Source organism: Nycticebus coucang, chromosome 9 (assembly GCF_027406575.1).
Source record: "Nycticebus coucang isolate mNycCou1 chromosome 9, mNycCou1.pri, whole genome shotgun sequence".
Lineage (NCBI taxonomy): Eukaryota > Metazoa > Chordata > Mammalia > Primates > Lorisidae > Nycticebus > Nycticebus coucang.
In genome coordinates this window covers 67,876,281-68,020,459 of record NC_069788.1, presented here as the reverse complement: position 1 = coordinate 68,020,459, position 144,179 = coordinate 67,876,281, and the positions used below count along the sequence as shown (strand labels likewise).

The 144,179-nt window shown below is 39.7% G+C and overlaps 1 protein-coding gene and 1 long non-coding RNA gene across 2 annotated transcripts; one reads left to right on the top strand and one right to left on the bottom strand.

Moving 5' to 3' along the window:
* Positions 1–33,938: 33,938 nt before the first annotated feature.
* On the bottom strand, positions 33,939–67,330 carry LOC128594868 (uncharacterized). The gene is made up of 4 exons (XR_008382646.1): positions 67,173–67,330; positions 38,901–38,970; positions 36,503–36,759; positions 33,939–36,152 (listed from the first exon to the last, which is right to left on the bottom strand). It is a non-coding gene; the product is annotated as an uncharacterized LOC128594868 (long non-coding RNA).
* Positions 67,331–67,628: 298 nt separating this feature from the next.
* On the top strand, positions 67,629–106,967 carry TMEM170B (transmembrane protein 170B). The gene is made up of 3 exons (XM_053603322.1): positions 67,629–68,341; positions 88,771–88,941; positions 98,720–106,967. Exons 1-3 carry the CDS (start codon positions 68,245–68,247, stop codon positions 98,848–98,850), a joined length of 399 nt encoding a protein of 132 aa, XP_053459297.1. The 5' UTR covers positions 67,629–68,244; the 3' UTR covers positions 98,851–106,967.
* The last annotated feature ends 37,212 nt before the right edge of the window (positions 106,968–144,179 follow it).

Genomic DNA, 144,179 nt, shown 5'->3' with positions numbered 1-144,179 from the left:
AGGCCCAAGGAGAGTTTTTACTGAGTGGAGAGAGGTTGGTAGTGGGTGGGCCATGGAAATCACTAGTCTCTTAAAGTGCAGGCTGAGAAGGAGAAGCGAAAATAAGAAAAAGATGGAAGTAGAAAGAACTATCAAAGAAGAAAAACAAAATTTAAAGATGGACAACTAGCCAGGCACAGAGGCTCACACCTGTGATTACTCTGGGAGGCTCCCCTTGAGCTCAGGAGTTCAGGATTAGACTGAGGAAGAGAAAGACCCTGTTTCTACTAAAAATGGAAAAATTAACTGAGTGTGGCAGCAGGCATCTGTAGTCCCAGCTACTCAGGAGGCCGGGGCAGGAGGATCACTTGAACCCGGAAGTTTGAGGTTGCTGTGATCTAGGCTGATGCCATGGCATTGCAGCTTGGGAAACAGAGTGAGATACTACCTCCAAAAAAAAAAGAGAGAGAGAGAGAGAGAGAGAGAGGAGTTAAGGAACCAAAGGAGGAAAGCATCCTGGAGAAAGAAAAAATTAATAGGGAAAGCAGAATGGCCTCCTTCCCAGGTTACTGAGGAATCTATAGGAACAGTCAGTCCGTCAGGGTAAGGAGATGGTCTGGCTACCTTTGTTTCAGAATGAGTAAGATTTAAGTGAGTGGGAATGTGAACGGGACTCTCAATGGAAGAGACAGCCAAGATACAGAAGTGGAAGCAGTCAGGACCCGAAGGAGGGGAAAGGCAGTGGTTCTCAACCTTCCTAATGCTGCAGCCCTTTAATACAGTTCCTGTGGGTCATGACCCACAGGTTGAGAACTGCTGGGTAGAGGAAGGGCAATGAACAGAAATGGATCTGGTTATAACTATTTATGTCAATCAGTTTGATTTAAACATTCCACATTGTCCATCAAATGAGCACATTGTACCCCATAATTGTACACAGTCATGATTTAGTACAAAATAACTGTTTTAAAACACATAGGAAAAGAAAAGAGATTAAAAGTGAATGATGGCAGAATTGTTAAGAAGTTCATTGGGTCATGGGAGGCATTTTTCTTTCTTAAAATTTTCCTATGTTGTTGTTTACGATGTTTTTATAATTCTTTCATTTCACTTTTATATTGGAAGATGAAGTTTATTTTTAAGAGTCACAGGAAGGGTTAACCTTATAAAAAGGTAGCCACCTCTTCTGAGATAGGAAGAAAGATGTGAAGAATATCAGAAGCTGTAGATGATTTCACATGTAGAGGGAAGAGCATTTAGGAGGTTAAACCCAGGTGGGTGTTCGGGAGCCTTTCCTGCCCTCCTGGGTGGAGGTGACGTCTCCTCCTTGCCCTGTGCATCTGCCCACTGAATCTGTCTACACAGTTTGACAATCTTTATTCGTCTTCTTATCTACCTCTACCAGGCCATATACCCATCTTGGGCAGAGATGATGCCTCATAGTCTAAGAACTTAGCACAACTCCCGCTCCACAGTGGGCACTCAATACATTCTTGTTGAAAATCGAAGCCTTTTCTTGGGGGAAGAAGAAATTCAATCATTTTCAGAAAGGGAGAGGGTGAGAACTTTAGAAAAGGAGTTACGTCCTGAAATAAGTGTGGTGGAAAATGAGAAGGTGGCTGCCTAATTGAGAATCCATACAAAGACAGTGGGGTAAAAAAATCTACACTAGAGGACCAGGCGCGGTGGCTCACGCCTGTAATCCTAGCGGCCTCTGGGACGCTGAGGTGGGTGGATTGCCTGAGCACACAGGTTCAAGAGTAACCTGAGCCAGAGCAAGACCCCATCTCAAAAAATAGCCGGGCGTTGTGGCAGGCATCTGTAGTCCCAGCTACTTGGGAAGCTGAGGCAAGAGAATTGCTTAAGCCCAAGTTTGAGGTTGCTGTGAGCTGTGACACCATGGCACTTCACTGAGGGCGACATAGCGAGACTCTGTCTCAAAAAAAAAAACAAAAAAAAACAAAAAAAAACATCGACCCTAGAGGAGACAGGGGTGTTTTACCACATTAGCTTAATTAAGATCAGCATTTGCAGCAATAAGGCAAGTGACAGAGATGTGTCCTTATAAGAGAAAGAACACAAATTGAGGCCTTCAAAGAGATTTGGTAGTTATCAAGTACATCTCCTAAGAGACATTTCTAAGTGTGTCAAGAATGTGATGCATGTGCTACGTCTGCTTGCCAGTCACCTGGCACAGGAACAATCAGAAAGTCCCCTCTGCTGGGAGAAGGTCACGGTCCAAGATTATAGGTAAACCGAAGGTCAGAGGCATATGCCTCCCAAGGATGCCAACCGGCTCCACGATATTGGATGATTTCTCAAATTCCCTCAGCCAAGTCTCCTGTTTTGTAACAGTTCAGTCAAGGGTTTTACTGGAGTAGACAAGCATGAAATGAATTTTCCAGAGAAGTTTCCGAAGTAGGGGGAAGTTCATGGCTCAAAGGCGCTGGCAGGTAATGAAACGAGACTGCAAGCTTCTGTTTCTCTTTAGAAGGTGAGTGTACCAGTTTTAAAAATCTGAATTTGAAACTTGGGCTGCGTTTTCAACTCTCAGCCCATCTTTACTCTCTAACCCGGTGTTGTGAGTTTATTCTCTGCTGCTTTTAATTTACTCAAGTGGGCTACTCTGGTTCCACTGAGCACTGGAAAGTCGCTTAGACCAGACACAGGCTGGCCTCCTTCTGCTCCTGAGACTTGTGGTTTGCGTTTGCTCCCCAGCCCAGTGTCACAGCTACCCAAAGGAGCACACTGAGAGCACCTGCTTTACAGAGCTGATAATCACTCCTTATCAGTCTTTATTAGACTGTTGTTTATTATTAGAACTCATCTTTCACTTTCATAAAACCACCTACCTAGTTTGAAGGATGAAAAATGAAAACTAAAACTAAACTGGCCATCATGTTTTGCTTTGGTTGTTACCTACTCAGTATTAATCTTTGATATACAAATATACTCAAACCTTTGTTATGCTCCCAGACCTAAGAGGAAAGAGCAAAAACAAAAACAAATATGACTTTACAAAATAAAATGAAAACACTTTATTTGTCCTAATCTATAACTCACTCAATATGCTGGTTCCACTGTCTGATCCTGAGTGGTTTATTTAGTAAGTCACTGAGACTCAGTTATATCTAAATTGGAATGATATATTTGGAGGGGCTGTTATGAGAATTAGGTAAAATACTACACGTATTTTAGGTAAGGTGCTCATGATAGCAATAAATGTCTGTTTCTCTTCCCTTCCAACTGACTCTTGGAATTATTCCTTTATCTTTACTACAATTGCTACCATTGGAGTGCAGCTATTTAATTTATTACATCTATATCCTTATTGCAAAAAATTTCATCAAGGAACAACTTCAAGCTTACTGCCTTGTAGCCAGCCTGACTCCAAAGAGAACGTCCCTTCTAAAATGTCACCCCCCTTGGTTTCACCCTTGCTTGAACTTTCCAGTAGCCTTTTATTGCTTCCCCATGCTGCAGCCACAGTGCAAAGCCCACCATGGCTTCATTCCATTCCATTTTTCTATGATTTTCTAAATGTTCCCTGTTTCAATCAATGTACCCCTTTAAACCCTTTTCCTTAGAGGTGGGGAAGTCTAACTTTGGTTTCCCTGGCTTCTTTTTGTTTTGTATATGTCTTTCTTTCCACTCTTCCCTCCCTGTGCACCATCTTTCTCTCCCCAAATCTGTATGTGTCCAACAAGACCTAGCCACAGGCCAGCCCCTCCCAGGAAGTGGGCCCCAGCTTCTCCAATCCACTCAGAGCCTGGCTCTCCCTGAGCCCTGATTGCCCCTCAGTCCTAATCATGCTTTCATGGCTGAAGCACGTTGGACCCTCAAAGGAAATGGTTAGTAAACACTGACTATTATTTTCTTGATTGCACAGTTCAAGAGATTTGAGTTTTAGCACTTAATCTAGTTTAACCATGGCACCTCTTAAACAAACTGCCTTCTCTCTTGTTCTTTTTTCTCTTTTCCTTCTTATCTTCTAGTAAAAGAATATTTTACATTGGATTTTTTTTATCTTGATCAGCAAAGGTTAATATTTAACTTCTCCTTTTTTTCTAAGACATTTTAGAGACACTTTTCTATTTTCTAGAGTGTTAAATGTGCTATCTTTCAAAAGGCTTAAACGTATTTGTATTTGAATTTTCACAATATATTTATCTTAGATCCTTTGCTTTCAATTTAAAAAAAAATATTGAAGAATGCCGTGCTTTATTCTGAAACAGGAATATATGTTACAGAAAATTTTGTTTCTCCTTTGAAATTGACTTCTAAATTTACTTTTTTAGTGACTGTGGCATCTTAACCTGACCATTTAGCTTTTGCAGGCATTTTCTCTTGCCAGGATTTAGGACTGCTGAGTTGTATGTTTGAAGCAACACACCTGTAAGTTGCCATTTTCTTTATTTTTTTCCTTAGATTTATAAAATAATATTTAAAAAGATGGACTGTGCCAGATGATTTAGTATCCATTTATATTATGAGCTCATAGCATTACATCAGTGTTTTGTAGATACAGTTTCATATCCCAAGACAATGTCTCAATGAATTCTGTATCAGCATCTTTATTTTCTTAATTCTTGAGGGGAAGAAAGGTTCTTAATTCACATAGACTTGGGACCAATGTATTTGAAATAAACAAAAATATTCATTTTGTAGTATTTCTAGAATTTCATAACTGGAAATGACATCCAAGTAACAGATTCCATAGTTATGACTGCATTCTAAATTGAGATTAAAATTCACAAATGGGATGGAAAAATAGAGTTACAGTTTGTTAGTGAAAGTCTAATTGCTTTCATAATTTAGTCTTTGATTATTTGACATCATTAAGCATCATATGCTGCTTAATGGCGACATTTAACAGCAAAGATCTCCCTTTAATCTGTTAAAATTTTATATCCTTTTGGAACACATGTTTAAATTGAAAATGAAACATGTTTCTTGCACTAATGCTAATGGTTAGATGCTTTACCAAGGAGCCAATTTTCAGGCAGTCGAGGAAAAACAAATGGCTTGAATCACCTGAAAGCTGTTTCATTCATTCAACAAATGTTTATTAAACATTTATTGTGGACAGGTACTGTTCTAGGCAGCAGTGATGCAGCTATGAGCAATGCCAAGCAAGTCCCTGCTCTTACCAAGCTCTCAATGTCTTGGAAGCTGAATGACAATAACTGAGAATACAGATAAGCCCATAATTGTAGTCAGCAGTAAGAGCTTTAATGGGAATGAACCGGGCATGGTGACAGAGGAGGAATGTCCTCTGAAAGAGTAATCAGGGATGTTTTTGCTAAGGGGCTAGTGGTGGCATATAAACTAAGACCTGATAAGTAAGAAGAAACCAGTCATGCAAAGGGACAGGGGAATGCCAGGACTCCAAGATGGCAAGCACCATAGCATATGAGAGAACCAAAGAGACACCAAATGGCTGGATGTAGGGAGAGAGGAAGGAAATGGTACCAGGTGAGATGGACTTCAGTAAGAGGCCTACTCAATTTGAGTCTTATAAATTGGGGAAAAGTGGTACCTTCGATTCTAAGTACTTTGGGAAAGGAAGAAGCTGGCTGATTTCAAACATTTGAATGACATGATCTGATGTATATTTTTAAAGCCTCCCTCTGGCTGCTGTGTGGGAATGGACTGTGGGGTGGAGGGATGGGAGCATGGAGACCTGCAGATACATTGTGGTCATCCAAGTAAGTGACAATGGTGGCTTAGATTAGAATGACAGAAGAGATGGGTGAAGCAAATGGATTTGAAATATGTTTCGAAGATAGTGCCACCAAGATCGCTGATGGATAAAAAAAGAGAAATCAAGACTTGAGTTCCTAGATGAGTTGTGGGTTCTGTTACCTAAGGTTAAAAGGCCTAGGGGAGGGGCAGGAGGGAGGGCAGTAGAAAATTAATTTTGTACTTGTGATACTGATGGTGAGCCAAATGGAGATGCTGAATAGAAGGCCCAAGTCTGGAGCACAGGAGAAGGTCAGGGATGAAAAGGAGAGTCTGAGAGTCCCGGGCATGTCAATGAGCTTTCAAACCTTAGGACAAGATTATTTCTCTGGGGAGACAATGTAGGCAGATAAGTTGACCTAGAACCATGTCCTGGGGGATCCAACATACTTAAAGTTAAAGTTAAAGATCCAACATACTTATCTGCTAGATAAGGTATATAAAAACCGCCAGAGAGGTATGAGCACAACCAGCTAAATATAGAGGAAAAGAAATGGGAGGTTTCAATGAAAAGAAAAAAATGGTGCAATGTGCTGGGAGATACTGAGGGACTGGATAAGAGGAAGACTTGGAGAGGGTACTTGGACTTGACAACATGGCATTTATTTGGGACATGGACAAGAATATCTGAGAAAGAGTCCCAGAGACCAACACCCTATCATGGTGAGTAAGGAAGAGACACAAAGACCGTAAGTGGTCCTGTGGAGAATTTTTCTGGAAAAGGGAGAAGAGCAATGAGGCAGCAGCTAGAAGTTGTGGGTCAAGGGAGGGGATTTGTGTTTGTATGTTTTGTTTTAAGATGAGAGATGGTAAAGCACATTAGGATGCTTGAAGGGAGTGACCCAGTCCTGCTGTCAGCCCTGTGCTGCAGGAAGGTGCATAACAGACGTGGGGACAGCTCTCACTAACACAGTTGATTACACCACCCAGGTGAGGGCAGGGGCTGTCAAACCTAGGGAAGGTCCAAGCTTGACACTTGGATTCCAAAACACATCTTTTCACGTCTGTAGTAAAAATATACAATCAGAATAAATGTGCTACAATGTTTTTCCTGAAATTCCTAAAATTATAGAGCAATGGTCTTCAACACTCTTATTCACAACTTCATAGCTTCTGCAAGTGATCCTCCTACTTAGTATTTGTGGCAGCTCTTCAATAAGAAGAGACAAGAGTCTAAAACTTGCTAAAGTTTTCAAAAAGCTTAATCCAGCATAAAGGGGGAAGCATATTTTCTACAACCCAGACCTCGCTCACCTTGCAAAATGTCTGAGGGTAATTTTTGTTCCTGATATGAAATAGCTCCAGGTTTAGCAAATGATTAAATGTAAATTCAATTATCTAAGGAAACACAGAGACCCTCAACAAGAAACAGTCGATAAAATACATCACATTTTAGAACAATTATTAAACAACTTCCGACATATTGGTAGGGTACTTTAAAAATCACTATTCTGCCACAAAAATAAGAGCAAGATTTGGATCCAGTAGGATCCCACTGAGTCATCAGAATAACAGAGGAAGGGAAAGGCAGGGTAGGGAAACCAAAGGAGGGACAGGAAATTGCACATTTTTTTCTGCTGTTTGGGTACAGTGAATATGAAATGTGCCACTTTCTTGAAGCATAATTAGGAGGAGGTCACAGTGAATGGAAAGATTAGACACAACTACAAAAACAAATGGTAAGCAGTCATATTGGCAAGTTTCCAGTCCCATCTCTGAACTCTCACTAGCCTTCCACCACCACCCAAATCTCCCTGTTCTCAGAATTACAATCTGAACTCCAAAGTAAGGTGTTAGTTTAATTTAAAGTGTTTGTCTCCACCAATTTCCCAAAGACCAATACATGGGATGAGGGAGACTAGATAGATAGAAAATTGAGGACAGCCTTAAACTCCTAATCTTGGGCAAATAACTTCATTCTGATGGCTGGTAAAGTAAAGGGGTTAATTAGGTAACCTCTAAGTTCTTATCCATGTTTAAAGACCTATTAATCCCCTTGTCTGGAGGCTGATTACATCTGTTAGCCAAGAATCTATTGCCTGTTTGGACAGTACCCGTCTGTGGCCCTTACTCGCACCTGGGTTCCAAAGGTGAGTGCACTGGGAGAGAAATAGTGAAAGGAAGAGGAGGGAACCAAGGGAGAAACTTTTACAACCTTGTCTTGGAAGTCACTGAGTTTTGCTTCCAGGGCATTCTGTTTATCAGCCATCAGTCAGTCACTACACCTTGTCCATTTTCTAGAGAGAGGATTTAGACCCCCCGCTTTCAGTGGAGAAGTGTTGCTATCACATTATAAGTAAAGCATGTGAGATGGGATATGTTTTTCTGTGGAAATATTTGTAAAACACAATCTGCCTAAAATAGGTAACTCAATATTTGATAGTTTACTGGCTTGTCCCTAGGTGCATGTAGACACTGTCCCAGTATCTCTCCTCCATCTGCCTAGGATAGCGAAAGGTGTTTTGTTGTCTCTGTTTCTCATGGAAGAAAAGATAGATTCTTGTGACTGAAAGAGCCTGAGCCTGGAATTAACACTTCAACTCTTCCCTTGGAAATGTCTACATGAAGAATAAGCTCCCAATGAATAGGAATATTTCACAGATTGTTTGAAGGTGAGGTATACCAATTCAGGAAGACCAAGAAACAGTGATGAAGATGTCTGTTTTTGTCAAATGTCTGAAAGACATTTTTATTCACCCAGGCCTGTATTCAGAGGTCTTAGTCTTATATTTTGATGTATAGACAGGTATTCTACTTTAGCTATGTAAGTTTTTAGACTTTAAACTTATCTTCATTGCACAGATCTCAGTACCTAGGACATCTGAGGACCACATTACTGCGCCTGAAAGATCAAGTTTGAAGCAGCAAGGTTGAATTAACAGGATAATGATGTGGGTCCAATTGTGCACCCCCTAAAAATATGTGGAAATTATAAGTCCCAGTTCCGTAGAATGGGACCTTATTTAGAAACAGGGCAGACAGCTGGAATTAGTTATGACAAATTACACCGATTAAGGTGGACTCTTAATCCTGTCTGACTGCTGTCTGTATCAAACGACAGAGACACGGAGCCAACACGGCCATGGGAGGACACAGACGTACAAGAGGAACACACGTAAAGACGGAGGCGAAGATTGGAGTGATACATCTACAAGCCTAGAAATGCCACAGACTGGGAGAGGCAAAGAAGGGTCCTGCCCTACATGCACTGGGGGGCGCACAGCCCTGCCCACACCTTGACCTTGGACTTCCAGCCTCCAGGACTGTGAGACAATAAGTTTCTGTTGTTGTAAGCCATCCAGTCTATGGCACTTTGTTACAATAGCCTTGGAAAATGAATGGAGAGAAAAAGTAAATCTCTGTTTTTTTTCTTATAATAGAACAGATTAATAGATTTCTAGCTCCTTTGAGAACTGGGTTTTTAAAAGAGAGATTTCTTGTATCTTATGAGAATCATGATATTGTTTGGCTTCCTACTTCTGTGCCAGGCTTATATTTCTTCCTCCTATTGCAATAAACATTAAATTCCTCCCAGGTACCATATTTGCATTTGAGGAAGCTATAACATTGCTTTTTGTCTTCATTAAATCTTAATCTTTCCAAGAGGAAATAGGTCCTCCCCCTCCCTAAAATTCTGCAGCACCATGTCTGTGCTTCATGTGGCAGTTTTCCCTCATCCTCAAATGACATCTTCCTTACTGGGTAAACCACTGAATGGGAAGGTTGGGGCTTTCAGATTTTAGTACAGTATTTCCCATTGCACTTAAGATAGTGCCTTGTATTTAGTAAGTGCTGAATAAATATTTAAATGTTGGCCGAAAAGTTTATGAAAGTTTATGCCATGAAGGTGTCCCAGAGCACAACTTACAAGTATGTTTGGATTGAAGGATAACAATCCAGCTCTTTGCTACTACTCATGACTTTGCTGGACCTCAAGGGCACTGCTGACAATGTACCCTGTGCGTATGGAGCCCCCTAGAGCTTTGTAATGATGTGTCCCTTTACTACCTAAGTCTTTTCATGATGGCAAGGTCACATCCTTCACTGCACACTCTTATTTAAAGTATGAGGCCTTGGCTGACACCTGTAGGTCAGTGATTAGAGCGCCGGCCCTGTACACCAGGGGTGGTGGGTTCAAATTTGGCCTGCGCCTGCTTAACATAAAGTATGAGGCCCACATAAAATGCGTAACAGAACAATTAAGAGCATGTCAGATATCTCAGGTTCTATGTTGCTCCACTCAGATCTCCCTTCTAAACAAGTTACTACAGAGGCAGAGCCCCCAGCTGCTGCTTTGGGCCCCGCGTATTCATGGCAGGTCACCCTTCGAGACTGCTTCCAGCCAGTGACTTACCAACATAGGCACAGTAAACCAGGCTCCACGCTCCAGGCCAGTTTCCTCCACCCATTGGCCTTCCCACCCACTGTCTTGGCCAAGATGTCCTCAGATCTGTCTAGGGTCAGAGGTTCTCCTCACCCTACCCTCCCTCTCTCCTTTCTCAGATTTCACACCTGCATCTCAGTCTGAAGCCTTTCTCTGCCCGTTCCTCTATTTCTGTCTCCTTTATCCTCTGTAGGTATTGCTCCCAAGGAATCTCTGGCATGTCTAATCTCATCTTGGTGTTGACTTCTGAAGGACACAGGTTCAAATCCTAGCTCATTTATTTGTAACCTCAATGTATGACTTTGGAGAAATAATTAAGCTTTTATATTTTGGGCCTCGATTTCCACATTTACAAAAGAGGGGAAGTGTATCATCTACTTCCTATGGCTGTTGTAAGGGTTAACGTGTGTATAAAGGACTTAGAACAGTGCCCATGTAGGGAACACACTGTGTTAGCGATCATAAATGCTGCACTGTGTGACGACGAAAGGCATTGGACCCATGTGTGATGAGTGCTAAATCCCTATTAGAAGTGGAACATCATCACTGCTTTAATTACCAATGGAAAGTATTCCTGATTCTGTATTATGTGGGTAACATGAATTCTCTGCTCCCCTTGATGGATACCGCTACATTCTTAATCTCCAGACTGAACTGTGGAACAGCTTTCTGAAGTTATTCTAGGATAATGCTAAGCATTCCATTATTTGAAAAAACCAAGAAATTATTTTCGTTAAAGTCAAATCTCTTGCTTCTGCCTACATTTACTTGTTCTTATTTTTTCCCCTTTGGTGAAAAAAAAGAATTGCTTTCGTCCTCTTTATGACGGTTAAGAAAAGTATGTCTCTACTTATTCTCCTTTTCTCTAGACTAAACATTCCCAGTTCTCCTAATGCTTTCTTTTTGATCTTCATTTGCAAATTATTTATCACTTGTGCTCTCTTTCCCTGAATGCTCTCCAGAGTTCCAAAAGGTTGAGCCAAGCACTTTAAAAGTGGTTTAGTGGTTGCAAATAGAAGCAACAAGAACTTTGCCTGTCTTTCCCTCAGGGCCTGTTATTAATAAGAACTGAAGAAGGCATTTTATTCCCTTAATTTATAACCTCACCTTACTGGGCAGGAAGCCGTGGATTAATAAAGAATTAGGGAAAAGGAGACCGTTTTGTGTCTGGGTATAGGTTGTATAAACAAAATTCAGGATGAAGAGTCACTATTCCTAATTGAAAAAAAAAATGTATTTGTTTATTATTCTTAATAGCTGATTTGAAAGGCTTAATGTTATTATTTAAATTAATAATATCACCTGCTGGTAACCACATAACTGAGAAAAAATTTCAGGAGTCAGACTTACAGCATGCTCTAAAGATTTGTTTAAAAGGAAAAACAGTGAAGAACCCACCAATTAAACCTAATATTTTGTTCCATAATGCATCCTCTTGGCAGTGAAACTATTTCATGCTGCCAACATAAAAGCCTTGATCAGAATGTTTTGTTCTGAATTCTGTTTTTAAGTGAGCACTACCTGTGTGTTACTAGTCCTTATGAATCAGGCCTGTTTTACTTTTTCCTCATTTACTGAGAATGAAGGTAAAGCACCATTTTCACAGCCACAGGAGTTGTGGTTTGTGGCATTCACAAGCAGAATCATCACACATAATCTGCAGACTGGACGGATGTTTTCTGTTGCATAAATTGGTATCTGACAGGCAGAGTGTAGGTCACAAACTGCCAGGCTCACAGCACAATACCTGACACTGTATCAACTCCATGAAATCCCTGGAACCAAAGTGGAGAAGCCTGAATTTCATCCACAGAGTGTGGAAAACACGATGGGTTTTCTGGAAAGGGCTAAAATAGTCTCTAGGCATTTCTTCATCCTTTGTGACATCAGGATTATCTACAGATAAGCACTTCCCAGCTGCTAAACTCAATTAGCCATGCCTCATTCAGATTCAAAAGCTTGAACTTATCTCTAAGTAAAATAAATGGAAGACAACCACTCAAGGAGGGAAATCAGATTTAGGACACCTTGGGCTATGACAACAATGAGATTGTAGCAGGACAGGAAAACCACAAGACAATGAGTCTTAAGGCTCCCTAGAACTAACAGAGCTGTGCTTTTAAGAGCTTGTCATCTGAGACTAACATAGGATTGAGAGAGAGAATTAGTTTGACATTCTGAAGCTGAGGGCTTGAAAAAGAAAAAAGAAGAGAAAACAAAAATACTCTAGAAAGAACATGTGCTCAAAAACAAAACAAAACAAAACAAATGAAAAAACCCCAGAAACTAAACTAAAATTAAAAATTTAATTATAAATACTTCACACACACACACACACACACACACACACACACACACCCGTCATGAATTTCCCAACTGTCCTGGATTGCTCTCATCAAAGGAGGCTCTGGAAAACAATGAACAAATCAGAGGTGTAAACACCAAAAGAAAGAGTAAGACCATCTTTGTTAAGTTTAGGGCCATTAGTCCAACTTGATTTCACACACTTAAAAATCATGCTGTATAGCGTTAGAACACATTCTTAGTAAAGCATCCCAAGAATGCAGAAGCAAAAATCCAATGTACTCAATTCTCATATGAAGACAGTCAGGTATCCTCAAACTTTTTAAACAGGGGGCCAATTCACTGTCCCTCAGACCATTGGAGGGCCGGACTATAGTTTAAAAGAAAAAACTATGAACAAATTCCTATGCACATCTTATTTTGAAGTAAAAAAACAAAATGGGAACAAATACAATCACACCGCCGCATGTGGCCCATGGGCCGTAGTTTGAGGACCCCTGCTAGGGATAGGGGAATGAGGGAGAGGGGAGGATGGAAGGGGCTGGGGGTTCACCGTGTATGGCACACCTCTTAGGGACAGGACCCAGTTATAAGAGGGACTTTACCAAACAAATGCAATCAGTGTAACCTAATTCTTTGTACCCTCAATGAATCCCAAACAACAAAATAAAAAAATCATGCTGATGTCACTTTGGAATGTCTGCAACCCATCATTTCCCCCAGGTGAATGGAATAAGAATGCCAAACAACCAAAGTCGTTCAGAATAAGGTAACCTATGAGTCACAGGATTTTATAAGAAGCTATAGAATCAAGAATCATTTTCCCATCCATTCCATCCACATGATTAATTCATCCTTCTCTTTCCTTTCTGGAAACCTATGTAAGTCAGATCTATGGGTATTAAGTGGGCTGAGAATGAGGACCCCTAAGACTTGAACTTAGCACTGATACAAGCTGTGTGATTCTGTCGTTGGATTCATTGGGAGTAAAGTGAAAGGCTTAGATCCCTGTCTGCTTGCCATAACGAAGTTCTACATGCTGAGAGATTTAAACAATTTCTTTTCTCCAGTTCTAGGGGCTGGAAGTTCAAGATCAAGGCTGTGGCAGGATTGGTTTCTTCTGAGACTTCTGTCCTTGGCCTGTAGATGGCGATCTGCTCCCTGTAGCTTCACGTGGTCTTTTCTCCATGTGTCTCTGTCCTAATCCCTTTTTCTACAAGGATAATACTCAGATTGGATTAGGGCCTACCCATACGACCTCATTTTACCTTAATTACCTCTTTAAAGACCCTGTTTCCAAATTCAGTCACATTCTGAGGTACTGGAGGTTAGGACTTCAACATATGAATTTTGGAGGAGATACAATTTAGACCATAACAGCCTCTGGGGTATATTTCAGTTCCAGAGTTCTTGAATTTTATTTTTCCTCTTTCAAGTACTGACACTTTATTTATTATTTATTTATTATTAATTAAAATGTGTCTGTTACCGGGAGGCAGAGAGGTGTGGGGTGCTGGAGTGGGTACATTCCTTTGTTCTGTTCCCTTCCTTTTACTGGTACCTTGTTCTATAAAGATGCAGAGATGGCCACTGTTGGGATAGCATGAGACAAACAGGTGTCACTTGAGTGCTTTGTTTGCTATGGCTACATTAGTCCTTGGTCAGCATTCACAAATGGTCTAGCAAACCTCCCCAGTGTCTCCTCCTAATTACAACCAGAGGACAGATTCTTCTAGGAACACCTCCATGTTCAGCTTCTCCTCCTTCCGCTGTCAGAACATCTGAATTTGTCAGCAACAGAGGATAAATACTGAACGTATACTCCCCTAACCCAGCCAGTCTTCTCTCACTGGTAGTGTTTGGGAGGGCCATTTGGGAAAAATTCATGAAAAACTGATAGACACATGCTCCATTTTACCAAACCAGAGTGAAGCAAAGTTTGATCAGGGTTGTAAAGAGAGGAGGGAAAGAATGTGAGAAAAAGAGTCAGGAAAGGAAAAGATGACGTGGTGTCCTTGAGTTCCTCCAGGGACTCCTCCAAGAGGTTGATTTCTAATCCAGCTCGTTAGCACCCTCTGTTTTGTCAAAAAAATTCCACCTGCTATGGAATAATTTTGCAAGGCTTCCTTTTGCAAAATTACAGGAAGATTTATAGCTTAGGGAGCTGAGTGGTCTAGATGTACAGAAAGAGATGGAGTCGGCCTGCCTCCGAGGACATTCTAATGTGGGCAGGGGGGTGGGAGGGTGTGAAATACGCTACTTTGTTATGGAAAGGGGCAGAACATGGGTGCTGTGCTTATGCTTTGAATATTCTTCCTGATCTCAGCAAGATGTCTCCCTGCAAGAAGGGTTGTCATACTGGAAAACTCTATCCAGCAATTACATCCTTGGAAACATGCCCATTTGAAAAAGTACTACCCTGTTTAAAGATTCTAAATCCAGCCTTCATCCACAGATGTGGATAATATTCTAAGCAAAGTATCACAAGAATGGAAAAATAATCATCACATGTAATTAAATTCAAATGAGGGGAGGAAAGGAAGGGGCTGGGTAAATCCCCCCCAATGAGTACATGACATTGGTATATGGCACATTTCATGGGTGAAGGATACAACCAAAATACAGACTTTAACCTTACAAAAGCAATTTATGTAACCTAATCATATGTACCCACATATTAACCTAAACAAATTATTACCTCCCAAAAGCTAAGTATTCAGAATCTTTCACTGGTGAAAACAGGGTGTCCAACATGGCAAGTGCCCACCGTAAGATCAGATGTGTCTGGGAATATCTGGTGGGCAGGGGTAATCAGGCAGACTCGCTGTGGGCTTTTATCTTCCTGAGGAGCAAATGGCTTGGGAGGAGGAAGTCATCCCAGGTAGAGTGCACAGACTTGGGCCACAGAATATGGGCTGTCATCATTTTATGGGAGGCTGGGATGACAGGCACTGTATGTCTGACCAGCCACTCACAGATTTGAGAAGATGAGACTTTATGAGATGAGCCCTTGGAAAAGGTGACCAAGGAATGAGGATAACAGATGTAGGGACACAGGAGGCTCCCCCTGCCCCACACAGCCCGGCTACTGTACTGACAGGCTACTGAGAGCATGGAACAAAGGAGCAGTCATTTGTGGGGAGTGCTCAGGCACATTCAGCAGCAACTGGAAAATGCTGCTGTCGGTGCCAGGGTCCTGGCAGCACATCCAAGGACCCTGCAGTGCATGCAGTGGGCTTGTCATCACTGTACTGCAGACTGACAGGCTGTTTCTGGGAGCCCCAAGGGCTTCTTAGGAGCACAGGCAAGGCTCTCCTTGGGAATTCCCAGAAGCAGCTGTGAGAGATTAGAGATGTTCTAGGGCTCTCACAGTCCATGATTTGTAGTTAAATCAAAGGAAACAGCCTTTGCTATTACTAGCGAGTCACAGAAAATGTTATGTGTACATCGAGAACTTCCAGGACCCATGATTGGCACCCTACAACCTCCGGAAAAGCTGTGCCAGGACACACAATCGGCACCCTCTCAGACCTCTGGAAGTGCTGCCCCGTGACCGGTGGACCCTCCTGGACTTCCAGAAGAGTTGCACCGGGACCCTCCCAGACCTCTGTAAGAGCTGCACTGGACCCACTACCCCACCAACTGAGCATCCCCACACCCTGACCAGGAACTCTGCGTCCTCCCTCCTGTACCCTCCCTGCCTCCACACTGCCCGCTTGTCTGGCCAAGGACTGTGGTAGCCGCATGCCCTTGGGAGCCCTCCCTGACTCTGCGCAGAGCCCTTCTCCTGGCCAGAGACTGCTGGAGCCTTTGGCCCTCTGTGTCAAAGTCACTGGGTGCCAGGCACTCCCAGAACCATGTGTACCACCCCCACCCCCTGCCCCATGTTGCTGGATCCCAGGGTATCACACTACAGGGCTGCTCCCACAACCAAAACCCTGGAGGGGCAGCCCCAGAAGAGCTACACAGGGTCACTCCCTACAAAGATCCAGCAACAATAGACTGATCCCCCTGGGGTCTAATCTCAGAGAGACATCACCCCAACTCTAAGGATGGCCAGAGGCAACAGGGAAAACAATCATGAGACGAAATCAAAGGAAAAATGCTGGCAATGTGAATAATTAGAGTAGATCAACTCCTCCCAGGAAGAATGGGGCAGACACAGCACAAGATCCCATGCACAAACAAATAGCTGAGATGTCAGAAATCAAATTCAAAATCTGGATAGCAAATAAGATCCAATTAGAATTCCAAGCAGTAACACAAAAGATGTCTCAAGAATTCAAGGCTTCAAAGACCAAATGACCAAAGATTTTGACACATTCAGATAAGACGTTCCAGCCCTCAAAGATCTGAGAAACACAGTAGAATCCCTCAGTAAAAGAATGGAGCAAGCAGAAGAAAGGATTTATGACATCGAAGACAAAGCTTTAGAACGCTCCCAAACTCTCAAAGAGGAAGAGAAATGGGGGGCAAAGAGAGATCACTCTCTCAGAGAACTCTGGGATAATTCGAAGAATATCAATATTTGACTTGTAGGGATCCCCGAAAGCAATGAAGTGGCTTCACAAGGCACAGAGTCTCTTCTCCATGAAATTATGAAAGAGAACTTTCCAGACATGCCAATAGATTCTGAATTTCAGATAGCTGACACTTTCAGAACTCCAGCACGACTCAACCTAAATAAGATATCCCCTAGACACATCATAATCAATTTCACTGAAGTTAATATGAAGGAGAAAATTCTGAAAGCAGCCAGATGAAAGAATGCAGATCTCTCTGCTGAAACCTTTCAAGCTAGAAGAGGATGGTCATTGACTTTTAATCTCCTAAAACAAAATAACTTTCAACCTAGGATCCTGTATCCAGCTAAACTCAGTTTCATTTATGATGGAGAAATTAAATACTTTAGTGACACTCACATGTTGAAGAAATTTGCCACAACTAAACCAACTCTCCAGGATATTCTCAGACCTATCCTCCATAAAGACCAGCATAATCGAGGCGGCACCTGTGGCTCAGCTGGTAAGGCGCCAGCCCCAAATACCGAGGGTGGCGGGTTTGAACCCGGCCCCGGCTGAACTGCAACCAAAAAAAAAATAGCTGGGCGTTGTGGCGGGCGCCTGTAGTCCCAGCTACTCGGGAGGCAGAGGCAAGAGAATCGCTTAAGCCCAGGAGTTGGAGGTTGCTGTGAGCTGTGCGAGGCCACGGCACTCTACCAAGGGCCATAAAGTGAGACTCTGTCTCTACAAAAAAAAAAAAAAAAAAAAAAAAAGACCAGCATAATCCTCCACCACAAAAGTAAACCCACCCAGAAAATTTTGATCAAATTCCAACTTCCACAGTCGCAAAAGGATTAAAAATGTCCATCGGACTCTCGAAAGGCTTATCAATATTCTCAATTAATGTGAATGGTTTAAATTGTCCTCTCAAGAGGCACAGAACTGGATACAGTTTCTGACTGGATACAAAAACTCAAGCCAGATATCTGTTGCATACAAGAATCTCATCTTACATTAAAAGACAAATATAGACTCAAGGTGAAGGGATGGTCATCTATACTCCAGGCAAATGGAAAGCAGAAAAAAGCAGGTGTTGCAATCCTATCCACAGATGCAATAGGCTTTAATCCAACCAAAATAAGGAAGGACAAGGATGGACACGTCATATTTGTTAAAGATAATACTCAATATGATGAGATTCAATATTTATGCACCCAACAAGAATGCACCTCAATGTATAAGAGAAACTCTAACAGACATGAGCAACTTGATTTCTTCCAGTTCCATAGTAGTTGGAGACTTTAACACCCCTTTAGCAGTGCTGGATAGATTCTCCAAAAAGAAGCTAAACAAAGAAATCTTAGATTTAAACTTAACCATTCAATATCTGGACTTAACAGACATCTACAGAACGTCTCATCAGCCCACGGAACATACTCCAATATCGACCACATCCTAGCACACAAATCTAAACTCATCAAATTTTAAAAAATAGCAATTATTCCTAGCATCTTCTCAGACCATCATGGAATAAAAGTTGAACTCAATAAAAACAGGAATCTGCATACCCATACAAAAACATGGAAGCTAAATAACCTTATGCTAAAGATAGATTGGTTATAGATAAGATTATTCTTAGGTTATAACTGGGTTATAGCTTTCATGTGAAAGCCATAAATTAGTTTCATAGTAGGGCTGAGTACATTGGATACTTTTTCTTCCATTCTTGAGATACTTTACTAAGAAGAATATGTTCCAGCTCCATCCATGTAAACATGAAAGAGGTAAAGTCTGCATCTTTTTTAAGGCTGCATAATATTCCATGGCATACATATACCACTATTTATTAATCCATTCGTGGATTGATGGGCACTTGGGCTTTTTCCACGAATTAGCAATTATGAATTAGGCTGCAATAAACATTCTGGTACTAATATCTTTGTTATAATGTGATTTTTGGTCTTCTGGGTATATACCTAGGATTGAATGGCAGATCTATTTTAGATCTCTAAGGGTTCTCCAAACATCTTTCAAAAAGTAATGTATTAATTTGCATTTCCACCAGCAGTGTAGAAGTGTTCCCTTTTCTCCACATCCATACCAACATCTCTGGTCTTGGGATTTTGTGATATGGGCTAATCTTACTGGAGTTAGATGATATCTGAAAGTAGTTTTGATTTGTATTTCTCTGATGATTAAATATGATGAGCATTTTTTCATGTCTGTAGGTCATGCATCTGTCTTCTTCAGAGAAGTTTCTCTTCAAGTCCCTTGCCCATACTGCGATGGGATCACTTGTTCTTTTCTTGCTTATACGTTTGAGTTCTCTGTGGATTCTGGTTATTAAACCTTTGTCAGAGACATAACCTGCAAATATCTTCTCCCATTCTGAAGGCTGTTTGCTTGCTTTACTTACTGTGTTCTTGGCTGTGCAGAAGCTTTTTAGTTTCATCAGGTCCCAGTAGTGTATTTTTGAAGCTGCTTCAATTGCCTGGGGGGTCCTACTCATAAAATACTCGCCCAGACCAATTTCTTCAAGGGTTTTCCCTGCGCTCTCTTCTAGTATTTTTATAGTTTCATGTCTTAAGTTTAACTCTTTAATCCAGTGAGAGTCTATCTTAGTTAATGATGAAAGGTGTGGGTCCAGTTTCAGTCTTCTACAGGTTGCCAGCCAGTTCACCCAGCACCATTTGTTAAATAGGGAATCTTTTCCCCACTGAATGTTTTTAATTGGCTTGTCAAAGATCAAATAATGGTAAGTAGCTGGATTCATCTCTTGGTTCTCTATTCTGTTCCAGACATCTACTTCTCTATTTTTGTGCCAGTGCCATGCTGTTTTCATCACTATTGATCTGTAGTATAGTCTGAGGTCTGGTAGCATGATTCTTCCTGATTTCTTTTTATTTCTTTTATTTCTTGGCTATTCCAGGTTTTTTCTGATTCCATATAAAATGAAGTATTATTTTTTCAAGATATTTAAAGTATGACAGTGGAGCTTTAATAGGGATTGCATTAAAATTGTATATTGCTTTGGGTAGTATGGACATTTTAAGAATGTTGATTCTTCCCAGCCATGAGCATGGTATGTTTTTCCATTTGTTAACATCTTCAGCTATTTCTTTTCTTAGAGTTTCATAGTTCTCTTTATAGAGATCTTTCACATCCTTTGTTAGATAAACTCCCAATATTTCTTCCTCTTTGGCACTACTGTGAATGGAATAGAGTCCTTACCTGTTTTTTCAGCTTGACTATTGCTGGTATATATAAAGGCTACTGATTTATGAATGTTGATTTTGTAACCTGAGACGCTGCTGTATTCCTTGATCACTTCTTAGAGTTTTATAGTAGAATCTCTGGTGTTTTCCAGATATACAAACATATCATCTGAGAAGAGCGAAAGTTTGATCTCTTCTGACCCTGTATTGATACCCTTGGTCACCTTTTCTTCCCTAATTGCGGTGGCTAAAACTTTCATTACAATGTTAAAGAGCAGTGGAGACAATGGGCAGCCTTGTCTGGTTCCTGAACTGAGTGAAAATAATTTCAATTTATTTAACTCTATTCAATACGATATTGGCTATGGGTTTGCTATAGATGGCCTCTATCAGTTTAAGAAATGTGAAGGAAGTATGGAGAAACCTCAAAGCACTCAAGCTAGACCTCCCATTTGATCCCGCAATCCCATTACTGGGCATCTACCCAGAAGGAAAAAAATCCTTTTATCATAAGGACACTTGTACTAGATTGTTTATTGCAGCTCAATTTACAAGCGCCAAAATATGGAAACAGCCTAAATGCCCACCAACCCAGGAATGGATTAACAAGCTGTGGTATATGTATACCATGGAATACTATTCAGCCATTAAAAAAAATGGAGACTTTACATCCTTCGTATTGACCTTGATGGACGTGGAAGACATTATTCTTAGTAAAGCATCACAAGAATGGAGAAGCAAGAAATGTCCCTTCTATACCAATTTTCTTAAGTGTTCTGATCATGAAGGGATGCTAGATATTATCAAAAGCTTTTTCTGCATCAATTTAGAGAATCATATGGTCTTTGGTTTTTAATTTGTTTATGTGCTGAATTATACTTATAGATCTACGTATATTGAACCAGCCTTGAGACCCTGGGATAAAACCGACTTGGTCATGATGTATAATTTGTTTGATGTGTTGCTGGATTCTGTTTGTTAGGATCTTGTTGAATATTTTTGCATCTATATTCATTAGTGATATTGGTCTATAATTTTCTTTTCTTGTTGGGTCTTTTCCTGGTTTGGGGATCAGGGTGATGTTTGCTTCATAGAACGTGTTGGGTAGTCTTCCTTCTTTTTCTACATTTTGAAACAGGTTGAGTAATATAGGTACTAGTTCCTCTTTAAAGGTTTGGTAGAATTCTGACTTGAAGCCATCTGGTCCCAGGCTTTTCTTTTTAGGGAGATTTTGTATGGTTGATGCTATTTCAGAACTTGATATTGGCCTGTTCAACATTTCCACTTGATTCTGGCTAAGTCTTGGAAGGTGATGTGCTTCCAAGTATTGGTCAGTTTACTTCAGATTTTCATATTTCTGAGAATACAGTTTCTTGTAATATTCATTAAGGATTTTTTGAATTTCTGAGGAGTCTGTTGTTATTTCGTCTTTGTTGTTTCTGATGGATGACATTAGAGATTTTACTCTTTTTTATCCTGGTTAGGCTAGCCAAATTTACCTATTTTATTGACCTTTTCAAAAAACTAACTTTTTGATTTATTGATCTGTGGTATAATTCTTTTGTTTTCAATTTCATTTAATTCTGCTCTAATTTTGGTTATTTCTTTTCTTCTACTGGGTTTGGGGTTGAAATGTTCTTCCTTTTTCAGTTGCTTGAGATGTTCTATTAAGTTGTTCACTTCCTCTCTTTCCATTCTCTTGAGGAAGGCTTGCAGTACTATAAATTTCCCTCTTAGGACTGCCTCTGTGGTGTCCCAAAGGTTCTGATAATTTGTGTCTTCATTGTCATTTTGTTCCAAAAATTTGGCAATTTCTTTCTTAATCTCATCTCTGACCCAGTTATCATTCAGCATAATGTTATTTAACTTCCATGTTTTTGTATGAGTATGCAGATTCCTGTTGTTACTGAGTTCAACTTTTATTCCATGGTGGTCCAAGATGATGCAAGAAATAATTTCTATTCCTTTAAATTTACTGAGGTTAGACTTGTGACCTAAGATGTGATCGATTTTGGAGTAAGTTCCATGGGCCGATGAGAAGTATGTGTATTCAGTTTTGTTGGGGTGAAATGTTCTGTAGATGTCTGCTAAATCCAAATGTTGGATGGTTAGGTTTAAATCTAAAATTTCTTTGCTCAGCTTCTTATTGGAAGATCGACCTAACACTGCCAAAGGAGTGTTGAAATCTCCAACTATCAAGGAGCTGGAGGAAATCAAGTTGCTCATGTCTGTTAGAGTTTCTCTTATAAATTAAGGTGCATTCTGGTTGGGTGCAGATATTAATAATTGAAATCTTATCATATTGAGTATTACCCTTAACAAATATGAAGTGACCATTCTTATCCTTCCTTACTTTTGTTGGTTTAAAGCCTATTGTATCTGCAAATAGAATTGCAACACCATCTCTTTTCTGATTACCGTTTGCCTGAAATATGGACGACCATCCTTTCACCCCAAGTCTATATTTATCTTTTAAGGTAAGATTTGACTCTTGTATGCAGCAAATATCTGGCCTGAGTTTTTGTATCCAGTCAGCTAACCTGTGCCTCTTTAGAGGACAGTTTAAGCCATTCACCTTAATGGAGAATATTAATAAGTCTTGTAACATTTTGGGTATCTAGTTTTTCAAAAGTCCAGTGGACATTTGTAATCCTTTCGCCACTGTGGAAGTTGGAGTTTGATCAAAAGTTTCTGAGTGAGTTTACTTGGTAATAGAAGATTGGGCTGGTCATTATGGAGGGTAGGTCTGAAAATATCCTGGAGTGCTGGCTTGGTTATGGCAAATTTCTTCAACATATGAATGTCATTAAAGTATTTAATTTTTCCATCATAAATGAAACTCAGTTTAGCTGGATACAGGATCCAGGGTTGAAAGTTATTTTGCTTTAGGAGGTTAAAAGTTGATGACCACCGTCTTCTGGCTTGAAAAGTTTCAGCAGAGAGATCTGCAGTCATTCTAATATTCTTCCCTTTGTAGGTAATGGATTTCTTACGTCTGGCTGCTTTCAGCATTTTCTCCTTCATATTAACTTTAGTGAAGTTAATTATGATATGCCTGGGGGATGTCTTATTGGGATTGAGTTGTGCTGGGGTTCTGAAACTATCTGCTATCTGAATTTCAGAATCTCTTGGCATGTCTGGAAAATTCTCTTTCATAATTTCATGAAGAAGGGCCTCTGTGCCTTGCAAGGCCACTTCATCACTTTCAGGGATTCCAATGAGGTGGATATTAGCCTTGTTTGAATTATCCCAGAGCTCTCTGAGAGAATTATCTGTTTTGGCACTCCATTTCTCTTCCTCTTTGAGAGTTTTGGGAGCATTCAAATGTGTTGTCTTCAATGTCAGAAATCCTTTCTTCTGCTTGCTCCACTTTGTTACTGAGGGCTTCTACTGTATTTTTCAAATCTTTGAGGGCTACAAATTCCTGCTTTAGTGCGTCAAAATCTTTGGTGGTTTTGTCTTTAAATTCGTTAAATTCTTGAGACGAGTTTTGAATTGCTCCTCCAATTTCTAATTCCAAATTTTCCTCCATTCTATTAATCTTGTTTGCAATCCAAATTCCGAATTTGATTTCTGACATCTTGGCCAGCTGTTTATGAATGGGATCTTCAGTTATATATGCCATATCTTTTCTTGGGGGGGGGGTGTTGATCTATTCTGGTTATTCATGTTACTGGAGTTTTTCCACTGATTCCACCCCATGATTTTTTTACACCATTTGATTTTTTCCCCTGGAGCTTTGTCGAGGACCCATATAGTGCTATGGCCTGAGAAACTGGGGACCTGTTTGGTGTGGAGGGACTAAGTGGTTCTGTTTTGTTTTCAGCTGGTCTCTATTCGACCTTAGTGAAACAGTTACTCTGGGTTGAAGTCTCAGCTGTGGAGAAATACCAGCAATTAAGTCCCCCATCCCCCCACAGGCAACAATTGGAAAAGGAAAATCAAATCTTCCTACAACCACACACCCAGGGCACCACCTGAATAGTCCTCAGGTGATTGGCTCAGTTCAAAAGGTCCAAATCAATTGTTTCAGTCAGCACCTGTCTCAGGTGGGAGATTTTTAAAAGGTCTCTGGCAGGGGTCTGGTGACTACTCAGATATGGCTTGTTCCGGTACTCTGTGGAGTCAGGAGGACCCACCCTGCAAATAGATCAGTCTAGGAATGTTGATGCCTCCTTCCCCACCTTGCACCTCTGTCACACCCAGTCACTGATAGCCCTGCAGGGCTGTGACCTAGTTGCCTGTAGTGATCAGATACTCTAGGGGCTTTTACCTGTCTGAATCACAATGAAATCTATTTCTGCTTAGCTAGGCTGCTGTACTCTGCCTCTATCTAGCGGGGGCGGGGGGGGTGAGGCCTGACAACCTTGGGTGCTTGATGGAGGCTGGGGGTTGTTCACTCAGTTCCAGCCCCGCCCCTGATTGATGTTACTGACAGAACAGAACAGAACAACTTTGCAGAAATTTGTTTCTGTCCATGCTAAATTCCCTTGCAGAAGAGAAGCTGTTTTGAGTTCCCAGAGCCTGCGCCTCAGCCCCTGTCTTTGCTCCTGTAGGTTTGCATTTGGTTGGCTGTCAGTTCTAGCCACCTGTCTTCCTTTGTCTATAGGCTGAGGATTCCCTGAAGGCTGGATGCGTCTTAGGTTCAGTAAAGTGGTCCTATGGGTCAGCCCCACCCTGCGAACTTCCCAGCTCTGCGTGTGCATTTCTAGTCCCCACGCTCCACCCATGCTGGTAGTGCCTCAGGCAAACCCTTTACTCATGGGGCCTGTGTTTCCATCCCAGATCTGTTCCTTGGTGGTTGCCACCTGAGCAGATGCCCGGCCTTCTCTGGTTGCCCAGGGAGACAGGGGGTGTGGCTTCAGAATATCCTGGAGTGAGCCCTATTGTTACCAAAAGATGGCTGCTGCTGTATGCCTTGGGGCACTGCCACTCTGGTGTGGTTCCCTCTCAGCTGACCGTCCTCTCCTCACTCCTGTGCTGTAGAGTCAGCACTGACCAGCTGCAGTTTAGGCCCTGTCCACACCCCTCAAGACATCACCCAAGAATCTGGACTCCTGGGGGACAGGCCTCCAGACCTCAGAGTGAGAGTGGAAGGGAGTGCTGTGAGCTCAGATTTGCAGGTAGAGAATATATACAGTTTTATGCCTGGCAGGAAAATGCCATGGCACCCTAGTAGGGGAGGTAGGTCCAGTTTTTAGAGGGTCTCTCCCATGGAGTGTAGTGGGAGGACCTTTGAACTCTGGTCCTTTGTTTGTGGGGCACTCTGAGCTGTTCTCATGGGGGATGGGACTCCTGTCTGCTTGGTGATGGATTTTGTACATTTTGTTTGTATCCTTGGGGTCGCAGTTCGCCTCAGTGTGGTTGATGTGCGTTCTTCAACCTTTTCTCTTGGTGCAGCTCTAATCCACCATGTTACTTGCTAAATTTCTGTCCTTTAACTCTCCTTCTGGACGGGAACCTCTGTGGAAAGCTGGCTTCAGTCCGCCATCTTGTCTCTGCCCACTGCTCTTTAACATTGTAATGGAAGTTTTAGCCATTGTAATTAGGGAAGAAAAGGTGATCAAGGGTATCCACATAGGGTCAGAAGAGATCAAACTTTCAGTCTTTGCAGATGACATGATCGTATATCTGGAAAACACTAGGGATTCTACTACAAAACTTTTAGAAGTGATCAAGGAATACAGCAATGTTTCAGGCTACAAAACCAACACCCGTAAATCTGTAGCCTTTATATATACCAACAATAGCCAAGCTGAAAAAACAGTCAAGGACTCTATTCCTTTCACAGTAGTTCCAAAGAAGATGAAATATTTGGGAATTTATCTAACAAAGGATGTGAAAGATGTCTATAAAGAAAACTATGAAACTTTAAGAAAAGAAATAGCTGAAGATGTTAACAAATGGAAAAACATACCATGCTCATGGCTGGGAAGAATCGATATCGTTAAAATGTCTATACTACCCAGAGCAGTATATAATTTTAATGCAGTTCCTATCAAAGCTCCATTGTCATATTTTAAAGATCTTGAAAAAATAATACGTCGTTTTATTTGGAATCAGAAAAAAACCTCAAATAGCCAAAACATTACTCAGAAATAAAAACAAAGCAGGAGGAATCATGCTACTAGACCTGAGACTACTATAAATCAATAGTGATCAAAACAGCATGGTACTGGCACAAATATAGAGAAGCAGATGTTTAGAACAGAATAGAGAACCAAGAGATGAATCCAGCTACTTACTGTTATTTGATCTTTGGCAAGCCTATTAAAAACATTCAGTGGGTAAAAGATTCCCTATTTAACAAATGGTGCTGGGTGAACTGGCTGGTGATCTGTAAAAGACTGAAAGTGGACCCACATTTTTCACCATTAACTAAGATAGACTCTCACTGGATAAAAGATTTAAACTTAAGACATGAAACTATAAAAATACTTGAAGAAGTGCAGGGAAAACTCTTGAAGGAATCAGCCTGGGTGAATATTTTATGAGGAGGACTCCCCAGGCAATTGAAGCAGTATCAAAAATACATTACTGGGATCTGATCAAACTTCTGCACAGCCAAGAACATAGTAAGTAAAGCAAGCAGACATCCCTCAGAATGGGAGAAAATATTTGCAGGTTATACCTCTTATAAAAGTTTGATAACCAGAATCCACAGAGAACTCAAACGTATTAGCAAGAAAAGAACAAGTGATCCCATCTCAGGGTGGGCAAAGGACTTGAAGAGAAACTTCTCTAAAGAAGACAGACGCATGATCTCCAGACACATGAAAACAGCTCATCATCCTTAATCATCAGAGAAATGCAAATCAAAACTACTTTGAGATATCACCTAACCCCAGGAAGAGTAGCCCACATAACAAAATCCCAAAACCAGAGATGTTGGCGTGGATGTGGGGAAAAGGGAACACTTCTACACTGCTGGTGGGAATGCACACTAATATGTTCCTTCTGGAAGGATGTTTGGAGAATACTTAGAGACCTAAATATAGACCTGCCATTCTATCCTATAATTCCTTTACTAGGTTTATACCCAGAAGACAAAAAATCACAATATAACAAAGACATCTGTACCAGAATGTTTATTGCAGCCCAATTCATAATTGTTAAGTCATGGAAGAAGCCCAAGTGCCCATCGACCCACGAATGGACTAGCAAATTGTGGTACATGTATGTATACCATGGAATATTATGCAGCCTTAAAGAAAGATGGAGACTTTACCTCTCTCATGCTTACATGGATGGAGCTGGAACATATTCTTCTTAGCAAAGTATCTCAAGAATGGAAGAAAAAATATCCAATGTACTCAGCCCTACCATGAAGGTAATTTATAGCTTTCATATGAATGCTATAACCCAACTATAGCACAAGAATATGGGGAAAGGGCCAAGGGAGGGGAAGGGAGGAGGGAGGTCAGGGTGGTGGGAGGGTAATAGGTGGGGCCACACCTACGATGCACCTTAGAATGGTTACAGGCAAAACCTGCTAAATGCAGAATACAAATGTCTACATACAATAACTAAGAAAATGCCATGAAGGCTACATTGAATAGTTTGATGAGAATATTTCAGATTGTATATGAAACCAGCACATTGTACCCCTTGATTGCACAAATGTACACAGCTATGATTTTACAATAAAAAAAAATGTTATGTGTACATCCTGATGAGACAGTGCCATAATTTAAAAATGAGACTCAGTCTTACTACTGACAGATATGCGTTAGGTAGGAACGTGATTCTGTGATTCCATGCCATTGTGTTTGTCATGGTTTTGTTTTCATCCTGCATAGATAGAGGATGGTTGCGTTGATCAAACCTTACTTTCTCCTTCCATTCTCCTGAGGCTTATCAGCAGGATAGCAGGTCACTATGGCTGAGGATTAAGTCAAAGTCGTAGGAAACTCTTCAGAGTTCAAGCTGCCCCTGCTTTTCTCCCTTAATTCATACTCTTCCAGGCAGCAAAGCCTTGACCTCACAGTATAACCCTCTAGTCAGACCAACAAACCTTTATTCTTAAAACCCCTGCTCTATTTAAGCCCCAACATCTTTAAGCCCTCTCAGGGTAGCAGCCTTCATGATCTTCACTGGTAGATCATCCTAAGTGCAGGCCACCGGCCTTCTTAGCTCACAATGAATGATGATGGGTAAAGCTTGCTTTGAATTTGTCAGAAAAAGAGATATAATGTATTTGGTTCTGGCAATTCATTTTAAGAAATTTGGTTTCCAGATTTTCTGCAATTGGAATCATGGCCCATTTCACAGTTACTAAACCATTCATCCTGAATTTACAAAATAAAGAACTAGAAAACATAAAAACTTAAACAAAATTTAAGCTTAAAGAGTGGTACAAATGTTATCTGAGTCCCATAAATCGGTATTCAGAAATACCTTCTTACTGTCAGAAATGGTGGTAAGCTACTTACACAGGGTTTCTAGATAATGGGAGAGATTAGGTACAGCATTGTTGGATAATCATGGGTTTGCAGATCTTTTCTCCTTTTCAGAGATTAAAGAAAAGATAACCTGCTCTATTGCATTTAAAAAGAAAAAATAGGATTTTCTTGTCTTTTCTCTGCATAACCTGCCTAGGGCAGAATTATTCATCAAAATGAGCTTTTTTATCTTTTAGGATTTATTTATGGAGCATTCCCTAACACGTCTTCCTTCTGTAGTCCATGGTCTTGTTTCCTTAAAGCCTTTTTTCTATTCTGTGAAATTCACCGTCTGAAACGGACAGTGAAAAATTAGGGGCTGGCTCCCCCTGGTGCTTTAGATAGAAAACTACACCTCTGTGCATGAGACCTGTCAATGGAAGGTTTGCCCTCCAGTGCCAGCAACATAATAAAAATACTAATTAAATTCTACTTAACTGGGTTATAGCTTTCATGTGGAGGTCCTATATTAGTTTCATAATAAGGGTGAGTACATTGGGTACTTTTTCTTCCATTTTTGAGACACTTTACTAAGAAGAATATGTTCCAGCTCCATCCATGTAAACATGAAAGAGGTAAAGTCTCCATCTTTTTTTAAGGCTGCATAATATTCTATGGTGTACATATACCACAATTTATTAATCCATTCTTGGATCGATGGGCACTTGGGCTTTTTCCATGACTTAGCAATTATGAATAGGGCTGCAATAAATATTCTGATACAAATATCTTTGTTATGATGTGATTTTTGGTCTTCTGGGACTAGTGTGATGAAAATGTGTCAAATGGCCAATGAACCAAGTGTATGGTGCCTCATTATTGTACTAATGTACACAGCTATGATTCAATTAAAAAAAACCCAAAAAAATAAAAATAAAAATAAATTTTATTTAAAAATACTAAAACTACCCCCACCCCAAACTGACCAACTAATGTGATTGCCAAGCATTGTGCTAAGGACTTCCCGTGTATTATGCAGGGATCCTCAAACTTTTTAAATAGGGGGCCAGTTCACTGTCCCTCAGACCGTTGGAGGGCTGGATTATAGTTTTAAAAAAAAAAACAAAACTATGAACAAATTCCTATGCACACTGCACATATCTTATTTTGAATTAAAAAAAAAAAAAAAACAGGAACAAATACAATCACACCCCCTCATGTGGCCCGCAGGCTGTAGTTTGAGGACCCATCTGTTGCTGTAAAATACGTCACTTTACAATGTAGGACCATAAAACCACCACCATCATGTGGCCCGCAGGCTGTAGTTTGAGGACCCATCTGTTGCTGTAAAATACGTCACTTTACAATGTAGGACCATAAAACAACCACCATCATGTATCATCTCCCATGGTGTCTATGGGCAGCAATTCGGGAGCTGCTCAGTTGGTAGCTGTTTTTTTTTTTTCTTCACATGAGGTTGCAGTTAGTGGTGCCTGGGGACATCTAAGAACCTTCTTTCTCCCTGTCGGAGGTCTGAGCTGGTAAGACTGGACAAGCTGGGTGGGAACATTGTGCACGTCTCCTGCCTCTGTCTAATTCCTTGCCGGGGTTTCTCTAGCAAAACCAGACTTGTTCTGCGTTGGCTCAGGACAACCAGGTGGCGTCCCAAGAAATAGCACTGGGAGAAATCTGTATTGCCTCCAGCCTCCAAAGTCATGAAGCCACTCTCTGTGTGATCAATTGATAGAGGCATTACAAAGGTCCCCCCAGGCTCCAGGAGGGTGGGGGGACACATTTTCCAGCCCTCAATTCAGGAATGTCAGCGTCACATTGGAAGGAGAAGAGTATGTGGGGTGGGATATATACTTCAGTATCCATCTTTATAAAAACACAAACCACCCCATTGTCTTTTTTTTTTTTTTTGAGACAGAGTCTCACTTTGTCACCCTCAGTAGAGTGCTGTGGCATCGTAGCTCACAGCAACCTCAGATTCTTGGGCACAAGTGATCCTCTTGCCTCAGCCTCCTGAGTACCTGGGACTACATGTGCCTGCCACAACCCCTGGCTATTTTTAGAGAGGAGGGTCTCACTCTGGTTCAGCTGGTCTCAGATTCCTGAGCTCAGGCAATCCACCCACTGTGGCCTCCCAGAGTGCTGGGATTTCAGGCGTGAGCCACCACGCCCAGCCTCCCACAATTGTCTCATTTAATTCTCTCTCAAACTACAAGAAGTTGCTTCTTTCGTTATCCCAAATTTGCTCTTAAGGTGGTGAAGAGACATTCAAAATCTTCTTCCTATCCCCTTTCCATGTCTTATAAGCCATCTAAAGTGTTATTTGTACATGATTTTCAGTCTTGGCACTCTTAACCTTTTAGCCCAGGTAATTGTTGTGGAAGGCTATCCTGTGCATAGCGAGACTATTCAGCAGGATCCCTCACCCCTACCCACCACATACTCGCAGCATCCCTCATCTCCCCACTCTCTCCAGACCTTGTGAAACACCTCTGGGGGACAAACACTCCCAGCTGAGAAACCTTGTTTTAGGGGGTTTAGTAAGCCCTTTACTGTTTTTCAGTAAGTGTTTGAGTACTAACTATTGATTAAGGTGAGACTCCATAAAGTTAATGTTAATGTAATCATTACCTTGCAATTTATTTCTGTTCAATAGAAAATGTAAATCCTACAGATTATAATTTTATTGTCTTACAGGGCATTGCCCTGGTTCAATCTAACTTGTCATCTTATTCCAGCATTGTTTTTGTTCACTGATTATATAACTATCATAGTTTTTTCTTTTCCTTCTTTGAATTATCATTGTCATCATGCTGGTTTCCTTGTTAAGGAATTAAGTAAATCTTTGCTATGTGCTCACACACGCATGTGCACACACACACACACCAGCTTCTTGGCAGAAAGCAGAGAGAAAATTCTCTCCCATGTATGGCAGCTCTTTGGATTTCTCTTCAAGGAAAAACTTCCAGATTAGCTGAGAGGGGCACAGCTAGAGAGTTAGGGATAGCCTGGGTGCAGAGCCTCTGGTTGCTTAATAGAGTAGCGGAGCCCATGCTTTTCCTAGGAAGCCCTTCACCAATGAATGAGCACAAGCAGGTGCCCTGGCCATCTCTGATCATTGTGGAACTTTTCAAATAGGCAATATGCCTCAGAGCAGCTTGTTGGGCTGGGTGAGACGTGTGCTGGCTAGCGCTGCAGTTTGACACTCTAACTGATCTTTCCTTCCCCCTCATCTTTCACGGGTTAACACTCTTCCTAACTGATCTTTCTTTCCCTCTTATCTTTCATGGGAGGCAGACGGGCATCATGGCCTGCATCTGCTATAGAGCTTCGAGTACTGTGCAAAGCCGGTAACCATCGTGTTGCGCAATTTGTGGACTGGAACAGCATTCTTAGGCATGTCCTGAGTTGCTGCCAGAACTCAAAGAGGCCTACCAGGCACTATGATTCCTTTTTTAAGACAGGATATTGATGCAGAAATTTCTCTTTTGCTTTGGAGGGAGTATTCCAGCAGGAACCTAACCAGTGGATCCCTTAACAACCTCACTGAAGAGACAGGTACCTGATCTTTTCCCCTCTGAAGCACAGGTGTTTCACAAAGGACTCCAGCACACTAGCCACCTCTTGTTTCTCGTGGCCAGTGAGAAGGATGCCATTGATGTAAAAGCATTGATGGAAAAGATGAGTTTGATGTTCAGTGGGTTCAGGTGATCAAAATCACTCCAGTACCATCATGGCAGAGAGTGGCTGAGTTAATACAGCCCTCAGGCAAAACATAAGTGAATATTATAGTCTCTTCCACATAACTGTGAGTGGTTCCTGATCTTCTTTTCTAATATTTATAGAAAAGGTACATTCATCATGTTGGTGAGCACATACCACAGACCTGAGGCCTTATTAAGGCACTCTAGCTGTGACTGGGACTACCACACGGTTAAACTTACAGCAGCCTGTTGTCACTCTCCAGAGTCCATCTAGTTCCTGCAGGGAAGACTGGCAATTAAAAAAGAGATACGAGAGGAACAACTCTTCCCTGTTTTGTCTGTACTGGGTTTCCTGGCGGACAGTTTCCTACATTTCCGTTTGTCCTTCCCCATGATGGTAGCACTTTCTCATAGACCAAGAAACAAATATAGGAGTTACTCCAACTGCCAGGTATATTCTTTCCAATTACTATGTAGACCACTGGGTGAATCTACAGACACCATGAGCCCACAGAGTGCCAGACCTTAGCCAGGGCTCCATTCATTACCTGAAGCCATAAGATGCTTTGGGTCTTCAGGTATACAGTCAACTCAGAACCTGTGTGCAATAAATAGCTTGGGCCTTGCCCTTTCCCTAGTGCACCGTCACCTAAGGAAATGGCCGTAGGTCCCCCAGAGAAGGATGGCATAAATCACCACAGTGTATACTTGTAGTGTTGCAGAGTACTTCTGAGTGACCTGGATAATCTGCCTCTTTAGAATGTATTTGGTATTTGGGATCTGAAAAATGGATCAATTCTGGCAACTGAACAAAGGATCACAACTTTTTATTGGGGCCGTTGCTCTCAGCCATTCTTGCCCTCTTCTGGTTGTAGATGTTAAGATCACCTATGCTCCATCATCTATCTCTCCATCTTTTTGAAGGGCCATCACCCTCTGATGTCTTTCTGACATTTCCAGTTTTTACAGTAACTGTGGACTCCAGACTTCCAGCAGTTAAACATCATCTTTTAGTTTAATTTTGTGGACTTAGTGTGCTTATGCATATTAATGAACCAGGTCTGTGACAGCCACTGCTGAATTTAGTGAGGCCACCAAAGACATTACCCTGACGTTTTTGAGAATAATCCTTCCTAGGGAATATGTTCTTCTGGTGAGTGTTCTGGGACTCACATACTATATCCATCTCTAACACATCTCATCTCTTTATTCCTTCCCCTAGCATCTCAGGCAGTTTCATTTTGTCATTGGCTGACAGTAGCTGCAGGAAATGTGGAGTTAGCATGAAAGTGGTGGAGCAGCCCAAGAGGCAATAGCTGGGCTGGAAGCCAACTGTGCTCCCTGAAGTGGTGACCCACATGGTGCCTTGTCATGACTGCCACATGTATAAAAGCAGGACATATGTAATTTATTTTTTTAAAAAGTCTATGGCAATAATTTGGGGCAAAATTAGTAAAATACTGACTTTATGGGTATTTTAAAGGTATTTTAAAAAAGTGTGGAGAGCTAACATTTATTGAGCATTTATTATACACCAGGCACTCTGCTAAGCATACCGTAAACATTATCTCATTATATAGTTATTATTACTAGTCTCATTTTCCAGCTGAACAAACAGGATGCAATGCACCTAAGGAGACTGCTCAAATCCATAAAGTAAGTGAAGTGGAGAAGATAGGAATGGAACCAGGTCAGACCAAATCCATAGCTGGAAGCACTCTTTCATTTATTGCATCAGTGTTTTTTAGTTTTAACACAGAGATTGTATAAATATTTTATTAGAATTATGTCTAAATATTTCATTTTTTTTATTCTACTGTAGATGATATTGTTTTTTTAAATTCCATTTTCCAATTAGTCATTACTAGGGTATAGAAATACAATTGACCTGTATCCTAAAATCTTCTAAACTAAATTAAAATTTGTATAACATTTTTATACATTATGGAATTTTCTATGTAGATAATATGTCATTTGTAAGTAGAAGAGTTTTATTCCTTTCCAATCTGCATGTCATTTTACTTCTTTTTCTTGCCTTCTTACACTAGGTAAGAACATTAGTATGACACTGATTAGGAGTGGTAAGAGCAGATAGCTTACATTTTCTTCAGTATCAGGAAGAAATCTTTTGAAACAATACAAAGTGGTATAACTAAAAAGCCAAAATCTATTAACAAGGAATTCTCAAAAAGATTCAATTAAGCCTAAATAAATTAAGAAAGTAGGAACAGAGAATCAAAAAGACAAACAAACAAAAATCAGACAGGACCAATAGAAAACATTAAAAAACCTGTTGTTCTAAACTCAACCATATCAATAGTTGGATTAAATGTAAATAAACTAAACACTTCCAACCAGTAATCAGAAATTCTCAGAAAAGATAAGAAATTAGGACCAGACATAGTTTCTCCACAAAGATGAACTTTAACAATACAGATATGTTGAAAATAAATGATGGTACTGCAAACAGTCTAAGGGGGTTGGAGTGGTTACATCAACATTAGATATAATAGATGTTAAGACAAAGAGTATTACCAGAGATAAAGACAGATATACTATAATAATGAAAGGATAAATTTTCAAAAAGATGTTAAGAGTCATACATGTCTACGTGCCTAATAAAAGAGGTTCAAAAAGCATGAGGTGAAAAGGTAACAGAATTATAGAGAAAAAGAGACAAATTCATAAAGATAGTTGGAGATTTTAACACCACTCTCTCAGCAATCCAGAGGAGGAATGGGTACAAGATTTGAATGACACTATCAATCTCTTTGACCTAATTGTCATTTATAGAACACGATGCCAAATAATCACAGGATAAACATTATTTTCAAGTGCACATGTTATGTTTACTGAAATAAACCATTATGGTCCATAAAACTAGTCTCAATACATTTGTTATAAGAGGACTGGAATAAGACAATGTTTTCTGACCACAGGGGAATTAAATTAGAAACTGAGAACATTAAGATATCTAAGGGGTGATATACTCCTTATCTTTGGAAATCAAAGAACATGCTTACTAATAATTCAAAGACTGAAGAAAAAAGTTGCAAGACACACTAGAAATATTTCAAACCTGATGATAATGAAAATATTACATAGCAAAATTTCTGGGGTACAGTTAAAGTAACGCTTAGAGAAAAGTTTATAGCTTTTAAATGCTAAGACAGGAAAAAAGAAAGGTATACAATAAATGACTTTAGTTTCCACAGTAAGACCTAGAGAAACGAGAGCAAAGTATATCCCAAGTAAGTAGAAGGAAGGAAATAATAAAGATAAGAGGAGAAATCACTGAAATAGAAAACAGACAAATTATAGAGAATATGAACACAGATAAAACATTTTAGGGTTTTCTTGGGGAAAAGATAAAAAAGTTGATAAACATTAGATAAATTGATTAAGAAAAAAATGAGAGAAATCACCAATAGCAAGAATAAATATGTGAATTTATTACAAATCCCAGAACAAATAATATGTAATAAATTCAACAGTTTAGAAGGAAGAACACATTCCTTGAACAATACACCTTACTAAAACTGATACAAGATGAAATAAAAAATTTTGACAGATCCCGTATCTATTAAAGAAATTGAATTTGTCATCTACATCTTCCCTCTGAGCTCTGTTAAACATTTAGGTAAGAAAAGATTGCAATCTCACACATGTGCTTTCAGAAATAACATATGGCAGGGTATTTTACACATATATAAGGGAGAATGTTCCTTGTACTAAATCTGACAAAGACATTTCAGAAAAAACAAAAAAAATTAAAACCCTTATCAAGTTGGCCACCTAGTTTGTTTTTGTTCCTGGCTGCCTTAAACTTGGGATGGGGGAAGGAGGGCTAGGGGGCCAGTGGGCCGCAATATCAAGCTTTCATGTAGCTCCTAACCGCACGTGACCTGGTCTGAGCCTTCTTCAGGTTTCTGCAAGACAAACAGAAGTATGAAGTGGTTGAAGAACTATAGGAAAACTCACTTAAAAGATAAAACATTGTTGCCAAACACAGAACTCTAGGATTTTAGAACTAGTACTTAAAGGAGAGTTCGTTTGAAATCAGCTGTGCCAGCAACATTTGTTTCTATTGTTCCTCTGAACAATCCACATGGCGGAAATTGAAAATAAATAAAATAATTGAGTTATAATGGAGTCAGGAAATAAACAGAAAAAAATGATGAAACTTCTGAACAAAAACAAACATACGAATAACAGCAATACTGAGAACTCAGAGCAGAAGAAGAGAGTGAAGAATAAGATGAAGACGTTTCATACATACCCGTAAACTTGGAAGAGAATAAAAACAAAGATTCCTTAAAATCTGTATGTGAAGCTTGGTTCTTGCAGAGCACACCTCTGGATGAACATGAGGCTGATGGAATCTCCAAAGGTGTCTTTTCTCCTGGTAATGTTTAAACACGGCTGCGTGCAGGCTGAAGCCTGGCGAGGTGGTTCAAAGTTTTTTGAGGCGATAGCAGTAAACACATCATTCTGTCTGAAAACAGGGCAGAAGCGGGTGCTCGAGATTTGCAAGAGCTACATAGGGAAGAAACAGAGAAGTGATAGATTTGTTTCTTTTCTATTTTCACTGACAATGTGGTGAAACAGCAGAGGGAGAACATCATTACCATCAATGAGGCTCATCCATGAATCTAAAGACTTGAGAGAATAATGTGGAATTTCTGCCTTCTGACGCTAACACAGAAGGTTTGGCTGTGAAATTTCATACTATAACTAAGGACATAAACGGGGAATGCTGGGGTGGTCCAGCTTAGATTATGTCTAGTGGACTTTCTTCCAAAATGAAAGCTATGCTAACTACACTGTGAAAGAAAAAACCCCAAGATATTTCCATCTTTGCTCATACTCTGCCATTATGTATTATTTGTCAAAATTGGTTGCCTGTTAAGGGAGTATCTATTACTTTGGGAGCAATTAAAGATGTTTATTTTCTCTTTCTGTTAATCATAACTGCTTTAAAACTCAACAATATCATTTCTCTTTCAGAACGATGAAAAAAGGCAAAAGAACTGAAGGAAATCTGCCATTTTCAATGTACAGGCAGGCATGATGCTTTTGAAATTTTTTGTAAGCTTATGTTATGTTTAGATGGTATAAAAGATGACAGAGATGTTAGGTGGGATAACTTTATAGCTGGTTGGCTTTGTGTTCTCTATAATGTGTTAACATTTTGATTTAATTATTATCATTTTTGTTCATAAAAGTATCCTATTTTAAAAAAGAGGCTTTGAAAAAAATCTCCAGGGCCACATCCCCAATGTCTTCTTTGCAGCAGGCAAGTTGACTGCAGAGTTGCATTACATAAGAAGATTGGAAATATTTTGTTTATTATAAATTTTGATTTGAGGAAGCCATGGGTTTGGCAACTGAACTTGATTTTGAAATGAAACTTCAACATCAGAGCTCAGCAATATAATCTAGAATCCCAACTAACTGCTGAGAATTACTACAAAGAAATATTCAGTGTTCCAACAACGGAGCACGTTATTCAGGAACTTAAAGGTGTTTTCTTACAATAGTACTTCACAGTTCTTAAATATTCTTTAACAGTTCTCTGGTATCCTCAGACATGAAACAGCTCACGCTCAACACCGTGTCAACATGTATTCAGGTGACTTTTTCAGTCCCAACACATTCCCTGCCAACCTTCATTGGTGGAGGATAAAGCCAAAACCTAGAGGGAAACACAGAGAGCTTCCTTCTACCTTACATAAGGCACCCTCCCTATTTGTCTCACTTAAACTGTTTTTTCCTACTGTCTATGCCAGGCGTCCTCAAACTTTTTAAACAAGGGGCCAGTTCACTGTCCCTCAGACTGTTGGAGGGCCGGACTATAGTTTAAAAAAAACAAACAAACTATGAACAAATTCCTATGCACACTGCACATATCTTATTTTGAAGTAAAAAAACAAAACAGGAACAAATACAGTAACACCGCCTCATGTGGCCCACGGGCCACAGTTTGAGGACCCCTATGCATTACTGAAGGTCTTGTGTATTCTTTCCAGATGAAGTTTGAAAATGAACGCTATGAAATTAGATGAAAGCATCTTAAAACCTAACTACGAAACACTACAATAGATTAGCGGTCAAATAATTTGCTTAACATAAATGGTGTTATGAAACATGATCTTAATTTAATGGTGGACCTATGTATGAAATGACAAGTTTAAGTAAGAGCTTCCTATAAGAAATTCAGAAACCACTGACAATAACCTAAAAGAATGGTTAAAAAATAGATTTTCTGTTTATATTTGACATTTGGAGGAATAAGGTTTATGTCAGATATTTAAATCCCTGAGTGTTTGCCTATAGGTCTTTCACTGAATGCATTAAATATTGATAATCTACTGTTACATAGGCACAGTTTGAATTTGCATTCTTTGAAGGCCTCTCTTTCCAGAAGACAGCATTAAAATAATATTTCATTTCTGTTTTTGGCCCTCTGGAGATATTTAAGTCATTTTGAACATAGTACCATGAATCTAATTATCAGGTATTAAGTTACTGGTTCTTTAAAAAAGTAAACATTGGGGAAATGTTGGGAGAATTAATATATTTGGTAAAATATTACAATAAAGCATGGGATTGACCATTGACTAGTAGGTCTTTTTGTGTGTTGTTCAAAATCTGTAATGGGTAGTTAAGGAAATTACCAGGAAAGCAGCAGAAACTGTGACCTCACCAAACAGAGATTTCAGTGCAGATTCTGTCTCCTCTAAGTGACTGTAAAGAGAAAATTAAAGATTGAATAGAAAGCAATCCAGAGGTATTCTGCATCTGGTTATTTACATTCATTTGTTGGGTTTATACCTTAACTGAGTCAGAAGCTTTTTAGCAGGTATACATCAAACACTTCTGTTTCACGGTGCAAAGAGAATCCGAGGCCTTGGACACTGACCACCATCTAAACATTTTCTTTCTGTGACCATATGCATTGCCTAATTTGATTTGTAAGACTTACCTGGGAAAATATAAATTTTATTGTTTATATGAGACTAATACAAGAATAATTGCTCTTATTCTTGGTGAGAAAAAGAAGTTTTGCACAACATTTTAATCCAAATAAAATGTGTTTTATTTTTCTAAAAAAGAAAATTACAAAGCAGGATGCTTTAAAAATACAGAGATAAAACTTAATAAAATTCCACCAAATGAAATCTAGCAATATTTTAGAAGAATGATACACTATGGCAAGATAGATTTTATTCTAGACATGCAAGGTTGGTATCAAATTCAAAAGTCAATCAAGAAAACTCATCACATTGACAGAATAAAGGAGAAAAATTGCAGGATCTGCTCAACAAATGTATAAAAAGCATTTGACAAAAACTAATTCAAACTCTAAGCAATTTAAGAATAAAAGGAAACTTCCTTGACATAATGAAGGACATCTATGAAATCTTATAATTAATATAAAGCTCAGTGGTGAAAGACTAACTGTATTCCCTTCAAGATTGGACATAAGGCAAAGACATACCCTCTCACTGTAGTAATAGAATTCCTAGCCAGTGGAATAGGGCAAGACAATGAAATAAGAGTATAGTGTTTTCTGGTATAGCAAATTCTAAGGAATCCATAAGTAACCACTAGAACCAGTTTGGATTACCAGTTTGGTAATCTAAATAATGTTATGGGATAGATACATGGTCAATGATCTAAAATCAATTATTCTTTTATATGCCAGTGCAAACAACTGGAAAATTTAAAAAGTTCTATTTACAATAGCAAGAAGAAAAAGACAACATACTTAGAAATAGATTAAACAAAATCATGCAAGAACTCTACACTAAAAATTGCAAAACACTGTTGAGAGAAATTAAGGACATCCCAAATAAATGGAGTTATATACCATGTTCATGGATTAGAAGACCCAAACAAAACTGTAAAAGAAGAAAGTTGGAAGATTTACACTATCTTCATTCACAAGTTACTAAAGCTAATCAAGACAATATGGTACTGGCATAAGGACTAACAAATATCAGTGAAACAGAACAGAGAGTCCAGAAATAGACACACTTACACAGCCAATTAATTTCCAACAGCTGCAACAAAGCGATTTATTGTGGGCAAAGAAAAATATTTTCAACAAAAGGTGCTGGGACAACTGGATATTTAAATGGAAAAAGTTTATGCCAAAGGAACCTGGATGTTAGTCAGTGTTTATTTTGTCCAGTTTGGTAATCTAAGATGTTGCCTCTTTCTATTTACACATTTTTAATGTAGTATCAGCTAATCAAAGCACTCTTTCCACTAATATGGTGATGGTCTTACTGCAGGGGTATTATTTTTCTTTTTATAAAAATAATTTTTTTAAATTATAAAAGTAACATATTTTCATCAATAATAGCTCCAAAAATAACATATAAAAGAAACAAAAATTAGCCGTGATTACACAACTTAGAAATTACAAATGCCAGGGTCTTTCTTCCTAATTTTTTGTATATGATATCATAAAATTTGTATAATGCATTTTTAACCTAATAGTAATTTGCATATAATTTGTTTTCAAAGACTCCTCGAGATTCAATTGTTTCTGTTTTTTTTTTACTATGACAATGCTAGCTTTCATTTCAACATATTTTCATGACTTCCGTAATTGCATTTTCTAAAGACGTACATTTTAACTGTAAGTATATCCAAATTGCACTTCCAATACACATCTACTTCTGGAGTATCTGCCAAACTCATAATGATTCTTCTTTTATGGAAATTTCACATTTCACAATCTTCTATCCAAAATGTAACTTTAATTTTCAACAAGCATGACTCAAAGAAATAATTATGAAACAAATTTGTTTCTGTCACCTACTGTCACTTTAAGTTTATTTTGTATGCTTAGTTATTCCCTTGACCCTGATGAAATTTAGAGCAGGTCACAAAATTGAATGTTTCAGCATTATGTTTAAAATCCTGTTATAAGAAAAACCACAGGAGCAGTCTCCAGGCAGCCAAATTTATTACAGTAAATAATCTATTCCATGGCCACAGTTGACTGTTTAAGTTCTGGAAATCTGACTTAAGTGAGCCAATTATGCTCTCACTCAGGAATTTAAGATCTAGAGAAAAGTTTATCTCTTCGTGTGTCCTACAACTATAGCCTACATTGTGGACTGAAAACTGAAGATAAGAAGTCTTCAGATAGAAAGAGGATAGAAGGACATGAAAAAAGGGGAAGCAGACATGGACCAAGAAGACCTCCTCGATTCTGTCATCTGTCAGTTGCTGGTTTCACTTCCTTCCAGGACTCCAGTTGCATTCTGCCTTTGGGTTCTGTGAAACCCATCAATCCTTGTAACACCCAACTCCCAACTTATTATTTTTTATGTGTGCCAAGCTGAGTTTCTGTTAAAGAGGCACAATAATACAAAAATTATTATGGCTCTTGGGAGCTTTATTTCCATTAACAACCAACCAGTCTCAATCATGGTCCATATATTCTTGGCTTACCCGAGGTGAGAGCCCTTCTCTTATCTACTCCCTCAATCAAAGGGCCCGTTTTGGCTGTGAATGTATAGAGCTTCTTGCTCATTCACAAAGTGCTGAAAGTCAAGCTACCCATCCTTGCTCACGTGAACCTTCAAAACTTTTATGCGTATTTTCCTGACTAGAGCAGATTGTCAGAAAATGCTCAGGATTGACATTCAGTAACTTTTTCAGGTTAGTTTTTTTTTAATTCCAATCCCTTCATGTTGTCCTTATTAAAGAAATTAAGTTTTATTTGCCTTTTACTATTATTTCCAGGGTAGTCAGTAATTTTAAAACTGTTAGAATAAAACATTTGAGATTTTTTAGGTTTTTGAATGTCAATAAATTCTATTTTCAGAAATTTGGCTTGGTTCAGCATAAATTTATGTGACTTATAGTGATTAAGACAAAAAGAATGACATTCATTCACATAGCTAAATAAAAATTTTTCCAGTACCACCAATATAATTAATACTGGTTACTGCAATGTTAGGCACATGTTTAAAAAAAACCCAAAGATGGCAGAGAATTACCATAACTATAAAATATCCTGATAATTAAATTTTGATCACACGATTGAAAAAATTATCTTCAAAATTCATATTGCAGACTCTGTCTACCTTTGGTGGAATATTTTTAGCTTAGAAAACTAGTATCAATACCATAATAAGTTTTAGAAACTTGGTTTCTCTGCATTTCTCTTAAATCAGGCAAAAATTATTCAGCAAGTATTTCACATTGTGCTAAGTGGTACACGTGTTACATACAGGAAGAAAAGATGAGATGTGGCCTTTGCTCTCATTTGCCTCATAAAGTAATTGGGAAGAGACAGAAAGCAACAGCTAATACAATGGGACAGCTCTGAGTGGTGCATATGTTGATTTTTACAAGTTCTGAGATGAGGGAGAGAGAAATGGAGGAAACATAAACACAGATGCTAAGAACAGGGAGTGGGGAGAGAGAGATAGTCCATCCTGCATTTTTGACTCTGACCACTTTTCTGTCATTCTCTCCTTAGGGCTCCAAAGAAATGAGTAGAAGCTGAAATGGTCTGAGAGAACTTTCCAAAGGAGGTGGGATTTGACATGGGAGGAAGAGGTAAGACTTGAGAGAATAAAAGGCTGAGTGGATAACAAGCCAAAGTATGAAGATGAGAATGTGCGCAGTTTTGCAGAGAAGAAATTAGCCTTATGTAGTACATGTTTTTGTTCATTTGTTTGAGTGAGATAGGGTCTCACTATATTGAACTTCTGGGTTCAGGCAATCCTCCTGCCTTGACCTCCTGAGCAGCTGGGACTACAGGTGCAAATACAAGTAAATGTTGAAGCCATGGGAAATTATCTTGGGTGAGCCTGGTGGTCAAGAGATGTCAGAGGATTCTAAATGTGAAGCAGCAGAATGCAGGTAATTGCCTAGCAGAGGAAAACAAGATGAAAATTACACTTTAGGAGACTAAGCAAGATGTATTGCAAGGGTGGAGACTGTGGCAGGCAAGCTGACCAAGGGCATTGCGGCAGTAATCCTCCCTCCAGACAGCAAAGATCTGGGTCAGGATGGTACAGTGCAAATGGTGATAAAGGATGAGAGCTTTTCAAGGAAGACAAATACCTGGGCTCGAGCATGGTGAGTTACAGACGATGGTAGAATTTCTGGTCTAATGGGAGAATGGAGAGGACAGCTTAGACTGACATGGATGGAATAGTCAATGGCATAGAAGTTACTGCTGAAGCCAACAGAATGGAGATTTTGGGAAGAAGGAATGTGAAGGGAAGGACAGAAATGTGAATTGGGAAGCTCCTATATTTTGGGCACAGGGCAAGTTAGATGAGTGCAAGAATGAACATTCAGCCTGGGGTATAGACACAGAGTGTGGCCAGAGAACTAAGGAAGCTGAGTGGTTTAAAAGGAGGCTGTCACCACAAATACAGGAAGAAACTGAATGATCCAGAAGGTATGGACCTTTAGGAGAAGAATCTCAATAGTGATTGGTACTGGAAGCCAGATCACATAGATCGAAGAGAGAAGGAGCAGCAAAGCAACAAGCCAGTGATGATGGCAAGAAAATGAAGCCACTAAGGGCCAATGTCCCTGAGTCCTGGTTCCAGACAAACTGGAAAAGTTTAACTAAAGTCTCAGTGCACCAGGTTTAATAGTGTCCCTCAAATTCATGTCCTTTCCAGACCTTCATAATATGATGTTATTGAAAATAGGGTTGTTGAAGATACAACTAGTTAAAATGAGGTTATGCTGTAGAGGGGTGGGGCCACAATCCAATATGACTGGTGTCCTCATAAGAAGAGGAGAGAGACAGAGAGAGAGACACCCAAGCAATGGTAGACACGGAGACTGAGGTTATGCAGCTACAAGCCAGGGAGTACTAAGGATTTCAGGCAACTCTAGAAGCTGAGGGAAAGGCAAGCAATGGCTTTGGAGGGGGCATGGCCCTGCTGCACGTTGGGTTTGGACTTCTAGCCTCCAGGACTATGAGAAAATAAATTTCTAATGTTTTAAGCCACCAGTGTATGGTACTTTATTGCAGAAAACTTCAAGAAACTAATACACCATCCTTCTAGTGAGGAGAATAACATGTCCTCTCAGGGAAGAGGAATAACACAACATGAAAACTCTTAGCATGGTGTCTGCCCTGTGGAAAGATCTCAGTTAAATATTGACAATTCCCTGCTATTCTTCGAATAATTTGTTTGTAGAAGAAAGGAAAAAGTGATCCCTAGATCACTAGCTAGGTAGACAATAAAGCTAAGTAGACAATAAAGTCTGTTTTTGTTTATTTTTAAATATGAATTATTCATGCATATTTAAATAGAAAATAAATAAGATCTCCAAGAAGAGGCATAGCTAAAGAATTTGGATGTGGTATAATATCTTCATCAAAGAACTACAACTGGTGCAAATGAAAGATTTCAAGCGACTGAGTGTAAAGTAAAATACTCCATAGTGAAATTATTTCCTATAGCTCATAATTCCAAATTGACCTTACCCTTCAGAGAAGACACTCTGGAAAGTTAGACTTATTATACTGGTGTTACCACTAGATGCTTTTCAATATTCTTCAAAATCAGATTATGAACTATTCAGGGTTTCACACCTAATTTTTGATCAAAAGAAATATTTTCCAGGCTGGTCACTCAAGTAATATGACATCAAACAGTTCTGATTATTTCCAAACACTAAATCTACCCTCAAATTATGAATATCAGCATCATTTATAGAGCATTTAAAAATTTATCAAATTAGTTTTAAATACCCAAATATGAAAGAAAACATTTTGACTTAAAATGGAAAGTCAATCTTGTTGGCTTAAATTCTGAATGACTTCAAACCAGGTACGCTTTTCAATGTAACTTTTAAAAAGTATGTAGTATGTATTGTCCTTATTCCAGATACTAAAACAGCCCTAACAGGCTACTGTGACTGAAAGAATGACAAAAATTTCAGGAAGTATATTTCTAACAGAGATCTACACAGCAAGCTCCAAGTAAGTGACCAGGATCAATATATGGATTTATTTTTTTCCTCCTCATGTCTTAGACCTCAGTAAATATGAGAAGGAAATGGTTTTGCTCTTCAAAGACTTACAATGAGTAGAAAGAAATAAACAATAATTTGAAAAGGCTTAGGCATCTATTCATACCTAATATTTAGACTCTCAAAAAGGAAGGAGGATGGGCACAGAGCAAAAGGCCTTCTTTAATTTGTCTCCTCATTAAGTAACTTTCCCAGAGGTTCTGAGAGTGGGAATAAAAGGACCATTAACAAAAAGTCACAATGACATCTTTCATTAATAATTTTGTTCAGTTTTATTAAGAACACTTAACATGAGCACTGTTCCCTTAGCAATGAGATCCTTGAAAATGGGCCTGTCATTATGTGTGGACCAGGGTTTTGTCAGTGCCTAATCTTCTCCTTGGAGTAAATTAAATTCTTTATTCCACTTTTTACTTTACTTTGTGCTTCATATTTTCAGTACAATACTAAAATTTCTTTGAACTTGAAAATCCAGGACAAATACACACAAGTTGAAATAGAAAGGGAGGCTCCCTCAGCAGCCAGACTCTGAAGCAAGCCTGGCTCCTTGATTGCAGGGAGGAAGCTGGGTGTTGTTGTGCAACTTGCTGGTTACATAGAACCCTTGGCCTAATTCTCAGAAATGACACTTATTCAATCATTGCCTAACTCAGTGCCTTGCTCAATAAATATCTGTTCATTTGATTTTAAAACATGGTCTTAAATTCCTCTGGTCATCAGGCAAGATGAAGAAACTAAGGGAGTGAACTGTCAGCTCTAGTACACACGAGCATTTCTTCAAACTTGAAATTGGGTCACATGATGATGGCTCTGAGAAAGGTCATTCATCTTACCCTATTTTTATGATTCTCTCAGTATCTATGGAATACATGTATGTGACTGAGCACACATTTATATATATATGAGTATACCTATATTTTATTTAATCTATGTAATATATTTATTAAGTATACACATTACATACACTGTGTACAATAATACAGGTATAATACTTGCATATAGGTGTAATAATACATATGTATCATATAAAATTGACATGTGTTATATATGATTATATGTGCATTATCTATAACAATATATGTGCAATAACACACATGTATGCATATATACTACATAGTCATGTCCTACATGATGATGTCTCAAGCATATACGATGGTGGGCCCATACGATTGTAACAGAGCTTAAAAATTCCTGTTGCCTCATGAGCACAACAGTTTACCCACATGTCTATTGTGATTCCAGTGTAAACAAAACTACTGCAGTGCATGCTGTGTAAAGCAAAGCACATACGATGATGTACAGTCCATAATACTTGATAATAAACAACTATGGTACTGGCTTAGGTATTCACTATACTATACTATCCTTTTTATTGTTATTCTAGACTATACTCCTACTTATATAAAAGAGAGTTAACTGTTAAATAGCCTCAGGCAGGTCCTTCAGGACAGATTCCGAAAGAAGCTATTGCTGTCACAGGAGATGACAGCTCCATGCATGTTGTTGCCCCTGAAGACCCTCTAGTGGGATGAGATGTGGAGGAGGAAGACAGTGATATTGATGACCCTGACCCTGTGGAGGCCTAGGCTAATAATGCATGTGCTTGTGTCTTAGTTTTAACAAAAAAGTTTATAAAATTAAAAATCCTATAGAATAGGGAGATAAAGATGGAAAATATATACAGCCATATAATATATTTGTGTTTTAAGCTAAGTGTTACTACCCAGAGTCAACAAGCTTATAGAGTAAAAAGTTACAGTAAGCAAAGGTTAATTTATCACTGATGAAAGAAAACGTTTTTAATAAATTTAATGTAGCCTAAGTATACAGTGCTTATAAAGTCTATAGTGGTCACCAGTAATGTCAGGCCTTCACATTCACTCACCACTCACCCACCGACTCATTCAGAGCAACATCCAGTCCTGCAAGCTCCACTCCTGCTAAGTGTCCTTTTCTTACTGTACCTTTTCTACAATTAGATGTGTTTAGATACACAAATGCTTACCACTGTGTTACAGTTACCCTCAGTATTCTGTTAGTGACATGCTGTGTAGGTTTGTAGCCTAGGAGCAATAGGTCACACTATATAGATGTATAGTAAGCTAAGCCATCTAGGTTTATGTAAGTTTGACAAAATTGCCTAACAATACATTTCCCAGAAGGTATCCCCATAATGAATCAGTGCATGACTGCTTATATTATACAAATAATATATAATGTATATTAGACATAGTATATGCAATATGATTATAATATAGATTACAGAAAACATATATATATAAGTATTATGTATGGCACATACATTAATTATATGTATATATAATACATACAGTATGTCCATAAAGTTCATGTGCAATTTAAATTGCACGCAAAATTTATGGCCATCCCGTATAATGTGTATTCAAAGTCACCTGTTTCTTTATTGTTGCTAATGCACATTTTATTCTTCCTTAATATGATGCTAAGATCTTCAAGAGTAGGAAACATTTCTTCTATTTTTAACATACATGATTAGGTATGATGGAAAAAAAGTAATGAAAATTATAAACTTAGATTCAATCTTGTACTTTTACAATGGACCAGAAAATGCAGTGGGAGACCCGTAGTCTTATGGAAACATGTGGCCTTCTGGGTCCTTAAGTGTGGTCTTCTGACTGAATCCAAATTTTACATAACAAATACTTTTTAATAAAAGAGGTACAGCAAAGAATGATGAAGCTTTTCTTGCTTCCATTGGTGCTTTAAAAAGGACAATCTTACAATCAGAAGCCTACAATTCCCCACCCCAAAGAAAATTAATTTTCAGAGCTTCAGGTTTTTGACTGCAACTTAATATTCCACTTGAATTCAATTTATGATAGATTGCATTATGTAACTTATTGAACAGAATTTTAAGATGGAGCAGAGTGGTGGGGGAACATTCCACATGTGACATAAAAGATTAGAAAGTCACAAGGGATGAAGGAAGGTGGTCTGGGTGAATTCCCCAGGAAAGAGCCTTTGCCAGCTGTAAGATTTTTGCTTGATGGTGGCAGGATTTTATGGATACACAAAATCCACCCAAACTGTTTGGGTCTGATATAAAATTTAAATCATCTAGATTTGATTAGAAAGCTGAATTCACCAATAGACTTCTAGGAAATGTAATCATCGGAAACAATGCATTCAAAAGATGCATTCCTAGTAGAGCAGTATTGGAATATCAATTAGTCAATCTAAACTGCTGAAAGCAAAGTCCCCAAATACCACAGCTTGCTAACATAAAATAATTGAGATGGTCACAATCTATTTTAAGGAGGGTTTATTCAAGCACAAAATTGGGGAAAGCCCATAGGAGAAGCAGACATTCCAAAGAACAAAAGTCAGTGTTCCATGACTTGGCTGTTATGAATTGAACTGCAATGAACAACCTGGTGCAAATATCTTTGTTACAATAACAAAAACAAAGACAAAAAGTGATTTTTGGTCTTTTGGATATACACCTAGTAGAGGAATTGCAGGATCAAATGGCAGGTCTACTTTGAGATCCCTGAGTATTCTCCATACTTCTTCCCAAAAGGGACGTATTAGCTTGCACTCCCACCAGCAGTGCAGAAATGTTTCTGTTTCTCCACATTCACGCCAACATCTGTAGTTGTGGGATTTTGTTATGTGAGCCACTCTTAGGTGATATCTCAAAGTGGTTTTGATTTGCATTTCTCTGATGATTAAAAATGATGAGCATTTTTTCATGTGTCTGTAGGCCATGTGCCTATCTTCTTCAGAGAAGCTTCTGTTCAAGTCCCTTGCCCACAATGAAATGGGATTACTTGTTTTGTTTTTTTTTTTTATTAATAAGTTTGAGTTCTCTGTGGATTCTGGATATCAAACCTTTGTCAGAGGCATAGCTTGCAAATATGCTCTCCCATTCTGAGGTGTGGGTCCAGTTTCAGTCTTTTACAAATCACCAGCCAATTCTCCCAGCACCATTTGTTAAATAGGGAATCTTTCCCCCAATTTATATTTTTGATGGGCTTATCAAAGATCAAATGGTAAGTGTTTGGGTTCATCTCTTGGTTCTCAATTCTGTTCCGTACATCTACCTCTCTATTTTTGTGCCAATACCATGCTGTTTTGATCACTATAGATTTATAGTATAGTTTGAAGTCAGGTAGCGTGATTCCTCCTGATTTGTTTTCATTTCTGAGTAATGTCTTGGCTATTCGAGGTTTTTTTCTGGTTCCATATAAAACGAAGTATTATTTTTTCCAGATCTTTAAAGTATGACAGTGGTGCTTTGATAGGGATTGCATTAAATTTGTAAATTGATTTGGGTAATATGGACATTTTAACAATGTTGATTCTCCCAGCCATGGGCATGGTATGTTTTTCCATTTGTTAACGTCTTCAGCTATTTCTTTTCTCAGAGTTTCATAATTCTCTTTATGGAGATCTTTCACCTCCATTGTTAGGTAAATTCCCAAATATTTCATCTTCTCTGGCACAACTGTAAAGGGAATAGAGTCCTTGACTGTTTTTTTGGCTTGACTATTATTGGTATATATAAAAGCTACTGATTTGTGAGTATTGATTTTGTATCCTGAGGCTCTACTGTATTCCTTGATCACTTCTAGGAGTTTTGTAGTTGAGTTCCTGGGGGTTTCCACGTATAAAATCATATCATCTGTGAGGAGTGAAAGTTTGATCTCTTCTGACCCTACTTGTATATCATTGATCAACTTATCTTGCCTGATTGCGATGGCTAAGACTTCCATTACAATGTTAAAAAGCAGTGATGACAATGGGCAACCTTGCCTGGTTCCTGATCTGAGTAGAAATGTTTTCAATTTTACTCCATTCAATATGATATTGGCTGTGGGTTTGCTGTAGATGGTCTCTATCAGTTTAAGAAAAGTCCCTTCTAGACCTATTTTCTTAAGTGTTCTGATAATGAAAGGATGCTGGATATTGTCAAAAGCTTTTTCTGCATCTATTGAGAGAATCATATGGTCTTTGTTTTTTAGTTTGTTTATGTGATGTATTATATTTATAGTTTTACATATATTGAACCAACCTTGAGATCCTGGAATGAAACCCACTTGGTCATGGTGTATAATTCATTTGATATGTTGCTGGATTCTGTTGCTAGGATCTTATTGAATATTTTTGCATCTATGTTCATTAAAGATATTGGTCTATGGTTTTCTTTTCTTGTTGGGTCTTTTTCTGGTTTAGGGATCAGGGTGATATTTGCTTTATGGAATGTGTTGGGAAGTATTCCCTCTTTTTTGATGTTTTAGAAAAAGTTAAGTTATAGGTACTAGATCCTCTTTATAGGTTTTGTAGAATTCTGCTGTGAAGCCATTCGGTCCCTGACTCTTCTTTTTTGGGAGATTTCGTATAGTTGATTCTATTTCAGTACTTGCTATAGGTCTGTTCAGCATTTGCAATTCTTTCTGAAAGTCTAGGAAGTTGGCGTGCTTCCAAGTATTGTCAATTTCTTTCAGATTTTCATATTTCTGAGAATAAAGTTTTTTGTGGTATTCATTGAGGATTCTTTGAATTTATGAAGTGTCTATGCAGCTCAACTCATAATACCCAAGTCATGGAAGAAGCTCAATTCATAATAGCCCAGTCATGGAAGAAGCCCAAGTGCCCATGAATGGATTAACAAATTGTGGTATATATATACCATGGAATATTATGAAGCCTTAGAAAAAGATCTTTTCCGTTTACATGGATGGAACTGGAACATATCCTACTTAGTAAAGTATCTCAAGAAAGGAAGAAACAATATCCAATGTACTCAGTACTATTATGAAACCAATTTACAATCACTCACACTTTCATATGAAGAATAGATCACAACTATGGCCCAGGATGAAGGAGGGAAGGAGGAGGATGGAAGGGGAAGGGGGAGGTCAGATCGAGGGAGGGTGAATGGTGGGATCACACCTATGGTGCATAATGCAAGGGTACGTGTCAGATCTATTAAGTATAGAGTACAAATGTCTTAACACAATAATTAAGTAAATGAGACGAGGTATATATTAACCAGGGTGATGTAAACGCTCCTAATTCTATATGAAATCAGCACATTGTACCCTATAAATACATTAATGTATACATGATCTATGTGTTTATGATTTAATTTTAAAAAATGCTCAAAAAAAAATAAAAAGAGTGTTAAGGGCCAACTTCAGATTGAGAGAAGATATGTATATATGCTAATGCATATCCAGAATATATAATGAATTCCTACATATCAATAAGAAAATGATTGACAAAGGAAAATTTTTAAATAATGGACATCCAAAATGGACATCCAAAAAGATGCTGTCAACATTATTCATCAGAGAAGTATAAAGCCATGAGGAAATATATCTATCCTACTCACCTCCCCAACCAATCAGAGTGACTAAAACTTAAAGTACTGACAATAATAAGTGTCACTGTGGATGTGAAACATCCCTTGCAGGAGTGTAAATTTAGGACAACCACTTTGTTATACACTTTGGTTACACAGACATATACCTGGATAAAAATTTGTCAAGGTGTAATATGTGAGATGTGTACATTTTACCATATATATGTTACAATATCAATAAACAAGAAAAAATCAGAATGGGAAATGACATGAGATGATAGGATAAATTTGAACACAAAATGTACATCATGTGAAAAAATTACTATTAATTTTTCAGGTGTGATAACTGTATTATAGTCAAGTTTTGTTAAAAAGTCTGTATCTTTCAAAGATGCATCTTGAAAATTTTATGGATAAAATAAAATGATGTATGGAATTCACTTAAAAAAAGAAAAAGTCAGTGTTCCAAACATAGATGCTTAGGGCTGCTTATGTAGGCAGAGATTAGGGAAATTTAACAAAATTTCAATATTTTTCTCTGTATGGCTTAATGAGTAGTTACAATGATCTGAATTCGGGGGTCCTCAAACTGCGGCCCGTGAGCCACATGAGGCAGTGTGATTGTATTTGTTCCCGTTGTGTTTCTTTAGTTCACAATAAGATATGGGCAGTGTGCATAGGAATTTGTTCATAGTTTTTTTTTTAAACTATAGTCGGGCCCTCCAATGGTCTGAGGGACAGTGAACTGGTCCCCTGTTTAAAAAGTTTGAGGACCCCTGGTTTAGGGAAAGGTATACTTAACATTCTACTCTGAAAATGTAGCTGTCAGGGACATGGGTGCCATCAGGTCTGAGTTAGGTACAGGGTAATAAAGACAGGCAGCTAATCCATAACAAAGATCACTGATTAGAAGGGGAAGAGGTCTGATCTCTGGTCTCTCCTAGTCATTTATAGAACAAGAACAATGAGGAAAGGAGGTAAGCTATAATTTAAGAAGCAGAATTGCAAGCAAGTTGTATCACTCTGTCTCCAGCACTTAGCTTACCTCTAGTATAATAAATTTAGAGGGTCCCCAAATTTTATTTTACAAGCTCTACACCAAGGAAGTTCAAGGTGGGTTCCAGATCAGCTTGGAGTGGGAGGAGTGGGCACCAGGCTCTGTTCTATGTATGCACTCTTTCAAGCACCAGGAATGATGATGGCTTTGGTATCTTTGGTATGTGACTTTTAATACTTGTATATTACCATCCCAATGAGGCAGAAAAGTGAAAGAGCATGGAGGAATTGTTACAGAAGGTTTTGATATGCCAGGCCAGGAAGTGGCACACATCACATCTAGGCACATTCCCTGGCCATACTTCAGACTGCCAGGGCAGCTGGGAAACATATCTGGCTGTGTGCCCAAGAAGAAGGGAAAAAAAGATTCTAGTGAACAGCTAATGTCTCTTCCAGAAGTTACTTAAAAAACAGGTCTTCTAAAGCATCTGTTAAGTCTTTAGCCTCAAAATCTTACTAAAAGAAGGGGCAACTGGGGGAAGCAATGGTTAAATTAGGAGGATTTCAGTCTGATGGCAGTGGGCTAAATGGCTGCTTAGAGCCACAATACTCTCATTTGAAAAGTGAAACTAATAACAGCACATCCTTAAAAGTGTGTTGTGAGGTTTCACTGAGTTTATAGTCTGGTATGTGGAAAACAAAGGGTTAAATCAATAATAGCTTTTATGCTGTTTATGATAACTCTCCTTTTCATTCCATAGCTTCTTTCTGTAATAGAAGGGTCGTGCTTTCTGTTAAACATGTTGTATAACTCACATGTCTTCAAGTCTCTTGAATGTCTTGGTGTACCCTTCTGTAATGGTTAATTTTATGTGTCAGTATGACTGGGCCAATGGAGTTCCCAGATACTTGGTCAAAGATTATTCTGGGTATTTTTATGAGAGGTTAACATTTAAATTGGTAGAGTAAATAAAGCAGTTGTTTTTCCCTCTCCATGGTATGGGTAGGCCTTATCCAACCAAGTGAAAACAAAAAAGCTCCTCTGAGTAGAGAACTCTTCCTGTTTTACTGCCCTTGAACTGAATCACAGCCTCTGCTAGGTCTCAGGCCTTCAGACGCAGGCTGGAACAACACTACTAGTTCTCCTGGGGTTCCAGCTGGCCAACTCACCCTGCGTATCTTGGGTCTTGTCAGCCTCCAAAGTCACGTGAGCCAATTCCTTATAATAAACCTCTTCCTGTATGCATATACACCAATATATGTTTCTCTGTTTCCTTGGAGAATCCTGACTAATATACCTTCCCTTTAATTTTTAATTAAAATGCTACATATAGTTGGGAATTTCTAACATCTTGTTTTTCTTACCAATATTTTCTGTAAATGTTCTGGGGTTGGGAGTAGAATGGGGTTGTTTTTAACAGTCATTTTCACCAACTTGCATTTCTCCTGAATTTTCAACTTTCTGTCACATCTCCTCCTAAAACAACATTGTTTTCACCCTGTATTAAACTCTTTTTTTCATGCCCAAACATCCCCTTCCACGTTTTTACCAAAGGAAACAGGTGTTTATGGCATAGGTATAAGAGGAGTGGGTAACTCCCAGACAGCACAGATCTTAGGAAATCATCAGTTTTCTCCGTCATGGGAAATTCTCACCAGCTGTGTCTCTCCTTGGCTCACTGTTGCCATCTTACTGAACTTCCCTCTATTTCTCAAATCCTGCTCCTTGCTTTTATTCAAGTTCTTATTAATTTCATGTTCAGAGATGAGGTCTCTTTAAGTTGGTTAGGCTTGTTTTGAACTCCTGGGCTCAAGTGGTCCTCCTGCCTCAGCCTCCCAAGTGGTTGGGACCATCAGCATGAGGCACTGTTCTTTACTGTTATGAAAGCCCCACAGTCCCAGTCCCCGTTTGCTGGCTGCTATCTGAAAAGTCAACATTTCTGTTGCTTTATTGTGTGAGAAACTTAGCTCTTTTGACTAAACTTCTGCCATTTGGTCTGAAGGTACCCCCCTGAATTCAGATTATTTTATTTTTTGGAGATGGGGTGTTGCTCTGTCGCACAGGCTGGAGTGAAGTGGTGCACTTGTAGTTCACTGCAGCCTGGAACTCCCGGGATTAAGTGATGCTCCTGCCTCAGCCTATAGACTAGCTGGGACTATAGGCACAAGCTACTGCACTCAGCAATAATTTTTTTAAATGTATATTAATGAGTTAGGCAAAAGAACCTATCAAACCAGGCTCTCATTCTTAGTCATACCAAGAATCAAGAAAAGTCCATTAACTTGCAGGTTATTTCTGTTTTGAGACACTAAGTTAATAGTGACTGTACCCTTAATTATTGCCAAAATCACCCCAGAAGCAATAGAGCGAATGATGAATAGAAATGGAAACTGTATCTTTGACGAAGTAGAGAATCCTATGGCCCTGCACAACAATATAAGGCAGAACCTCCAGGCAGAGGGAATTTCCAGACACCCTGAAAAAGGACGTCTGAGGATGCACGTTTCAGATACAGCAAGCAGGGCTCCCTTCTGCACAGAGTGACACAGTCTGGGACGCAAGTCCAAACATCTCTTGTTTGGAACACTAAGAATGGGGTAACTAACCCAGGGCATCGGGACATATGACAGAGCCAGGCCATCTGTCTAGGAAGCTGGTGTCAGTGAGGCAAGACAGAGGAGACAGAATATGAATCTGCAGCTGCTGTTCACTTTTGTTTGGGAGAAGCAAAGATAAAATCTGCTCTTAATCCCCAAATTCTGTGTCTTGGGGCACTTTCCTGTAAACCTGGAAAAATTTCTGTTGACCCTAGAACACTGCTTTGGTGCTTCCCCCCAACACAGCTCTTGCACACAGTTGGTCTGGAAAGAATTCATCTCATTCAAATACGTCATTATCAGAGAAGAGCTGCTCTGCACAATTCTTTCAATTTCTATGTTTGAAAATTTTCCAAATGAAATGCTAGGGGCATGAGGAAAGAACTCTCTCAGGATATACACAAAGACATTTCCAGAAAAAAGAAGAAAAGGAGGGTGGCGCCTGTGGCTCAGTGAGTAAGGCGCCGGCCCCATATGCCGAGGGTGGCGGGTTCAAACCCAGCTCCGGCCAAACTGCAACAACAACAACAAAAATAGCCGGGCGGTGTGGCAGGCGCCTGTAGTCCCAGCTGCTCGGGAGACTGAAGCAAGAGAATCATGTAAGCCCAAGAGTTAGAGGTTGCTGTGAGCCGTGTGACGCCACGGCACTCTACCCGAGGGCGGTACAGTGAGACTCTGTCTCTACAAAAAAAAAAAAAAGAAGAAAAGGAACAGATAAAACAAGAGGCTGAAGAAAAACTGAGATGGAAACAATTCAAACTCAAAGTCAATGAGTTTTTTTTCTATTCTCTCATTCAACAACAACCAATACAGAAGAATTCTATGACTTCTGGTCACCAAGCAGTAGTGTGTGGATTTCTCCCTGCCAGCCAGCAAGCAATTTGTCCTACAGTGGATACCAGCTGGGTGTCCTCCAATTCATTCAATTCCACTATCTGCCTGGAGATGCCTCAGATCCCTCGGGCCCCCAAGACTGCCTCCTCAGTCCCCTAAGATTGCCTCCTTCAGATGCCAACTGCAAGCCCTGGGTTGTTTCACCAGTGCATTTGATCAACTGTCTATATAAATCAGGGATGCCATGACCCCTCCCTGGTTCAACTAATTTTCTGGAGGGGTACATAGAACTCATAAAAAAACTTATACATGTGTATTTACCATGGTTTATTATAAAGGATATTACAAAGGATACAGATGAAGAGATGTGTAGGGCAAGGTATGGGAAAAGGATTCAGAGTGTCGACGCCCTCCATAGACATCACCTTCCAGGAATGTTCACATGTTCAGCTATCTGGAAGCTCCCCGAACCCTGCCCTTTTGGGTCCTTCATTATACAGGCATGATTAATTAAACTACCAGCCATTAGTGATCAATTTAATCTTCATCCCCTCTTCCCTTCCTGGTGATTGGGGAGTAGAGCTGAAAGTCCCAATCCTTTAACCTTGCCTTGGTCTTTTAAGTGACCAGTCCCATCCTGAAGCTACTGAGGGCTGCTAGCCACCTGTCAATTGTTAGCATACAAAAGACATCACCTTGAAGAGCCCAAGGATTTTAGGAGTTGTATGCCAGGAAATGGGGTTGAATACCAAAATACACTTCACAATATCACAAAAAACCTACACTGGAAATGTTATCACCACCAAGGAGATGAAATTTCCTGCTTTGCTTTGTACTTTCCTGGACTGTGCCTGCATTCTAAGCCAACTGGCAGGAGGATAAAGAGAGAAAAATAAGCAACAGGGTTTGGCCTATCCTCTTAGGACTACAGCTCCTTCAACAGCAGAAGAAACTCCCAAGAGGATTAGCCTCCTGTAGCCCCTAGGGGATTGCCATTGCTGCTGTCATAACTGCAGAATTAGAGCACCAAGAAAAAAAGGGGCTTTCCCCCATCCCTCTGGGTATCAGGAGACCATTTTCTTGCTCCCCAAACAAGAGGAGGTACGTGACACTTCTCACAAAGCTTTGTCTCCTGGCACCTGTGTCCATGCCTAGGTCTTGTGATATCTTCAGAGATATCAGAGGAAACAGCATGAGAAAGTCATGCCTGCTTGGTGACACTTCAAATTCTCATCTTCTTTCCTAATCCACCTGCTACTCTTATTTTTCAAAGTCCTCCCTGCGTTCTGGCTAAGTTTTGTGGGAGACACAGAATAAAGGATTCAGTAGGAGACACTGGGTGAAGGATTCTTACTTACTCCATTTTACCCTGAACTGGGCCCTGACCCATTAATTTTATACTTGCTAAATTTTTCATTCAAGTATTCCTTGACATGCTGGAATGTCAAGGAATATGCTGTAGTTTCCATAAAATTCATAATGTCAATCATGAAATACAAGTGTGTGCTAAGGTTTGAATGTGTCCCTGAGATTTCATGGGATGGATACGTATTCCCTCTGCCCTCACAAATGGTTTAGTGTTGGCTTGCCCTGTGACTGGATTAGAGGATTAACAAGTACTCTGTCCTCATGAATGGATTAATGTTGCTATCACAGGACTGGCTCTGTTATACAAGCAAGCTCCGTCTCTGGCTCTCTTGCCATGTGATGCCCTCTACCGTGTTATGATGCAGCAAGAAGGCCCTCACCAGATGCCAGTGCCACACCTTTGGACTTCCCAGCCTCCAGAACCACGAGCTAAATAAACTTTTCTTTATAAACTTCTCTGTCTGTGGTATTCTGATATAGAAGCAAAAAACAGATTAAGATAGTGTGCAACTATCTATCTGGGAGGGAAAAGGAGAAGGGAGGAAGTTTAAATATGCTGATTTCCTTATCTTTCATAGATAGGAAAGATGATTTATGAAAACATACCACTTAAAGAAGCTAAAAATGGGAAAAATCCACAGAAGGCTAATAACTGTGATTACCTGAGGAACACTAAGTAGCAGGGGAACAGGAGACTTTTCACTGAACTTACCTCATAGGAGGAGAGTTTTGAATGATGCGGTATATTACATTAAAAAAATTGTGGGAAAATAGGTGTACAGGCTTGTCTATTAAGAGAATCCTGCAAAAGTGCTTCTTGCTTGTAATTTTTGATAAAGTTGTCACATGCAGTCTCTAAGAACAGGGAACTAAATGATGGGCACAGAGAGATTTAAAGGTCATTGGAAATCAAGAAGGGAGTCAAGGATAGGAGGGCAGAGGTAAAAACCTACCTAATAGGTACAGGGGATGATGGGGAGACACTTCCATGGAAAAGCATCCATGTAACAAAAACATTTGTACTCCCTTAATATATTACAACTAAACAAGAAGGAACATTGCCATTCCTATAGCTCTAAGCTATAATGAAACTATCAATTGCTAACAAATATAGAACATCTCCTTGAAAAGATACTCTTTCAAATAACTTTAAAGTGGAAATCAAAACTAAAATGGCAGAATTTCTAGAAGATTTAAAATGGCAGAATTTCTAGAAGAAGTGTTAACATAACACTATATATCAAAAGCTATAAGATACAAATAAAATAGTGCTTATGGTAAACTTAATCTTAAATATCCATAGGAAAGAATAAAATAAGTGAATCAAGCAGCTAAGATAAAATTTACAGAAAATAAAAACAGAACAATCTAAAGAAAACAAGAAACTGATAATGAATAACAGCAAAAATAAATAACTAAATGAATGAATGAATAAATACATAAATAAGCAAGCATACTGAAGAATGAAACTCTAAGAAGCTTGAGTTAGCTGGAAAAAATATATAAATGAAATATATAAAACGAAAGAAAATATAAATACACAAAAAAAATGATGTGCTAAAAAGACTTGCAAAAGGCATAATTAACATTGCACATAGTATGGAACCAGAAAAAACCCCATATAGCTGAGGCAGTACTTAGTAATAAAAATAAAGCTGGGGGCATCAGCATACCAGATTTTAGTCTGTACTACAACACCATAGGGGTCAAGACAGCATGGTACTGGCACAAAAATAGAGACACAGACACTTGGAATCAAATAGAAAACCAAGAAATGAAACCCCCTGCCCTGTTGCTGGATCTGGGGGAGTCATACTCCAGAGCTGCTTCGACAAAATGCCAACTCCCTAGCTGGGGCAGCTCCAGAAGCTACACAGGGCCACTCCCTACAAAGATCCGGCAACAATAGAGTGATCACCCTGGGGTCTAATCTCAGAGAGATACCACTCCAACTCTGAGGACGGCCAGAGGCAACAGTGAAAAACAATCATGAGACAAAATCAAGGGAAAAACTCTGGCAATATGAATGATCAAAGTAGATCAACTCCCCCAAGGAACAATGGGGCATACACAGCACAAGATCCCATGCACAAAATATAGGTGAGATGTCAGAAATCGAATTCAGAATCTGGATAGCAAATAAGATCCAATTAGAATTCCAAGCAGTAACCCAAAAGATGTCTCAAGAATTCAACAAATTCAAAGACCAAATTACCAAAGATTTTGACACATTAAGACAAGAAGTTGCAGTCCTCAAAGATCTGAGAAACACAGTAGAATCCCTCAGTAACAGAATGGAGCAAGCAGAAGAAAGGATTTCTGACATCAAAGACAAAGCTTTCGAACGCTCCCAAACTCTCAAAGACGAAGAGAAATGGAGAGCAAAAACAGATCACTCTCTCAGAGAGCTCTGGGATAATTGGAAGAAAACCAATATTCGTCTCATAGGGATCCCCAAAAGTGATGAAGTGGCTTTAGAAGGCACAGAGTCTCATCTCCATGAGATTATGAAGGAGAACTTTCCAAAAATGCCAAGAGATTCTGAAATTCAGATAGCAGACAGTTTCAGAAGCCCAGCACGACTCAACCCAAATAAGACATCCCCCAGACACATCATAATCAATTTCACTAAAGTTAATATGAAGGAGAGAATTCTGAAAGCAGCCAGATGAAAGAAAATCATCACCTAGAAGGGCAAGAATATTAGAATAAATGCAGATCTCTCTGCTGAAACCTTTCAAGCTAGAAGAGGATAGTCATCAACTTTTAATCTCCTAAAACAAAATAACTTTCAACCCAGGATCCTGTACCCAGCTAAACTGAGTTTCATTTATGATGGAGAAATTAAATACTTTAATGACATTCACACGCTGAAGAAATTTGCCATAACTAAACCGGCTCTCCAGGATATTCTCAGACCTAACCTCCATAATGACCAGCATAATCCTCCACCACACAAGTAAACCCACCCAGAAACTTTTGATCAAATTCCAACTTCCACAGCTGCAAAAGGATTAAAAATGGCCACCGGATTCTCGAAAGGCTTATCAATATTCTCAATTAATGTGAATGGTTTAAATTGTCCTCTAAAGAGGCACAGGTTGGCTGACTGGATACAAAAACTCAAGCCAGATATCTGTTGCATACAAGAATCTCATCTTACATTAAAAGACAAATATAGACTCAAGGTGAAGAGATGGTCATCTATACTACAGGCAAATGGAAAGCAGAAAAAAGCAGGCATTGGATTCCTATTCGCAGATGCAATAGGCTTTAAACCAACCAAAATAAGGAAGGATAAGGATGAACACTTCATATTTGTTAAAGGTAATAGTCAATATGAGATTTCAATTATTAATATTTATGCACCCAGGCAAGGTTGCCCATTGTCTACATTGCTCTTTAGCACTGTAATGGAAGTTTTAGCCATTGCAATTAGGGAAGAAAAGGCGATCAAGGGTATCCACATAGGGTCAGAAGAGATCAAACTTTCACTCTTCGCAGATGACATCATCGTATATCTGGAAAATACTAGGGATTCTACTACAAAACTTTTAGAAGTGATCAAGGAATACAGCAATGTCTCAGGCTACAAAATCAACACCCATAAATCTGTAGCCTTTATATATACCAACAATAGCCAAGCCGAAAAAACAATCAAGGACTCTATTCCTTTCACAGTAGTGCCAAAGAAGATGAAATACTTGGGAGTTTATCTAACAAAGGATGTGAAAAATCTCTACAAAGAGAACTATGAAACTTTAAGAAAAGAAATAGCTGAAGATGTTAACAAATGGAAAAACATACCATGCTCATGGCTGGGAAGAATCAACATTGTTAAAATGTCTATACTACCCAAAGCAATATATAATTTTAATGCTATTCCTATCAAAGTTCCATTGTCGTATTTTAAAGATCTTGAAAAAATAATACTTCCTTTTATATGGAACCAGAAAAAAAACCTCGAATAGCGAAAATAGTACTCAGAAAAAACAACAAAACAGGAGGAATCATGCTACCAGACCTGAGACTGTACTATAAATCAATAGTGATCAAAACAGCATGGTATTGGCACAAAAACAGAGAAGTAGATGTCTGGAACAGAATAAAGAACCAACAGATGAATCCAGCTTCTTACCGTTATTTGATCTTTGACAAGCCAATTAAAAACATTCAGTGGGGAAAAGATTCCCTATTTAACAAATGGTGCTGGGTAAACTGGCTGGCGATCTGTAAAAGCCTGAAACTGGACCCACACCTTTCACCATTAAATAAGATAGACTCTCACTGGATTAAAGATTTAAACTTAAGACATTATAAAAATTATAAAAATACTTGAAGAAAGTGCAGGGAAAACTCTTGAAGGAATTGACCTGGGTGAATATTATATGAGGAGGACTTCCCAGGCAATTGAAGCAGTATCAAAAATACATTACTGGGACCCGATCAAACTAGAAAGCTTCTGCACAGCCAAGAACATAGTAAGTAAAGCAAGCAGACAGCCCTCAGAATGGGAGAAAATATTTGCAGGTTATACCTCCAATACATGTTTAATAACCAGAATCCACGGAGAACTCAAATGTATTAGCAAGAAAAGAACAAGTGATCCCATCTCAGGGTGGGCAAAGGACTTGAAGAGAAACTTCTCTAAAGAAGACAGGCGCATGCATGATCTACAGACACAGGAAAAAAAGCTCATCATCCTTAATCATCAGAGAAATGCAAATTAAAACTACTTTGAGATATCATCTAACCCCAGTAAGAGTAGCTCACATAACAAAATCCCCAAACCAGAGATGTTGGCATAGATGTGGAGAAAAGGGCACATTTCTACACTGTTGGTGGGAATGCACACTAATACGTTCCTTCTGGAAGGATGTTTGGAGAATACTTAGAGGTCTAAAAATAGACCTACCACTCGATCCTATAATTCCTTTACTAGGTTTACCCTGAAGACCAAAAATCACAATATAACAAAGACATCTGTACCAGAATGGTTATTGGAGCCCAATTCATAATTGCTAAGTCATGGAAGAAGCCCCCAAAAAAAAGTGCCCATCGACCCACGAATGGACTGGGAAATTGTGGTACATGTATACCGTGGAATATTACGCAGCCTTAAAGAAAGATGGAGACTTTACCTCTTTCATGTTTACATGGATGGAACTGGAACATATTCTTCTTAGCAAAGTATCTCAAGAATGGAAGAAAAAGTATCCAATGTACTCAGCCCTACTATGAAGCTAATTTATAGCTTTCACATGAAGGCTATAACCCAACTATAGCACAAGAATATGGGGAAGGGGCCTAGGGAGGGGAAGGGGGGGTTAGGGTGGGGCCACACCGACGGTGCATCTTAGAATGGCTATAGGCAAAACCTACTAAATGCAGAATACAGATGTCCACATACAATAACTAAGAAAATGCCATGAAGGCTATGTTGAACAGTTTGATGAGATTATTTCAGATTGTATATGAAACGAGCACATTGTACCCCTTGATTGCACAAATGTACACAGCTATGATTTAACAATAAAAAAATTAAAATAAAATAAAATTCTCTGGAATAATATACATTCAAGATTAATCAGGAAAAAAGTTGAAAACGAAGAGTAAAAAAGAAGGAACTGTTTTAGCAGCACTAATTCATTAAAGAAAATAAAAATAGTGTGGTGCTAACATATGAACAGACAGATAGAAGGGAAAGTCTATAAATAAATCCAAGTATATATAGGAATTTTGTACAAGCAGTAGCATTTTAGGTCGTTGGGAAAATGATGGATTATTCAATAAAAGTTTCAGGACAATTAGGTGACCATCTAGAAAAAAAAAAGATCTCTATCAATCTCCTTACATTAAAAAAATCCCAAGTGGACCAAAAGTGTAACCATGAAAGGCTCCCCTACTGCAACATTTCTAGAAAAACCATAGGAGACTTTAAAAAATCAAATCTGAGAGAAGGGAAGACATTTTAAAAGCATGATAGAAGACTCATATACCGCATGAGACAAAAATTGACAATGCAAATATCAGAAATATCTACATGATGAAAAAAATCTGTTAAATTAAAAGACAACTGATGAACTAGAAAAGATGTATGCAAGATGTATCACAAATGGATAATCTGTTCAATAAATAAAAGCTCCTATATTTAAGCTTTTAAAAGATAAGTTACCCGGGCAGCGCCTGTGACTCAGGAGTAGAGCGCTGGCCCCATATGCCAGAGGTGGCAGGTTCAAACCCAGCCCTGGCCAAAAACTGCAAAAAAAAAAAAAGATAAGTTACCCAAAAGAAAACTCTAAAAATGATTCCTTAGAAGGTAATCCAAATGTTTCTACATGCACACAAAGTGTAGGCTCACTTAAAACCAGCAAAGTATCATTTGTACCATTTTGTCTTGGCATACAAGGTTTTCTTACGTTTAGCTCATAACTTAACAAGTTAAGAACCTGACCTAGTGTATGCATGTATCATGAATCTTCAGGTAGTGTTTCATCAACTTGTTATTTTTACCTTTTTCATGTTTGGCCTAACAAGCTCAGGTTGGATGAGGGGTAATTTTCAGACATGTCTTTTGGGGGGGTGGGGGCGGAAATTGAGTCTTCTATTTTGCCAAATGCAGGATTTTGTATGTGTTATATTAAATCAGCAGAATTTTTTTCTTCTTACCCTCACTTTCAGACTTCAGACTATAAATTTTTAGAGTTTAAAATGTCATTATGTATTCTCCCCTTTTAATACTTATGGCAAAGGGCAAGGAGCTATGGAAGGTGGGTAGCTGGGAGAAGACGGAGCATAAGTGTAGTGAATGAAAAGGCAGGAGAGGGTACAAAATAAAGTGAAAAATGTAGTAAAAGGCGTAGGCAGCTATCTGTCCTTCCATTACAAACATGCCCCTCCATGGTTCAGGACGAAGGTGATATCTCCCTCCCTTGCCTGAGCAGGGCTGGATCCCTCAGCAGCCCCATAATGGTAGCTAGGCAGCCCAGGTGTGCCATATCTTACTGTGAGACGAAATTTCAGCTACTTTTAATTTTCACTTTTATTTGGTCTTACTATGTTGTTCAGGCTTGTCTCAAACTCCTAGACTCAAGCAATCCTCCCCTTTTGGCCTCCCCAAATCCTGGGATTACAGGTGAGCTGTGCAATTCCTATGATTCTTCTTTCCATAGGCAGAGTAAAGCCATTTTGAATGTGAATTTCCACAATGTCATTTTGCAACATTTTTTTTTAAACACTGGTGTTTTCAGAGAAGGAAATGCTCTTTAGCCTGTTTCTCTCATACACTGTGATGGAAATATCTCTTGACACTAATAGGTATTCTGAGATACATTTCAATATGTAAATTTTAGTGCAATGCATATTTTAGAATAATATCGATTACTTTTCCATCTTCTTATTTCTGTCATTTTGCCTAGCTGAATGTGTTTGTGTATGTGAACAAGATTTGGGTGAGTGTATGTATGTGGCATTTGAAAAAAATCAGTCTAATGATGCTGTGAAGTTTCAACTCATCCTTGTGAAAATTAAGAAGGATGCCATATAGTACTCTGCACAATGCCTACTATGAGGAAGGTCTGTGTTGATTATGACTATTATTAAAGGGACATCAAAAATCTAAAGAAAGAAATACTATTATTATTCTCGTTGTACAGCTAGTAAGTGTTGGAGTCAGTGTACAAACCATATTTTTCAGATAATGAATCTATTGAAATATAGACACATTGAATCTAGATACATGAATCTATTGAAATATAGATACAGATACTTCTAGGGTTTAGAAGTGCAGAAATGTATATTAAGATGAAATTAGGTTGCTTATGTAATGTGACTCCACATATAGTACTGCACAGCAAGAAAGGAAGATAAACAATATACTACTATACAGCAAGAAAGGTGGAGGAAAAAAAAATGTCCCTGATGGTTAATATTTTTCTCAAAGGATCAATAACATTACATTCCAATTGATTTTAAAACCTTTCTTTCAGGCTGTCTCTGGAAAGTTCTCACTTACATGCAAGAAATAAACCAGGGATTTTGGTTTTTAAATTTTATTTGTAAATTGTTGTTTCACAGTCATGAGCACAGGGTTGAAAGGATTCTTTGGGGGCATTCCTTTATTTCTGGCAGAAATGTGACTGAACCATTCCTAAAATGGTGTATTACCTCAATCTGAAAATCTGTAGGGAAGAAATTCCACAACTTTCATTTGTATTAACTCAGTTCTGGGTTTAATAACTCTGGCTGTTGGGAACACTTATAATTCCCTTGAGGATACAGGCTTCCAACACAGTGGGTATCAATAGCTTACCAAAGCAAACACAAATGGAACGAATTGGCCTAGAGAATAGGGATCCAATCAATCTTTAAATCTTATAAATAATGCCTCTCACAAAACATTACAGACAGTAGATGCCAAATAAATGCTTATTAAATTGAATTGAATTGGAAAGCAGAGAAAAAGTTGTTAGGTTAGCAAAGAGCATTTACGACTTGAAGCTTCACTGTTATCTTACTTGCTCATTTCTTGACATGAATACTTGGATTCTGTTAAAAAAATTTATGTAGAACAAGAAAAGTAGTGACTTTCTATGAAGATCATTCAAGGATTCATTCAACCAATATTTAGGAACTTCCAGACACTGTCCCAGGTTCTGAATATTTTCAATATATGTTTTAAATAGTAATGTGTAACCATAAGAATCTCCGTTGATTCCATGTAAACTAAAAGTTTCTGATACAGTTTAACGAGCTATGAATGTGGTCACATTCGCTAACTTCACTAATCACATAATGCCAAGTCCCTTGACAACAACACGAGGTCACCTGCACTTTCCCATTCAGAACCTTAAAGTTAGGAAGTTAACAGTGACTTAAGAAAGACAGCATGGTTGCTACAAAGAATAATGGACAAGGAATTCAGAAACTAGGCTTGGAAGTGGTGTCATTTCTGTCAAGTCATTAATTCACAGAATCAGTTTCCCTGCCTGTAAAATAAAACGAATTAGAAAAATGTGTAAGCCTCTTTTATGTCTGATAGTCTACAGACTCTACATTATGACTCTTGGGTCAATTCTTATTAATGATGCAAAAATTTCCCTTTTCTGTGCAGTGACATTAAAAGGACAATACCAATAAATACATAAAATAAATGTGCATGTGTAATTATTATTTTTAAAGTGGTAGCCACGAGCACCATTTTACAGGTGATTCAACCCTTTGGATGATTTAGCTACAGTATGTAATTTCATTTCCTTTTATAAACTTTCTTCTCAGATGGCAGAGAAGTTGAAAAAAGACTGAAGGGAAGGGGCTGGCTAATGCATAGTCATGTTATCGACAAAATTTAACTTTTAAAAAGCTTCAAACTTTAAGGAGGAGTATAACTTGTAGCTGGTTTTTAGACGCTTCTCTAACATTGGACATAAAGACAGCAAACCCTGGGGAGAGAGATTTAGTTAAGGAAAAAATAACGGAGACTTACAATCTAGATACAAAGAACATTATAAGGAAAAAAAGAGCCAGCAATGGTGCTGGTGATTAGACCGAGCCTTCATGTCCTGGAACCAAGGCAGGCCCAAGTTCTTGTTTCGGGAAGAAGGTCTGCCTAAATGATAAAGCGGGTCTACATCGTTTTAGCGGTTTTAACACAGACTCTGCAAGTAAGTGACCTGTTCAGGTTACTTGATTCACTCTCGGAGAAAACTTGCAAATTAATAAATCTAAATGTAGACATATGTTCATCTTTACGAAAAAATTATACGCAAAATACCTTTATCAAAAGAATTTCATTCCAAGGCAAAGATCTGACCTATCACAGCATCCATGTCACCGACATTAGCAACTCCCGCGGTGGGTGAGGGTCACCCCTACAGCGCGGGCTCAGGTAACTCCGAGCACTCAGCAACGCCAGCCGGGCCCAGAGCGGGGTCTCCCAGGATGAGCTCTGGGGTTCGGGGGCGGGGGGCATGGAGGCTGTTCCTAGAGCAACCAATCAGCAGCGAGGCTCGGCGGTGGCGCCAGTGACGTAGAGCCGCGCTTTCTTCCGCCCCCCCTGCGGGCCGACGCTCGGCGCCGTCAGCCTAGGGAGCTGGAGCGCGGGGGGTGAGGGAGTAGGAGGGCCTCGGGGCCGACCGGCTGTCGGAGGGCGGCGGGTCGCGGGGAGGGGAGGAGTGAGCATGCGCAGGGGGTACGGGGGCGGACGGGGGAGGAGGGGCTGGGAGTGGGGAGTCGCGCGCTCGCGCACGAGTGGCCCGCTGGCTGCCGCGGGTGGAGGGGGCGGTTCCTCGAGTGTCGGCGACCCGAGGGTGGGCAGGCGGGCGGCAGGTGCCGCTGCGGCCACAGCCGCAGCCTCCTGCCGGTGCCGCCTCTCCACGTCCTTCGGCGGGGATGAGCTGGGCCCGGTCGAGGGCTGCACCTGCCGGCTGCCCATCACCCCGGGCCTCCCGGCGTGACCTCGGCCTCCTAGCGTGTCCGGACCCCGCGGTGCGGCGCTGCCCCTGAGAGGGAGCAGCGGAGGCCTCCTCCGCCCCGAGTCCTTGCTCGGGGGCCGCGCGGGGACAGCGCCCGGCCCCCTCCCCTCCGCCGTCCGCTGTCCTCAATGTCTCCCCGGCGGGGAGGGGGCTGCCTGGGAGACACGCAGAGCGGCCCCCCCAAGGAGGCCGGTCGGCGGTGGCAGCAGCAGCGCCCAGCCCGGCGCCCCGCATCCTCCCCCGGCGGCGGCGGCCTGGAGGAGCCGCGCACCCGCCGCCGCCCCCCAATCCTCGCAGCCTCAGTTGCCGTCGCCGCAGCCGCCGCCGCCGCCAGGCGCCCGAGGAGAGGGCGGCAGGCGCCCCCCGGGGAAGATGAAGGCGGAGGGGGGAGATCACTCCATGATCAACCTGTCGGTGCAGCAGGTCCTGAGCCTCTGGGCCCACGGGACGGTGCTGAGGAACCTCACGGGTAATTGATGCGCCCGGGCTGGGGACCGGGATGTGGTGCCGCCCCTTGCCTCCTTTCTCCCTCCAGAGCCAGGGGAGGGTTCCTGGCCGCCCCACCCGCGCGCGCGCCGCTCGAGAGCGCCGGGTCCCAGGTCCCAGGTCCCGGCGAGGAAGGTGTTAATCGCACCCACTTTACGCGTGTTCCAGGGGCGCCGACGCTGGGAGCATCTACGACCCCCGCCTCCTGCCCTGCACGCGGAGGCTCCCGGCGGCGGGCCTGTCTCCGTAGTACACGCGGAGTAGCGTTAGTGCAGAGACTTGAGCACAGTTAGCTTTTATTTCCTTACCCTCCATCCCTCCCCCTTCCACACACACACCGATTCTTGCTGTTTAGATTTTTTTTTTCTGGTTTAGCTTTTTTTCTTTCTGGCAAGTCTCAAACCAGATGTAGAGCTTAAATTCCCCGTTCACACTGATCAATTTACTTCGACCCTTAATTTTTTACCGATGTAAGTGACTAAGTAGATTATAGTGGGTCAGGGGCTGGGCCAAGGTCTAATGCATAGAGAGTATTAGCTTTATGTATCTGCTTCTCTTCCTATTTCCTTTTGTCTGTCTTCCTTCGGTCTCAAGCTGCTGCTTCTGTGACATTTGATAATGTGAATTTCCTTCATTCTTTTGAGGCAGTTGAGAATAAACTACATGATAATAACATCAATTTCTAACTGTAAAAGTGGGGAAGAATGCACATAACATTTTTATCTAACCTCTAGGTTTGTTTTATCTAATCTCTGGGTTTTTAATGTAGAAATGCTTATATTTCACTTTGGGTTCTGAATTTTAAAAATACCCTCTGAAGAGTAATATTTACAAGAAAGATTAAATTGCAATTTGGTAATTCCTCAGTGCCTGATTTTCAGAGGAAAAAAGCTTATACTCAAGATTTAATTCCTGTAACTGTATAAGGCAGTTAATTTCCATAGAACATTAGTTTGTCAGAAATGCATTGTGTGAAAAACTGATTAAGAGTGCTGTGAATGAATATTATACAAAAATAATCTATATTGACAAGATGTCTCTCTCTCTCTCTCTCTCTCTCTCTATATATATATATATACACACACACACACGTATATATAAAGTCTGGTATGGTAAAGAATTCAGATGTTCATAGAGAAAAATTTTATGGAATTATATCCACAAAGGACAACTTTAAGGACATTGGTTTCTTTGAACGTGGAAACTATGTAATTAAGGTATATTCTGGATTGACTTTTGAGGTTTAACTTGGAGCACATTGACTTTATATGATGGTTGCAGGTCAGGAACATGTTTTTATAGTTCTGAAAAACTAAATTGACAGAAAGACCATTTCATGATTCAGTTGAATTTAGAAATAGACTGCTTTATCTTACTTATGTCTTTGCTTGCTTTTATCCTCTGTTTCATATTTCATGTATATCAGTTATATGTATTGGAGTGAAATGAAAAGTAAGGACTTCATAAGAAAATAGATTTGTACAGTCTGAGATGTTGATGGTTCAGTTCCAGACCACTGCAATATAGCGAATATTGCAATACCATAAGTCACACAATTTTTTTTTTCCCAGTGTATCTAAAAGTGCATTATGTTTACACTATTCTGTAGGCTATTAGGTGTATGGTAGCGTTATGTCTAAAAACTATGTACATATTTTAATTAAAAAATACTTTGATTATCTAAGCATTAAGGAGTTGTCATCTTGTTGCTGGTGGAGGATTTTGCCTCAATTTTGATGGTTGCTGAAGGTTGGGGAGGCTATGGCCATTTCTTATAATAATTTCATAACAGTGAAGTTTGCCCAGTGATCTCTTCCTTTCAGGAAAAGATTTCTCTAGCATGCAGTGCTGTCTGATAGCATTTAATGCAAATTTTAAAACTTCTTTTGAAATGGGAGTTAGTGCTCTCAAACCTTCTACTAGCTTATCAGCACAGTTTAAGTAAAATTTTAAATCCTTTGTTGTCACTTCAACATTGTTCATATCATCTTTACCAGGAATAAATTCCATATCAAGAAATGACTTTCTCGCGGTTTGTCACTGGATCTTAAAAGAAAAGAAAAAGAAAGAGAAACCACTGTTCCTGCTCATCCATAAGAAACAACTCCTTCATTGAAGTTTGGTCTTGAGATTATAGCAATTCAGTCACATATTCAGGTTCCATTTTTAATTCTAGTTCTCTTGCCCCCCCCCCCCTTTTTTTGCCACATCTGCAGTTAACTTCTTCCACTGAAGTCTTAAACCCCTCAAAGTCATCCATGAGGTTTGAAACCACCTTCCAAAGTCCTGTTAATGTTGATATTTTGACCTCCTCCCATGAATCATGAGTATTCTTAATATCATCTAGAATGTGAATCTTTTCCAGGTGTTCAGTTTATTTTGCCCAGATTCATCAGAGGAAATATAACCTTTCAAAGTGAATTTCCTAAATAATAAGACTTGAAAGTCAAAATAACTTCTTGATTCATGGAGTGCAGAATAGATTTTGTGTTAAGAGGCATGAAAACATTAATTTCCTTGTATGTCTGCTTTAGAGTTCTTGGGTGACCATGTGCCTTATCAATGAACAATAATATTTTAAAAGGAATCCTTCTTTCTCAACACTAGGTATTAACAGTGGGCTTAAAATATTTGGTAAACCATGCCATAATCAGCTGTGCTGTCATCCAGGCTTTGTTGTTCCATTGATAAAGTATAGGCAAACTATATTTATCATAATTCTTAACAGCCCTAGGATTTTGAGAATGGTAAATGAGCATTGGCTTCAACTTGAAGTCACCAGCTACCTTAGCCCCTGACAAGAAAAGTCAGACTGTCTTTGAAGCTTTGAAGCCAGGCATGGACTTCTCTCTAGCTATCAAAGTCCAATATGCCATCTTCTAATGTAAGGCTGTTTGGTCTACATTTAATACCTGCTTTTTAGTGTCGCCACCTTCATCGATGACCTTAGCTTAGTTCTGTATAACTTGGTGCCACTTTCGCTACAGTACTTGCTATTTCACCTTGCACTTTTATGTCACGGACACAGCTTCTTTCTTAAATCTCATGAACCAACCTCAGCTAGCTTTAAACTTTTCTTTCACAGATTCCTCATTGCTCTCAACCTTTATACAATTGAAGAGAACTTGGGCCTTGCTCTGGATTAGGCTTTGGTTTAAGGGAATATCGTGGCTGATTTGATCTTTCTGTCCAGACCACTCAAGCTTTCTCCATAGGGACAGTACAGACAGATGTTCTGCTTATCATTCATGTATTCACCAGAGTAGGACTTTTAATTTCTTTCAAGAACTTTTCCTTTGCATTTATAACTTGGCTAACTGGTGCAAGAGATCTAGCTTTTGGCCTATTTCAGCTTTTGACAGGTCTTCTTTAGCTTTTGACAAGCTTAATCGTTTCTAGCTTTTGAATTAAAGTGAGAGACATTTGACTCTTCCTTTCACTTGAACATTTAGAGGCTATTGTAGGGTTATTAATTAGCCTAATTTCAATATTGTTTCTCACAGAACAGGGAGGCCCAAGGAGAAGGAGAGAGGGAAATAGCTTATTGGGGGAGCAGTAAGATGATACACATTTATTGGAAAGTTTGCCATCTTATATGGGCGTGGTTCATGATGCCCCAGAACAATTACAATAGCAATTAGTTAAACAAGATTACCGATCACGGATCACCAAAATAGATATGATAATAATATTGACACTGTTGAAAGTGATATAGACACAAAGTGAGCACATGCTGTTGGAGAAATGGTACTGATAGACATGTTTGAGGCAGGGTGCCACAGACTTCACCTTGTAAAAGTCGTAGTGTCTGCAAAGTGCAATAAAATGAGGTAAGTCTGTATGGGTTAAGGACTGGCTTAGCTCTTACAGGGTATCTTGAGAGAGTTAACTTTGGGAGCCTTAGAGTAAATGTAACTTCCTGCTTGGCCAGATTAAACAATATTTTTAAGTATTTAAGAGTCTATTGATTTTAGTGGCTTACAGTTCCATCAGTCACCCATTAAGTTGATTCAGGGTCATTAATTCAGGGTCAGCTTCATTATCTCCCAGTGTGATCTTAATACTTGTCATTTGCTCATTGGACCCCGACATTTTATAAAGTACTAAACATGCAGAACTAGGACTGACGTAGGACTGAAGAGCACGGAAACCTCAGGTAGGAAATAACTAGTGTCTGAATTTGCAGAAGTCTGTGTTAGGTTAAAAATGCTGAAGGAAACGTTAGAAACTTGCTTCGTTAGTGGGTAGTAATACCATATGTTAGGAACCACATCACTTCCCTCGGGGCCTTCTTCATGCCACTGACTTTAGGAATCTCACATGTATTTTAAGCATTTGTCAAGAGGTGTTACCTACAGTGCCATTTACAGCTTAGTCTGTTAAAAAAGAGGCAAGCAAAGGACTCCTTCCAAAGCAGGACAGCTATCATTTATTGAGAGCCTGCTATGCATTAGGTGCTTTACATATGTTATTTCTGATCTTTCCAGTAACTCTTCAAAGTACATTTACAAGAAAGATCGGAGAGGTTAATTAAGTTGCCTCAAATCATACAGGTCATAAATGGGCTTTTAGACCCAAGTCTTTGCCTACAGAGCTCCTCTTTCCCTTTACCTTGCTACTTTAGCAGCTTCCTCTTTACACCCTTCAAGCAGAATTAATTTCTTGCTTCATGTTGCTACTTCTGTTCTTTATATATACTTTTGTTATGTATTTCAATTACATTATAATTTTTATTTTTCTCTTCTGGATTGTGGGCTTTTGGAGGTTGGAACATTCATTGTTTTACATGTTTGAATTCTCATACTCTAGCACTGTAGTACCTGGTACCTAGTATATGCCAAATACATGTTTATTGAGTTAAATTTTTGAAATAATTTTTAACAGCTGCAGGTTTTAAATGGAAAATCTACTTTGAATTTTTTTTAAGCTACATCTCTCAGAGTGAACATGCTATTGAGGAGGAATTAGGTGATTAAGCAACTTGTATAGATAACTGTTGTCCATACCTTTAAAGCATAGGCTTGTTGAGTGTAGGATTTTTTGTGCTGGGTACCATGCTTTCATGTATTTTATTTAATCTTTTCAATACTATTGAGAGGGTTATTGTTCTTTCTTTATAGATTCACACATTGAAGCAAAGAGTAACTTGCTTAGAGCTGATAGGTAATAAATGAAGAAGTCATTACCTCTTCTCACATTATGAAATCACATACTGTTAAGTCAGAAGACATTTTTATCATGATAAAACACTCGGACATGAAACAGATAACAGAAAGGAACATAGTTTAGAGTTAGACCGATATGATTTAAGAAATGTCTGTGTAAAGAATTTGGTAGGTTAATACCAAATGAAAGGGGAATCTGCTCTTTTTTTTTATGTACAAACAGGAACAATGTTATTCTTCTTTTTATATCTTATACCATAGGCAAAATGGGAAAATGTATTGACATTTGGAAGGCAGCTGTGTACATCGCTATACCACCAACACCAACAGATTGACCTTTTTATGTTAGAGATTGACTTTTAGAAAGTAGTCCTGTGTATGTATTACTTTGACGAAGATAAATTTTTAAAAAGTAGTAATGAGATTTAGAAATGTCTTAATATTTTAGAGCTAAGGCTACTGAAATACTACTCTCTTAGTGACGTGACATGGCTGGGATCGAACAGTTATTTAATGACAGAGGCAAGACTGGAAGCAGCATCTCTGGACCCTTAGTTCTGGGTTTTTTTTTTTTGTATTCCACATAGTTTCTTAACTCAGGCAGGTTGGAAAGACAATAAATCTTATGGTATAAATTGAGCATTCTTTTTTTTTTTTTTTTTTTTTTGTGTGGTTTTTGGCCGGGGCTGGGTTTGAACCCGCCACCTCCGGCATATGGGACCGGCGCCCTACTCCTTGAGCCACAGGCACTGCCCAAGTTGAGCATTCTTAATCTAAAAATTCAAAATCTGAAATGCTCCAAAATTTGAAATTTTTTGAGTGCCAAAGTGACACTCAAAGGAATTGCACAAAGGAAGTTCTCCTTGAAGCATCCTAGATTTCAGATTTTTGGTTGAGGGCTGTTCAGCTAGTAAATATAATGCAAATATTCCAACATTCTAAAAAAATTCAAACTCTGAAACACTTCTGGTCCCAGGCATTTTGGATATAGGATATTCCACCAGTATTTAAGATTAGTCTGGTAAATATTTGCCCCACTGAGCCTGAGAATGTATGAGTGGAACTAATTTGTTCATCAGATAGAATATACTAGAAAATATAAGACGTTAGTGAATAATAATGTTTTCTAAAATTTTAAATTGCCATTGACTTTATAAAAATTAGCGATCCATATTTAATATATATTCAGTTTTAGAAATGCTTGCGAGTTGGGCCTGGTAGTTATTTATTTTTTTGTCTTAGAAGACAGTAGTGTGGGAATTCCATGTAGAGCAGATTAATCCTTGGAGAGCCCATCTCTGTTACTTAATAACCGTTGCCAAAATTGTCTTCTGTATCTGTCACTTCTCCAACTGTGTATTTCCCAGCATTCCTAAATTGTTCTGTTACGTCACGTATAGGTTATGTGCTTCTTCAGTTTGCTGAAGTAGAATGAAACGTGGCTTCCTTTCTTTCTCAGATAGTTTTTCTTCCTTGAATACCATGTATGTTCTAAATTCCCATGACCTTTCTAAAATTATAGTCAATATTGTATTTGACTTTTCAGTTTTATAGGTAACTTTTGACTTTAAAAAGAATCTACAGTTAAATGTATTCTTTTGCCTTACTTTTGTTTTCTTCAACTACTTTAGCTTCCAACTTTGTGTCTGATCCAAATTTGGTTGCTAAGGGTTTAGAGAAGAATATTTAGAAAAAAGGTAGGGTCCTTAAACTTCTGGATTAACACAGAGTTGTGGTGTTGGAAAGAGATAATTGGTCTCTGGGGAAAAGGCAAAGTCTTCTTCGAGCTGGTCTGTCGGTGTTAGCAAATGTAGGGGCAGATGCTCCCCTCTTTCTATTGGCAATAAGCACTGGGAAGCTGAGAATTCAGACCAGAATGAAGATGAAAAGGCTTTTCTGTGTGTGTGTATACAGTACACAGTAGTCACCCTTTATCAGGGGTATACATTCCAAGATCCCTATTTGATACCCGAAACCATGGGTAGTATCAAACTCAGTCGTGCACCACTTAATGATATTTTAGTCACGAGTAGACATAAGATCATGATGGAGCTGAAAAATTCCTATTGCCTAGTGACATACTAGCTGTCATAACATTATAGCACAGCATTCTGTGTGTCAGTGATGATGCTGGTGTGAAAACCTACAGCACTGCCAGTTGTATGAAAGTATAGCACATACAATTGTGTTTAGTACGTAATACTTGATAGTGATCATAAATGACTGTGTTACTGATTTATATATTTACCATACTGTACTTTTATTGTTATTTTAAAGTATGCCCCTTCTACTCATTAAAAAAATGTAACTATAAAACAGTGTCTGGTGGGTCCTTCAGAAGGTATTCCAGAGGAAGGTATTGTCATCATAGGAGATAACAGCTCCATGCGTGTTACTGCCCCTGAAGACCTCCCAGTGGGACAAGATGTGGAGACAGTGATACTGATAATGGAAGAGTTATAACAATATACTGTAATGAAGATTATACGAATGTGGTCTCTCTCTCTCAAAATGTCCTATTGTATTATATTCAACAATTTTCAGACCAGTTAACCTTGGGCAAGCAGAGAGCAGAACCTCAGATTGGGGGGAACTGTTGTGTGCGTGTGCATGTGTATACATTTGCTTATTTAGTTTTTAGGAAAGCATATAAATTCTATTATAGTTCACTTTTACTCTTTATGATTGCTAAGCCATTTTAGATTTAATATTCAGTGTCTGCAAAAAAAAGGGGGGGGAATGAAAGTTGGTATCTAGGATATATATTTGTAATTGTTCATATTCATACTGGCACAGTCAGCTCCTTCAGCACTGCTCACAAGCAGATATGCTTCTCTCGCTGTTACTCTGTACTCTGTTTTACCACTGGGTTAAGTTTCTATTTCTAAATGCACTATTACAGGAGGCAAGTTTATGTATATAAAGTTACTTCACGTGTTTACTTGGAGTTATTTATGTTTTGTAAGTGTAGCCTTAGAGACACATGCTACTCTTCAGTATTTGTGCCAGCCTAAATTTACTTTTCTGCAAAATATGTGAAAAATACCTTATTCTTTTGTGATACAGAGCTAGTTAATAAGTGCCGATATGATTGATACCTTATAAGATTTAATTTCTTAAGAGGCTTACCTGTATATCTTATTGAGAATGAAAGGGTTACAGTTCAAAAAAAATTAAAGACTGTCATCAGATTTTTACTTTCTTAATTCTTATGTCATTATCTTTGGATCATGTACCCATATGTGGCAATACCAAATCCAAGGTCTAGATGACATTTCTTAAATAAAAAGCAATTTCTAAGTAAGTCTTGAGACGACTTCGGTGTTGTTTTGACTCTTTAATAGTTGACTATGAAAGTAAAAATGTATTTATCTTTGCCTTGTGTCGAGATTGAAAGGAAGGTCCAGGAAAGTAAGATAGTTTATGAAGAGGAGTCATAGTTACTAGGGATATTTTTTCTGTCTCATTAGACTCATCTAGTGACCTTAGATGAGTATTTTAAGCCTTGAAAGAAAAAGATTTTTCACCACACTTCATGCAAATAGGAAGAAGACCTAGAGTCCCGCTGCTTGTGTTATAATATAATCTTAGAATATAATCTAGGAGCATATATGTACTTGCTGCAGTAGAACTTTAAAAAAGTAAAAACAGTTTTGAAGAATGTAGATTGACAGATTAACATTAGCTTAGAAACATGTTCCATTAGTACCAGTTGATATGCTAGCTCATGTATTTGAGTTTACATCAGTTTTGGAGATTTTTTTCAGACTTCCGTTATGTATTTTATAATCTTATTATTTAACCAACAGTTTACCTGAGATATTGTATAATTCTTACATTCAAAATTCATACCCGGAATTTGAATAGTCAGGAAGGAGAGTGATGTATTTTCTTTTTAGAAATTTTACTTTAATTAATTAACATTTCTCTAACACTTTAGTGTGCCGGGCGTTGTTGAGAATGCTACATGTATTAATAATTTGATCCTCATAAAAGTCCCATGTGGTAAGCACCATTATTAACTCCATTTTTAAAAGTGAGGATACAAGCATAGATCCTATGTTGCCCCTTTTTACAGAGTTTATAAACCTGACTTGAAAAATAATCATTGTTAATCTGACTCAGCAAACATTTGAAGAACTGTTAGACATAGTACTGTCAGAGATAGAAAGATAAATAGCACATAGTGACTGTTCTCAGGAAGCTTACGTTCTAGTGCAGAATATTACCTTGTAGATCTTTGTATTAGTTATCTTTTGCTGAATAACACATTATCCCCAAATTTAGCAGCTTCAGCTAAGAAACATTTATTTTTCCACAGTTTCTGATGGTCAGGAATATAGTCTGGCTCAGGCTTACAGAGTTTCAGTAAGTTGTCAGCCAGGACTGCAATTTCAGACTTGACTAGGGCTGGAGGGTCAGCTTCCAAGTACAGTCTGTGGCTATTGGCAGGAGGCGTAAGTCTCTCCATAGGGCTACTCACAACGTGGTTTTTCCCAGTGTGAGAGATACACACGTGCACACAGAGAGAAACCAGAACAGAAGCTGCAGAGTCTTTGATAGCCTCATCTCAGGAATGGTATGTCATTACATCTACTGTATTCCATGGGTCATGCAGACCAGCTCTAGCACACTGTGGGAGGGGACTGCCCAAGGGGTGGTTGGGAATCTTTGTGGGCAGAATTCCTAGAGCCTGGCTAACCCCGTCTTAAAAGTAGGCATGGGGAGAAAGGAATGAGGCTCTGAGAGGGAAGAAAAGGGGCAACATAGCAGATGAGGGGATAAAGTGTCTGCAAGGGAAACAGAAGGTGGGGACCCACAAAGCAAAAGGCTGTCTTGATATATAGATGAATCATATTAAACAGCAGTTTCTAGCTTTTCAAGAGTTAATCTTGACATTTCTTGATTATGTGTTATGTGCCAGTTTCTGGTAAAAATTGATTAAAATGAAAATAACAGTCATTACTCATGAGGAGCTCGGTGGTCTAGAGCAGCAGTCCCCAACCTTTTGGCATTAGTGACTGGTTTCATGGAGGACAATTTTTCCATGGACTGGAGGGTAGAGGGTAGGGGGCAGTGGTTTTGATATGAGTTTGTAAGCAATTGGTTTTTTATGGTCTCTGTGCAGTCAGACGTCTCTGCTAATGATAATCTGTTTTTCCAGCCACTTCCCAGCTCCCCAGTGCCAGCATCCCCACCTCTGATCATCAGGCATTAGAGTCTCATAAGGAGTTCGCAACCTCGATCCCTCATCTGCACAGTTTACAGTAGGGTTTGTGCTCCTGTGAGAATCAAGTGCTGTTGCTGCTCCCACGGGAGACAGAGCTCAGGTGGGAATGGGAGTGATGGGCACCAGCTGTAAATACAGATGAAGCTTTGCTTGAGGGCAGCCATTGACCTCCTGCTGGGTGGCCCAGGTCCTAACAGGCCACTAACTGGTCCTGGGTATTGGGAACCATAGGTGTAGAACTGTAGGTTAAAGTAGTTCTTTTGTGGCTTATTCAGGGAGAACCAGACAATGAGATATTGAAAACAACAAAAGAGGTAGAGAATGGAGAAAGGGCCTGTTTATGGGAGGAGGGGAAAGCGAAAAGAGGAGAACTGCGTACAGGATTGTGCTATGAGGACCTGCTGGACTGGCTTCTCTTAGATGTCTTTGTCTAGCAAAGATGTGTTCATCTGTAGTGTAAAACTAAGTTTTCATTAAAAAATGTTCTTCCTTTCCCATCTTTTACCATGAATTATTTTAATCTGTCATGGTTTTTAAGCCTTGCAGCATGGGGCTGGTTATGCAGATCCAGGGCTCCTAGTCCATGCCTGTCGAGTCAGTGTCTTTGAGAACAGGGCCTGGGAAGCAGCATTTTTAACCTGTTCTCCAGGTGATCTTTTTATTGAGAGTTTAAGGATTGGGAATACCCAGTTTAAAAAACCTTGGGTTTTTTTTAGGACCAGTTTGTAGTTGTGTTGTGATGTATCATAAAAATTAATTTAGGATGTTTAGTATAGCTTAAAACATTAAAATTTCAATATAAATGACTTATGTCGAAGAGGACATGATACCCAATTTTTTAAAAACTGTCTTTTAACTTGGACAGTTCAAAACTGTGCTAAGGGTCAGTTGTGTTTTAAAAATTCTAAATGCAGGGTGGCACTTGTAGCTCAAAGGAGTATGGCGTCGGCCCCATATGCTGGAGATGGTGGGTTCAAACCCAGCCCCAGCCAAAAAAAACTACAAAAAAAAAAAAAAAATTCTAAATGCTTCAGTTACTTTAAATCTGAAGTATATGGGGGAATTAAACATTAAAAATGTTTGTTTATGTAAATACATTAAGTGAACAGTTACTGGAACATTCTCCTCCTTAGGGGGTAATTTCAGTTATGCTAGATTTCTGTCTACAGATAAAAAGTAAAGAATAGAATGCTTGAATTTATGAGTCAAGAAACTGAGTTTTTTCCTTGACTTTTACTAGCTAGCTTTTTTACTTTTAGACAAGTCACATATTTCCGACACCTTGGTTTCCTTATCATTACAACCCAATGTCAACAGTTTTTATATTGATGTTAAGGGAAGGCTGATCTAGAACTTCAATGAGTTAAAAAAAGTTTGGAGGTTTTACTAGGAGTTAAAAAAAATACATGTATTTGCATATAAAGTTGTTTCTTTAATCAGCTTTCCTTTTTAAGTGGGGTTTCTTCAGACCTTGAATGTGCTTATTGGTAGGGTGAGGTTTAGAACCAAGAAATCTTTGTTCTCTGAACACCTCTGACTCCCTAGATCTGCAGTCCCAACCCCCAGACCTGGACTAGTACTGGTCCCTGACCTGTTAGGAACTGGGACACACAGAGCATAAGCACCTGACCTCTGCCTCCAGTCCCATCCTGGCACCCCGCCTCCCCATCCGTAGAAAAATTGTCTTCCGTGAAATCAGTCCCTGGTGCCAAAAAGGTTGGGGACCATTGTGAATTCGGCCTTCTTGAAACTTAGTTTAGGAAACTGGATTCAATATTTAAAGATCTCTGTCAGTTATGAAATTATCTTTTAAGGAAAAAAATACCAATACAATATAAGTGCTTCCTTAGGATAACTGACAGAATAACTTTTAAGGTGTGATCTTGCTTTGCATAATTTATTAAGTTTTCCTGGTTGCGCTTTTATTTACTGATCTGTCATTTATTGGTTCCTTATTTAGATTTAATTTTAGGATTGTGTTATATTGAGAGTTTCATTGTAAGTTATGCTCATTGTTGTAAAAAGTATGTTTTACGTATTTAGTATAAATTATCCTTTGAAAATATTATGAAATTGTATAATAAAAAATTTTACCCTTCCTTGGGAAGAAGGTCAGTGATTCCAAAGAAAACATGTTGTTACTATCATTTGTTTTTAATATGACATATATACTTTTAGATGCTTGAGGGCATACGGGTAATCATTGAAATTATTATATAATACACTCTGTTACAATTTCATAATAGATTCAGATTTTGACATTTAATCCTTATATTTTCATATGTGAGTAAAAATCACCTGAATCATGATTGATTAATTACTCAGTTAATCAATTATGAGGAAGAACAAACTGAATGGCATCTTTTAGGAAGATAATGCTGTGGCTAAAATATAGAGCAAGTTTTGAATTATCTAAAATAGCTTTAACCTAGTTTCTCTAAAGCAAATAATATTCTGGTTGTTTTTCATTATGAACCTGTTTTTCTAAGGATTTTCTTTTACTGTTAAATTGTGGGTATATAATTTACAGCTTGAAATTATATAATTAGCAAGCAAAAGGGTAATTTAAGTGGGTAATAAACAGTATTGCTGTAAGTTTTAAGAGAGGCACTATGTTAAAGCAGTTCTTGAAGGTGTCACAATTAACTTTGAAAACTAGTGTTCTTTCTCTCTTTTAGAAGCAAAAGCAGACAACTATTAAATATCTACAGTAACTTTAACTTAAATGAGGTACAACTGGACAAATGCAGCAATTTATTTTTAAATCCGGTTGAAGTGTTAGAGTGATTAACAATAAGAAAAAAATGTCTTTTCTGTTTACCTTCAATTTAGTCTTCTTTGCGCCTCTTTTTTAAAATAGTTTCTATCTGACATTAGAGCATCCCCTAACATGTTTTATAGTACACCTTTTCTGGCAGTTGATTTTCCTAGCAGGTTTATTCCTCCCCGCCCCCCCCCCCCCCCACAACAGAAAAGCCTTCATTTCACCTTTGCTTTGCTTTTTTTTTTTTTTTTTTTATTTTGGCCAGGGCTAGGTTTGAACTCGCCACCTCTGGCATATGGGACCGGCACCCTACTCCTTGAGCCACAGGCACCGCCCTCACCTTTGCTTTTCAAAAATTTCTGCTGGATAGACTTCTGGCTTTAGTGGTTTTGTTTGTTTGTTTGTTTTTTGGTTTGTTTGTTTTTTCTTTCTTAGTATTTTTAAGTTGTCTTTCTGTTGTCTCTGGTTTGATAATTTCTGATGAAAAGTTTCCTTTACTTTTTCTCTTTGTTCCTTTATAAGTAATATGGCCTTTCACTTCTGACTGCCCTCAATATTTTCCCTTTATCTTTGGTTATCATGCATTTCACTATGATGTATCTCGGCATGTATGTGTGGTTTAGTTTTGTTTTGGTTTTGGTTCTTGAAGATTGGGGGGTATTTATCTCACTTGGGATTCTCTGGGAGTCTTAGATTTACAATTTGATGATTTCCATTATTTTTGAAAAACTTTCAGCTATTACATTTTTATATATCTTTTCTTGTCAATTCTCTCTTCTCCTTCTGAAATTCCAATACATATATGTGTATGTTAAACCATTTGAAATTCCTTCATAGCTCTTTTTTTTTTTTTTGCAGTTTTTGTTCAGGGTTGGGTTTGAACCCACCACCTCTGGTATGTGGGGGCACCCTACTCCTTGAGCCCCAGGTGCCGCCCCTTCATAACTCTTGAATGGTCTTTTCAGCTGCTTTTTCCCTCTGCTTTTTTCCCCTCTTTTGTTTCAGTCTTTAAGTTCACTGATTCTTCAGTCAGCTATGTCAAGTCTGTTGGTTCCCATTAAAGAGAATTCTTTGTTTTAAACTTCTAGCATTTCCATTTGATTCTTTCATAGAATGTCATCTGTTTTCTGAAATTCCCTGTCTGTTCATGTGTGTTGTTTACCTTTTCTATTAGAGGTTATTCAACGTATTAATGATAATTATTTTAAAGTCCCTGTCTGATAGCTATACAATCTAGGCCATCTCTGTGTCTGCTTATGTTAATTGTTTTCTCTCTCAACAATGGGTAGTTTTTCATGCTTTTGAGTATGTCTTATACTCAAAACTAATTGATAATTTTTTTTTTATCAAATGCAATGCTTAGTATATAGAAGATATATATAGAGAGAGACCGAGGTACATAGTATTTATGCCTGAAAATGGACTGCTCCTTCTCTCTTAGACCAGTGGTATGAAAGCTGATGAACGTACTGAGCAGTTGAGCTGAATTTGAGTTTATTGTTGCTGCAGCTGTCTTCAGTGCCCCACATGCTTCACATTCTCTAGAGGTTGCTGTTGGTGCCTTGTGGTTAGGGTGGGAGCTGGGTGCTGCAGTGCTATTCTCAGTGTCAGTGCTTCACTTCCAGCTTTTATCCATCTCTGTGTGCCTGTGCCACCCAAGGGCTCTCTCTCCACACACTTGCCTTCCCCCAGGTAGACCACTGTTGCTTGTTACTAGCTGCTAGGCTCATGATGAGAGCTGTTCTATTTTTGTCTTGGGGCTGTTGTGTGTGCGATGTTTTCAGAGGATAGGATTTCCTAGAGTAGAAATTTCCATCTCTATTGCATTATTTTAGTCTCTCATTATTTTAGAGATTTGATAAAATTGTATGGGCAGTGCCTGTGGCTCAGTAGGTGGGGCGCTGGCCCCATATACTGAGGGTGGTAGGTTCATGCCTTGCCCGGCCAAACTGTAACAAAAAAACACCCAGGTGTTGTGGCGGGCGCCTATAGTCTCAGCTGCTTGGGAGGCTGGGGCAAGAGAATCGCCTAAGCCCAGGAGTTGGAGGTTGCTGTGGGCATCTGTTTTTGTCTAGTTCTTATGTTTCTGCTATTCTTTTCACTTGAACTAATGCTGTAGGTTTCATGTGTTTGCCAGTAGTAGTTGGGAATTTAGACAGACTTGCTTATCCAGAGTGGCTCAAAGTCTTCAGAGGCCTGTTCACTCACAAGGTTACTTTGGTCTGTCAGGTTGTTTAAAATAATAGTACTACCACGAAAACTAACGAAACAGTAAATATTCTCAGCAGATGTCATTTTTTTCCCAGGGTAAGTGGTATGATTTTTAAAAAAGAGAAAGAAACATAAAAGTAAATTTGAATTTGGAGTATTTTGTTAATGTTCAGTCTGCTGAAGGCATAATCCTGGACTCGTTGTTAGAACACCGCTTGGCATTCCATAGGGTGTCCCAAAAGTCACCATACATAGGGAAAAAGGAAATTGTAGCTAAATGTATCTTTATTTACAAAAAAAAAAGTTTGTATAAAACATTTACAAAATACTCTTAAGTGTTGGCCACCTCTTTCTACACACACCAAGTCTTCTCTCCCACTCACGGTGAACACCTTCCAAGATATCTGTTGTTACACAATTTTTCCTATGTATGGAGACTTTTGGAACATCCTGTATTTTAGTTGTGTGGTTGTTTTGATATCTTGGGGCTTTATAAAAGATTAAACTTAAAATTTATTTTCCCTTATATTAGGTAAATCTATTGTTGAAGTCAGTATTCAGTAGGCAAACAGTACTACTTTCTATAATATCAGATAATCTCTTGTTCATAGTGTAAAAATAGAGTCAAGAAATTATTTCCTCTAATTATATTCCAAGAACTACCAAAGAAAAGTACTTTTTGAGGGGTAGATGTGATAAGAGCTTCTGTATGTGTGCCTGGGAGCAAGGCAGATTGTTGACTTCTCTTGCTGAAGAAGCATATGGCCGTTGCAGGGCCTGCCTTGTCTCAGAGTAAGCTGTAAAAAGAGCTCCCTTGAAAATACACACCTTCCATGTTACTACTCCTTTATATTCTCATTTGATTAAGTTCACTTTGGAAAATTATATTTTGAATATACAGATATCTTCTGAGCAAGTTAAACTTTAAAAAAATAATCTTTATTTATTATAAATTGAAGCCATTTGCTTGGGAGTGGCAATGTGAAAATACTCGTTTCCTGAAAGCTGGAAGAGAAGAACCTCTAAAAGGCAAGCTTTTGTCTACTTTTCCTTAATCACCAGCATCTACCTTATGACATTGAAAAGCAAGTGTGAATATTTTAACACACATCGTAGAATGTATCAGATGTCTTTTCCTTGAAATGATTTCAAATTGTCTGAGTTCATTTTATGTGCCAAGTCTTAAGAATTTGGCAGGATAAAGTTGTTTTTTTTTAAAAATCGGTTTTCTATATATCCCCCCTTTAAAAAAAATTAAACATTTTATTTTAAGATAACATTATATTCATGAACAATTGTAAAACTAATACATAGAGAGCTTATGCACCTTTTATCCACTTTACCCAGTGGGAACATCTTGAAAAATCACAGGGTAATATATATATCACAACTATAAAATATTGATATTGTTATAATCTACCAGCCTTCTTCAGATTTCACCACTATTACTTGTATACTTGTACTCTTTTGTTTGTGTCTGTATTTACTTTTATACAGTTTTATTTTATATATATATGTGTGTGTGTGTATATACATATATATCCTTATCACCACAGTCAGAATACAGAACAGTTCCACTTCCACAAAGACCCTTCATATGGCTCTTTTTATAACTGTACCATACTTCCCTTTTTAAGTGTTGTTGTTTTTTTTAATTCTTGTCATTTATGGTCTTTACTTAAAGTATTTTAAATGTATATTCATACTTTAATTTTTCATTTTATTTTAAATGTAGTAGCAAATATATCTGAGAAAACAAACTGTTTACTCTCTTCTCACGCAGATCACTTCTATGACTAGATTTGGGGTTTTTCCAATACCAAGCAATTTTCTAGAATACTAACTTGGTATCATACAATAAAATTCAATTTAAACATTATTTACCTGTTGTTACATTTGATCCCACAAGTTGAGGGCTCAGGCTCACAAGCCACTCCCACTTCAGACACCAATAGAAAGTCTGAGCTTTCTGTGTTTCTCACTAAGTCCAGGGTTTCCACAGCCCCCACCTGAGGTTCCATAACTTACTAGACTGCCTGACAGAACTCAAAGAAATGCATTGCTTATGTTTACTGTTTGATTATAAAGGTTACAACTCATTAACAGCCAGATGGAAGAGATGCATGGGACGGGGGGTGGGGGGGAGTTGTGGGGGGTAGAATAGGGTCTCAGAGCTGCCACGTCCTCTCCAAGTGTATCACCCTTGCAGCACCTCCCCTGTTCAGAAACCCAGAGATTCATCAAAGGTAGTAATTCAAGAGTTTATACAGAGCTTGATCTTACTTTCCAGCTGCCCCCCATCCCCAGCCTTCCTAGAGGTCAGTGGATGAGGTTGAAAGTTCTAGCCCTGTCATCACTTCATCTTTCTGGTGAAAAGCTCCATTCTGAGACTATGTAGGGGCCCCATAAACTCTGGTATGATCAAAAGAGGCTTATTATGAATTAAAAAAGACCTTTCTGTCACTCACGAAATTCAAAGGATGTTGGGAGTTCCGTGCCAGGAATCAAGGACAAAGACCAAATATATTTCCTCTCATACCACAAAATATAAAATTTATTTATTTATTTTATTTATTTATTTTTTTTTTGTAGAGACAGAGTCTCACTTTATGGCCCTAGGTAGAGTGCCCTGGCATCACACAGCTCACAGCAACCTCCAACTCCTGGGCTTAAGCGATTCTCTTGCCTCAGCCTCCCGAGTAGCTGGGACTACAGGTGCCCGCCACAACGCCCAGCTATTTTTTGGTTGCAGTTTGGCCGGGGCCGGGTTTGAACCCACCACCCTTGGCATATGGGGCCGGGTTTGAACCCGCCACCCTCGGCATATGGGGCCGGCACCTTACTGACTGAGCCACAGGCGCCGCCCAATAAAATTTATTATTTTTAAGCATATAGTTTTGTAATGTTAAATATATTCACATTGTTGAGCAGCAGATATCCAGATCCTTTTCATCTTGCAAAACTAAACTCTATCCTCATTACACAATTCCTCCTTCTCCCTTCCTCTACCTCCTGGCAACCACCATTCTCCTTTCTGTGAATTCGACTAGTTAAATATCTTGCGTAGATGGAGTCATGCAGCATTTGTTCTTTTGCAGTTGGCTTATTTCACTGTTGGTGTAATGTCTTCGAGGTCCGTTATCATTGTAGCATGTGATTTCCTTTCTTTTCTAAACTTAATAATTTTTCACTGTGTGTATACCATATATTTTGTTTATCCATTTCATCCATGATGGATACTTGGGTTACTTCCATCTCTTGGCTATTCTGAATAATACTGCTGTGAAGATGGATGTGAATCAGTATCTCTTCAAGATTCTGCTTTTAATAACTTTTGAGTCTATACCCAGAAGTAGAATTATTGGATCATATTTTTAATTTTTTAGGAACTATCATACTACTTTTCATAGCAGTTGTACCATTTTACATTCCCACCAACAGAGTATTTCCATACTTTAATCATGTTTGGATAAATAGATTCTGATTCATCCATTTTTATTCTCTTTATTGAATGGCTATTTTATTGACTTGTACACTGGATAGAGAGTAGGCACCTACCACAAATCTCAGATACTTCATGTTGCAGAATGTTTGCACATCAAGGGGGATTTGCAAGGTCTAAACATTGTAGAGTCAGCTTTTTCTTTTTCTTTTCTTTTCTTTTTTTTTTTTTTTTTGCAGTTTTTGGCTGGGGCAAGGTTTTAGAGTCAGCTTTTTCAAGGATAAGTAACAGGACCCTTACCTGAACTAGTGAAATGAAAAGGAGAATTTTATTACAAGGAAACTAGGATGCTACATTGACTCAAAGGATAGTGATATGCGAGGGCCTTAGAAAACACTGGCAGGGGACTTGGTTGTCTCTAGTCTATGATAGATCTAGTTTAATTTCTTCTTGTATTGTGGCTTACATTGTGTGATGATGAAATGGCTTCAGAAATCCTGTACCTCACCACAAATATGGTCGGGGAGATGGGGTTAATTCAAGGACATCTGTGGGAACTGTATGGCTTGAATAGGAGTCAGGAGGGTAGCCAGCAGGAAAGGTAAGGAGTGGAAGACAGAACGAAAGGTGTTTTCGTCCCTTCTCTAAACTGAGATGTCAGTGGACTATTGATTGAGGACACATTGAAGAAAGAATAACCGTACTTGAAAAGTTCTGGTTAAGGAGTAGTAGCATAACTAGAGGCAGAGAACTAAAAAATAAACACTGAATGATTCTTTAGTATAGAAAATTGAGAGCCACAGGGGGAATTTCTTGACATTCTTAAAGTCATGAAGGTAAAACCATTGACTGATTACTGGAATGATTTGAACTAAAAGGTAGTTTTAAAAAATATCTTAACACTATTTAGTGTATAAAATAGAAAAATTATGTCTCAAACAGCAATTAATTAACTTTTATATATTCTAAGATGTTTATAAATATATTAGGGGTTATTATAAAATTGATGAATTACAGCTATATAACAGGGAAATTTAGAGAAAATTAGAGAATAGCTTTAACATTTTACAAATCATGGAAGGAATTATCTCCCTTCACTAAAAGCATTAGTGATACTGATTTTTTTTTTTTTTTGAGACAGTCTCACTCTATTGCTCCATGCTAGAATGCCATGGTGTCAGCCTAACTCACAGCAACCTCAAATTGCTGGGTTCCAGCAATCCTCCTGCCTAAGTCTTCCTAGTCGCTGGACTAGCGATGCCCATCACCATGCCCAGCTAATTTTTCTGTTTTTAGTAGAGACAGGGTCTCACTCTCAGGGTCTCCCTCTCAACTCAGGTTGGTCTCAAACTCCTGAGCTCAAAGGATCCTTCCTAATCAGCCCCTCTGGCCTTCCAGAATGCTAGGATTACAGGCATGAGTCACTATGCCTGGTGACAATTATCGCAATTTATTCTTACTGTGTGTCAGGTACAGTGCCAGGCATTTGTGTATATATGTTATCTCATTTAGCATTCCCCCAAACCGTAGGTGTTCACTGCAACTAGATTTTCTAAGCTGCATTTCAGCAGAATGATTAACACTTGTGTTCTCCTTTCAGAGATGTGGTACTGGATCTTCCTCTGGGCTCTCTTCTCCTCCCTGTTCGTCCACGGTGCCGCAGGTGTACTGATGTTTGTGATGCTGCAGCGGCATAGGCAGGGAAGAATCATCTCTGTCATTGCAGTCAGCATGGGGTTTCTGGCTTCTGTAACCGGAGCCATGATTACCAGTAAGTTGATTGTGTTTTAAGGCATAATTTTATGTGCATTTAATATTTTGGTAACTGTGTTCTTATTGTAAATGTAGCATTAATGTTACTTTTTGTGTGGAATATTTTTCAACCTTTTACACACTCCACCTAGATTTAGAAGGTAAAGATGAATTCCATATATTCACTGAGTAAATAGTTGGTACTTCTACGGTGTGAACACTTACTTTGCACAGTTTTGTGGCAATAGAAAAAACAGTTTTAATGGGAAAATTTGTGTTGATTGTAGTTACTGATTTGAAGTTGCTCACTATCTGGTAAGAAAGAAAGGTGCAAAAATATGGCAGTGACAGTTGTCACTAAAAAAAGTGAAAATATAGCCCTATATACTTGATGTCATTTTCCTGTGACTACAAAATAACATTGCGCTTTCTTCTTGTGCACCAATTGTCATGACACAAACCTCCCCTGGCCCAATAAGAATTAGCCACTTTACCATATTCTCTGGTGGTTTGCAAGTTTCTGCTGTGCTGACTCAAGAGTGTTTTCCTGCAAATCCTCAGGTTCGTTTCCTGTGGCTTTCTCCTCTCAACACTGTGCTTGGACCTCACATCCAGCCTTGGCTTGAAAGAGTTAGTTATGGTTTCTGCTCCTTCTAGATGAGCAGAACTTTGATGTATCCTGTTGAAACTGGAGAATGCCACAGCTGCTTCCGTAATGCGGTTTTGTCAGACACTGGCTGCTTCTCCGTGCTGCTGTTGATTGTTTCCCTGCTAATGAATCCTAGCAGCTCATATTGCCCTTCACTTCTGGTCTTCTCCTGCAAGTCGGGGCAGCTCACTGCTACCACTGGATTTGTTGCAGGACTCTTGTGAACTTCTTTCTAATTGGTTCTGGTCTCTGAGATAAGAAGACCTTATCTTTACAGTTCAGAGGCCTCTCTCCCTCAGCTTTTCTAGAGTGATTGACATCCTTGTCTTGAGAGGAAAAGCCCAGTTCTCATGTCTCTGGGTATGTCCTATGGCATTAGTAAGATAATCCTAAAATAATTACGGGAAGTGGGGAGGAGTCTATTTTCTTATCCTTCAATTATTACTTGTTTTTTGTCTGTTTTTATAGTTGCTTTCGTTGTTTCTGCATGTAACCCACAGCTTTGTCATATTGTACCTTACCCATTTTGTCATAGGTGTATTTTTAAAGAGGTACCCAGGTTTAGTGGAAGCATAGTGTGGGTAGTAGCAGATTCAGCTGGAAAGATAGGATGGAGGGTCTTGCAAAGCTATCTGGAAAGTTTGGACATAGAAATTAAGTGGATGTTTTTAAATGGAGTGGCAAGGGGCAAAACAGTTCAATGGGAAATTTTATTTTATAGTTGAATATAGAATATAAAGAGAAAACTCTGAAAGAACAGGGACTTGTGTGTCTTCATCACTGATGTATCCCCAACGGTAAAACAGTGCCTGGAACATGCTAGATCTCAAAAAATACTGGTTGGATAAATGGATGAAGTGAGAGAGGAAGGAAGGGAGGGGCAGCGTGGGGGAGGGAGAATTACATTACTAATCTTGAGACCAGAATCTAATATGGAGTAATGGCTGTGGGTTAGGAAAGGAGAAATTGAAGTAAGAACTATGGCAAAGCTCAATAAATCTAAATTAGCTGTTCACCATGGTGGCAAAAAAAGAGAGATGAAGGGGGCTGCCAGCATTTTTGATGTGGGCCACTGTTGTAGTTGTAGAACTCTGAACAGAGGAGGAAGGAAGAAGGACCAACTTGTTTAGAAGTTGTTAAGTAGTATGTGTAACATATATTGAGTAGCATACACTATTGTAGAACTTAAACACATTGACTGCCATGCTAGAAAAAAATTATTTTTCCTTGGGACCGCAATGTATTATTAGGTCAAAATAGGTCAAGAGGTATATAAGTTGCATGTGCTTCTACAGGCCCCAGGCTCAAAACTAGTGTGAGTTAAATACAACTCACATGGCAGTTAATATGTTAAAAGAGAACATGAGAAATATAATTCTACTTCCGTTTATCTCTAATAATGTATATATATGTACTTCAATTCAGTCAAGAATAAAATAAACCAAAGATTTTAGAAACCACAGGGCTGTATTTTATGTATTTATTTATTTTATTTATTTGAGGCAGATTTTAAAATTCTTAAAAATATGTCAAACACAGTTCCAAATAAAAGTTTGTGTCCAGATTAGCAAGAAAACATTTATTAAATGTCTTCTGGCTGATTTTCTGACCTGCAAACCCTTGAATTAAAAAGGAAAAAAAAACAAAACTAGGTAATGTGAATATTTAGCTGTATTTATCTTCTTAACACAAGTTGTGAATCCTAGTGCACTCATAGCTGTATGTTCAGTTCAGCTGACAAATTGCTGGGTATCTGCATTCCAGAAGATGCTGATTGAATGTGAATTCTTATCTATTACATTTTGCTGCTTCTAAGATTTTATTTCCAAAGTAGAGTGATTTTTCATTTAGGATGGTTAGTTGACATCAGAAATGAGAGAAACTAAGTTTATATGCAATGCCTAATTTTAGCTATTTAATTTTAAATAGTCTAAAGGTATAAAGTGATGCCTTATTTCTACTGTAAGTTGCAGTTCTCTTGGGTGGCACCTGTAGCTGAGTCCCGGTAGGACGCCGGCCACGTACACCAAGACTAGCAGGTTTGAACCTGGCCCGGGCCAGCTAACACAACAATGACAACTGCAACAAAGAAAAAAAAATAGCCAGGCGTTGTGGCAAGTGCCTTGTAGTCCCAGCTACTTAGGAGGCTGAGGCAAGAGAATCGCGTGAGCTCAAGAGTTTGAGGTTGCTGTGAACTGTGACGCCACAGGGCTCTACCCAGGGCGACATAGTGAGACTCTGTCTCAAAAAAAAAAAAAAAAAAAAAAGTTGCAGTTCTCTGATCACTAATGTGTTTGAGCAGCCCTTCCTGTGTTTACTGTATATTTAGGTTTTCTTTTCTGAAGATTGCATCTTTAAATTTTGTGCTTTTCTTTTGGTATTTTTGTTTCCTTTTTGTTAAATCACAAGTTTTTCTTTATATATTAGAGATATTCGTTTCTTGTTGGTTTTAGACTTTGCAAATAATTTCTCTCAATCTTCTATCAGTTCCCTTTGTCCATGATGTCATTTATTGAGCAAAAGTTCTTAATTTCAATATTATCAGCTTTAAAGAGTTTTTTGCCTTATGGTTTATAATTAAGGGTTTTGTTTTATTTTTAAGATGTTCTTCCCCCCATGGGCGGCGCCCGTGGCTCAGTGAGTAGGGCGCCAGCCCCATATGCTGAGGGTGGCGGGTTCAAACCCAGCCCCGGCCAAACTGCAACCAAAAAATAGCCGGGCGTTGTGGCGGGCGCCTGTAGTCCCAGCTGCTCGGGAGGCTGAGGCAAGAGAATCGCGTAAGCCCAAGAGTTAGAGGTTGCTGTGAGCCGTGTGACGCCACGGCACTCTACCCGAGGGCGGTACAGTGAGACTCTGTCTCTACAAAAAAAAAAAAAAAAAAAAAGATGTTCTTCCCCCATACCAAACACAAAATATGTTCTGATACATTTTCTTTTTAGTTTTACCTTTTTTATTAAGATCTTCATTTCTTGTATAGGAGCCAGAAAACATTTTCTTAAAAGCTACATATTTCAGACTTGGCAGGCTGGTGCTCATTGTCACACTGTTCATTTATCCTGGTGTAGTGCAGAAGCAGCCCTAGACATAGTAAAGGCATGGGCATGGCTTGTTTCCATAAAACTATTTTTATAGACGGGCACCTGGTGTTCAGGCCACAATTTACTCCCTGGTATAGAGTCTGCTTGTGTTGTTGCTGTTAGACCGGATTCCAAGTGTTTGTTTCCTTTCCCACATACTAAGTCGATTTTTATGCTACCATCCACTAAAAAATCCATTATTTTCTCATAATTCGTAGTATCACCTTTCTGTGTATTCTCAAGGTACTGGGATCTGTCTCTAACCTCTATTCTGATTCATTGGTCTTTTTTTCATTTTTTTGCAGCGTGGCCACATTTTTTTTATCCTTATGGTTTTGTAGTATGTCTATTGTTAGGAATAGGTCTCTCTTTTTACTTTTCTTTATCAGAAAAGTAGCCATTCATGGACCTTTATTCTTTCATATAAATTTGAGAATATGTCTACTGAATATCTCAAGAAGTGTGAGAATAATTTTCATTAGCTTGTAATTAAATGTAGAGGTTAATTTGGAAAGAATTGGCATTTTAAATTGCATCATGCAAGAATATTTATTAATAGAGATCATCTTCTTTGTCTTTTTTTTTTTTTAGTTAAAAGACTTTTTTTCAATAGAAAGTTTATATGTTTTTGATTAATTCCCAAACACTTGTGTACTTAATGACTGTAGTGCGTGGGTATCTTTTTTGATTATACTGTTAGTTTTATTGATTATGGAGAAATACAAAGTTTTGTACATTATGTTTTTAAAAGAGTGACAAAAAAAGAGAGATAAGATGAATAGTGTACTGACAAAGAAAAAAGAGTTAAGGCAGAAAAGTGGAATGTAGAACATACTACAGTAAATAATTTTAAAATAATAAAAATAAAATAAAGAATTACAAAAATAAAAGTTTTAAAAACTGTATATTCCTAAATATGAAATATCAAAATTTCATAAGAAATAAGAAAAAATAAGGAAATGTGAATAGGATAATTATTTTTAAACACTTGAGATATTAAAAGCTGCCTTCTTCCCAAAATTTCTAGGTCCAAATGGGGTTTAGTGAGTTCTTCAAAATTTTCAGAGGATAATTAGTACTACTATTTTATCAAAATTATTGAAGAAAATAGAATAATAGCTGTACACAGCTTATTTGCTGAGGCCAAAGTAATCCTGTAACTAAACAAGATAAAGACCACTACAACAGGAAAACAGGCTCATTTACCTTATGAATATTGTCTTGGAATGTAAAGATAGTTTAGTATCAAAACTGAGCACACCTTTATTCCAGTAAAACATTTATGGAGGCTAAAATTTGAATTTTATTTAATTTTTATGTATCACAAAATATTCTTGATTTTTAAAAATTATATAAAAATGTAAAAATCATTCTTAGCCCATATGCTGTACAGAAACAGGTGGGTGGGCCAGATTTGGTGTGTGAATTGTAGTTTGCCAACCTGATCTAACTATGCAAACTGATAGAATCAACATGCTATTAAAATGAATTCTTCCCATCCCTTTATTATTTGCTTTCTGTTAGGAAGCATGCAGAGCAAATTACATTGCTTTCCATTGGTTTACTTTGCTGCAGGCACTTTATGTTGCTGTTTTTTTGACATTTTCTGTCCACTGATGACTCTGACCCATTCTCCTTTGTCCTTGTAGGTTTATGTATTTCACACATTTTTAAAGCAGCTCAGTTGTAGTGCTTTCTCTACTTACTGTGCCCATCTTCTCTCGCCCCTTAATACTGTTGGCGTCACGCTTTATTTCTCGTTCATTATGTTTGACATTATTTCCAGGAACAGTTTCATGTGTGTCATGTAGTCCCAGCACGCTACCCCACTTCTGCCTTCTTCATGCTTTAGAGTGGAAACTAAGGCACAGATTGGGAGACGATATTTGGTAACATAAATAAACACAAAAAGGTTAATATCCAAACTAAAAAAATTGTCAATCAAATAGTAAAAGATAATAGAAAAACAGACAAAAGACTTGGCAAGCATTTCATAGTAGAAACCCTAATGCCCAGTCCACTGTGAAGAAAATCTCCATCACATTAATTATCAAGGAATTACAAATTAATCAGAGTGACAAATAACATTTCTTATCCACCAGATTGGCAAAAATTAGAAACAACAAAAAAAGATACCACCTGCTTCTGTGGGTATAGTGTAAGTAGAATATAAATTAGGACAACTATTCTGGAAAAACAATTTGATATTGCTTCCTAAAGTTAAAATGCCCATACCCTAGGGCCTGGCAATTCCACTTTTACCTATAAATGGTGGAGAAACTCTTGACTGCATGTGTTATGAACAAGAACATTCACAGGAACAGTGGTTATGACCATAAAGGATTGGAAACAAAGAAATGTCATCAGCAGTAGAAGGGCCAAATAAGTTGTGATACATTCATACTTAGAATTCTGTACAGCAGTGAGCATAAGTTATAGCTACATACAAGGGAATGTATGTATTCTCTGCTATAAATACATTTATGCCCTGCTATTTTAAATCAAGAATTAATTGAACTGTTATTGTATACAAATATATATTGTTTAAAAACTAGTATTAAAAGATATTCTAGCCTTTAGAATAAAATTTTCTTGGAATTGTAGCTAAGTTTAGGCAAGTTAGATGTAGAAATTAAGTTAGATTTTTAAAATTTATTTTAATTACATAAGTAATACATGACTATTCATTGTGTTAAAGCATTAAAGACATTGTGGGTAAAAGAAAGTCTCTTTTGGCTAGTACTTCCAAACCAGTGCTTTTTCCCAAAGTAATTCCTATTTTCAGTATGAATATAGATCCCAGATTTTTGCGTATGTACCACATTCATACATACATATATACATACCAACTCACGCACATATACATATGTACAAATGTGCTAGTACTAAATATATATTGTTTTATGCTTTTTTGTATAAATATGTCTTAAGTTTTTTCTATGTCATTTCATACAGATTTACATTTTCCTTTTGAAATTATATGGAGTCCATGGTATGGACTTTGTATAGTGTAGCCATTACCCAACTGATGAACATGTGTTTTGTTTATTTTTGATTACAAAAATATGCTATATTGATTATATGTTTATATGCATCTATATTTTGGATACTAATGTTTGTTGTAAACATAGCAAATATTTTTCTAGTATGTCCCTTGACATCAATTATTATGGTTTTTGCTCTTCTTTTGTGGTCTTAAGATGTCTTTTTGTAGGATTGTAAACATATTCTATTTTATTTTGTTTTTCTTTTTTTGAAACAGAGTCTTGCTCTGTTGTTCAGGCTGGAGTGCAATAGTGCAATCATAGCTCACCATGGCCTTGGACTCCTGGGCTCAAGAAATCATCCTGCCTCAGCCTCACAAGAAGCTGGGACTACAGGTGTACACCACCACAGCAGGCCAATTTTTAAATTTTTTGTAGAAATAGGTTCTTGCTATTTTGCTCAGACTGATCTTCAACTCCTGGCCTCAAGTGATCCTCCTACCTTGGCCTCTGAAAGTGCTGGGATTATAGGTGTGAGCTACTGTGCCTGGCCTGTAATTCTTTTATATTTTAAAGTTTACGTTTGTAGTTTTCTTTTTAACATTTTGTTCTTTAATCCATCTGAAATTTATTTTGGGGAATAGCTTTTATTTCTTTCAAATGGCTTTAGCTTACTCTTTATTGAATGAGTAATCACTGATTGGAATTATCTTTACCATTTACTGCTAATACAACTACTGGCCAAAATTTTTTGAGGACTATCTGCTATTTTAAGATTATATCTTAATCTTTATGCCCACCCATTTTACAGTTGGGGAGATGAAGGAGGTTAAGTGATTGTCCAGTGAAACACAGTAGCTAAGCAGTGGATTTTCATCCACCAATCTAGCTCTAAAACCCGTGCTCTTAACTGAGGTAAGCATGGGAAGTTTGAATTGACAGATTTATTTGCCACTTTCCAGGCAGCCCTGAGCAAGTAATTGCTTTGATTTTTCCCTTCTTGGATCATGATTGAAAATTTAGTGTTGGAGAGATAGAGGCCAAATTGTTTTTTCAAATTGAAAATAGTCATGGAAATCTAGGGTGAATCCAAAGAAAAACAGAGTATTTCTCAGGTTTATTTTAATATATTTCTGTTAATAAACAAGATGTATTATCTTTAAAGTTTTTGAAGAATGTCATGTAATTCTAAAATTTAGATATGTGACCAAGTGAGTTTATTACTTGATTAAGTAAATGTTGGTGCCACTTGGAGTTTTATTTGATGTTGAGATTATTGGCTACTTTATTATTTTCTGAGTTCCTTGTTCTCTTTTTCACTTAGCATAAATCTAAAATGGTAAAAAGATTTGCGCATTTATAGCCAGACTAGCCTAGATTGAGATCCCAGCTCTTATACTGACTGTATTGCCTGAGCTGTAACTTTATGTTAGGGGATAATACTGAGGGGTGGTATGATATTTAAATAAGATAGTATTTGTACAGTTCCTAGCAAGATACATAGTATGTGGTAAATACATTTTAATTTCCTTTCATTTTAAAACATGTGAAAGATCTTGGTTTAGTTTAATAATTTGCTTTTCCTGTTTATATATCTTATAGAAGACTATAGTAGCTTTTATTTGGGAGATTTTGAGTGAAATACAAACAGTTAATGATCAGCACATTTTTAAAAATTAATAAATAAAAATTATAAACAGCTAATTTTTATGAATAAAGTCAAGTAATTGTCAATTTACTATCTTTGGATAACTTATTCCTGTTATTTTTCTTATGTTCTTTACTAAATTATATACTTTCTAAATTAACAGAAATCTTAAGGGTATCTCTTCTGAGTAAAATGAATTCTTAAATGTGATGTAAAATATAAGAATATTTGACTAATTTATTTCATAGCCTACCATATAAAATAGTCAATTGAATTTTTTAATGAAGCATGTAACCCTTCTAGGATGTGTAGACAGTTTTTTAGGGAAATCATTTGAGGCTATCTCAGGCTGTGAAATGACATAACTTACGTATTTCTTTCTTTGTGATTTATGAATACACTTTTAAAATTTGCCACTTAGATACCACGTCATTATATAAACTGTATAAAGATGAAGTGTCGCATCAGATGGTCTCTGAAGTTCCTTATAATTCTGAGATTCTCTCCTGCTGGGAAGTATACATTATCTAAAAATTTTCCTAAAATAGATGTCAAATTCATCTTCCATTTTTATTACATGTCACAATACTAGTCCTATGTTAGAGTTATATGCTTCATTAATAATTTAATTAATTATGTTATATGGTAGATTGTGGAATGAATTAGTCAAATACTCTTTTATTTTACATGACTTTTAAGACTTAATTCATTTTACTCAGAAAAGATACCTTTAATTGTAAGATTTTTGTTAATTTAGAAATTACATTAAATTGTCATTTTTCTGCATTATCATTTATAATTATCAACGTGTTAAAATTTGTTTATAAAAATGCTGATGAGGTCTAGCCAGTTGAATGTTGAAGTGAGAGATGACAATAATGAACTTATTCTTTTTTGTCGTTGTTGTCCTTGTTGTTAGAGATACAGTTTCACTTTATCGTCCTTGGTAGAGTGCAGTGGCATCACAGCTCACAGCAACCTCCAGCTCTTGGGCATAGGTGATTCTCTTGCCTCAGCCTCCCGAGCAGCTGGGACTACAGGCACCCACCACAACGCCCGGCTATTTTTTGGTTGCAGTTTGGCCGGGGCCGGGTTTGCACCGCCACCCTCCGTATATGGGGCCAGCGCCCTACTCACTGAGCCACAGGCACCACCCGAAATTACTCATTTTTTATGAACGTATTTTGTATCAAGTATGCCGTGTGTACTGTGAGCATGCCGCATACTTATATTTTGGATAGAAGTCTGTTTTTCAATTAAGTGGTCAAATGTGATAAGGTAAAGTATAACTTTTATCAATCACATGGAAACTTTCTCATAGAAAATTTACAAAATGCCATGAATGATGACTTATACTTTTGATAAAATGGAAAGAGATTAAGTTACAGCCGTGCAGCGTGCACAGTGACTTTCCTTCTCGCCCCTCTGTGTCCCCTTAGGTGCAGCAGTCGCGGGCATTTACAGAGTCGCAGGGAAGAACATGGCCCCTTTGGAAGCGCTGGTATGGGGAGTTGGACAGACTGTACTGACAATAATCATCTCCTTCTCAAGGATCCTCGCTACGCTTTGAGGTTTCTGTGGGAATGTCTTACTTCACCTAAGGAAACAGATGTACAGATTCCCTGAAAATGGCATGGTTAACAAGTAGAAATGAAATTGTGCAAGAATGCGGACCGAGCGGGTCAAAGCTGAGGAAGACCTTGAGCTGTGTGGAAAGATTGCCCTCTGGTGTTCAAGTGATTGCACTACCACACTGCACCTTACGTGCCTCTGTCCCAGGCAAGGTGCACTTAGACTCTATTGTGAAGCTACAAGAAAAAGCACCTTGTTTAGCTGCCTATCAGGTTAACATTGGTGTTGAAACCATCGTTCTTAACCGTGTTGTGTTAAGTTACAGGGACATTTTGAGGGATTGATGTATGTGCCAAACTCTTTTCTTTTTGTTGACATTGATCATGTGACAATTCGCAAGTGTAGATGTAGATGAGTGCTGTGAACATCTTTGACATGAATTCAGATGATGTAGTAAAACTTTTGTTTTGTAACACTAAATCCCCTATGAGTGCTAAATATTGAATCGTTTACTATGAGAGAAATTATTTGATTTTTAATGTTGAGTGTTCTGGGATTTAGGGCTTTAAAATGTTTAGGCATTATTATTTAATTTATATGGAAAATAATAGTCGTCTTCATGGAAGACTAAACTGTTTTAAGGACTCAAAGTAGATCTGTAAGGGTTCGTACTTTACACTAACTTAAATAACACCCTTTTAATAGTTTTCCTCATGCATAAATGTTCTATTTATATGAATTCAAAAACTATGGGTCACACACATTGATTGTAGTTTGTGTGTCATGAAAATGTAATTTGAAAATTTTCCATAAATTTTATAAGAAAAAGGTCTGAAATGCATGTTACATTCTTAGACCCTTCTAAAGAGAGTTTTGGCCTTGTATCTCATGGAGAAAACATCTTTTTAACTAGTATCTCAGTGGGATTATATTACTTGTTGCATTATCTTGATTTTTGACAAAACATAAACAGTCTTTCATTCTGGAGTATGAACTATTTTTAGTGAGTGGCCTAAATTAGGCTCTGGAAATAAAAAGCCTCACTTGTAGGTAAGTAATAAGTAAGTTATGTAGGAAGAGTAATAAATAATGTTACTTTGGATGTGTGGCAGCATCATAATTTTGCTAAGTAAAAATTGGGGACTATAATAAATTATTTTAAAATTTGGCATTTACTCTCAGCATATCGATATAGTACTGAACTTGCATTTTTTATTTCAGTTGTTCAGTGCTTGATTTATACTATTAAGTTTATTCAAGTTTACAAGTTATGATTTAGGTTTACTAGAAGAATCTATGACGGCATTTGTTAAAAATGGAAATGTCTTTTGCATAAAAAATTTTGAGAAGTTTTGGCAATACAGTTGTAAGAGTGCAGGAAGTGTAGGGGTAACACAGATCCTGGCTGAATCGATCCCCTAATGAGATTTTCTTTTTGTTTCTTTAATGCTGTCTCAAATAAAGAGGGGACAATCCCCCAAAATAATGTGACACCTTAGCCTCAGTGTTTAACCTAATTTGGTATAACAGTGTCTGCTTGGTGTTATTCAAATTTAGATCTTCGTTACCCATACTATTTCTCTGCCAAATGGTTACCAATGAGGAGATGAGGAAAGGTACTTTTACCAGTATGGAAGCCACTTTGGGGGTGGATTTACTAAGATTGTGGCTTGAAATTTGTTTTTCTCTTAAAAAAAAATACCTATGAGCAAACTATGTATGGATCTTTGAAGTAAATCTTAAAATTGATTCTTTTTATTATGCCTGAAATTATTTTCATGTGTTATTTATATTCCATATGTTTTCACAAATTAAATTAGGCATAATTTTTCCATGTCAATTTGATTTCTTCTTTTCTGTTAGACTTGAATTCTGTTTTCTCCTTTACTTTGGCTATTCTGTCAATAATTTAAAGCATTCTTATTCTTGCAAGGAAATTACCAATAACATGTGGAAATTATTTCAGATCTACAGAATGAATATTTATTTTAACATATGGCTATTTTATGGTTTAAAAAAGTTGTGGTAAGGTAATATGGAACATGTGATCATAATCCAGAATTAACCAGAAAATAACTTGTACACATTAAATGTGTGAATGCATGGACCAAAGAAATTTAAACTCTTGTTTTTACTCTAGAATGAAAGAGTATGAATATACTTCGGAATAGTGGTTCTCAACCTTCCTATTGCTGTGAACCTTTTATACAGTTAAAAGGGGTCACGACCTACACAGGTTGAGAACCGTGGCTCTAGAAGTATAATCGAAAGGTTAATAGTTTTAGGGTGTCCTGCAGTTATCAAATTGCTTTATATTATGAGTTGGGTGTGTGTATGCTTTGAATTTTAGGGGGCATTTTTAGTTTCTTTGCTGTTTTCACTTATTTCCATTGATATTTTTACAACTGTCACTCTTTTGAAGTTTTCAAGTGCAGTTGAATAGTGTGAATTTATGAAATTGTCTTAATAGCTATTTATATGCTGAGATTTTTTAAAAGTTAGTTTTCCTATAGAATAAGAAATGTTTAATGATATATATACACACATTATATATATCATTATATACATATATAGAGAGCTGCTATATATGAATATAGTCTAACTGGAAAGCTTTTGTTCAATGAACACGCTCATATTCTTAGTGGAGAATTTGATATATTTGTTCAGTTGAATGGATGCTTGAGAATTTGGAATTTGGGGAAATTTTCCTTTTTTCTTTCTTTTCTTCCTTCCTTTCTTTCCTTTCTTTTCTTTCTTTGGTCTCACTATGTTGCCCTTGATAGAGTGCTCTGGCGTCATAGCTCACAGCAGCCTCCAACTCTTGAGATCAAGTGATCCTCTTGTCTCAGCCTCCTGAGTAGCTGGGACTATATAGGCACCCACCACAACTCCTGGCTAGTTTCTTTTAGAGATGGGGTCTCACTCTTGCTCAGGCTGGTCTTAAACTCCTGACTTCCAGCAATCCACCTGTCTCAGCCTCCCAGAGTGCTAGGATTACAGGTGTGAGCCACTGCACCCAGCTAGGATGATTTTCTTGACTTAGCTAGAGACTCTTGTTTAGGACATGACAAAAGCCCTTATTGAAATATTTAGTTTACACTTTCTTAAAATTTGTATGTGACTTAGTAGGATATGTTCTCTGTGACAGTATAGAAAGGAAGAGGGAAATCCTATACAGTTGACACTCCTTTATTTTAAAAATGTTCAGTGAATGTTGATGATAGTGAAATCTGTTCTCCAAAGAAGGAGCTTTTGTATGCCCAAACTAATTATCATTTAACATACTGACTAAAAATGTCCATAAATCAGAGTTAGTCAGGGCCCTCATATAAACTGCAAATAATTCTTAAAACCTTTAAAAGAAGGAGGTACAAGTAATCCGCATCATGGCAACAGTTCCATTGGTTGCCTAGAATGATGGCTATCTTCTGTGCTTGCAACTTATTATTATTTTAGGTCTTACGGTTTACCAAACAGTGTTATAGTTTGTTACCCAACATACTTTCTTAGTATTTGCAGCGTACATTTCTACTGCCCCCCAAATTATAAGGGTTTTGTTTGTACTTTAAATGAGAAGAAATAAATAAGCTGGTCTGCATATATTAGATATGTGTGATACAAGGAAAGGGGTTAATTAAAAATCAAAGAATGTTGTCAGAAAAGCTCTTTAGCAAACCTCTAATTAAGATGAGGAGAGTGGGGCTGCCATGTCAGCATGCCCCAGCTAACAGACGCATGCTGACTAATTCAATTTTGTAACAGTTTTAGGGGCTATTGTATACAAATTGCTATACTAAATATCTTCTATAGTGTGTACAAGAATGACCAAGATGGAATTTCTGCCCTAAAGTCCTTCAAGAACCAGCAAGTTGTATTTTAAATCTTAGAATAGTTAGGGTAACTTTTTGCTTCCTCATTCTAGTTGAGAGTTCTCATCCTCTGTTTTACCTGCAAATTCTGATTTTCCTGGTCTACTAAATGGACTTTCAGTAACTGAGATATCGTTGCTCTGACATAGTAAAGAGAATATTAGACTCTAAGCTAGTGATGTAAATTTGAATTCAGTCTCTGTCACTTGTTAGCTTTTTAATTTTGAGCAAATCATTTAACCTGAGTTTCAGTTCATATTCTGCAAAATGTGAGACTTCAGTTATTGTGAAAATTATTCGAGATGTTGTGTGAATGGCAAAGCGGTGTTTGACAATAAATGATCCAGATAGTCACTAGAATTTTTCTAAAAATTTGCTACTATAATACCAGTTGAACATATTCTTATAAAATTCACCTATTTTCTTCCATTTTCATATTTTTTCCTGAATATATTTTAAGAAGGAAACCAAAAATATTCTCTATAACCTTGGTTCCTTCGATTCACATCCTCTCCACTCGTTTATTTTTAAAATCAGCAGTTGTTTATCTGAGAATCCTTTTGGGAGTTGGTGGTGGTGTAAATGGCCAGAGCGAGCAGGATTCAGGTACGAGTTCTGTTTGCCAGGGGTTGAAATAGGAAGAGGGTAGAGGTGGCTAGCATCTCCTCCTTTACCTTGTCCTGCTCACCTCAGGCGCGTTCACCCAGCAGGCACTGGATTGCTCTTACATGCAGATGATCCTCGTTTATGTAGGGATGGAAAAGTGAGTAAGATGGACAGTCCTTCTCTCCTCCTCTCTTCGGCTACCCCTGGGCAGCTGGTGCCATAGTGTGGTGCCAGGACGGTAGGAAAACCAAGTCCTTCCCTCCATGGATCAAAGGTGCATAAGCCCTAGTCGTCGTTATTTTGTTTGCTTTTTATTAATTTATAAAGAAACACCGTTATTTTTCACCGAAGTCTATTTTGTGATTCAGGGAGTAACAAGATGCTAAGAGTAGTTTTCAAAATATTTTCAAACTTCTTTCCTTTTGATAGTACAAAACTTCCTCCCAGAAAATCTTAAAATCTCTTCCGTCATTGCTTGTTCCTATGATGAGAGAATGTGGACAGTTACTGAAGAAAAATTCCAGTAGACTTAGATTGCAGAGAAATTTCCTAATACTCACTGGGTAACTGGGTAAATTACAGTTTCTTTTAATAATCAGGAGCAAGATTCTCAATGTTTAAAGTGGACTAGTAACCACCTGGTCTCATCATCTTTCTTGCTGTCCTTTATAGAACATCTTGGAAGACTTCAGGGTATTCATTTGATTAAAGGTTGAAACGTTTTTTAAATATGTGGTACCATTCCGTAGCAGAGAGAAGTTTAAAGACAGGAAGAAATATTGGAGGGGTAATGCACAGAAAACCATGCACATTTGATGAAGTACCTTATGTGACATTCTGACAGTTCCCCCTTGTGTTCCAACTAGACACTGCACTGTCTGAGGATGTGCACTGCATGTTTACAGAAGCCTGTTTTTTTAGTATCTGAGCTTTGTTGACCACAACACATCCTGAAATCCTATTTTTAATGCATCTTTGCATGTGTGTGGCGGTAGGTTTGCTCTCCTAACTTAATGACCTCCGCTGAGTGTAGGTACTACAGTGCTGTTAAGGAGGTTGCAGAATTAGTTACCTAAAAATGTATCTTTGAATTTGGGGGAAATAATACTTAGTACATCAAGCATTTTCAGTAAATGTGGAGCTGTACCAGTTAGTACTTTATTAAATTATTGGAAGCACTCAAATTTCTAAGTGAACTGAGCTGTGAACCATAATCATCTCTTCCCCTACATTCAGGAGATTCATTTTCACGTTCTCTATCTTGATTGTATGTGTTGACTTTACATAATAACCCTTTCTTGATTTTGAGAACTAATTTAGCAATTTTCTTAAAAATCTTCCTCCCCCTTCCATACAGATACCATACATTACAAGCATATGTACAGTGGATAGAATTCAAAGTGCTGGTTTAGAAGAGGATATTCTTAACACAACGTGGTTCTTCAGCTGTGGTCCTTAATGAAAAATAAATACTACACGCAAGTCAGGAAAGCATGAAGCTCTTAAATGGCTTTCTTAGCTTAAATACTGTACCCAAACACATCTGCCCTCAAAATAACATGTTTATCCCTCTTTGCAGAATGTATCTAAGTATGTAACTGAAACTGGAAAGTGGTTTGACATAAATACATAGAGGAACTATAATGCACTGTCATCTGGATCCCATAACTTTTCTCCTGAATATAAATTGGTAATTACTAAAAATCATCACTTCTTTTAGAGCAGTGATTGTCAACCTTCGTAATGCAGTTCCCCGTGGTCACCACAACATGAGGAACTATATTAAAGGGTTGCGGCATTAGGAAGATTGAGAACCACTGTTTTAGAGTCCTTGTTTAAACGAATGTTAACTCCAGAGAACTAACGATGAAAGGGTTTTTTTTTTTTAGTTAAAGTTATTTGCATATCATCATTAAGTATCTTTGGGATGGCAAATTTCAAAGTTTTCTCTGTAGATAACAAAATAAAGGCATTTGTTTGAATAGTGATAAAAATTATTTCCTTTCAGGACTCGATGAGTTGGTCGTCTAATTGTTGACACCTTCTCAGTGTTTGTGATATTGGATACATTTACGATGGAGGAATTTTTAAAAGTTTTGTCCCTCCCCAATGCCCATATTCAGGCGTGAGCCCTACACACTTAAGTGAACAAATACGAAATTCCACAGTATTTTTCTTTTAAGCTTTATAACCTGGTAAAATTCATGATCTACCATAAGTATTAGCTTCTGACCCTAGTCATCCTTGGGTGAGGGGATCAACTTTATCTTAAAGTTAACTAGCTAAAATGTCATATTTAGGTAGCAAAAAATAGTTTTTCTGATATGTATTATGACTCACTTTCAAATTGTGTTAACTCTCAGACCACTGATGAAACCACAGACAGTTTTCAAAAGCTAAATGATGCCTTAGTGCCTTGAAAGTTAAGATACTTTTGCAAAGTGGATTTAGGGAGATTCAGGATTGGCACCAATGAGTTGAGTGTGCACACATCAGCGGTGACTGGGAGTTCAGAGTTTGGGAAGAGCATAATCAAAACAAAGCTATTTCATTGTAAATCGGTATTTGACCCTTGACTATGAAAGATGACAGTGACTTTCATTATGGTATTTTCATGATGTGGTATGTTATTTTTCTCTATTTTTTTCTTTTTCCAAGTAAGTATGAAATGGGGAAAAATGTAGTCAAGAAAAGTAAATGAGGGATTTTAAATTTTAATTTTGTTGTAAACTAGAAATTCTAGTGTGAAAGTGTTAGTTTTGTACTGTAGTACAAGGGCAGATTTATGTAACCTTTAGAAATATGTTTACCATCAGGGATTTATTTTTACTATAGAAATACTAAATGTACTGTGAAGCTTAAAGACAGGAAGAATAAAAGTTGGAGAGGTAATACACACAAACAAAGGCATTTTTGATGAAATGCCCTACATTATGTGAACACAATTTTCCCGCTTCTGTTACGACTATAAACTACACTGTATGAGTATGTGTGCTGCATGTTTACATAATACAGTTTAATTTTGAAGGATTATTTAAAAGAACTATGTTTATATATAATGCCTAACAAGCTGTAAATATTGTATACTATTGATTTTTAATTTTATATAAGCAATTTTTTATTTCCCAATTCATGTACAAATCTCACTGTGTATATAACATAATTTCCTGGAGAACACAGATTTTTCAGTGAATTTTAAGTATTTTAATTGCGGTAAGCATCGGGTTAGCCTTAGAGATGTTGATTTTATTTTAAATTATTTTTTGCCATTTTCATTTTCTTCAAAGGGCAGCAATAAACATATGCAAGTTTTTTTTGATGACAGAAAGTTGGTCTACAAAGCAAAGATCTAGGTTCCAACACATTGCTTTAAAGAAAACATGCACAATCAATATGACCCAGTGTCTACTCACAGGCCCTTCTCTGAGGGCCACACGTGGCTCTCCTCTTTGTAATTACACAGGGTGAACTCTCTACTGATACACACACAAAACAGCTGTTAAAAGGGAATCAATCCAGCTCTGAAACGTCATTACACAGAATTTATTGGATTAAAAATTTGTAATATACAGTATTTTAATAAAGTTTCTGTATTCAATTTCATGCACTTATATATAAATAAACCCGTCTTTGAAAGCTTTATGGGGTGTTTGATTCGTGGTGACATATCTTTTCAAATCATTCATTGTGAGCTCAAATGTCTTCCTTTCCCTTTTTGTCCATTTTTCTTTTTCTTTTTCTTTTTTTTATTATTAAATCATAGCTGTGTACATTAATGCAATTATGGGGCACCATACACTGGTTTTATAGACCGTTTGACACATTTTCATTGCACTGGTTAACATAGCCTTCCTGGCATTTTCTTAGTTATTGTGTTAAGACATTTACATTCTACATTTACTAAGTTTCACATGTACCCTTGTAAGATGTGCACCGCACCTTTTTTGTCCATTTTTCTGGCCCAGTTTTCTCTGGATTCTGACAGAAGTGCTGAAATGGTAAGCAAGCAGTGTAAAGACCAATTTGGCCTAGTTCACAGCTTTGCCGAGGACTGATCCTGGGACACATGGGCATCTATTCCTGAAAGGTCTTATTTTGAGAGGCATGTTATCACTTTTAGTGATAAATAACTACTGTGTGGTCAGAGCTTATTAGCTGTTGGCCACTCCACATGTACCCTCTCACATGAAAAGTAACTCCTCAAGTGATGTGTTTTATCACCATGCTGTTGATGTGGCATTTGAGGTTAGGAGAAGGTGAGATACTTCTCAGGGTCACAGACTAGTGTAGTTGCTGAGCTGGGGTTTTCTTCCCCATGACCTGTGGTTTTTCCCCACTAGGTTGTGCTGATTTCTGCCTGGTACTCTGATAGCTCTTATCTGTAATGAGATAATAGACAAAGACCACATGACACTATGGGATTTTGAAAAACTGCCAACTCGGGATTTGAATTGTCAAATTTATGCATATTCGATTTTTGTTAATGCGTATTTTTGGAGGGAGGTATTAGGTACCCAGGTGGGCTCAGCTATTTTCCTGCCCAAAGAGACAGGGCCAGTCACTGCAAATGTCACAAACCCTGCTGAAATAAAAACCAGCTTAACTTTAAAATTGTGCAACATGATGGAAATAAACATTTTTACACACACTGACATATATTTCACATAATTACTGAATTGAAATGGATTTTCTTTATTAATGTTTTCATTCAACAATAAGAATTATAAAATTATTAAACACATTTCCTCTTAAAAAGTTCTCTGACAAAATATAAATTTTGAGATCACAAAAAAGTTTTCTATTTTATTTCTATTTGTCTCATGTAATATTCTTATAACATTTTTGTAATAGGTAAAATATCTTAGAGTATTTGGATATTTAATATTTGCTGAACATCGAAAGAAGGCATTAAATTTTAGATTCATCACCACTTAAGTTGGACCAGACCAGAGAAAAAGATAACCTAGAGGAAGATGCCTGGGTCTTACACTGAGCCTTGTAATGGTCAAACTTGACAAAGAACACCTTGGATCTACTGAATAAGTACTTAAGCCATCTGTGTTTTTCACAGAAACCCTTGTCTGTTTATTTTGGGAGGAGGAGGTCTCTGTATGTTGCTTAGGCTAGTATTGAATTCCTGGGCTCAAGAATGGAGAAGCAAGAATACTATGTACTCAAATCTCATATGAGGACAGTTGATCACCTCATACCTGGTGGGGGCAGGGGGAAGAGCAGAAAGAGGGAAGGAGGGAGGGAAGGAGGAAGGGGAGAGCAGAAAGAGGGAAGGAGGGGGGGTTGGGGGGTGACACACCTTTTGGGGACAGGACACAATTATAAGAGGGATTTTACCTAACAAATGCAATCAATGTAACCTGGTTCTTTGTACCCTCAATGAATCCCCAACAATAACAACAACAACAACAACAAAGCAGAGGAAAGAAAAAAAAATTCTCTTGTCTTAGCCTCCCAAGTACTTGGGATTACCGGCACATGCTACCACATCCAGCTTTGAACCCTTATTTATAAAATAGTACCTAAAGCTTTAGGGTACAGAAGGGAAAGTATATGACCCATGGCATATCTTTGGGGAGTAGGAATTGCGAATTAACTTCTAAATGGAAACTTAACAGCAAGTTCTATCCTGTACCACTGCTGCTATATAGGGTGTCCATAAAGTTCTTGTACAATCGAACGCCCTGTGTATTTGCTCTCAACTTTCTTGATTCATTGTCTGTAGACATTCTTTTTTTTTTTTTTTTTGGCCAATTTTATGAGCATTCTTCAATCCTGGATTTGGGGGGAGTAATTTACAATATTCCATCAGGTGGTTTTCTTGCAAAGAAGAGTTCCATCACTAGATGGTGTAGTGGTTCCACTTTATTTTTCTTCTTGCTTTTGGCTTGGACATGAATTCTTACCTATGGGCCAAAAATAATTCAGTTTGTACTTGCCAACTCATTTACACAGTATACATCTAATGTCAATTTTTTCTCCAAAGAAATACACATCAGTAAATTAAATAGAAAAGTCAAGATTTCTACATATTATCACTAGCAAATTTAACTTTACAAAGAATGTTAAGATATGTTAATGTTAACACTTTGTGTTAATGTTAAGATATGTTTATGTTAACACTATATGTTAATCCATATGTTAATGTTAACACTTTAAGGTTATTTTGCAAATCACTAAAATCATGTCAGTTATATGATTTTGGTAAGCCATTAACCTAGACCTTGGTTCATGTATTTGTAAGTTCCGGGTCTTAATGCATAATGGTTTGCATAGTTATGTTTACTCACATCATCAGCTTGCTCAGGTAAAACAATATTACACAATTGGCCTTGTGGTATCATGAGTCTTGGGGTCAAATTCCTGCTGTACCATTTCCCATTTGAATGTGACCAAGTTATTTTAACTTCAGTGATCTTTGGTTTTCACTAATTAGTCAAATGGGAACAACACTTTGTGTTGTGTGTAGTGAGTACTCACAATGTTCAACGTCATCCTCTTGGCCTCTTTCATGTGTTATCTGCACATAGAGGGTTAACGTTGTTCTAGACTTGGCTGCAAGTTTGGTAGGAAGTTCAGATACCTCTATTTCAATGTCAGAACCAGATTCTGTGTCCTGACAGCACAGTGGATTTTTTTTTTTTTTTTTTGTAGAGACAGAGTCTCACTTTACTGCCCTTGGTAGAGTGCCATGGCATCACATGGCTCACAGCAACCTCCAGCTCTTGGGCTTATGTGATTCTCTTGCCTCAGCCTCCTGAGTAGCTGGGACTACAGGCGCCCACCACAATGCCCAACTATTTTTTTGTTGCAGTTTGGCCGGGGCTGGGTTTGAACCCACCACCCTCGGTATATGGGGCCGGCGCCCTACTCACTGAGCCACAGGCGCCACCCAGCACAGTGGATTTTTAGGGAGGATTTGGTTGAGATTTACACTGTCCCATTCAACACTCTGCGGCTTTTGCAACAAAGCCTGCTTGGGAAACTTTTTATAAGCATATCTCAGTGAGAAAGAGCCTGGTTAGAAAGCAGAATGGGTAAACTTGCTCAGCTAGCAAATTCCTTGCATTCTCTAAACCAAATATGTATGGGATGAGGAAGCTGAAGCAGCCAACATAAATGCAGCCTCCTGAAGGATGGTGGTGACTTTCCCGTCAGCTGTGCACGTAGTCACCAGCCACCTCAGTCCTATTGCACAGGGCTCCTTGACTCCTCTGTTGTCTCATAAAGACAAACTGTCGTTCACACTCGGAGGAAAAGGGTCAGTCTTTTCAGCTGCAGAGTTTCTGATTTTAAAAGCACAAGTTTTATTATCTAGTGTGGTCTGTAGCAGCACTGGAGATCAGCATGCCCTTGCACTCAGGGTTTTAAATGAAGACTCAGGCTGGGCTCAGCAGCTCACACTGTAATCCTAGCACTCTGGGAGACCAAGGCGGTGGAACACTTGAATCAGGAGTTCGAGACCAGCCCGAGCAGGAGTGAGATCCCTTCTCTACCAAAAAGAGAAAACTAGCTGGGCATCACGCTCCTGTCATTCCAATTACTCTGGAAGTTGAGGCATGAGGATCACTTGAGCCCAGGAGGAGTTTGAAGTTGCTGCGAGCTAAGTTGACACCACAGCACGCTTGGTTGGGTGACAGAGGGAGACTCTCAAAAAAAAAAATAAAAATCAAGACTGACCTTCAGACACCAGAGAAGAGGACCAAGGAACTTTTCATAAAACTGTCCCATTCAACTCTGTACTGCTTTTGCAGCAAAGCCTGCTGAGAAAATTTTTTTAGAAGCCAAAAAGAAAGAAGCTGGTTAGAACACAGGATGAGCAGACATGCTTACGTTTCTCGCCCCTTTGGCTTACTTCTTATGGAAATGGAGTTGGTGGGTGACTCCAAAATAGGATACAAGAAGATGCTTGTGTTATCTTTGAAGTGGAAAACAGGAGGAGGGACGGAGATAGGTGGGAGACATTGAAGGGTTGCAACTTTGAGAGACTCTGGACTTCTGAGAGCCCTGCCCATGTTGCCCGAGAGGAATGGCCTGAGACCTGGGTCTTCTCCATGTGCCTCCTCCAAATTAGGCCTAATCTCTGTATGCCAGTTAAATATGAAAATAGATGAACTCCCTCATCTCCTCATACATGCCGGCTGACACGTTTAATGGGACAGTGTCAGGATAGGCCTGTTATTTGGGGCCTTTGGTAGACCAGGCCCATTCTGGCTTCATACATTGAAATTGAACATGTCCATTATAGGTCTAAGCTTTAGACCATGTCCAGATTTCTTATTTGAAACTTGTTTAATTCACTTGGGGATTTTTTATTTTTTGCAAGAGAAAGAAAAAGGCTGAAAATTTCAAATCTAAACCATTACTTCTGTATGATTTCATTTGTTTTATAAGTTCTTAGAGGAAATACATAAAGCCTCTATTATAGATGGGGTAATCATTATAATGATGTTGGAATTAGCTTCACTTGCAAGCCAATTTCACATCTATAAGCTCACAATCTGTTCTTATTTGGGGAAAAGTTAAAACAATTTTTTGTGAACACCCTTTACTTGGTTATACTATGATCTCTTGGGAGACCTGGACAGCTATTTAGACAAATGGCTATTCTAAGAGCAGAACTGAGGTGGCCACAGCAGTCTAGCCGCCTGGTCTCAGGTAATCCTAGAGGCACAAAGGGATTCCCTGGGAAACTGATGACTTCCTGAGTAACCCATGAGTAGCTCATTTTCCCACCACACGTTTTGGCATAAGACTTTTTAAAGAAAAGATGTACAAAGGCCCAGATATTCACATGAGATCTTACTGGAGGGGGTGAATTCTTGTTTTCTTCATTAGGATGATCTCACTTGTGATGGAGACCTTCAGTCCTAAAGGTTACCTGCCAGGCTCAATAGAGTGCTCATGGGAACAGAAGTGCCACTGTGTTTTATAAAGATTTTCAAGATCTTTCTTACCTAAGCTGACTGTATCTTTCATAAATGAAACAGAACTATTTTTAGACTGTTGTTTTACCTTAACTACTTCAATACACACCACCAATTATCTGGACAGGAAAAGTTGCCAAGTCAACGCAAAACATTAAGGCTTCCTGGACATTTTGAGTCCCACATGGATGAAAGAAAAAAGAAAGTGTACTTTTGGTATCCTAGACATGGAAAGTGTTTCAGGGGCCTCTGCAGCCTGGAGCCTCACATGTGTCAGCAACAGTTTCATTGGTTGTGATGGGGAAAAAACAGTGTGCTAATTACCTCAGAATAAGGATCAGAATAAACACACCCACCCATGGCATCGGGAATCTCCATGTGGTATTTGAGACTGTACTGGGGAAACTATTAAAAGCTTGAAGAGAAGTTTAGATTACAATGGCGTCCATAAATAAAGACCAGCTCCACAGTACATCGGCTCCCCAGTGGAAGAGAGAAGAGGCGGAGATAAACTGACAAATCCCGCAGAAGGATTATTGTTTGACACTGAGGCTTCTGTCGCTTCACAAGTGTTGCTTTCTATTTAAAAGCATCTCTGTAAATGTATGTGAACTTTGTTTCCACTCACCATCTCTGGCAGGGGCAAGAGGGGACCAAGTGTCAAAGGATTTCTCTACATGCACAGAGAGACACTTAGGACAGGGATAAAGGAGATAATTTTTTTTTTTTTTCACAAAATAACAAAAGCCCCCGAAAGTTAACAAAATTAAGTTTACAAAGGTTAACAAAATAAGCCCCTGAAAACAGCTTTTGTGATGAAAGCAGAGCATTTTCATAAGCTTCAATGAGGATAATCAAGCTGAAAATAACTAAGAATTGGTTTATTCTTAAATATCCATTCCACGGTATGAATTCTGGAAATGTATGAAATCATTTGGTAGGATTCCAGTTTTATGATGCACATCTCAAAGCATTCTATGGTAAATGTAAACAGCAATTATTTATATTTATAGTGTTTCCAAGAACACTAATTGGGACAGGCCTGTGAGGAAAAGAATCCCCTGGCTAAATAAATGTGATAACTTGACTTCTATGTTCCTGTCTTAGATATTCAAAATCCTCCATATTGAAGAATTCAGAAAACTCTTAATTGAAAATGTATTTGGCTTTAATTTCGATGAATTCACTGAGGAAAAAAAAAGTCAACAGCACTGTAATCCTAGCACTTTGGGAGGCCAAGGAGAGTGGATTGCCTGAGCTCACAGGTTCAAGACCAGCCTGAGCCAGAGTGAGACCTCGTTTCTAAAAATAGTCAGGCATTCTAGTAGGCACCTGTAGTCCCAGCTACTTGAGAGGCTGAGGCAAAAGAATTGCTTGAGCCCAAGAGTTTGAGGTTGCTGTGAGCTATGATGCCGCAGCAGTTTACCGAGGGCGACACAGTAAGACTGTCTCAAAAAAACAGAAAAGAAAAATAAGTCAACAGCAGTAGGAGGAATTTCACTAATTGATTCTGTGGCTTCTGAAAAACACTAGCAAGCATGTTTTTAAAGTTCAACCTGGTGTCCCCATTCCAAAGGTCTCTGGCCCATCACAGTAACCTGAACTTGGTCTCAGTATCTAAGTTTTAACCTAAGTCTAACGCCACTGCCCTCTCTTACCCCTCAGAGTTTGCTGACCTGGTTCCTCACGCTCTGCCTCCCCTTGAGCTCCAGGACCTTTCTGGCCCTTGGATGTCACGTCTGGCAGATTTCTGCCTACAATTTCCTAACTTGAATATCTTTCTGGAGTTTCCAGACCCTAGTCCCCTGGCTGGCACTTGCTACCCACAGCCCAGGGCTCAAGGTCTCTGAAGGTGAGATTCTCATATAAAATCCAAGGTTGCATCTGCATGTCCAACAAGAGGCAGGGACCAGACGTCACAGCATTTCAGGGAAGGGAGTGGCCTGAGGGCTGAGAAGGTCTGGGACAGCTTCCCAGGTGACATGGCAGTAGAACAGCACTTGGAGAATAGCTCTGCCTTTGGGCAGAAGTGGTGGCCTGCAGTGAAGAGGGACGGTCCACGTAAGGACATGAAACCCGCCCATGGGTCAGGGCATTCTTGTCCAGTGAGTTATAGTGGAGAGAAGGACAGAAGGGCAGGCAGGCGCCAGTTGGGAGTCCTGCATACTAGGAGGAGGATTTCAAATTTTACCTTTTAGGCAGAAAAATGCTGTTGAAACATTTTGAGAAAGAAAATGCACCTCCATGTAAGATCAGAGGGTGTGCGAGGGATGTGCTCCATCATTTTAGGCCTATTTTCTAGGTATCAGTAGGGAAGAACAAGGGCTTTCTAGCCACAGTCTTCCATGGAATCCTACCTTTGCTACTTGTAAGAATGATCGTAAGAATGTTACTGCATCTTGTGGAACCAGTTTTCCTCATGTATAAAATGATTTCAGAAGCTACTTCAGGGCGGCACCTGTGGCTCATGGAGTAGGGCGCCGGCCGCATATACCAGGGGTGCGGGTTCAAGCCCAGCCCTGGCCAAAACTGCAAACAAACAAACAAACAATAGCTATTTCATTGTTGTGGTGGTGAGGCTTAAACGGTGCACTTGTAACTGTGATGCTGGAATGGGCCTACAGAAAAGTTATGCAGGAGGGGACTGTTTTCCAGCCACACTGGCAGGCCTGCTGCCTCGTCATCTGTCTTTTCTAGAATCCCTGAGCCCACACTGCCCCGACTGCCCACTATAGAGAGAACGGTGCTGCGGAAGTATTTTTCCTTCTAGAGTTTACCGTGTTGCTGAGACACTCACCCCTCCAATTTCTGTCATTAGCATTGGGGTTGGCTGCCGGACAGATGCAGCCAGCTGGTTTTGCTCTTTGGTTTGACTTCTTGAAACCCAATCTGCTTCATTACATCCTGGGAACAAAAAAAGTGGGTCAGAAGGAGGTGAAAGCAATTGACTCCCACCTGGCAGGTTTTGCCTGGAGCCCCAACACAAAAATTCCCCTTGTTGCATGTCTCTTCTTTTTAAAGTTAGTTAATTGGGGGAGAGAATGCTTCGTGTGAATTCTCTGTATTGTCTCTTATTCTAGCTAGTTAGGGCCCAAGGCATTGCAGATAAGCAAAAGTAAGCTCTTACATATGTGAGTTTATTTTAAACTCTAAGACGCTTTGCAAGTGGTTATTACAAGCCAACAACTTATTTATGTCCCTCGGTCTACTGTGTCTCTCCCTACTCCATCTTTTACACAAATTTAATTTTAAAGTAGAACCGCCCCACCACTACCGCCCGCTCCAGCCTCTTTCTTTCTGGACTGAAGGCGTCGTTGTTTCCTTTCTCCTCCGGCATGAGTCCACTGGGTTTCCAGCCTCTGAATCTGCACATCCACCTCCTCCCAGGCCCCGCACCCAGCACACCACCAGTCAGGCTGCCCCAGGACTTGGTCCCTGGGAATGAGGGAAGAAAGGAGAGACAGAGAGATGGAGATGGTTGGGGGTAAAGTCTCAAAGGAGAGGAGAGAGGAGGGGAAACGGCCCCAACATGGCGGAGGAAAGCCTTATCCTTCTAGGACATCTGTTCCAAGGACATGGAACAAAGGGGGTACGATTGAGCGGGGCTGAGAAGTAGGTGGCATTGATATGATATCTATATCGCATTATTAGGAAATTACTACCCACGCTCCCCCCGACACGCACACACAGTGAACAGCACCCTGCCCTGCTCTCACCAAATCAACAGCACTGGAGGCTGGACACCCCTTTGCCTGGTTTACGGACTCTAGCTGTTGGCTCCTGTGGCTGTCGACTGCACATTTCCTTTCTATGGGATCTGGGGTAATTTTCATAAACAGTGTTTCTAGTGCCGCATTTTAATTCTTGTCGTCCCCAGAAGCCCAAATCCTGCCAAGATTGTTTAAGGCTGTATTTTGCCCCTTGAAGGTCCCTCCTAACTGACTGTGTTTATGATGACATTGCAGCTCTTTCACTTGCGCTTGACACCTACTGGACTGTCAGAATGTCTTCCTGGATTTATACATTATGTGTTTAGAGGCTGTAAGTGCTGAGCAAGAAGCAAACTACAAATACCTGGATCAATAAATAATTTATGGAACAAATAATTAGTGCTTATCAGTCGGAAAGAAGGTTCTTAGAAATTACCCCTGCAATGAGTAAAACATTTTTCTTTGCTTTATTAAAAACATTAAATATCTTACAGCTGCACTAAGACTTTTGGGATACACTGTATCCATATTTTATGAACTGAAGATTAGATAAGGTATCCGTGTTAAATTTCCTGACTGTGGCTATACTGTGGTTATGTGAGGGGATTGCCTTGTTTTCAGGCAAACGTTGGTGCATTCAGCAATAAAGAGGAATGATGTATGTAACTTGGTCTCAAATGGTTTAGGGAAATAAGAAGATCTGTCTAGCTATAGAAAATGATAATGCAAATGTAGCCCGTTGTTAAAATGTGATTTATCTGGCTGAAAAGTATATAAGAGTTCTTGGTATTACTTTAGCAACTTTTCTATAACTTTGAAATTATTTCAAATAAAAAGTTAAAATGTATATATAGCAAGGATACATATTATATATTTATATAGATACAATACACATGTAATATATTCTTATTTTGAATTTAACCTCAGACCAAGATATTTCCAGCTGGTATTTACAGTCACAGAGCTGAGGGAGTCATGTGCATCTAGCTGAGGGCTTATTTGAAATCTGCAGTATGCACTGGGCTAGTGCCTCTCTGATGGGCATCCATGCATTCTGGAGCCCTGAGAAAGATCTCCTGTACCTTTGGTGACCTCGGGCTTGGCTTCTGTCACTCGCTGTGCTACCTGGTTATTCTGGAGTGAGAAGGAGAAAGAGCTGCTCTCCCTATCTCTACCAAATGCAAACTCAGTGGCTCATCTGCAAATGCCAGAGAGAACTACTGGGCTCTTTTTTTTTTCCACAAAAACTCCCTTGGGCTTGAGAACCTCAGGATTCAAATAAATAAACTGATATAAAAGTCACCTGAAAAGATAACAGCTTGCTGTTCCTGGTAAGTCAGGGGATGCTCTGTTGCAGGCCAAGAGGTAAGATTTGGACTATGATTCGTATAGATGAATAAGAATTATATATACTTGTAGAATGCAACATCATATTTTGATATATGTACACACTGTGCTAAATCAAGCTAATTAAAACAGCACAACCTCACCTACAGTTGTGTGTCACTTAACAACAGGGATACTTGCTGAGAAATGCATCATCAGGCGATGTCATCGTGGTGGGACTATGTACTTACATGGTGGAGCCTACTACACACCTAGCCTATTGCTCCCAGCCTACAAACCTATAGAGAATATTCTGTACTGAATACTGTAGGCAGTTGTAAAACAGGGGTATTGGCATAACTAAACATATGTAAATGTGGAAAAGGTACAGTGAAGATACAGCATAAAAGATAAAAAATGGTACAGCTGTCTAGGGTACTTACCATGGATGGAGCCTGCAGAACTGGGCATTGCTCTGGATGGGTCAGTGAGCGACAGGTGAGTGAAGGTGAAGGCCCAGGGCGCTACTGGGCATAAACACTTAGGCTACACTAAATGTATAAAAAAAATTTTTAATAACAAATTAACCATAGCTTACGGTACTGTTTTTACCTTACAAACTTGCAAAAGTTTTTTTTTTTTAACTTGTTAACTCTTTTGTAATAACACTTAGTTTACAATACAAATTGTACATCTGTATTAATATACTTTCTTTATATTCCTATACAAATTTTGTTCTATTTAACATTTTTTTCTTTTTAAACTTTTTTTTTTTTAAGACTAAAACACAGTGCACACATTAGCCCAGGCCTACACAGGGTCAGGATCATTCATATCACTGTCTCCATGTCTCGTCCCACTGGAAGGGCGTCAGAGGCAGTAATGTGCAGGGAGCTGACTTCTCCTGTGGTAATAGCGCTTTTGTCTGGAATCCCACCTGAAGGATCTGCCTGAGGCTGTTTTATAGTTAACTCTTTTTTTAATAAGTAGGGAGAGTATACTCTAAAATAATGATGAAAATACAGTATAATAAATAAGAATAATTTATTATCACCATTAAGTATTACATGTCGTGACCGCGTACATGTAATACTTAAGACACGGATTGGGAGTACACACTGCAAGAGGTGAGGCTAACCATAGGTGTACTTACTAGACATCACGGTATTTTCTATACTTTTACATTACCATATGTTTGTTTACCAGCATCATCACAAACATGTAATGCGTTGCACTACAAGATCACTAGGTGATAGAAAAATTTTGGCTCCATGATAATCTTATGACGCCATTGTCATATATGTGGGCTACCATTAACTAAAACGTCATTGTTTGATGCATAACTGTATTCATTTATTTGTGATAAGAACACTTAATAGCTACTCTCTTAGGAATTTTCAAGTGTAGAGTATATTGCTATTAACTGTAGTCACCATGATATGCAATACTTCTTGTGAACTTACTCCTCCTAAGTGAAGTTTCGTATCCTTGGACCAACATCTCAGCAACCATCTCCCTTTCCCTGAACCACCACTCTACTTCCTGCTTTTAACGAGTTCTACTTTTTTTAGATTCCACGTATAAATAACTTAGATCACGTGACATGTATCTTTCAGATTTCACTCAGGGAGACTATCAAACTAGGTAGAGGGAATACTACAATGGGGTTTTGCACTGGGGAAGAGAGACTGGGCTCAATTCTGAGTACAAGGAGGTCAGTGGATAGAACATGACTGGAGGAAACAGGTGGGGGAAAGGGGGATTCTGGCTGAAGATAGGCCAGGGGTTCAGGCCTCACCCAAGGGGTGGGGGTGGGGGGGAGGAAACTGACCAGACACCCAGGCTGTGAGATTCTGGCTAAACTGATATATCAACCTTTCTGCTAAATCAAAGACTGACACTGAAGGATTTTGTTGAGAAGGGAGTTCAGAAGATCCTCCTGACTAGAGTTGGGCCAAAGACAGAATCTTGGTCAAATGTTTACAGAGGGAAAAATATGAATAGGGTTGAAAGAATGAGTTACTTTTTACAGATTAGATCATTTTATTCTATAAATTCTTTGACAGCAGCAGTACTCCATGACCAAACATTAGCTGGGCTCCACTAAGCCCTGACCTTTGGCCTCCATCCTGTTTTAGGTTTGCCCAGCCCAGTTTCAGCAAAGAATCTGCTAAATCAGTTTAGCCAAAAACCTTCCCCAAATGTCTCCTCTTAGTCATTTTCCACTCACTGACTCCATCCTGCTCCATGGCCATAAGTCCTATTTCTCCTTGTATTTGGTGTTGAGCTCAATCTCTCTCCCTTACTGTAATACTGCTATTGTAGATGTCTTGAATGTAGTCTTCCTTAGCATTTTAACACATGTTGGAATAATATGTTTTCAATAGTACCCATTAGGTACTTATTTACCTAGGCCTTATTTACACAGAGATAATCTGACTAATCCTGGGCTGGAGTATATAAGGATCTATTGGTAGAGGGTGTGCCACAGAACATCAGGGAGTACAATAAATGCAGGTTAAGTACTGTGACTGTGAGAATATAGAATAAAGAATGAGTAGAATTTCACCTTGTAGAGAAATAGATGAAAAATCATTCCAGGGAGGGAATGGTGAATAGGCATCCTCCATGTTTTGGCCCAAACAAGTGATTCTGCTAACAGGAATTCCAGGTGCATCCTGGGCACCCCTCAAATCACTCTACCCGGTGCACAGCTGCTGTGCCTAACCACGGGCAAACAGGTGCTCCACGGCACGTGGGGCAGGGGGGCTGTTCCCTTCCCCCAAACTCTTATTTCCCAAACTCACATGCCACAGTGCTCAGCCACCATTGTCCTCAAGGGATTGACCGAAAAGGATTTTTGGCTCTTTGGCTTGAAATATCAAAGAAATGTTCTACTGTTTCTTTAAAAATAAAATCTTTCTGTTTGTGCTTCTGAAAGTTTCTGGTAAGACCAAATGGGGTGAAGCAGGGAAGGAAGAGGTTGAAGACAAACACTGGCAGCAGTGCCTGGAAAACCATCCCCTGTGGGTGGAAAATGCTTCAGTCACTTCTCCCAGGCAAGACAGGCAGAAAAGAAATCATGAAGGAAAGTGCACAGGAAGGCCGAGCAAAATATTTTTAGCTGGTTGACCTTTCAGTAAGAGTAGTATCTCCTTTAAAAGTAAAAATTATCAGAAGAATGTTATGTTACTAACCCTCGACAGGGAGGCAGGAGGGAGGATAAGCCAGAAGTCAAAACACCCAAGTTCATGGTGCACATTGCTGGGGCCTTGGTGTCAGCAACCCACCCTTTGAACTGGGCGGTACCAGAATACTGCTCTTGCCGCTGGCACGTCCAGGTCCTTTCCTCCCTCCTTCCTCCCTAACTTGCCTCTGTTGTAGCTGGGTGAGTTGCTTTGCCAGAATCAACTCAGGGCTAATCACACTCTGTGGTCCACGAAATTCTCTAACAGTGGGTCTTTCTCAGAATACTCCACTATCCCCTAAATAAAGCCAATTCCAAGTAAAATGACAGTGCACACACGCTTCTGTTTTGTTTATTTCCTGGGATAGCTAACATTGGCTAAATTTTAGAAACAGACCCAGGATTAAGCCAATCCACAGATGACCACAATGACTGAGCTCTCCGTACTGTGTTTCTCTGCCCGTTTCGATACCTCCCCACTACTTTATAGGACTGACACACAAAAATCATATACATTTCAGGTGTGCAACGTAGTGTTTTGATATCTGTATGCATTGTGAGATGATTACAACCATCACGATAACGCATCTGTCACTCACCTAATTACCATTTCTTCTTATTTTGAGAAAATCTTAAAGGCATGTTTTTAATCGTGAAATAGGAGGTTCTGAAATAGTGACATGTTTTCAGCTTATGTATTCATCCTGTAGGGAGTCCTCTGCTCTTTCCTTCTGCGGTCAGCTCCAGGTGTGCCTGAGGTGTGCATGGGAGGCTACCAAGAGACTCATAGGGCTGGATGGGACAGTGGGTTGCAGGGATGGACACTGGACTGGACAAGGGACCAGGTGCTGTGTCACAGAGGAGAGCTGGAGAGTGGGCAGGTGTCCCTGCAAGGGGCAACTGGATGGTCTGACTTTGCTGCTTGGTCCAACTCTTGGAACAGAAAGTCTTACTGAATTCACTCTTCCCTGAAAGCGCAAGGTTGGGCTGTTAGAGATGAGAGTGAGTCTCCAGAGATGGGTGCTTTTTATCTTAAGGGCTCTGCGGAGTCTAGAGAGGGGTCTCCTGTGTATATTAACCTTCTCGCCTGTTTAGCCAAAGAGGAGTTTCCAAACATTTCTCAGCCCCTGCCCCACTGCCTCCCCCCCACTGACCACCTTCCTCAGCTAATGACTCTGCTCATTTGGGCCCCCTCAGCTTCTCTTGCCACCTTGAACATCTATTGTCACCTGCCTCTTCCTCTCTTGTCCACTAAGAAACCGAGTATTCCTTCTCCTCTTGGAAGTGAGTGGCCCCAAAGTCCCTGACCTTGGCCTTGAGCCTCCTTATCCATCACTGTGTCTTCTCTTTCTCGTACTGTGAATCTCTCTCTCCCCAGGGGCTATGAACACGCCGACATGTCCCTGGACACCTAGACTGGAAAGGGAACTCTGCTCTGAGAGGTCACCACGTCTTCCTCCTCCCTCCCAGGGCCACACACTTCCTACAGGGGGTGTCCACTCTGTGCCCACAGGGCAGGAGCCCCACCTTTTCTCTCACATTGCCCCTGATGCTCAGCCTTCTTGGCTGCCCTGTCCAGAACACTTTCCCTCATTGAGTTCTTGAAATCCCTGCCTCCCCCCCACCCCCCCGCTTAGCATCCTTTTCTTGAAACTTTCCATCTTCTCCAATTTCAGTCACATTTCTCTGTCTTGATTTTCCCCCTTCCCGCCCTTTCTGGTATCCCCTTTCCCCCTTCTTTCTGCCCTTCTTACCTCCTTTCTAGTGTGCAGGTTCTGTCCTGCCTCGATTCCATTTTCTCCTTATACTCTCTTGTCTCATTTTTCTGTCTTCTACTGACTTCATCCGTCACCTCTGTGAACGACTTCTAGATTGGCAGCAGTAGACTTTCTCTCTTCCAGGCTCCCAGATGTTCTTCCCTCTTTCCCACACTTCTTCTCCTCTCCCCAGGTCCTTCCCACACACTCAGAGCTATTTACTGAAGATCTTCTGTGGGTCAGCTCCTGTGCCACACAGCAAAGCCTGGTGAGTGCTGTGCGTGGAGGTGCCGGATAGTATGGGAGCATCATCAGGGACACCCCAATCCAAATGGGGGCGGGACATCAGAAGGTCTTTCCCCAGGGAAGTAGCTTTAGAAGGAGATAGAGGAGAAGGAGGGGGAGGAGGAAAAAGAGACCTGAGAAGTGGAGAGGGTGTCTGGGAAGAATTTGGAGGGTGGAGGCAAAGGAGCCTGGTGCATTTCTGTTGCCTCCTCGCCTAACACTCATTCTTGTCACCAGATCTCCAGCTAACCAGGCGTCACCTACTGGCAGACACTTCAAACTAGATAGGTTTCAAACTGAACTCATTATCTCTTCCCACCCTCCCATGCTGCCATCTCAGGAAAAACCACAGCAGTGTCCTCTGCCCAAGTTCCCAGACATCACATAGGACGCACCCCTGGCCTTGGCTCTGCCTGTGCAACATCTCCCCACCCTCCCATCTGCCCTTCCCATTTAGAACTGTCTTGTTCCTTGAGCCCTTCATTCTCCTGAGCTTCAAGGCCTTTCTTCAGTTGATGAATCCATATCCTTCTTTTTAGTCATAGCTTCCTGAGGTCCACCTGGAACCCTGTCACTCCCTTCCTTAAAATTCGTTAAACATTCGAGTACAAGGTGCATGGCTCTGATTTCCTACACTCCCACCACTTGGGATTTCAACTTTTCCCCCTCACAGTCCATTTCCAATGTATAGTCAGGGTAATGTCTGCACCTGCCTCGATAGGGCAGGTGTTTTGTCACGCTCAGGCTCTGCACAAGCCACTCTGGGAACACCCTTTTTCTCTAGGGCCTCTTTATTTTAAACTTTTTTTAATGTGATAAAATACACATAACATAAAATTTACCATTTAAATAGTTTGCTTTTATTTAGAGACAGGGTCTCACTCTGTTGCCCAGACTGGAGTATAGTGACAACATGTTCGTAGCTCACTGGAGCCTCAAACTCTTGTGGCTCAAGTGATCCTCCTGCCTCAGCCTCCTGAGTAGCTGGGAGTACAAGTGCACACCACTCTGCCCAGCTTCAACCATGTTTAAGTGTGTAGTTCAGTGGCATTCAGTACATTTACATTGTTCTGTTCCATGACCACCATCTAGCTCCAGGACATCTTCCCAAACTGAAACTTTGTCCTTTTAAAATATTACCTCCCCGTTTCCTGCTGGTTATCTGTCTCTCTACATCTGACTCCTTTAGACACCTCATATAAGTGGAGTCTTTTGTGTCTGACTTATTTCACTCAGCACACCATCCTTGGGGTTTATCTATGCTGTGGCATGTGTCAGAATACATGTTTTTTGAAGGCTGAATAATATTCCATTATATATATACACCACATTTTGTTTATCACTCATTGTTGATTATTTGGGTTGTTTCTACTTTGTTGCTATTGTGTATAATGCTGCTATGAAGATGAGTGTACAAATACCTCTTCTAGTCACTGCTTTATTTTCTTTTCTTTTTTTTTTTGGAGACAGAGTCTCACTATGTTGCCTTCGGCAGAGTGCCATGGCATCACAGCTCACAGCAGCCTCTAACTCTTGGGCTGAAGTGGTTGTCTTACCTTAGCCTCCCAAGTAGCTAGGACTACAGGTGCCCTGCACAAGGCCCGGCTATTTTTTGGTTGTAGTTGTCATCGCTGTTTGGCAGGCCCGGGCTGGATTTGAACCTGCCAGTTCCCGGGTGTGGCTGGTGCCCTAGCTGCTGAGCTACAGGTGCCAAGTCATCGCCACTGCTTTCAATGCAGGCATATGCCCAAAGGTGGAGTTGCGGGATCATATGGTAGTTTTGTTTTTAATTTTTTGGGAGCTGCACCATTTTATATTCCTCCAGCAAGGATTCCAGTTTCTTCATATCCTCACAAAACACTTGTTATTTTCTGTTTTGTTTTTGTTTGGGGGTGGGGATAGAAGCCCTCTGTAATGGGTATGAGGTGATTCTACAACTTTCTTTTGAAACTCTTATATTCTTTCAGAATCAGTAGTGATTTTCGTATCTTTATTATACTAAAAACAAGATGTATATACTCATAAGAACAAATCCAAAGATTTCCTTAAAGAAAAAAAAAAAAAAACCAGCAGGCACTAGAGTGGTTATAGCATCGCCATGACCCGGTTCCTGCAAACCTTTTCCAACCCTAACCTCTCTGGCATCTTGCTCTCAACTTCCCCACCTGCTGCCCCCAGATATGGGGGTGATATTCGTGGGTCTGAGCCAGCCCAACTGTACGAGGCTAGGCTTGCTGTATGTTCGTTCCCACTGATTATTGCCTGAGCTCTGCTAGTTATCTGATATTTAGAGTATCATTCCTGCCTAGAGCCCTTCCCCCTGGATGCCTTGAAACGTGTAACAGTTCAAGAGAGGAGAGGTTCTGGGCCAGCAGCCATGAGCCAGGGGAAACAGCCACCCAAAGGACTTTGCATTTGGTTTATTCAGTAAGAATCCTTTCCTTCCTCCAGGCCCTGCTCGCAAGGCTCAGACGAAAGAAGCCCACCTCTCACTCTCTTCGTACTACCCTCTCCCCACAGAAGTCACTTCTTCCTTTCTTGCACTCCTGTGGCACTTTATTAGGTCTGTGCTTGTACATTATTATTGTTAATAACATACACGCTGCCCTTCATCTACCCAGAAGGAAAAAAATCCTTTTATCATAAGGACACTTGTACTAGACTGTTTATTGCAGCTCCATTTACAATCGCCAAAATGTGGAAACAGCCTAAATGCCCACCAACCCAGGAATGGATTAACAAGCTGTGGTCTATGTATACCATGGAATACTATTCAGCCATTAAAAAAAATGGAGACTTTACATCCTTCGTATTAACCTGGATGGACGTGGAAGACATTATTCTTAGTAAAGCATCACAAGAATGGAGAAGCATGAATCCTATGTACTCAATTTTGACATGAGATCAATTAATGACAATTAAGGTCATGGTGGGGGGAAGGAAAAGCAGAGAGGGGAAGGAGGGAGGGGGGCCCTGGTGTGTGCCACACCTTCTGGGGGCAAGACATGATTGCAAGAGGGACTTTACCTAACAAATGCAATCACTGTAACCTGGCTTATTGTACCCTCGATGAATCCCCAACAATAAAAAAAAAAAAAAAAACCTGCCCTTTCTTGTAGCTATTTGAGCGTGTAAATCATCACTCCCTGCAGCGCTGATCACAATATGCAGCAGGCATAGGATGTGTGTTTACTGAATTCCCTGGGTCCTCATTCATTCCTATACTCACCAGAGCTCATGCACAACATTCAGCTGCTCCAAGGATGCCTGTGTGAGTTCCAGCAGCCCTAGCAGCCACACAGACAATCACCTCTTTTCTAGTGCCAGAAGAAGCTTCCTCGGTGGAACACTGAATCTGGTCCTGCCATTTAGAAATGACTTGGAGGGCTGCTTCTTGGGTCTCTCTGCCACCAAAGTCACTTCTTGGGGGGGCATGGTGGCTCACAGCTATAATCCTAGCACTCTGGAAGGCTGAAAGGGGAGGATTAATTGAGCCTAGGAGTTTGAGACCAGTTTGGGCAACATAATGAGACCCTAATTCTAAAAAACAAAAAACAAACAAACAAAAAAAATTAGCCAGGTGTGGTGGCCTGCACCTATACACTCCCAGCTACTCAGGAGGCTGAGACAGGAAAAAAAAAAGAAGAAGAAGGAATCTGGTTTCTCTTCTGAGAGTCTTCCTATCAAGTCCCATACTAAAGAGTTTACCGAGGCTGAGACCCAAGAATGCTGACAAGAATTCAAAGCCACCAGGTTCCAGCACATGCTGCTCCATTCACTAGGCTAGTGGGATTGGGATCAGCCAGGCCTTGAATTACCAAAGTCCCGGGCCCATCCAGGGAGTTGTTGGAGAGAAATAGGATGGGGGTCGTCCTTGGAAAGCTGTGCCAGGTTAGGATCCTCGGCTGCATGTCAGTCCATCAAGATTGCAGAGAGCGAATGACAGAGAAAAGGGACGGAATAACCCAGAAGTAGCCCTCCTAAATCAGAGCAGGGGCCAGATGCAGGACCTGTGGATCATCAAGGCAGAGCTGAGTGTGTGGGGCACCGTATCTGGGGTTGGATGGGGTCCACATAAAGGTGGGGAGCTGTGGACACGGAATGACTGAGGGCTCCGAGCTGGGACATCAGCCAGGTGGGAGGGGATGGCCCAGCTGGGACACGTGCTTTCTCTCGCATAGCCAAGAGAGACAACGTTTTTATTTGCAGTGAAAAGTTTAATCCCCTGGCAAAAGCAATCACACCAGGATGACGTCAATCAGCTGGTAAAGTGGGGATGAGAGGGAAGGGCTGGGAGTAGGTGGGGGAGGTATGGCTCAGAATCTGCGTTTTCGGTTCTTCATAGAATCTTGTCATGATCAGAGGTTGGGGTGGGGGGGTGTCCCAGCAGCTCTTCACTATTTCACTTCTACATGTCGCCTTGACTTATAAAATTTCGTCATAAATATGTAAAAACTCCATGGAAGAATATAAGTGCAAAAAAGAAAAAAAATTCTGAGCCCAAAGCAGTCAGTTTTTATCAGCTTCCGGAAACTTCTTTTTTGACTATTCTGTTAAGCAATGTATCACCTTTATTTTAGGGACTTGGAAGGGATAACAGATTACAAAAAGCCCATCAGAATGCTACAGATAGGACTTACCCACTGAACCACTGCCTTTGGGGGATCCCTGAGGCTGAGTTCACATTTGGGGGCTTTCAGTGAAGAATCATCTGTTCTCAGCCTGGCGGAACCAAGGGTGGGGAGCACATACAGCCCTGTGAAAGGAAGAAAACAGGATTGCAACACCATTTGTTTTGTTTCTTTTAACACCCTCCTCTTCCTCCACTCAAGTAAGGGCACTTACGGGCACCATTTGTTCTAAAACAAAGGAAGAAAAATAGACCTGTTGTGAGTTCTCTAAGTGCTTGACTCAGTTACCCGGGCTGGGATGATTTGTTTTCTGGATTGCCTGGAGCTGTACTGTACACGTCCCTTTCTGGGGCGAGTGCTTTGTGTACATCAACAGCAGGCTAAGCTGCAGGGAATAAACATACTAGTTGCCTTTTCTTTCTTTGGAGCTGCATTCCTGCAGAGATAAATATACAGAAAGACAGACAGATTGTAAAGGAGGAAGGACACCATGTCAGCACGCGGGTTTGAAAGAGAACAAAAGGGTGTCATGCGCTGAAGCTGAAAATAGAAATTAAAGCTATGGAGACTGGGGAACAGTGAAGCTTCCTGGAAAAGACTGTACAAAGAAAACTTGAACTCTTCCCCCAGGAAAATAAGCTGTAGATAGAGTCAGGTGAAACTGAAACCTGAAAATCCGTTTTTAGGAAATACCATGGGACAGAGAGGAGGGAAACCAGTACTGTCAGGTTTTGGGTCTGAGCAAGGCACCCTAGCCTTGGACAAAAACGCTGATGTAGAAGCTGCCTTTAGTTTGATGCTGTGGAGCTGAGGCAGGGTGGGAGGTATCCTGGGTCGGTGGCAGGAGCCACCCGAACCTTTCAGACAGAAAGCCTACTGCTGTGGGGAGCGTGTTTCTCCAACAAGATCTGGTACGTTAATTTTACCTTTAAGTCTCTTTTTAAAGAGCAGATGCTCTGACCCACTGCTTTAGCTTTCTGGCAAGCTTCCTAAAAATCCGACCGGCCAACTCAAGGCCGTCCACCAGCTGCAGGGCCTTATCTTGTATGGCATCTCCGTTCCTCTGCAGATCCAACATCAAATGAAATCCACACTCAAAAAAGGTCACTTCTCGTTTTGGACTCCATTTCAATGGATGGGCAGTTAACCTTCTAGTCACCCGGTTCTGAACCCAGGGTCTGCTTCCTCCCCTTGCAGCTCTTTCATTTGCCCTCCTTTCTAATTAGAGTACACCTTGTTTACAGTGCACAAAGCTGCTCTAAGATCCAACGGGCCACTTGCCTTCTCGTAACAGAATCATGCTTGGAACTCAGCTGTGAGTGTAGCCAATGGGATAAAAAGTCAAGGGAAGGAAGCTGCCCTTTAAGAAACCTCAGCCTTCTGATTAAAGTAATAATTAAGCCATTATGTCTGTAGGAAGGTCTTGGAGTTGCCTGCTAAACGTTTCCAAACAAAAGCCCTCCGCTGAGAGTCCAGGCCAACACCTCCACATCAATGAGCCAGGGTTGCCTGCCAGGATCGGCGTGTGCCGCGGGTAAGAGGGTTTACATTTTAAACACCTGTCATCTCTCTGCCTCTGCATCACATTCATTTTTCAAGGTGGAAAGTGCCCCCAGAAAGTGGGGGTGCCTGATTCTGATTTGCTTTTGAAAGCCAGAAATGACCCTCCTCCTCAAATTCTATTTCAAATTGAATTCTAAGCTATCTCTGACCATAAATAGATTGGCACTGGCTTCTCTTATTGCAGTTGGTGGGGTTGGTGACTTATGATTTGATTAGGAATGGTACTCATTCTTAGTGAGATTACTGTTAAACCATGTTCCAACCCCTTTCCCCCCAAAGCACAAAAGGTCCTTGCATGCACATGTGTTCTAGTGACACGCAAAGATCCACATTTATACCTCCAGGATATACATCTTTCTAGAGAACTCAAAGGTAATTGCAGAATTTCACTGGCCACTTGCTTTCTTAAAACAGAGATGACCCCTGGAATGGTGAGGAACCAAGTCAGGAGAGGGCAGGTTGCACTTGAGAGGGGCCATGCAGGTGGAAGCATGAGAGAGGAATTCAGTATTATCAGTAGGACAGAATCTAAGGTGTCAGGCCAAAGGCACTACGTCTTGTTCTTCCTAGACACAGTTCCAAACTGGCTCCAGCTTTGAGTCCTGCAACTCTCCAAGACTTCTCTCTGTATCACAGTCTACGGAGGGAATTGCAAAGTGACTTGTGTTTATTTTGGAAACAATCTGAACGTTGCCAGGAAAACCTTGCTGAACGGTGCTGCAGAACTAAAGCTGGTCTGGTAGAAATCACATGAGCAGGAAGAGCAGAGCTGGCTCCTCTCTGGCTCTTTGCTCCCTGGTCCTCCCGGTGTTTGGCCCCAGCCTCACTCTCATCCATCCGTCCTTATCCAAGCCCAGAGTCTCTCTCACACCAGCCACGTTGCCAGCATTGTCAGGAGCAGGATGTGGATTCCTGCTTCAGGGAGATGGGTCGAGAAATTTGTACAATTTCAGAAAAAGAGAACATGGGAAGATTCGAGAGGCTCTCTGTGCAGTGCGACTCCTCCCAGGTGGCCCTATGGAAACCAGTCTCTGCAGAGAGCTGGCTGCATAGGTGTGTGAGCATGGAGACCCCACGGCTTACTAAACCAGTCAGAAAAATGGCAAATGAGAGTTTCTGTTCCCTTGTATGAGGGAATGGGATACGCACACAAGGGCTGGGATACACACACACACATATTTATACCCATCATTTCTCTTTTTGAGGAATTAGAATCTGCAGATATTCATATTTGTTTATAAAACAATATTCAGAATATCCATAATTGATGATTCTGGGTACATACTATAGGCACGTGCACACACACATGCTCCTGTATACACACAGTCATGTGTGGCTTAACAGGGATATGTTCTGAGAGACACATAGTGAGGTGACTTTGTCACTGGTGAACCCCACACTGTGTACTTACACAAACCTGGAAGGTATAACCTATGGCACATTGCGTGGCCTCGTGTTCCTAGGCTGCAAATCTGTACAGCCTATTACCACACTGAATAGTGTAGACAACTGGAACACAGTGGAAAGGATTTCTGTATCTACACATAGAAAAGAGACAGTAAAAATACTGTGTTCTCGCCTTCTGGTACCCACTTCGTGTATACAGTTTGTTATTGTCTGCGGCACTTGCCTGTTCACTTCAATTTAACTAAAAAACTTGTGCCCTCCAGGAGTTTTGCTATCTCTTTCCAGCCAGGTAGATACATAGGACATTTGTAGTTGCCCCATTATTTTTGCTTATTCTGGAAGAACTTTGTAATCTGACCAATATGCATCTCTTGGGCACGTGAACCGTGGAGGAGGCTTCCCATCTGCGGTCCTATCCTGCTGACCACGCTGAGAGCTTGTCCTTGCTAGCCTGCAGCCTACACGGCCATTGACTGGGGTCAGGGTCGTGGACAGTGGGGCTGGCATGCTAACAGGAGACTTGTGCCCCCCTGGAAGGAGGAGTGACAGCTGGGAGGTGGCCATTGCCCACACACTATCCCTGCTCTGAAACTCAAGTCAGAATTCCAGTTTCTGGTTTCTTTGAAAGTACTTGGTGCACAAATAAGCAAATGGGGATAAGAATGTTCTGTCATTGTTTGAAGATTTTCTGGAATTTGGAGCATTGTTATTTTAGTTGTTTAGAAAAGGCTTTGGTTGCCTGTTTATCATATAGTGCAGGCACAGGAGTAACTTCCTGGGGGCCTGGCCCACATTCTTGGTCCCGCTGGCGTCTCTTGCCCAGCAAGGCTCATGCAGGCGTCTTCCCAACATCCTGTCTGAGAATGACCTTCTTTTCTCTGCTTACTAAGCACGAAGAGTCCTTACTGAAGTGACCTCCCGCACAGGAAGGCCGGCTGTGGCGCCTGGCAAGAGAAAACAGCCCTGGTTTCTAGGAAGTTACACGCATACACACACACACACACACACACACACACTGGAAGTCTTGTTCAGAAAAGATGACATGTTTATGTTCCGCCACAGGCCTGATACGGAAAAGCGGCAGACATTCCAGCAACACACAGAACAGAGGCAAAGGCAGGTGCAGGGACCACAGCTGGAAATGAGTGACCACAACACTCCACAGCTGTGGTGACCACACCGTGCTGGTGTGGGCCTTGGGGATGCCAAGGGCACGTTTGTGTGTGTGTGTGTGTCTGTGTGTACATCTGTGAGAATGCTTAGGCTTACAAATTACTCACTGTAAAGCCCATGAAGCTCTCAGAATTTAAGAGAAAAATAGCCGTGGAATTTATCTTAACATCCAGAAAGAATTTTACTTTTGCCAAGTTGTGTTATAAACCTCTCAGAAGTTTTTCACTTTTCTAAGTGGTATCACCGAGAGTAAGGGAACCCCAAAGAAAGGGGCAAGTGCGTTCTTTAAATTTATGCTCAGTCTTAAATTAGACCAGCTTGAACATCGTAATGAATGTTAAGAAGTTCTCCAGATCCTGGAAGAATTATAAGATTTTTAGAAATAATACCTTTGCAATTATCATGTACAAGGCATTCATGCCTAAGGACCCTGATGATTAAGAGTTTGGTGCTTTGCCCTGTGTTGTAATGCAGAATCATGATTCCCACTTGGGGTGTTCAATGTGGCACAACCTCCCTTTCTCTGTGATCAATGCCAGCATCATTGCTGGGTAACCTGCCCAGAGTCCTGTGCTCACAAGTGTCCCACATCTGGTTTAACATACTGTGTTGCCATCTTGAAATCCTTAATCATTTTATCTTTGTGTTTTGGACGTGTATGCCAATGGGACGCTAGAGGACACACATAAGCTGAGTAGTGACACATAACACGTGTTTCCAGTGGTCCTTGCTGTCTGTCATATCTAGTCTTCAGGATGTCCCTTAAGCACAGAATTCCAGTGGGCCCACCATGCATGGGAGGGGGTTTAGGGAAGATTCAAAGCAAAAAAGAGAAAGGATGCTGGTGGCCCCAAGGGGGCACACTTTCCACTTGAACCAGAACTTGCTTCTTCTTTTTTTTTTTTTTTTGTAGAGACAGAGTCTCACTGTACCGCCCTCGGGTAGAGTGCTGTGGCGTCACATGGCTCACAGCAACCTCTAACTCTTGGGCTTACGCGATTCTCTTGCCTCAGCCTCCTGAGCAGCTGGGACTACAGGCGGGCGCCACAACGCCCGGCTATTTTTTTGTTGCAGTTTGGCCGAGGTTGGGTTTGAACCTGCCACCCTCGGCATATGGGGCTGGCGCCCTACTCATTGAGCCACAGGCGCCGCCCCAGAACTTGCTTCTAATGAAGGAAAGCAATGACATTCTATGGAATGACCAAAAAACTCTATTGTGTCTTTACTCCTGTTACTTCTCTAAATTAGCCGCACACTTAGGCCATCAAAAATGAAGAAAAGGAAGGAGGGCAGCTGGGAGTTCTCTAAGACTGTTGGTGTGTATATCAAGAAGTGAAACAGAAGAGTTGAGTTAGTTCTGTGCAATATTTCCACTGTTCCGTGAAGGACTATATGTATGAGTATGCATAAGCGGCAAAATCGGAATTACGTAATTTCAGTGATTCTTCATATGAGTTAAATAATCTTATATTTGCATTTAAAACTAGTATTGTACAATATAAAGCCGAATGGCCAAAATTCATGTTCATGATTTAAAATCTTCATTTTTCTTTTCTTTGTTTTTATTTATTTTTTATTAAATCATAGCTGTATACATTAATGTGATCATGGGGCACCATACACTAGTTTCATAGACTGTTTGACACATTTTCATCACACTGGTTAACATAGCCTTCCTGGCATTGATTTTTCTTTACTTAGAATAACATTCAATAGCAAATGAGAAAATAAATACCATGGCAGGTTGAGAGACTACAGAAGAAAGGGGAAAGTTTGATATTGTAGTGCCTCTGAGAATACCTTCTTCCCCTGCTTAAAAATTTTTATTTTGCACTGGGCCCTGTCAGTATGCAGTGGGCTGTGCTGGTGCTAAGTACAGATTCTTACGAAAACACATAACATGGTTGTCAGGCTCAGTCCTGGTAATCAGTAGAGGGAAGAGGAAGATGGCAGCCTTTGCTTGCAAGGGCTGCATGAATACTCTGATGGCAGGGTGGCCAAGGGGTAAGTCTCCTTAAGACAGTCCAGAAGTGCACCACAAAAGTGTTGTGGAAGACTCCACTTCAGGGCCAGTCCAAGAGGTTGTGCTGAGAGCAGGGATGAGGACACACCCTGGAGGAGGGGATGGCAAGAACTGAGGGAGATGGCCTGGAGCAGCTGGGGTGCCGGAAACTGCTGCGCACCACGTGTGGCTGGGGGCCCTGAGCAGAGAGAGGATGTGGGCCTGATGGCTGAGGCCCTGGCTGCCGGCTGGTGCTCGATGTCCTCTGCCTGTCTCTCTGCCAAGCCTTCCACAATGGCAGCTCAGAGGACTTCCACCGGACTCACCACAGCACCAAGACTATTCATGGACTATCCATCTAACAGCTTCCAGGTTAAGAACCATTTATATACATCCGTTTTTAACTGCAGGAAAAACCTTTGATGCACAGTGTGAAAGTAATGAACTCATTACAACCTCAGAATCAGCCCTAATGATTTGGGATTCAGTTGAAAAGGAACATGACAAACTTCATGAGGAAATACAAAATTTAGTTAAAATTCGCTATGGCAATTTTCAGGGAGAAGTCTTGGAAGGATATTTGGTGATTCAAATTCTAACATCCTTTAAATCTCTCATTTCATTTCATTTCAGACGCATTTCATCCCTTTTTTCAACACATCAGCTTCGGTCACATGACACGAAAAATTAAGACTTATCTGAATCACACACTACTTGGCAAGTCATCAGTCTTTCCAATGAAGGCAGCAGTGAAAGTAATGGGAAGTGCCAGGACAACTTCCCATATAAATCTAATCGTATTGATACTGAAATGGGAAGTGAGGCTAATTTGGATACAGGAACAAATGCTAGTGACCGTCTGCGGGAACTGGGTCCTCAGCGGGTACACCCTCCTTGTTGAGGTCTCACAAGACTCTCTTCTTACCTAAGTTGAAATGGGGAAGCCAACAATAAGACCTCAGTAAGAAAAAAGAAAGAACAGGAACTCTTCCAAGTGAAAGAAAGATACAAGGGAGCAGAAGAAAGCAGAACACGTGTTTCGGAGGTAAGCAGTGACTCCTGAGAAACATGGATCCAGGAGAAAAGGAGGCCTGGCTTCGGTAAGAAGGTAAGAATTTGAGATCCGGTGTGAGGAAATACTGACAGGGAAACCCATCTCAAATACTATTACGTTATAAATTCAACAGTCACACAAGTGTCAGATTATGAGACTGAGGACTATGAAAAAACTAAAACTTATTTGCTCAGACAGTGAAGACGGAATGTGTTTGGAAAGCTTTGATAAAGAGATACTTTAATATTTCGATCCCTGCATTTTGTTTGAAACTTGCTGGTCATTAATGTGTCTTCACATTTTTGTTTAAAGCATCACAGTATTTTTCTGTGACAGTCAATTAATATGAGGGTTTGTGGTGTAAGAGTAAAATTATATGCCATTATTGTGTTCTTTAAGAATATTTTTATTTTGATAAAATGTAAAGTTGTTGAAAAAAATCTTGGTAATAGATTCGTATGAGGTCAGATAATTAACTTCAGAAACTCATCTTAGAAAAAATACTACATACCTCATTGCTAAATATCACTCTAGTCACTTTCAAAGTACTCCCCCTGGACATCTGCTGGGCTTAGTGATATTCAGCAATGAGGTATGTAGCACTTTTTCTAGAATAAGTTAGTGAATTTAACTGTCTGATGTACAAAGAAAGCTCTGATGGCCATTCCAGAAAAAAAGTTCCAAAATTGCTTTGAAGAGTGGACTAGGCACTGACGTCAGTGCACAGCTTTGCAAGGGGAGTGCTACCAAGATGACCGCAGGGACATTTAGCAGTGAGGTATGTAGCACTTTTTCTAGGATGAGTTCACTACCTTAATGGTCTGACCTTGTATAGCTCAAGTCTACCAGTGCTGTCCCGTCACATTTACTTAAGATTTTATCTTAGCAATTGTCTTTATTCAGATTCCCCCAGAAGCACACGAGAGATGAGGACCGGAGTGGGGAGGTGGTGGCCCTGAGAAGAGACATCTGGGACAGAGCTAGACAACTGGCTTTTTGGAGAATACAGAGGGTTCAGGGAGCAGCAAAGTAGCCAAATCATTCAAGGGAGCTGACAGGGTCCCAGGAAGGTGTTCTGAGAAAAATCCACACATCTGTCTGGGCAACTCTTCCCCTCCCTTTGCCCATATTTCTGGAGGCCTGGATTTGTTTAGGAGGACATACATTTGTGTTGGTAATTGCAGTGCTATGGGCTGAATTTATATATTCAAGTCAGAGATCTCAGTACCTCAGAAGATAACTGTATTTGGAGATGGGGTCTTTATGGAAGTAATTATGTTAAAATGAGGTGATGAGGCAGGGCCCTAATCCCAGAAGACTGGAGTCCTTGTGAGAAGGGGAGATGAGGACAAGAGACACAGCGGGAAGACCCTGTCGGGGCGTGGGGAGAAGACAGCCATCATCACGCCAAACAGGGAGGTCTCAGGAGAAACCAAGCCTGTGGAAACCTTGATTTCAGACTTCTAGCCTCCAGAACTATGAAGGAAAACATTTCTTTTGTTAAGTACCTTGGTCTATGCTACTTTGTTATGACAGCCCTAACAAATGAATATACACAGTCAAAATAAATTTCACCAGAACTTGTGAAATAGAGTTCCTTGGTAGGATATGCCTTGAAAGAAATGATAAGGCATCAGAACAATGGGCATAAAAAATGTTGAGGAAATAGAGCATTGTGTATGAATAAAATGATGGGGGATCATAGCATTGTGTATGAATAGAATGATGAGGGATCAGAGCATCATGCATGAATAAAATGATGAGGGATCAGAGCATTGCACAAGAATAGAATGATGGGGGATCAGAACAATGGGCATGAATAAAATGATGAGGGATCAGAGCATTGTGCATGAATAAAATAATGGGGGATCAGAACATTTTGCTTAAATAAAATGATGCGGGATCAGAGCATTGTGTGTGAATAGAATGATGCGGAATCAGAGCATTGTGCATGAATAGAGTGATGAGGGATCAGAGCATTGTGCATGAATAAAATGATGGGGGATCAGAGAATTGTGCATGAAAGAATCATGAGGGATCAGAGCACTGTGCATGAATAAAATGATGGGGGATCAGAGCACTAGGGAGACATGAACAGCAGGCAAGTTTGTGAACCTCATGTAAAATTGGAAGAGTTCTAAAACCCAGCTCTGCCTCTTAGTAGATCTGTAACCTTGGGTGAGTTAGTCATCTCTTGGTGCCTATGTATCCCCAGCTGTACGATGAGCTTCAAACAGAGCTTACCTTACGGAGAGGCCCTCAGGATAAAGGGAGGTTGCACATGTCACAAGCTCAGCACCTGGTAGGTGCCAACATGCTAACACGTCTCATTTTTCCACAGGCAATACAAGCCCCTCAAGGGCCAGCATCATGTTTTCTTCTTCTTTGGAGGTAAACTGGAAGCATTTATTGATTGTCAACCTTTCACTTCCAGTAACCCAATCTGTGGGGGAACTGGAAGGAAAACCAGATACACAAAGAAAATGACAAGGTTAGAGTGGGAGGCTGGACAGCTGAACGCTCACCAGGTTCCAGGCTTGGGGTGACTTATACACTTGATGAAACATCCATCTCCTTTGAGTCCTCTACACAGTTATGAGACAGAAGTCGTTGCCTCACTTGTGAAGATTTCAAAAACTGTTGGCGAGGGTGGTTGAAGTGTTTTTCCAAAGCCTGCCGCCAGGAAGCTGTGGAGAAGACTCAATCCCCAGTGTGTAGACCTCACATTCATTTATGCAACCACTATTAGAATAAGGCCTCCTTTCAAATGACCTTCTTAATAACCTTGTAAGGCAAGCGAGGATCTATTACTAACACCATTTTATACGTTAGGAAAATATAACCAAGGAGATACTGAATCATCCAAATACATATCCAGTGTTAAATGCAGAGTCGGTTCTTGGTTCCTATGAGGTTTTCCTTTTGACTGTTAATCTGGTGATGTTTAGACACTTAGGTGCTGTTTGGTTATTCAGATTCTCAGTGGGTGTCTCTCGAGGCACTGTTTGTAAATTTGATTTTAGAGGAAGATTTGTAATATACTATATAGGATGGGAGAACTGCCATTGTCAGCCGTAGTCTAAAAGCCAGGGGGCAATGGTCTAGGATTTTGGCTCTGGCTGGATGACCTTGAGCACTTCACTTCCCTTAGCTATGAGTTTCTCATCAGCAGATTGAAGAGAGTTTGCCTAATGATTTTTAAAATCTGTTAAAAATCTGGTTCTGTGAGTTGGAGCCTCTAGTTGAGCCTAAAAAACTGAGAAGAAGCCCAGAGATGTATGGAGGTACAGTTGCCCCCACCATGCACAATACCTTATTATAGCTAGAGTGCCTGGTAGCAAGGGCACAGGGTACTTTGGTGGGGGAACAAGTTCTTATTGAAGTGTTGGTTACAGGAACGATTCTACTGGGGACTTACAGAAATCCAATTTGCACTCCAAGGATCAGCTAGTACAAATCCTACAAGAACTCCCTGACCACGGAACAGAGAGTCCTAGAACAAAGCCTGTTTTGATCCTTTGTGTTGGTTAGGGGGCCGATACCATATCTCTGGCATAAACGATGGTGTGTGCATTGTTTGCATGCCAGTAATAGGAAAGGGAAAACATAACCACGCCATTTGGTTGGTTTTGGCATGTACAATTCAGGGTGGGAAATGCCCTTGGATTCTGGCTCATCCCCCTAGTATTTAATTTTTTAATAACTGTGTGGGTTTCAAAATACCAGAGGTTCTCCTTGAAGGGTAATCACAAAGAAGTGAACATCCTGGCATTTGGAACAAACATTCCAGCTCCCTGGCATCACGGCCCTTACTGTAATATCACCGATAACAGCAGTGACCACAACAAGAGCCAGTGTAAGGTCCCTGGGGATTTTCCCGGGGAAGCCTTTCCATTTATGGTAAAAGACAGTAAAAAAGCAGGGATTCGATGTTGGAACTGAGACAGTTTGTGCTTCTGGTAGCACTTCCCAGTTATTCTGAAGCTGGGATAAGTGGGCCTTGGTGGCCTGGGGACTAGGCTAGTCAGTTATAGAACTGGTTTTAGGGTTTACTGTCTGGTTTAGGCTGACTGAGAACCTAGCTTTGGGAAGCTTCTGATGTGCTGGTTTGAGGTGCACATAATTATAGGGATTCTATGTTCTCGTCACTAAATCGTGACTGGGTACCTGGTCCAACACTGATCTGGACCCTTGATTCCCACAGTGTGGCCCCTGGACCAGCATTCCTCTGGAGCTTATTAGAAATACACCCCTATACCCAGCAGATCAGAACAGGCATTCTCATGCGATCCAGGGGTGATTCATTTGCACAGTTCAGTTTGAGAAGCCCTGTGGTAGAGTATCTGTCATGGAGCACCCCAACTGCACATCTGAGAGGTAGATTAGCCATTCACTGGCCCAGGGCAGCTTGGATTTTAGAAGAAAGAACTTAATTTAGGAAATTCAGTGGGCACTATCAGAACTTTCCTGTTTTCTACTTTGTGATATCACCACTTTTCAGCCAAAAGAAAAGATTTCTTTTTCTTTAGAAAAAAGAAAGGATTTGGGGAGGGGAAAAGAGAGCTGAAATAATTTACATAAAAGGAAAAACACCCTTAATACCACCGCTTAAAAACACATGAACAAATAAGTTTAAGTACTTGTTTATTACGCCACTTTTTAAATCCTGCTGATTACCCACTGTTAACCAAATTTCACAGCTTTCCTACCCAAGATATTCCTATGTTTATATGTTTGGCTATTATACACACACACGCACACACACACGCACACACGTATCATTCATGATTGTTCCTCTGAAAGGCTTTCTATTTTAAGCTGAATGAACAGTCAGTTTGAAAAGCATTTTGCTTAGAAGAGGGTAGTGGAGGGCCTTTTGCAAAGTGAGTCAACATGAACCAAATGGGAGTACAGGGTGTCGGCCAGATGGCCAGCTCCTCTGCTTTCATCTCTGCTCTCGTCACTTCTCTCTGCCCCCTCACGCTGGATAGAACGTGGGAGAGCATGCTCTTAAATGACCCATGTCCTTGTGGAGTTTACAAATGTGGCTCAAACATGGTGGGTGAAGCCAGCCAGGATCATAGAAACTCAGGCTGTATGGCTGGTGAGGTCGTGGGAGACCTTCAGTCCTGCTGCCAGGAGAAGGTTATTTCTTACCAAATGGTTTCCAATGGCTTTAAAAAATCTTTCCTGCACTGTGAGCTGGAGGTTTTATTCCTTCGTGGGAGACTAGGCCATAATTCAGTTGAGGTCACTGTTTTCTGGTTCCTTTTCAGTATTTGCTTGAAAATCCCTTTCCTTTGCTTTCTTAGTCCACTTACAACGTCATTGCTCTGAACTTTAAATAAATTAAGTATATGTGTCTAAGAATGCATGTATATACATATATATGTGTGTGTGCATATATATATAGACCACCCAAGGGAATGTAACAAACTGGTCAGCATACAGTAGTGGTCAACATAAGGAACTAGGCCTTACTGTACTGATATCTACATGTGCAGCATGTCCCATTTATGAAAATTTGGTCAACTATGGATGTTCTACTTTATTCATATAATGTATACGAATGACCTAAGTTTAATATACAGAAAACTTACAACTTTTTGCACCTTAAACCTTCCTTTTGCATCCCCTGACTTAAGCTGTGGTCTTGGAAGGTTTGAGGCCGTGTTGGCGACCATTACTGTTCTTCTCTAAACAAATCTCACGTGAGGAAGGAACACAGTCAAAAACTGAGGAGACAATGTTCTTGCTTCTAACGTGGCGTTTGGAGAAAAAGGAGTGTATTCCCTTTTTGGAGTTCCTGACCCATGTTTTATTGTTTGCCTTTGTATAAGTTTCCTATTGCTGCTGTAACAAATTACCACAGGCTTAGAGGCTTAAAACAATTTGCTGTCTTACAGTTCTGGAAGACAGAAGTCTAAAATTTGTCTCACTGGACTAAAATTGGTGTCGGCAGGGCTGGATCCTTCAGGAGCCTCTAGGGTAGTGGTTCTCAACCTTCCTAATGCTGTGACCCTTTAATATAGCTCCTGATGTTGTGGTGAGCCCCACCATAAAATTATTTTCGTTGCTATTTCATAACTGTAATTTTGCTACTTTTATGAATCATAATGTAAATATCTGATATGCAGGATGTATTTAGGCGACCCCTGTGAAAGGATCATTCGACCCCCCAAGGGGATCATGACCCACAGATTGAGAACTGGCTACTCCAGGGGCAATTCCATTCCTGTCTTCCCTCAGCCTCTCAAGGCTGCCAGCATTCCCTGACCCCATGACTCTGTTATTCCAACCTCTCCTTCCATCATCACATCTCCTCTGGTCTTGATCTTCCTGCCGCTCTCTCAGAGGACCCTGGTGATTACAGGGAGCTCACTCAGGCAATCCAGGATAATCTCCCCATCTAAAAAGCCTTAGTCACATCTTCGAAGTCTCTTCCACCACCTAAGTCAATCTAGCCAGAGGTTCTGGGGATTAGAATGTGGACATATTTAGGGGGCTATCCTTCCATCTGCCACAGCCTATAAGTCAAAAATGCTGCAATTATGACAGCACATTCTGCCAGCTAGGGGGGATTTTACTCACTACCTACAGTTCAAGCTTTTTGGAACCATAACACAAAACTTTCCCCAGACCCCTAAGAGAGGGTGTGGTAGATCAGTACTTTTGATAGATTTTAGAAATATGTTTTTATTAGCATGTAGTCAAGGCATGAGAAGATAGAAAAAAGGGGCATAGAGGCTTAAACAAATGTAATCATCATCACACCATCTATTATTTACTAAACTTCCATGTCCTAGGCTTAGCACTAGGCATTCTGTATGTTATTTGTTTATTTTATTTAACCTGCACAACAGGCTGGCAAAAGAGGCATTGGTGTCTTTGTTTTAAAGAAGAGGCAACTGATTCATGCAAGTACAATGGGCTATTTGCATAGCTTCTAGTCTAGGAGGGTGCCCAAGGACCATCGCTTGTCAGCAGAGAGACTGATGTTTCTGAATATGGTTTTTAATAGCTAGTTACCTTCCTGGAAGAAAGTATTGATAGCCTTCCCAGAAACTTCTACTGCGGGTTAGTTTGGTCTTACCCTAGCTCATCAGCAGAAGGACTCCAGCCGTCATTAGAGAGGATGGCATCCATCTTATTTTCTGAAACCTTGCTCATTACTTTCGCTCCCCATCCAAATGGACAATAGCCTGTTGGATCTGCTTGATTTTTATTAGAATAGAAACCATTGAGTGTCTTGTGGATGGCATTTGAGACCTTTTCAGAGGCTACTTTCATAACTGATTCCCGTCCATTGGATGCTTATCATGGCCTGTGGGTTGAGCTGAGTAATGGGCATATAGCTCACTAAGCATGTGATGGGCACTGGGTGCTGCCAGCACTGCTGCTCCAGCGGTGAGGTGGTCACATGGCCTACAGTGACGAGGAGGGGATGAAGGTCTGGCTGCCGCCATCCATCCTCTGACCAGAGAGAAGAAGCGGATGACCAGACCCCATCCTGGATTTCAGGCATTTCACCCCTTATTCTCTATTCTCTCAGAAGGCCAGGGTCAAAATATGCCTGTTTAGTGTCAGGCTCAGTCCTCCTATCACAAATAGACAAAGGACACAATAAAAACATGATATAGGAATTTAAGCTGATTTCAGCAACTCATGACATTGCTCAGACTATACCCAACTAGTGGTGTGCATGAGTGTCTTTCTGATTCCCTGTTCAGTGACGCCAGGCTGAGAGCTTGACATTGGCCATAGCACGGCTGTTACACCATGAAAATCTGTAAATGCTGCCTGTCAGGGTGCAGTTTGTTTTTCTAAACCGTCAGTTTCTCACTCTATGGTTTCTATTCTATCACTGTTCCCAATACACATATTTTGAATGAGCGATAATGATAGCAAATTGAGATAAGCAATCAGTTAGATAAGGAAATGTTAATTGTTTTTGTATTTATAGTTTATTCATGTTCAAAATAACAACATATTAAAGTCATCTCTCTGTGTTCTAGAAGAGATACTGGAGATGAACAAGAATGTTTTCCCACTTGACACACAAGGAAACTGAATTGGCCCTGAGTCAGAAGAACTCTGAACCAATCCACATTTCCTTGGAAATGTCTTTCTGTGCTGTTCCCCAAAGTCTCAGCTCTGGGGATTCAAAGGTAGAAGGTATCCAAGCTACATTTTGGTAAGGATTGGCAGAGTAAGGAAGTATAATAAATCTAGGCCACAGGAGTTTGGGTGGACGTGCCAAGGATAGTTTGATTCTGCCTAGACCTGTGTCCATTAATAAGAGAATGATTCCTGGCTTCCGTAAGTATTTTAGCTATTGCAAACTACCTTTGCATGTCAAGCATGGAGACCTTGGGTCCAGAGTGGGGGTCAACTCCTGGCCATTTCATGACCTGCAGCTGCAGAAGTTGCATGGACATGGTTTCTCATTAAAAATCTGAGAGGGGGAGGGTATTTTTATTGTGTCCTGGTTGTTCAGGAGCTCATCCCTCTGTGGCTTACCCAAACCAAACAGCCTTATTTGTTTTAGAAATTAATACAAGCAGAAAACCTACCACAAACTTTCTGTTAGAGAGTAGGCTTTTTGTATTAGCATCCAGAGAAGAACCTATGAACATTTCTTCTGTCAACGCTCGCCTGCCCTGCACATCCTGCTCTGCCTCACTGGCCTCAGTCCCACACTCAGTCTATTGACACAGGAAGCTGGGAGGTCAGGCATCTCATAGGGACAAAATCACAGATGTCATGTTCCTCCTCCCAACCCACAAGCCACTGAACCGTGTAGGGAGAAGGTTAGAATTGTAGTTCTTGGCAATGATTCTGTGTTCCTGGGAGCAATCCTTTCTCCCTGCGTTCCCCTGGCCTGCTCCTATTACCCCCCCATTCCTGACCTCACCCTGTCTTGTGACAATCCTTGTAAAAATAAATGGACAAGAAAGTTCATGTCATGAAGAGCTTACTTGTGAACTCTGGCATGTTCTGAAAGCTAAGTTCTTGTGTCCCTCAAGCTAAGGTGAAGCTCGTTGTATATATTTTACAGAGTAGCATCTTGTAGTGGGCTTTCAGATTCCAGAAGACCCCATAGCAATGGCTGTAGACAAAGGTAGCAGGTATTTCTGATAGTTTTCACAAGCCTCTAATTCTCCCTCCTGCTGTAGACTTCTCAGCCATGGCTACTGGGTATAAAATGACCAAGACAAATCTTCATTATTCTTGATCCAGGGCCCCAGTCTGTCTGAGTTAGCTATACCCTATGACCAAGAGGAAAGTCCATCTGTGGCCTCCACCCAGGGATCTGTGCCCCTTCTCTCTTAAGATTGGTGAACAAAATAAGAGGTGATAATGGGCTTTTTTCTCACACAAATTACGTGATGAGTATGGTGTGGACCCTCCTGCTTCCACCTAGGGCCTGAGGGGCTCCCCCTGGAGCACAGCCCTTTCTGCACCCATCAACGAAAATACCTCCTGCTCATTCTGTCCTCTTCAGCCAGCATTCTCTGTTCCTTACTGTAACTGAGAAACTTCCAAGTTTATCTGGAAGAGCTGACTTTTAGAGCTGTTTCCAGTTCTATTTAGCATGAGAACTAAATCTTTCTCTGGGAAATCTTCTGCACTCCATTTTAGGATGAAAATCCTTCTTTTGGAATGCCTTTCCTGTGTTGAAGTTATCAAAACCTTGAGACTTCTCAGGACTCCATCCATGGACTCTTTCTGAACCAAACTCATCTCTCCTCTGTTCGTATTTCCGACACTCCACGTCTTCATTTGCAACTCACCATGAAGTTTTCTCTGAGCTCACT

Excerpts from the sequence above, each read along its gene's own strand:
- TMEM170B (XM_053603322.1), top strand. The coding sequence starts at position 68,245 with ATGAAGGCGGAGGGGGGAGATCACTCCATGATCAACCTGTCGGTGCAG. Across the intron at positions 68,342-88,770 it reads GGTGCTGAGGAACCTCACGG|AGATGTGGTACTGGATCTTC; the intron begins GTAATTGATGCG and ends TTCTCCTTTCAG. Across the intron at positions 88,942-98,719 it reads AACCGGAGCCATGATTACCA|GTGCAGCAGTCGCGGGCATT; the intron begins GTAAGTTGATTG and ends GTGTCCCCTTAG.